At 36.2% G+C, this 103,255-nt stretch overlaps 4 protein-coding genes across 11 annotated transcripts; 1 reads left to right on the forward strand and 3 right to left on the reverse strand.

The window, feature by feature from the left end:
• Positions 1-8,623: 8,623 nt before the first annotated feature.
• LOC135156674 (uncharacterized) lies at positions 8,624-12,919 on the reverse strand. Its single transcript, XM_064109622.1, has 2 exons — positions 10,843-12,919; positions 8,624-10,652 (listed from the first exon to the last, which is right to left on the reverse strand). The coding sequence occupies exon 1, from the start codon at positions 12,812-12,814 to the stop codon at positions 11,129-11,131; it is 1,686 nt and encodes a 561-aa protein (XP_063965692.1). The 5' UTR covers positions 12,815-12,919; the 3' UTR covers positions 8,624-10,652; positions 10,843-11,128.
• A 33,062-nt stretch (positions 12,920-45,981) lies between these two features.
• On the forward strand, positions 45,982-63,951 carry LOC129276804 (cationic amino acid transporter 4-like). The gene is made up of 4 exons (XM_064109069.1): positions 45,982-46,701; positions 56,235-58,086; positions 58,553-58,661; positions 61,549-63,951. The coding sequence occupies exons 2-4, from the start codon at positions 56,377-56,379 to the stop codon at positions 61,665-61,667; spliced, it is 1,938 nt and encodes a 645-aa protein (XP_063965139.1). The 5' UTR covers positions 45,982-46,701; positions 56,235-56,376; the 3' UTR covers positions 61,668-63,951.
• Positions 63,952-66,358: 2,407 nt separating this feature from the next.
• On the reverse strand, positions 66,359-82,059 carry LOC129276803 (cationic amino acid transporter 4-like). 8 transcript variants are annotated; one of them, XR_010295629.1, is made up of 6 exons: positions 81,796-82,018; positions 79,799-79,824; positions 72,256-73,999; positions 70,686-70,794; positions 67,419-68,400; positions 66,359-67,337 (listed from the first exon to the last, which is right to left on the reverse strand). XR_010295629.1 is itself a non-coding variant. In XM_064109070.1 (4 exons), the coding sequence occupies exons 2-4, from the start codon at positions 73,900-73,902 to the stop codon at positions 68,255-68,257; spliced, it is 1,902 nt and encodes a 633-aa protein (XP_063965140.1). In that variant the 5' UTR covers positions 73,903-73,999; positions 81,796-82,059; the 3' UTR covers positions 66,359-68,254. The 8 variants fall into 8 exon arrangements, 4 of the variants coding, with proteins under 4 accessions (XP_063965140.1, XP_063965143.1, XP_063965142.1 ...); XR_010295626.1 differs by lacking the exon at positions 79,799-79,824 and having other exon boundaries at positions 81,796-82,059; XR_010295628.1 differs by lacking the exons at positions 79,799-79,824; positions 81,796-82,018 and adding an exon at positions 78,593-78,870.
• A 2,513-nt stretch (positions 82,060-84,572) lies between these two features.
• On the reverse strand, positions 84,573-100,697 carry LOC129276802 (cationic amino acid transporter 4-like). Its single transcript, XM_054913206.2, has 4 exons — positions 100,329-100,697; positions 91,259-93,034; positions 89,535-89,643; positions 84,573-86,397 (listed from the first exon to the last, which is right to left on the reverse strand). The coding sequence occupies exons 2-4, from the start codon at positions 92,942-92,944 to the stop codon at positions 86,240-86,242; spliced, it is 1,953 nt and encodes a 650-aa protein (XP_054769181.2). The 5' UTR covers positions 92,945-93,034; positions 100,329-100,697; the 3' UTR covers positions 84,573-86,239.
• Positions 100,698-103,255: the final 2,558 nt, after the last annotated feature.

A 103,255-nucleotide genomic window follows, 5' to 3' on the forward strand; every position in this document is an offset into this window, starting at 1 on the left:
ACTGGTATTTGTTCGTTCAACGTAAGACCTCATGGCCCAGACTTGACCCCTGTATGATATCAGAATGATGAAGACAGTATGCGAGGAAAAGAACAAAGCGAGAAATCATGATAATAATAATCATAGTTATTATAATCATACTGGATTATTTACGAATGTATGACTGTCAGTTGCAAAGTGACAGTGACGTGAAAAGTAACTCACCAAATGTTCAATCTTGAGCACAGTTGCTTAGATTAAGCACAGTGTTGCCATTATCTCCATAACCAAATGATGGAATCCTGATTTTTTAATTTTGGATAGCCTTGATGACGGAAATTAGGGCAAATTTGTAGATATCGTAAAATGACTTCTTTGAGATTTACGAACCTCTTCTTTATAATATCAATTTTAAGCTTGTTATAAAAAATGCTTTCTGAATGTGGGAGACTATGACAAAATGATAGTTCCGTGTATAGATACAATTTTGCACGCTCGTTTAATTCGGTCGACTTGAAAATATATATAATAATAACTCATGTGCCACGTCGAACCTCTACCTTCATAGACCCTTAGCTTATTCTGCCCTGGACTTTTGAAGACACATAATAAGATATAAAGAGTGTACATTTGAAAGATATGATGAATTCGTGAAGTTTGAGAAACCATATTTCTGACGATTATATTTCTTCAAAAGCAGACAGGAATTCCCAGTCACATACTACAGCGCGAATGTTGACTCGATTCGTCCTTTCCGCAGGGAGGATAAAGTACTCTCCCCTTCCAATATCCCTATACCCTTAGCCATCTGATCCAAGCAGAACAAGTGACACCATGAAAAGTTTGACGGCCCCAAAGTTATTAATAGCAGCGACCTGTCTCCCCATAACCTCGGTAAGACGGAAGTGGATGAGGTGGGGGGGGGGGGGGCTCCGTGGAGATGGATACAACGCCATTTAAGGGACCGTATTTCAAAACGATTGTCTACCTGACTGCATCCGCACGGAGGGAGTGGGTATCATGAGAGGCATCTTGTCTAGACTTCCTGGATAGAAATATTTACGAGGAGTAACACTGAGTTCTTAAACACTAGCATGACTAGAGATGAAATAAAGACAAAACAATACATGAAATGGAAATGCATGGAAATGTATGGCAGAGGAAAATCCTGTTGGAACAGTTCACTTGAAAGAAGAAATTAAAGGGGTTGAGTAAATATGTGAAGGTTTTGCAAAAATATAAATAAATGGCATACATACTGTCAGTGCATCCAATAATGTTTGAAGAGGTTAATACCTTAAAACACTATTTTATAAGCATCATTACATGATTCGCAATAAGTTGAAAAAATGATTATTTTCCCTCCGTAGCTTACTTTGTTATAACTTAAGCGTCCATACTGACACTCATGTCTGCAGTCATCATTATCACAGCAATTAAGTGTCCGACTATCTTAAAATCTCAGGTGATTCCTGTCTGTCCTAAAGGTTTTTAAATGATGATAACAGTATTAGCTGCAAGAGAACTACTTCTTACAATCCCTTAACAATTAAAAAAAAAAACCCTCTATTAATAATATTGAATCGGACATTATTCAGAGGGTAAAAACAATATTTACACGAGGGACCCTTAAAAATTGTTCACGGTGGATGTAGGATAAAAATTATTTTTAAAATGATTTTATCCTAATACATTAGCCACGTTAGTTAGTCCTTTTTAAGAAACATGATTCCAGCACATTGTAGCCTACGCCTTTTATGATATGGATTTCGTGCAGATATTAATAATTTTCTTAAAGTCGTTGCCAAGATCTTAATTGTATTTAATGAGCGCCTTTTGAATATCTTAAAGAACACCCTTTTATTACTTTGAAAAGAGAATTATAAAACTAATTGGAACAGAATACAAGGGATTAAAATAAACTTCGAAGGAAAATAAAAGAAGAGCCTTTCTCCCTCAAAAGAGCTAAAATAGTGATAGCTCGTAGTACATAATATCTATTCACAAAACATTTGGAAAGGTGAATGTGATTTTTCGTTAGAATGTGATGGTTATGAATATGATTTTTTCAGGAAAAAGTCATGATTGGACGCGCTTAACAGTATTACATTTGCGCTTGGCCTGCCTTTTTGGGAAGAAAAGCCGGTAATCATTTGTTATCACTCTATAATGAGCAAGTGGAAGACTAATTGACCAAAATGCTGCATTGTGGGTAATGGACTAGGAACCATTAAAGATGTGATGTAAATAACCTACACACACAACGCACATCCTCTCGCTTACATATACATCCACTCGGCCACGGGACCTCCACCTACACACACCCACACATACACCCACCCACCCACACATACCCTCTCACAAACCCACGCAAACGAAAACCTCACACAAAAAACGTCTTGCCAAAATCTGGGGAGTCATTGAGTTGTCACAAGTCATCACATCAAGGTTTCCAGCCCTCTCGGAGGCCCATCAATTTTTCTTGAAGGAAATATTAATATTTCAAAATTTTCTTGGGCTATAATCATGATTAAGAGACCGTAACCTATCAATATATCGGCGTAGCCAAGGTTACTCTACGTTTTAAAAGACGTGATATCGCGTAAATTAATACGTCACAAATAAATACAATGTGGAACTTCCTCTGAAGGCATTCTGATTGAGAGTTGAAGAGTAAATAATGTTGCCACTTTTTTTCATATTGATAATTTGTCAATGGAGAAGAACCTTGAAAGGTGTGGCAAGAATCTATTTCAACTGAAATTTTAAAAAGAGGTGTGTAGGTGGGCTTTGAACAATGAGTGGCTTGTCATTGAGCGGCTCCTCTTCATTCATTTCTTTCACATAAATATATATATGTACATATATCATTAAGAGTGAGGGATTTTTTATTTATTGATGTTTTCATATCTAAAAACATACCATGAGAAATATGGAGTCAATACCACCTAACTTGATTTTTATTAACGCATAACAAATTTTTAATTCATTAAAATATGTATATTCAAATTTTCGGACTAAAACCCATAAAACGCAGTTAGTAAGTTCTACACTACTTTTTTGACCGGTTTCTTCGCAATTTTAACAGGTTTTTAAAACCGGAAAAGTATATTTAAGTGACACAAAGCCAGTAATCCTTCCTCTTCGTTGATATTCCTTCCAAATTCTAAAAATAAATCCTCAAGAAGGGAGCCCATCAAGTTTTCCTGCGACTTGTGTCTATCTGGTCTCTCTCTCTCTAAGAATCGGGTTCGTGCCATGGTCATATTGATACTATGTAACGCCATCTCACGGTAATTAATTGTGACTCTCAGTTCCGTCTCTTATTTCCTATGTTTAAGGCAGTCACGTGGCACTGTCTTGTCTTCCGATGGATTTCTTTCTGGTAAATCACCTACATGTATTGCAACATTTTATTCTCTGAAAAGGGAGAAAAATTGAAAGTAATCGTGTACAGTACACCGATGAACTGTCTAATCTGCGAGATGAAATTTACGAAAAATCACATTGTTCTTTTTCGGAGACGATAAAAAAATCACATAACAAGGATAACAAGAGTCAATTATCAAAGATAAATCAAAGATAATTAAAAGCATAAAAAGATATTTCACTACCACGTCACAACCAGAGGGCGATAATACAGTATAATGTCCAATCACACCGTATCAATTCATTTAAAAATCTTCAAAAATTATATCACGGATATTATTGTATATAAAAAAAAAAAAAAATTCAGTCACATTTCATACCAATGTTAACTAACTTCTTGTCATGGTTGACGATATGTCCCAGTGATGGCCTAACGCAGGGGAGGGGGCCCCCCCTACTTGTTTTACTGAAATGTTTAATCGGAATGCACCAAGAGTGCAAACGAAATCTTTTAATTTCACTTTTGAAAATGCAAAAGCGCCCATTGGGAAGCTCGTTTGCTTCGCTCTCTTGCTTTCGATTTTCTTCGAAAATTTGTATGCGTCTTACCCCCCCCCTTGCGTACGACCATGGTTCAAGGCAAGGAAACTGGGGACATGTCCTCTTTCGAAATGCGAATTTGTATATCAGCCTATGGGCAGATGGGAGAAGTCTGCACCATTAAAATCTAAAGTGACAAAAGATGTAGATGTTATAAAATAGCCGCGCATGCTTTGAAACAGGGCGGATCCAAAATTTGACAAGCAAAAAAAAATGGTTTTCAACAAAAAACAAGTACATTTCGTCCACACAAAAAAAAATTGACAAGCAAAAAAATCCTCACTTTCAAGGGGGGGGCACACTTGTGTTTTAACGGCATTTTTACATTACAAATTTTAATTGTGCCTCTCAAGGGGGGGGGGCACGAGCCAGTTAATGCCCCCCCCCCCGTGGATCCACCAGAGCTTTGAACTATAACGTCATCATTAATACATAATTATGTATCTAATAAGTAGGAGTTGCGTTGAACACTACTTGAAGTTCAATAAATTACTGGATATCAATCACCACTTTTATGAAAAAAAAATTCCTGTATAAGATCAAATGAAGAAGTATTTACATGAAAATACATCGGGTGTTTATGTCTTAACAAGGCAAAATAGATTTAAGCTATGACTTTTAATTTATTCTTACGTCACAAGATAAGGCCACGGATCCCCCTTAAGAAGGTAAGACAGTAGTTAACCAGGTCACTGGAGTTGAACCTATATAGATAATTAACATCCTCTTCCCTATCCCACTCCCCGCTTTCTAGAATCACCCCAGTCATTTTGTTCCTCCTGACACCCCGTAACCCCACAGATTTTGGAAATCGTCTGCTTCCTCTATTTTGTCACAAAAACCCGAACTCATCACTTTCCTGATTTACATGAGCAGTATTTCTTTGAAAATATTTAGTGTACTTCTTGAAAATTTATTTTATTCCCCCTATGAAGATAACAGTGGTTGTTATTCCTATTGTTCAAGTTTCTCTCTTTTTTTTCCCTTTTCATTATTATTATTATCAACATTATTGTTATTATAGTTATCATTATTATTATCCTTATTATTACAATTATTGTTATCATTTATTATCGTTATTATTATTATGATTATTATTATTATTATCATTATTATTATCATCATCATCATTATCAATATTGATATTATTATAATAGTCATCAACATCATTTTTCTTCTTTTGCTCCACCTCCTATACCTCCTCGTAATTTTCTTCTCCCCCTTCCCCCTTCTCCCCCTTCTCCTCGTTCTTGTTTGTCTCCAATTCCAAGCATAGTCTCAACCATGCAACAGCTACTGTCAAGCTTCTTGATAGGAAGTTTAAGATAATAAGTGCAAGCAGAGTTTTAACCATGTAATAGCTACTGTCAATCTACTTGGTAGGAAGTTCAATATAATAAGTTAATCCAAGGAAGACAGGCAATTATTTACCTGCCCTCTTTAGACAAAATCGAGCTCGAGGGTTTGCGTTGAAACAAAACATCTCTGCACGATCATCTTATACACATTTTACATTTCTAAAAAGAAACAACATAAAAGTATTATCTTTCTCTATCCTAAATGGCTTATGTTATAGAGTCACACAATGGACCTACTAAAGAGATATGGCCTTCAAACCATTTTTTGTCGCTTCTTTTTATACAGGGTATCCACATGCAGGTAAGGGAATTTTTAAGATTTCCAGTTTGTTTTTTGCCTTCAATTTTATTGCATGGTTGGATATGTATCTGTCAAGGAAGTGACAGAAAACTAGCTTTGAACGCAAAGTTTTTAAATAAAATCCATCATTCCGCTTACATGTCTGGGACACCCTATAAATTTGACCAAAATGAGCATCGCTAATGAATTGATTTAATAGGTCCAAGTTATACTTAGCTTAACCGATTGAAGAGCAAAACAAATCAGACCCATGTTTAAACAACATCTCTTAACAACCAAAAAGCAGCAACGGTGACAGACTGAGAAAATGTAGTTTAATCTGCATTCTTGCCAGTTTTGATGTCCCCAAAATAAAGTTGAAAGCTGTATAATAAAAACAATATAAAAAGATGCATCAGGTACCAAGCGGACTACATTCTGATTGAATTGAGGAAATATAAGTCGGGTTGGCGCCATATGTGTGCAACCTCCCATAAGGCATACGGGTTTTTAAGTAGTTACTAAATGAGGAGAAAGAAAATGGAAGTAAGAAGGAAGACGTTTTTTTTTCTTGAAATGTAATTCTACAATGCCCATCCTTTCTGGAAAAAACCATAGTGTCCCACAGTGTGTTCACAGTGTGGGACACAAATGTGAAATCACCTTCACACTGTTGAATTTGAGCATTTTAACAGTGTGGATCACATATTCACATAGTCCGCCATGTGAACACACTGAAAGTTAACACTGTCGGGGTGTGAAAATATGTTCACACTGTTGAAATTGAGTATTTTAACAGTGGGAATAATATTTTTACAGCGTCCACTATGTGAACACACTGTGATCACACTGCAATGTGTTCTTTCCAGCAGGGCTATTCTTCCATTGAGAAAAAAATAATGACGTCACCATCCGATTCTCTTTGCCCCCTCCAAAAAAGTAGGGTCAAACCTGTCTATTCTGGGATGACCAGAGCAAGTCGTAAGAATGACAAGTATCGATTAATGGTTTGGGGCCATAATATTCGCTGTCTAGCACGTGAAAGAGAGCCAGTGATGATTAATTTCCTCCTTGGGGTACCTTAAATTTGGTGGTTTACACGTGACACAATTTACAGTGTGTGGGACTCCAATTATTTGTCATGAAGGAAGCTCATCCTAAAATGGCCGCAAGGTAATTTTATCAAACTCATTTGACTTCTCTACTCTTGGAATCGTTAAAGTGACGGATGAGAAGGGAAGACATAGTAATTTGCAGGTTGTCGAAGACGTAATGAATAAATTAATTAACCTAATAATTAGTCTGAATCTATCTCTTCACAACTGACACTTAGTTTGATTGATATGTTTTATTTGTTTGCTGTGCTGTTATCTGACAAACGATCGAAATCACGTAGACATAATGTTTGACGCATTTTATTACGATACCGTAATGGTAACGCTAATTATACCATATCAAAACCCACTCATCATGTCAGTATAAACAGCCTAACACTATTGGCCTCCTATTTTGTTATATGGATGTTCAATGATTTTATCTGAAAAAAAACTGAGTATAATCAGTAAATGAAATGAGACACGTCAACGGATCATAAATTAAACTATTTTTTCTCTCTGTAGTTCCAATCGGATTATTTTCTCAAATCCACTGAATATATACGCTTTTTCAAGATTGCACGATCCTCGTCAGATTAAGAAAGAGACCCTTAAACTTTGAAACGCGTAAGACACAATTTGAATTGAAAACAATTATACAATTTCCATAGACCGTAGAATTATTATCTCGGACATGTGGTTCTATAAAGGTGTGTGAGATAGGCACAGCTGATGGGATTTTATGCCATCCCTCAAGTTTCTCTTATTAGCACCTGGGCCAAGAAGTCCCACAGGGGTACGATTTACCCCCCCCCCTGCTCTTCAATGTCTTCAGATGAGTAAACTGCTTTAAAATGCTACGATTAGCGAGTATTTAAGAAGTCTTCTAATAGAAAGTGGGCAATATTGTATATTACACAAAAAAGACCATTAAGTCTTAACTCCGATAATTAAAAGCACGCTATCGCTTAAAACAATCTTACGATTTTGCATTTGGCTACTTAAAACGCGTGATGGTATTTACAGAACACATTTTTAATTCTCATCTTCCATCTTTCTTTCTTTTTGCCATTTTTCTCCTTTGCTCCTCCTTTTTTCAAATAGAACTATAGAACTTGAAATATAGAGAAACAAATTCATGTGGATTTTCTATTAACATGCCTTGTAATTATTACATTTGCCTAGTAATTACTCTGTCCGATATTACATAACTGAATCACGCAAATTTATCAGCGTCCATACGGATAAGCTATCGCGTCCTTTGGCGAGGCGTTTATCTACATTTGCCAATCTCCACCCAGGTGTAGTAAATGGATGCACGGTAGGAAGGAATTCCTTAAATGATCGATGCGCCTGATCAGGGTAGGTGCAAAAAGCCTGGTAAAAGTATGCAACGCTTAGCAACATTTTTATTTAGCCCTATATAAATGTTACATATCATTATCAGTATTGTTAATATTATCATTATTATAAGTCAACCTGATGAAAATATTCGGGAAAGCTGGTATCATGTGCAGCGTGAATCAAATAGTTAAGTGCTACTTCTACCCACAGTTTGATTTCTAACACATCATTTTTACGAAGCCAATTCGAAACCAGACGGCAGATTTTTATTCGTATGGAATTCATTAGTCTTATCTCATTTTGAATTCAGGTTATTTCTAGAGATCCGTCGTTCTATAAAAGGAAAAGTTATTGGTAGTTCACATTATATCTGTTACCCCAGTAATAGACCGTCTCTCAATTCTTTTCCTTTTTATTGCTCAGTTTGGCAAGGAAGAGGAAGAAGCAGGGGATAAACTGCTCATCGACAACTTAATCTCTTGTGGAATATTACTCATTGAAATGGGAGAGAGGATGGGAAAACCTGGCGTTCCGAATTTTTACGACCAATCAGGTTGGGATATTGTGACTCAGGATAGGGGGCGCCATTGCAAACGACTGATTTAATGTCATTTATTTACGCTCACAAATGTCATCGAATGAATGAATAGAAGAAAATAAATACATTTGCATTAAGTCACATTATGTTGTCATTATAACAACCAGATGCATTTCTAATTAATATATTTGCAAAATAACTGCTAGATATTTTGGCCAGATTTTCAGAAAAGTGTTACGCTTGTCATTTTTTCAATTCAAAGCAGAACTGACACCTGGAGGTAGGATTTGATATCATCACACAGTGCTATTGTTTATAATTCTTTGAGCTTTAAAAATAGTATGCATAACAAACGAAGTAGGCCTACTTTACTACAAGTAATACGTCATGGTAGATGTATATTATAACATGAAACTAAAATTGCCTTAAACATGTTAAAGACCATTGTATCTTGCAAACTCAATTTGATATGGAACTAAGAGTACATTGCTTTGAAAAAAATATCAATTTAAACCCTATAATAATGTTGTTAAAGTACCTCATTATCTCCAATAAAAAGAGGGATAAGGACATAGATAACATGCTACGGTAAAATATTTGGCATTCGTTACTTTATTCATAGGCCTAATTTGTAACATTTGCATTAACTTAGGAATTCGATGATTCAGGAATATTTAATTATCTTTAAATATGTAATGGCACCGATCTAAACCATAATGCAAGTTACAAACCAAATAAACGCATACTGAATCACAACAAGACCTCACTAATATTTTTGTATCACTGTAAAGTTTATTCCTCTGTTATATCATTATGTTTTGGCATTTTGACACTACAATTCTATAATTTGTAACTTTATCATGTCATTGGGTAAAGCAACGAGAATGTGGAAAAGTTTCTTTATCATGATGACAACATCTGTATTACGTTTTGGTTGATTAGTCATCAAATTTTGAAAATAGGATGCAATCTTGGTCTTATAAATTGTGGCTTTCTTATTTTCAATGATTGATTCACCAATTGTGAAAAACATTACCAAGAGAGGCTGCTGAATATGACGTCATAATCTTATAGCATCCTCCTTTACATGATAGATACTGCAGATTCTTCTCTTAGTTTAGTAATAAGCTATATTGATGTTGTCATTAACACAAAATAAACACTGCTAGATTTCTTTTCGTTCGGTCTCGTTTTCATATTTTCATAATCAAAATCAAAATCAAAGAACGTTTGGAGAAAATGATGAATGACGACTTTCCTGCTCTTATGAATACCTAATTTCATGCTCCAAGGCTCCCAATCAGCTATAATTACTCATTAATGTAAATACTATTTTTTTCCAAAGTCATGTATCAGGAAGTAGGACTAGTTTATAATTTTATATGCAATATTTCATTTATTTATATGTTCTTTACTTGCAAGATTCTTTCTTTTATAAAATATATCCAATATATTGCACTCTCTAAACATGCTAAATGAAATTATTAATCTTATATCACTTTGTCATACATCACTTATACGAGTCATGTCGATTTCAACCAACACATAAGGTTTACATCGAAACTTGTTATACTCCGTTTGCAAAATCTTTTCAATTATATCATAAGTACTGTTTTGATTCCTAAAAAACACCAACGTGAAAGACAACGACGAAAAAGGGTCATATTCATGACTCGATTGATAAGCATTTAAATATATGAATGGCAAGTAGATGGTATCATTGTAAAAAGAAAACAGAGCGTGAAGGTGGATTCAAGCTGCTGATTGATAATAATAGTAATACTTATACTAATGATATAAATATTAAAAAAAAACTGATAACATTTCTGCAAGGATTCACCAATTCTCCATTAACAATTTTGATGAAGATCATGAGGTGTACCTCGTTAATGGGTGGTATCCACATATATGACCTAGCGACTCATGGATTATTAACCCCTGACTGCAATTGAAATTTCATGAAGTACCATTTGCAAACTCTTCAAGTACAACTTATTTCAATACTAGAGTAAACATATGTCAAAATAAAACATTTTTTTAAAGAAAAGAATTGATTCGTAGAATGGGTAGGTTGGAGTTTGGAATATCACCTACTGTTTTTTTTTATTACATTAGTTCACATTATTTTGCATTATTTCAGTAATGCTTTTCACTTAATAACTCCGTGTCAGCATATTCGAAACATAATATGCATAGTAGATTTCTAATGTCTCTGGATTCGTCTACGTTGTATAAAAAATATCCAATATGCATACATAAGTTTGGAGTTTGGAATATCACCTACTGTTTGTTTTTATTACATTAGTTCACATTATTTTGCATTATTTCAGTAATGCTTTTCACTTAATAACTCCGTGTCAGCATATTCGAAACATAATATGCATAGTAGATTTCTAATGTCTCTGGATTCGTCTACGTTGTATAAAAAATATCCAATATGCATACATAAGATTGTTGATAAACAATGTTGGTGATAGACCCAATCATATTCCGGTGTACATGATCATGGCCTCTTTGCAGTGGGTTTTTCAAATTGTTAGAAGTGTCTTATGTCACTAGACTGTAGTTATGCATTGGAGTCGAAGGTAACGTAGACGTCATTTTCGACGTAATAACTAAGTTTTCTACCCGGCTCATCGTTCTCTTTACTCCTTCCCTCGTCGATGTCGACTTCGTCTTCTGTAATTGGTATAAACGATGAAGTTCTATCGGTGCGGGTATGACCGTTTTGACGACCTCGGATAAGCGAGGGGATTCTCTTCGAGCTATCAATACGAAGGACATCGGACGATATTTTGTCTCCGTCGTAGATATCGTGTTGCGAGTAGACGTTAAAATGGACGTCCATGTTTACGGGGTTGTCGTGACTCATGTCGCCAAAGGCCATGACGGGGTTGATGGCGATGATAGGATCTTTATCACGTAGTCGACAGCGTACGATGCCGATTATTATGGCGATGAGGATGATGAAAGCGACGCCACCGCAGACTGCGATGGTGATGATGAGATTGAGGCTTAACGGAGACGCGGATGTTGGGATGCTATCCGGTCTTGGTAAATACAAACACCATGTAGTAGGTTGTGGTTCTGGAGTGGTAGGCATGGTATGTATGGTAGGACGCTTGGTGATTAGGGTACTTCTTCCTGGGTCTTCAGTCCTTGGTGACGTCTCAGGAGCAGATGTCACCTCAAACCTTGCGGCCAAAGATGTACCCAATCCCACTCCATTTCTCCGCGCTCTACAAAAGAGAGTCCCTGATTGATCAGGCCGAAGGTTCCTGATTGTAAATACAGAGCTTCTACTTTCATTGTAGTTTGTGAATTCAAGTTGGTCATTATCAAACTTAGTAGTACCAGAAACGAACCAACCAACGGTGTAACCCTTCAAACTGATCTCACACATGAAACTGATATTCCCTCCTACTTCTGCTTCCTGCCTTAGTGGACTCACCGAAAGCAAGGGCATCTGACACGACAATCCTTCCTCTTCACAATTCTGGACATTGTCACCACACGAAAAGGCACACACTGGATGTGCCGTAAGAGCTCGCTGTACGTCCAAAACAAGACTTGTTGAATATGTGTTATTATTTTTCATCTGTATGTTCTCGTTTCCTGGCCAATCTAAAGAGCCCAATGAGTAGGTAAACATGTCTGTTGTGCACATGAACATTATGTGATCGCTTGGCAAGAAAACATCTTCGCTTGTCATGTTTGAGGAGCAAGTTGGCACCACCAACGATGGCGTCATCGAAGTTGTCGGAATCGTACTTGGTATGGTAGTCATCATGGTCAATGTCGTAGTCGAGGGCTCCTCTGCGACCCGAAGATAAATCGTTCCGTTTTCTCGATACTCTCCTCGACAGATATAAAGCCCTTCGTCGGTGCTTCTAATATTGGAAATTGATAAGCGCGAAGAATAGCAATGCTCATCTTGTATTTTTCCTGGAACAAACGTACAAGGGGCAAGATGATTCTTAATCATAACTCTATCATCACCTTGCAAAACGGCGTCATCTTTTAACCAACTCAGTTGATTCCTTGAATGTTCAGTATCAGTAACGCAATATAAAATCAGGTTGTCTCCAATATTTAAGGTTTTTCCTGTTTCATTTTCCTGTAAGGAACGACTGCACATGCCGATGCCATCTGTTTGTGCTTGAGTACCAAGATGATTGGCGTCTTGCATTGCTAAGACGTTTAGAAGGAGCCACATGCACCTTACACAGAGTCGTTGCAAATTGATCTTCATCTTGAGAACTGGAAATTGATATCAAACCTTTCCTGACTATTTCGTGTGACCAACCATACGAGACTGATAAACAGTAGGGTCCGTAAGTAAAATCTGTATATGAGTAACCCCAAATCTCTATTGTCAACCTGTGTCCGACTCCCACAATACCTGTACACAATAGCTGTCCATATAAGGCAGTCAGTTCTTAAATATTAACATCCAGAAAAAAGGAGAGAAAAAAAATCAAGGACCATTTACAAAGGGTTGAATTTGTGACGTAATGACGTACTACAATAGTTCGTTTCCACTGAAGCGCATCCAAGAAGTATTTTTTTTCGACTTTACTTCGTTTTCTGGAGAGTAGAAGGGATACCTCCTACCGTTATTCTCGACAAGACTTTCTATAATTATAGTGGTGCAATTGCCTGAGTTTCACCTTTCCGAGCCCAGTTGATTTCCTCTCTTATATACTTGTACAAACATTCTTCTTTAATTGACAGTATTTCAAGATGTATAAATAAGGCCATGACAAAATTCTTGTCTTAAAAATAAAATTTCAACTATTCCATGCATAAGTTTTGTATTTCTGGAATAATCTTAATGGTACGAAAGAATGTTTCTAAATAAACTGGACTTGAAATATAACAAAAATTAATTAATAATGTTCCACAACATATTTTTCTTAATTATATATATTTTATTTTTGACGAGTGAGTGTGGCAAAGACTATCATCAAATTGAAAATAAAAACACACTTTGAAAAAAGAAAACATAAACGACAGCGGCCTGTACCAGGCGCGTAGCCAGGGGGGGGGGGGCGGTGGGGGCGGTCGCCCCCCCCCCAAAAAAAAAAAAACGTCCCCAAAAAGAAAAAAAAGAAGGGAAAAAGAGAGGAGAAAAGGGAGAGGGAAGGGAGGAAAGGGAAGAAAGGTAGCTTTGTGTTTTGTTTTTTTCTCAAAAGAGAATTAAACTCCTTCACTCTTGCTCTAAATATGAATTTTGCTTCCGCGCTGCGCGCGGTTAAAGGACACTAAAATATTGAAGTTCTCCTTTGTTTCCCCCACCCTTTCTCTAACCCTGTTTTTGCACCTCAGCTATATGTGTTTCTTGCCAGTTAAAGTTCAAATGTATACATTAGGGCATGGAATTAGAGTAAAGTTATATCGAAGTATATGAAGTTATCTTTTTTTGATTGATCACGCAACTTCTGGCCGGGTCGGTTCCGGGCGGGTAAAATCTTTATATCAATTTCTGCCGTCACCTCCATAAAGTCAACTTCTCCCGCTTTTCAGCTCATTACTAAACAACCATAATTTTGGGGCAAACAGTTTCCTGATTTAAAAGAGGAAGGTATAAAATTCGTGTCGTATATACTAAATAACAAAGTACAATATTTTTTTATCAAATTCTATTAAACTTCATGTCATTTCCCTGCACATTCATCTCCTGTCATGTTTTGCGCCCTCAGTTTGAAATTTTGAATGACACCTAAGTTTCTTTTTAATTCAAAATGAAGCGCTTCAGGATTAGTCAAAGAAATTAGGCATCCTTTTTTATATAATTTCAATAAATCACAGAAGTTTCAACTTTTTGTGCATTATTTTCTTTGTAATGAAGTTCAATAATCTTAGAAAATCAATTGAATTAGAGCCGATGGGGTATTAGAGATAGGCCTATCTGCATTTCATGAAACGTCCGCCCTTTGAAATTTCAGAGTTTCATTGCTCTGCGCGGGGAGGAATATCTTCCTCCTGGTATATACATTTCTTCTCCTCTGTTTTGCGAGTTAAAGATATGCACTGTCGCTAAATTGTTTGTAATCAAACCTGATCTTTCCAAGGAAAGTAATCAATATATCTTTGAGAATACCCGTTTCTCGGGACCCTTTTCATGGCAAAAAAATTGATAAAACGCTTTAGCTTCCGCGCTTTGCGCGGGGTTATTATTATTTTAATTTCCTCCATTGCCTTTTTTGTGCGTTCACAATCACTTTTGAAAGCAAGGTTCATGAAAACGAGGTTCAAAAGCACAATATAGTCAACTGAATTGGAGCTGATATAGGTACTAGAGACAAGAGAGACGGCTCCTTTTCATTTTAATTTATGAAACACCAAAAGCTTCGCGCTTCGCAAGGGAGGGGGGAACTCCCCCTCCCTGCACCCACCCCCTAGGGAGCGCGCTTCGCGCGCTCTGTAAGTGTTGGCGAGCTTCGCGTGCATTTACCGCCCCCTCCAAAATGAAATCCTGGCTACGCGGTTGGCCTGTACCCCCACGCCTGCTCACCCATTAATTTTACAGACCTTTCGAGGTTTTCGAGCCATTAGAACTGCATCGACTCTACGTTGGAGTTGAGGTTAAAAAAAAAATACATGTCTCTGTATCATAGTTCAACAATTCTTTCCCTTTGACATGTAGGTGTAATTTAAATGATGAAGTTTCTGTGTACTGAATGATGTCTTATCATATAGTATTTTTACTTTGGCTGAGAGGATTGATAAGTGAAAGAAATTCAGAAAGTTAGAAGGAAAGAAAAACAAAGAGAAAAAGGGCCATTGAGTTACAAGTAATCACAGCGCTCAAACTGCCTCTTCAAAATACAATAGAGTAAGCAAGGAGGCCATTCCATTCCAGTCACCAAAAGTAAATTGTTATTACAAGGGTGTCAAATTTTTTTTATAATAAAACTATGACCATGAACTGAAAAGTTCTTTATTTTCCCTTGATTAGAAATTGGACGTGGTTCGTGGTGAAAAAAAAATGATTTTAACAGGAATAATCATCCTTCTCGTATTTGAAGGAGATGTCTCCATGGAAACGAGAATGGTACCGGTACTGATGCTGTTCACTCTCCCCTCTCTCCCCCCCCCCTCTCACCCCCCCCTCTCTCTCTCTCTCTCTCTCTCTCCCCCTCTCTCTCTCTTTCTCTCTCTTTTTCTTTGTCACTCACTCTTTGGGGTGGCGAAATCTAAGGAATACTAAACTAGTATAGACTCGTTCCTTTTCAATGGATTAACCATTATACAGGCTGCTTTTCAATAGCGCCAATGAATCTGAAATATATAAATGGCATATATTGTAAACAGCGTACCTGCAGGATTGTATTGTAACTGATTGGTCTCAGATAAATGCTTTGTCCGTGGCAAGCACTTTATTAAAACATTGTTGAAAATTTTCCCACGTTAGTCATTCAAGCTTTGCATTTGTTATCTTTAAGTTATTCATATGGGCTTGGAATATGTGTGATATTTTCTTAATATTATTCATATTATGATCATATTATGTGGACCTTTGACGATGCTTAATCGTATGAATGCACATCTGGCATTCAGATCAAATCAGAATTTAAGTCAACAATAATCTAATGCTAGTATTCACCACCCCTCCCTCACATCATTCTTTCTCATTCCACTCTTGCCGCTCCCTCTCTTCTGCCCATGTCACCCTTATTTCTTTCCATTTCTCCCCCGCTCTCTGCCCTTATTCTTCTCAGGGTTTTTGTGTTTACTTGTATAAAACATTATGGTTCAAAGGTATGTTGATATAAACTGACTTTTAATGAATGCAAGATCAACACGAACAACGACTGGATGAAGCTTAAGACTGAACGAACCTTTTCGATTAACATTGGTAGGCAGGAGAGAAAGTAAAAATGACTGTTCATTTACATTGCTAACATAATTCCAGGAGATTATTGATAGATATTTTTCTAACCGATGCATAGATTAACAAGTTGTGATATATAAATAGATAATTATTTATATACATGTAGATTTGAGAGTTTTAAAAGAAGAATCTCATGTAAATATTGCACAAAAGAAGTTGAAGCAGATTCCCATGAGGCCATAGAATATACGTTTTGAACATGTTGAAGGCGTATGTGTGGATGAGTGAGTATGTGTGGGTGTGTGTGTGCGGGGGGGGGGGCACTCGTAACCAGACACTCGGGGCATTTATATCGTCCAAATTTCAAATGGTGTCGGTCTACATGGTAAAATTTTAAGCCCATTTAAATATCTGGTTTTTTTTACATCACCACAAGTGTGTTGTAAATAAAAATTTACTCAAAACCTGAATACAGAAAGGTAAAAGAAGCAGGCATGTCATGTGTCAGTTACAGGACAAATATTATGTTTAAAAAAAAAATTGAATCTTGTCTATTTTTGCAACGTTTTCTGGTACCATCATAAGAACATATTGCTCTAATTCTTTTAATGCATTATCATTGAATGCGTTTTGCTGAGTTATTACTTTTCGTGACCAATAAAATTAACATAGCTACATAACCGCTGCGGTTGATCTTCAAATTCCATCGCCATCAATCCCAAATTGTTCTATTTAACCTATTTATTTTCGTTTTTTTTTTGGGGTGGCGAAAATGAGATTATCCCCAACCTTAAATAAGACGCCGACACGCCATTTCGTTTAGCAGTATCGCCTGAATTGTAGTTTCATTTGAAACCAGAAAGCACTGGTTTGTTACAATGACATGTGTGAAGAAAAACAACCCAACTATTCACTCCTGTATCTTTATACATTTTTTATTGATTTACAGTACGCTTGATGTCTAGGAAATTCACAAAATGCCAGTGTGTCATCATTTTGTCTAAAGTCCGCAACTGTGAAAGAAAAACAAATGGATGTATAATGGTCGCCGGAACTACAGAAGCTTTCTAGACTAAAGAAACATAGGTAATTATCTTCTTTTAAAATGTACAAGATGACGTAGGGAGATATAGAAACTAGGTGAAAAGAAAAGAAGAATTATTGTAATGAAGGAGAGATACATGCATAAAGTAGACAGGGAGATAGATAGATAGTTAGATAGGAAGATAGATAGATAGATAAATAGATATATATATAGGTAGGTAGGTAGATAAGTAGGTAGGTAGGTAGGTAGATAGATAGATAGATAGATAGATAGATAGATAGATAGATAGATAGATAGATAGATAGATAGATAGATAGATAGATAGATAGATAGATAGGTAGGTAGGTAGGTAGGTAGGTAGGTAGGTAGATAGATAGATAGAGAGAGAGAGAGCTGGGGATGAGTGAGGGATGGGGATTAGAAGAAGGGATATTGATGAGGGTAAGCGAAAGAGAGAGGGGGTAGAATGATTTAGAGAAAGAGAAGAAAAATAGCAAATGATGCAAATAAGCGAGATCTTATCTATCAATTGAAATACCATTTAAATTGACAATATCGTTATTCATTAATGTCGAAAAACTACTGGAACACTATCCATGTATGTCTCTATTTTGTATTTTATATCATATTCTTGACAAGAATTCTTCAATTTTAAACACAAATTAACGATTTTGACCAGCAAAAACGAAAAGTATAATGTTTCACAATGAGTTTTTTTACTACATTTTTTACACTCATATTCAGCTCATCAATCTGCCTATACAGTTAAAGAAATTATCTTCAGTTCAAATGAATAAATAATATGAGTTCTAGCATGCCTAGTCAACTGCCAACTTTCGGAAAGGAGTCTAGCAATGACCGATTACCATAAATTTCTCAAAGCATGAACAATAACACATTCATGATAAAATTAATCCATATTCCCTGGCTATTTAATCATTCAAAACTATTGAATTTTGTAAATGTATAGTTATCGTCTAATATCATTTTAAAATTGATGTTTAAACTTTATAAAATAATTAATTAAAACATACAAATCAAGAAATGGAGCATTTCATACAAAGTAAATTTCGATATATAAGAGAACACATCATTTGAAAGACTATAGACGTTACATCAAATAAGATTTGACTCAAGTCTCTGCAATAAACAAGAAAATGAACCCCGACCTGCCTGAGCTTAAATGCCGTCTTCATCTGTAAGTCTACATTCATGTTTTACTGTATCACTGTATCAAGAAAATCAATGATATAAAATACAATTTCCACTTTATTTTAAGCACCCATTCACATGTTTTCTTTTCACTTCTTTAAGGAGACACTAACTTACAATGCTCATGCATTTAATCATTTGGTTTAATAAACAGATAAGTAAGATTAACGAATTAAATTCACCATGCTTAGAAACAATATCAATAAACTCATTACTGAGGAATATTCACTTAAATTATTACAAAACCGTACTTATAATACCGTGTACTACTCGAGTTCCACCACCTAGTTCTGGGTCAGGATAATGCTCGTAATATCCTTGGTCAATTGATCCATTATGACGTGGGAACGTACCCTGGTAAGATCCAGCTGAGTTTGGTTTTGAAGGAATGGATGCGTACATATCTGAGTCTTTTTCAAATGCTGGATTATCGAATGAATTATCATCAACATCATCATCCGCATCTAAGTCGGGTATGGGAAGGAGATAACCGGAAGGCTCATCAGCTTCGTCTGATTTGTCTTCAGTTGGTCCACTCATTTCCTTAGCGTCTTTGCCTCCGAGAACAGTCTGCATGTCGTAGGCATTGAACGGAGATGGCGCCTGCGAATCTAACATTGCAGCATCCCTGCGGAGTCTCCCGCGCTTCTCCGCGGAGGCATTCCTTCGAATCAATAAGCAGGTGAAGCAAATGATGAGGACGATTAGGAAAATGGATATCGTTATGACTATCGAAATGATTTCAGCGACACTTACTCCTGCTGAACTGTTCTCTCCCAGGTCTGGAGTTGGCGTTTCCATTGATGCATTTACCGTACGCACAGGTGCCTGTGTCGATGGTTGTGAAGTGACTGGTGTAGTGTGCATCCTCGTGGTAGCTGCGTTGGAAGGGTCTGCTGCGAGCGTTGTAGCAGGTGTCGTAATTACGGTAGTAGCAGTTGTCGCAGAAACAGAAGTGGCAAGAGTGGTCGTAGGCACGACAGTGATAGGAGTTTTCGTAGAAACAGAACTAGCAGGGGTGGTTGCCGCTTTTGTAGTTGCAGATATTGTTGTAGGAGCAGTGGTGCTAGAGACGGGTGTGGTTGTGACAGGCATAGTTAAAGTTGAAGGAGGGGATGGTGGTGGTGGCGGTGGTGGTGGTGTTATGAATGGAGTGGAGGAGTACTGTTGAGAAGTATTCTGCCCAACGGTTGATACAGAAGGTATGGTTGTAAGCATACTAGTAAGTTCAGTCCCAGAATTTGGCGAAATCACCGTATTGTTAGAAATGGCAGTTTCTGTCATCATCGTTGTAGCTGCATTCAGAGTAGTAGTTTCCGCAACAACTAGCAATGTACTTACGATCTCAGTGAGAATTTCGCTTGAACCGATTTTCTTTAGAGAACATTGGAACTGTGTCCCATTACTAGCAGGATCCATATCCATAAGTATGAGAACACACGTAGTATTGTCATCAGAACATTCTATATTCATAGCTGTTCCTTGAATGTTGGCAGGAATGTTCCACCCTACCGTGTGGTTACGGATGGATGTGTCACAGGTGAAGTTTGCATCGCCACCTGCTCCAATTCGCTGTGACACCGGGTAAGCCGTGAATGGTGCACCGACAGAACAGTTCCGCGCACCACCAGAAACACAGTTATCATGACTCTTATTACATGCAGCAGAGCAAGTAAAGGTTGATCCAAGCACTTCGAATGTTGCTGCGAGGTCCAGAAGACTAATCGTAAACTCCCCGCTCCTTGAAACATTCTCGACTCCACCTTGAATCATTGATCCCCATGTAGGTGACCAAGGAGGATTGCCAGTCTGTGTTCGACATGTCAATGTGATAGTGGCATCGCTATTTTCAGAATCGCCAACTTGTAGATCAGCGTGACACATCGGATATATGTTATCCGGTAGAACGATTATGTTCAACGGTGTTGATGTGTCGTTATTGATGCGGCAGGTAAACTCTCCTCCGTCATCCGGAGACACACCAAAAATACCCATACCGTAGTTGAAGCAACCATCGCCAACATCCACTTCGCCTGGTAATAACACCCGAGGGTCTTCCACAAACTTAGTGCTCCCCATCACCAGAAGAGTTTCTCCATGGAACCAGGACGCCCTCTCGAAGTTGGCCGAACTGACCTTGCAGTAGAATATGAGAAAGTCTCCCGATTCCGGTGAAAAGTTGGATGTCGACACTGATAGTTCACTGGTGCACTGGGCAGAGATTTTCTGGACTACGAGAGAGACCGTGGCCATTATAAAGGGCATAAATTGGCAATATGCTGAGAACCCCATTTTACCAGTAATATTGGTCTGGTAAAATCGCATTAAACCAGTCTGTTTACTACTTAAAGAGTGCCAGAAGTTTAGCTGTTGAAAAAACTGTTTGTTGCAGACCAGTGGGTATTGCAGTATTATCGAAAGTTCAACAAAAATGTTTTTTGGGAAGATTTGTCCAACTCGTATTGATTTTGACAATCAAGATTCGATTCGCACTCACAACAATGTTGAAATATGCATGTTGCAGACATGGATATACTTTGATAATGATCACAAACGTTCAATCACTCTCGTCTCGTCTAAAATTAGTCGGCATAGTTCACGTAGTTTGTAATAAGTAGAAGGCAGTGTCGGCCACTGGCTTGCAACAAGTTCTGCTATTATTCTTTTTTGTTGCTAAAACTCATACCTCACCATTCCAAAATAGCAATCCAAATAAAGACGATATGACGTCGTGGTATCGTGTCAATTTGTATAATTCAGTTATTGGCTTGGAAAACTAAGAACAATAAGACGCTCGCGATCGAGGTAGCCTTGGCCGACTGAATGCCTACGATGGTGGGTGCTGAAGAATGGAATAAAATAACATAGACATCACACGTTTGCCAATTTAAATGAAAATATGCTGGAAGGCGGAAACAAAAGTTGAAGCAAGTTTCTCACTCTGAGGTCATATTCGTCCCCAATCTCAAACGTGTTACAGATCGTACAGTAACCAAGAGCTGAGATCATACCCCAAAACTAACCAACACCATGGTCTTAAAGAAAGAACGAGAGAGTGTGACGCTTTGGATCCAGGGCCAAAATCCCCAACCCAAACTCATTACGCTAACGCATAGTGTGATAGGTAATTGGAAACAACATTGAAATAAGGAATATCTGAGAATTGAGGAATATTCTCATTTCCATTAATAGTTTAACTGCTTACTGTAATTGCAAAAGTCATATAAATATTAAATTGCGTTTATCAACCTCTATCTTCAAATTCCTCGTTGGAATTATTAATAACATCTCGATGAAGCCTGTTGTTTAGTAATTTCAAGGTTCAATAGTTTTATTGTCGCGATAATCCGTTAATTAACAAACTTAGGGGGTGTTCCCTCAAAAATGCAATCAAGTATTTCTGTTTGTATTATGGAGTCTTGCAATTAGTTCAAAACTTGTACTGATTGCCCCCCCCCCCTTATAAAAAGTGCATTCTGATTTTATGATGGTTAAAAAGGCATATGTCGATTGAATTTTTTAGTGAATGATAACACATTATTACCATTAATTTACTTGTTACATTTCTCTTGACTATGAAAACAATTTATAACTAAAATAAAAGAAGAAAAACTATGTATTTCTTACCCCCTTATTAAAGCATCCAATCAAAAGAAAGGATCGCGATGCATTTTTCACACTTTTGCTGTGGTGGATGATAGGTAGAACCGTGCTAGTCCCATAGCAGAGAGGCCGAGTTAATAATGCAAACCCAAGGCCAATTATTTTGTGAATTCATTAGGCGTGGCATATCTGATGATAGCCCTCTATCATATAGCCTGTAATTATTTCAGATCGATTAAGAAAAAAATCAATGAAGTTTAATTTCTCTGTCACACCCCCAAACCGACCCAACGCCCAAAGTATCAAAATCTAATTTGTATTTCAAGGTATATGCACATTGTTTTATTTGTTTTGCTTGTTGGTGAGTCTTGTAGTATTTGGTTTTACCACAAGAGACGGATTATTCATCCTCTGTTTCGACGTTTGTTTGCCATGGGTGAGTTTGGATATCGCAAATCCTCTCTTCGGCTGCTTATTCTTTCATTCATTCGTTCTACAAGTAAATCTTAACATATGTGATTAGACTCTTTCAAATGCCGCTGCATCCATGCAGGTTCTAACAAAAATGAAATTAGCAATGTTCCATTTCCCTCGATATTTTGAGGTATAAGTAACCGTTGGAAATGGGTGTTAAATCATGATTTTTTAAAATAAAAATTGAAGGGATGGACTTTTTAAAGTAACTTTTCCATAGATGCCAGAACAGAATAAGGGTTTTCTTGGAAAAAAGTCATACCGATAATGGATGCAGTACGTTTGTAAAGACAAACACTAATGTAACATGGCGGATTAGAATTCGGAGAGTTACACATGTTACTTTCATTATAAACGAAATGATAAAATAACAACTAAAGAAAGCAAGAAATTTGCAATGAAAACGAAATGTATGGGGGTGATTTTATCAATCGAAATTTTTAAATGATATATTGCTTTGTGCCTGTAAGAATAATGATAGGCCTAAACAGTAAACATTAAGTATTTTCTGAAGAGAGACAATATAAATATATCTATTAAAAATAAAATAATGTAATGGCTACGACTTAGTAGTTTTGACTGGATTCACATAGAATGCCTGTCTGTTATTAAAACGGAAACAGTTAATAAGAAATGATCTGCTGCCATCTTTTGATCAACTTATGAAAGATATTGGCACTGTATTAGTTAAACTGCACATAACTGCAATTCTTTGGGAAGCAATTTAGATATACCCACAGTCCTCTTTAGAATAGTACGCATTTGGGAGCAGTACGCATTTTGGAATATCGAATAACATTAAGAATTGTGAAGCCAGACATACCAGAAGAAGAAGATATGATAACAATGGTGAAAATTATAGTGATAATGTTGAGAATGGTATACTACTACTACTACTAATACTACTACTACTACTACTACTACTACTACTACTACTACTACTACTACTAATAATAATAATAATAATAATAATGATAATAATAATGATAATAATAACAACAATAATAATAATAGTAGTAACAACAATAATATTCATGATATTAATAATAATTATTATTATATTAATAATAATGATAATGATATTAATAATGATACTGATAATAACATAAAAAAAAAGATAATTCTGTTGAAATTGAATGCTGCATCTTTTTAATTGCACCACTGACTATTGCCCAGAGTATACGAAGGGATTTTCCCCGTGTGTTTTTATGTCATGCTCTCTGGAATTTACACTCTGTCAAACAATGTTGTTGTCATTTGCTTCTTGTTTTTTAGTCATTATTCTAAGCAGCAACGCTAAGTCAAGCAGAATTCAATTCAATTCAATTCAATTCGGTTTATTATGAAAGACATTGTAAAACAGTCCGAAGACTGACACATACAAAGTTAACAGAAAAAAAGGAAAAGTACATTAAATTATATACCTACGAATTAACAAAATATAATAAGAACATAATAGTAAGATTAAATATTGCACTCGAGGTTCTACACATTACAGAAATATAATTAAGGGGATAATGCCATATAAAGAGAAAATAGAATGACCGATAAAAACACACAAAAATATTGGGATATGTATTATGTTGATTGATTTCAATGTAAACTGAGGGGGGGGGGAACTTTTGTAAGTTATGAAAAAGGAGGTGAAGGGTGAAGGGAAGAAAACAATGTCATACTTTTACACACAAATTATATACGAACATGAACAAGGGTTGACATTGACTTCAATGGCATATACAGAGGCACATATCACAGAGCAGCATTCAATAATGCTGTGACATGAGGGATAGTTGAGTTCTTATATCTCTGAGTTCTGCATCGCGGTAAGTCCAGAAGATGCGCATTACGCAGGGCCGAACTGTGTCGCGAAACAGATTGACGTGTGGGGGGTAACATGTCTCGATGGCGGTGAGATTTGAGAAGACCAAGTCCAAAACTCAAGATGAGATCCTTTCTGCGTTCACATAATGAAGGGAGGCCAAAAAGAGTGAGTTGTTGAGAGTATGAAAGAGATGACGGATACAAAATCATACGAAGAGCTCGTTTTTGGAGTCTTTCAATTTCGTCACTTTGTGTTTTAGTGATTGCAGATCCCCAAACCGGAACACCAAACTCCAACAGTGGACGAATGTACACTTTGTAGATATTTACGAGATCATGCTTATCAACACCAAATTTCTTTAGAATGCAGAGGATATACAGTCTTCTTGAAGAGCGTGAAATCATGTGTTGGACTTGATCATCCCACTTGAGATCCGAACGAATCATCACACCAAGAAGGGTTAACGAGTTGACACGTTCCAAGTGACAATCCTTGATTGTGATGTCTAGCTGGGGTGGAGGGACCTTCAGGAAGGACACTTGCATGACTTTGCACTTTTCGGGTTTAGGCGTAACGTCATTTGAGATGCACCATTGACTCAGCAAATTAACATGGTCCTGCATGGAGCTTTGCTGGTTCTTTGGTAAAACCTCCACAACGCTTAAGTCGTCTACATACTTCCATCGATTCCTTGTACTTATAGCAGCATCATTGACGAGTACAAGGAAGAGGATAGGCCCAAGTTTCGTACCCTGGGGCACTCCGCAAGAGAGACGCAGATGACTAGATGAGTATCCCTGATGTCGAACCATTTGATAACGCTCCGACAAAAAACTACAGACGGTAGGTAAAACAGAAGCATCTACTCCCAGATTGATCAGCTTTTCAATAACCTTGGTGTGATTGACAAGGTCAAAGGCCTTTGTGAAATCAATTGTACAAATGTTGGCGTAACATCCACTGCGTTCCAAACTCCTGTAGATGAGATCCAGCATATCTACAAGATAATGATTGATTGAGCTTCCTTTCATATTGCCATATTGAGAAGGATCAATGTGAGGCCTAAGATCAATCATCAACCAGTCTGCCAGAAAGCTCTCAAATAATCTGGACAGGACAGAGGTGATCGAGATTGGACGAAGCTGGTCAAGGCAGGTGACTCGTTGAGTTTTAGGAACAGCGCAAACCGATGCACACTTCCATTTCGCAGGGAAATAACCGACTTTCAGGCATTCATTGAATATCTTGCTCAACGGTCCTGAAATTTCCAATGCGAATTCCTTGAATAGACGAGTAGGAACATCATTGGGATGAGGTGCCTTCGATGAGTTGAGACGTTTAAGACGCTTATAGACCTCATGTTCCTGGATTACCGGCGGGGATGAAGGGGCTGGGAGATACGCTGGGAGGGCTGACAAGTCTAATGGAGGCAACATGTTGCAGACTTGGGAAAAATGAACATTAAGATTCTCTGCTATCTGACGAGGGGATTCATCCTCAGGACCCAGGGAAAATGACGGCTTCTTGGTCATTCCAGTAAGAGACCGTATCTGTCTGTGCCACTTTCCTGGTTCTGATTGTTTCAGATGCTCGACCTTGTTACGGAAATAGGTTGATTTAGCTCTGCTAATTTCACGTTGAACTTTATTCCTTAGTTGATGGTATCGATCAAACTTTCTACTTCTATAAGCTAGTTCACGCTGGTTAATCAGACTTCGAATTTTTACATTGAACCACGGTTTGTCTCTTGCTCTCCGTTTAAAAGATTTCTCAGGAAAGCAACGTTTGTACTGCGTCATGAGCGTACAGTGGAGAATATCAACCATTTCGTCAGGATCACAAGTGGCGTTAAGCTCTTCCCAGCTAAAGTCGGTGATCCATTGCCCAAACACCCGAACAGAAGAATCACGAAAGGGTCGTATTTTTAACTTGGAAATCTTGAGAGGTTGGATACAGTCATGTGGGCGCATAACAACAACTCGGTGGTCACAAGTAGCAATCGGGGCATGTATCACAGGGTCTTCAAACAAGTCAGGGAGGTTAGTCAGGATTTTATCCAAAACTGAATCACCCCTGGTTGGTTCGGTAACTACCTGTGTCAAAAGAGCATTCTGTTCAATGACATCTGTGACGAGATCATTAAAATCTCCCATGACTAGGATCAAGGCTTCCTCTGTAGAGTTGATCAAATCAGTCATTTGGATAATGTGCTCAGTTATTTCTTGACGATACGGAGAACGAGGCGGAGCATAGACAACACAAGCATAAATGTTCTTCGCTAGATGAATAGTCGAAGATGAACTCAGTTTTACCCAAATAATTTCCAGGTGTGGCGGTACCAAATCATTGTACACCAGACGTGAGTTTATGTCATTTCTACAGTACAACGCGACACCCCCTCCAGTTCGATCCACACGGTCACCCCGATGTAAAGTGAATTCATGTAAGTCAAAGCAAGATGATGGCTTGTCAGGAGTGAACCAAGTTTCAGTTACTGCGATTAAACTGATACCACTGTACTGGGAGACAACAGTTGCCTCAAAATCGTCAAATTTGTTGCACAATGACCTGGCATTTAGAAGTAGTATTGAGGGCAATGCTGACGAACCACCACCAGTCTTAACATGAATTAAAGTTCTTTCTCTTTTTGATTGTGGAAAGAGCAGTTGACGAGAATACATATCAAGTACTACGCTTATTTTCCGTCTTGTTTTTTTGCCAGCCCGACATCCTCTTTTTCTGCGTGCAATACCAAGAGTATGTATTGTAGAAAAGACATCTTGTGGTAAATGGGGTACTGGCTGTAAACTATTCCGTAACTTGAAAAGTTCATCGCGAGTATAACGCAACAATCCGTTATTCGGGCGATTGCTCCCGTCCGAAGTTATGCAATTAAGCGACATCACGAGTAACAAAGCACCAAGTAACAAAAGCGGTTCGAGTGCGGACGACCAATTGTAACGTCTATAACATTGGCGTGACATGTTAGTGTACGGTACTCACTGTGCCATTGAATGAAGAAGTTTAGCAGAAGCAGTTAAACGGGGCAACGAATGAACGCAAAATGTCATTTAATGATTCCACAAAAATATATTGACAGTTGACCAAACCAGTCCATACAATCCAATAAGCACAATCATATGTCCAAACATTGAAAATCCAAAGTAAAAACATAAATTCTGAGTAAAATAGGAGATCAAATGAGAGAGTAAATAAAAAACGGTGCTAGCTGTAAAAACAGCGCCCTCTAGATGAACTCACGTACCTCACTTGCTACTTTATCTATTTTTGTTTGATAATGAACTAAGAAGAGTTTGGTTCAAAGAAGGAAATTTTCATCGATTGCCCGGATTTCTCATTGCTGCGCTTGAATAGCGTATAACCTTTAGTCACTATTTTCCTCATTGCTTTTTCATTACTAGCAAATAAATTTTATTAAATCTTCTTAAAAGTAGTAATCTCGTACGCAAACATAACGAATGGGAAGTTGACAGAAGTTGGCTTAATTTTGAGGTCAACTCAATTTCGGGGTATCTTTATTTATTATTTTCAAGTTTTCCAATTTTTCCGTAAGTATAGTTAATGACAGCAAAATAAGGAAGCTCCTTTGTTAAAGGTAAGATCACACACAGAACCCAGAAGAGGAAGGGGTGTCATTGTTTTCTTTTTTCTCTAAAATAGCATCATGCACTGCACACAGTAAGAACAAATTATGGAACCTGGATAGATTTCATTGAACTTGGTTTACGAATTGAACGATAGGTTGACAAAGGTTCGAACAATGTTCAAACAAATATTTCAAAAATGCAAACAGCGATGTTCAACATATTAACAAGAAAACTTTGACATTAAACATTGCTATTTGCATTTTCCTTTTCAGTATTTTATGTTAAATATGCAAAGGAATACTTGTAGGATCTCCCTAGAATATGAATGGTTTTATACTAAATTTGATACTTAAGTGTATCAATGTTTGGAGAAAAGAAACCGAATGTTAGTGCACAAAACCAAACCAATTATTTATCACCTTAAGAAGGAAGTTTCTCATTTAAAATAGTTCAGTTTGTTTTTGTACTGATATTTTGATAGTTATCTTGGGGGAAATAGATAGCACGTACGTTTTCATCTCTGTGTGTGGGAAAATATATCATGGCGTTATTTAAGCGTAAAATTATAATATTTTATGAATGAAAATTATACTTTCGACGGCTTGGAGTTCACTGTTTTCATATAATTGCCCCTCCCCCCTTTCTGGGGCTAAACAGTACATTTATTTCAAATTTCGATCTTCAGTCTTATAAAAAAAAATCAATACATATACATGATATATGTGCGTAAAGTGCAGCTGTTATTACGTGAATTTATGCATTTATAACCTGGCCCCGTCTTACCTTGCTTACAGAGTTTCGATAGATTAATATCAAACTCCAATTGCGATTAATCTAAAATTCCTATCTCAGAAGGACAACATTTAGATCAGGCAACAATTTATTCATTTGAATTTATCAAACCGTTTGTCTAAGACAGGGCCCTGATTAACTTAATTGGTGATAATATGATATGATGAGATGATGAAACATTAATTTACAACTTTTGGTTATTTTTTGTAGATTATCTATCACTTTTACCTAGTTATTACCTTCATGCTATATACCATTGCAGCTATTATGGCAATGTCAAACTATATTGTGAAAATACATCACAAGCATTTTTCGTCAGGTGGGACGGAACACCTCTGTCAGCTACATTATTTTATATCAGTTGACATATTTTAGCCACTATATAATTTCATCATAGATATCAGCTGCAGCAACATCATCATGAGCATGAGTAACATCAACAGCACCACCGTCCCTGACCATGTTATCACTACATTAAATCAACCTTGCCATCATCATTGACCATTATCACTTTCTGCGTAATCATCATCATCATCATCATTAACATCATAGTCATCATTATCATCATTGTCGTCATCATATCATGATCTTTATCACCATCATCATTTTGTTCATCAGTATCATCATCGTCATCACCATCATTATCTTCATCATGAACATCATTATCATCATCGTAAATATCATCCATGATCATCGACAACATCACTTTTCCACGTACTCTCATCATTACTACCCCTCCACCCCCTCCCCTCCCGTACTCATCATTAATATAGCATTATTGTATTCACTCGTCATCTCATAAAGGGATGGTCCAGGCTAGAAATATATATATCTCAATAAATAGAGTAAATTTCACATGGCAAAATGCTGAAATATTTGATCACAATTGGATAACAAATAACAAAGTTATTGAATTTTAAATATTTGTTTTATTCCGGTGAAACAGTTTTAGGCATGTCTTTATGAATATTCATTTGGTGGGCTGATGATGCCATACCTCCACTTGTTCTTTTGTATTTTTTATATGAAATTAGGTTTATTCAACAATTTTCTACCAAGAACTAGAACGATTGGATTGACAACTGATTTAGTGCATTTAGTTTATATTCATTGGTGCAACGCATTTCATTATAATGGAGACACATCATTAACACCATGGACCTATTAGGTCCATGTTAACACTAACATTAAAGTGATCATTTCACTTTGTTCTGATTTAAAAAATTCTCATTTTGGTTCTTGAAAATGGGCTTAACATTAGGCTTATAGTGTAAAAATACCATCCCAAAAGTTTCAAAGTATTATATCCACAGGATCAATTTTAAAACCTTAAAGATGTAAACCAAAGTTTGAAAATAATTGGGAGTTGGTTTCAATGACTATGTGTATTCAGTGAACCTGTGCACCACAACACACGAACTCTAGATGAACACAGCATGGCCTACATACAGTGTGTACTAGGTATACACTGAATGTTCAGTGCAGCTAATAGCGTGTGTGTGTAAATAGGAGATACACACAACAGAAGGCAGTCAAAATAGCCAACGGACTTTTGAATTGGAGTAGACTGGTCATAAGCTTAACCTGTCTACTAGACGGTTCTCAAAATCAAGCTAATAAATTGCTACTTGTATCTAAATTAGAGTTTTTCATTCTATATTGTGGTTTGTTTCAGGGTTTTTGAGGACAAATACATGCACTCATACACATGTTTTGTCTCAGTTTGAGAATTTTTTTAATCAGCTGCTCACAAAGTTAAACGATCCCTTTAATGAAAAAAAGAAACATTTATGATTTCATGTGATACCATAAGAAAACGGAAAGTGGGGATGTGACATCATCAGCCCACCTAATGAATATTCATGACGATGTGCATATAACTATTTTCACAAAATATTGATAAAATTAAAAATTCAATATCTTCGTTATTTGTAATCCGATTTTAATAAAATTTTCAGCATTTTGCTTTGTGAATTTTACTCTATTTATTTAGATTAAATATTTTTTAGCCCGAACCATCCCTTTAAAAGTAATAGACCATAAAATACTTGCACGTTATTTGCGACATCTCCTTTGAATCAATCGAGTTTAATCATAAGCATAATATTATTTACAATGTTATTTTCTATTTACGCCGTTGAACTCAATCACATCAATCATATAATTAAGATGATATCGGGATTGTAATGAAGAGAACACGGTAACATAATCCTTCCTTGCAACATAGCGAGGGGAGAAAGACATATTGGGTCACATATAAAATTTAAAAAGTCTGTTTATGATTGCATCTGGATAAAAGGCCAAGTCCATCCCAACACAGAGCTGATATGAAATTTCTAAAATGTCAAATAAAAACAAACGTGGAGATTGACCTAATGTAAAAGTCGATATTTCTGTATAGCTATACATGCCTATTCATGACGTGCAGGCTGATCACTGATGTAAATATTTATATATCATTTACCACTTGAAGCGCCCCAAAAAAGGGAACGGCAGGCATGTAACCTCTTAAAAATAAAATAAAAAGTAGAAAAAAATCCTCTCATTAAACAACAGTAAAATCATTCCCTCACGCATTCCATGCACCGAGTACTGACATCATCTCTCTTTTCAGAGTTAGCAAATATTGCGTGGGTCAAAGCATAAAGAATCAGTGAGCATTATAGGGGTGTGTTTGTCTTGCTATTCATTTCAGGCATTTCAGGTATGGGTATGTGGGATAAAAGTCACAACAAAAGAACCATATCAGACAAAAATACAACATGATATTTTCTTTGGCATGAAACAATACAAATATATTTACCAAAGTACAGATAATAAGTAGGTAGTAATTTGTAGGGGTGTTTTGTTCATCAATATCAAAAGTAAATATCGAATGTCACATACGAAATCTAAATTGCCGTATGGATAATTTAAATCCTCAATATTATTGTTAACCTTTGGACATTATAAGATGATCATTATTTTCTTTGCTATATGATACAGCTAAATGATCATTATCAGGGACAGTATCACACACTTACATGCTTATAATATGATGAATGTAATTTGGCAATAAAACATTGATAACTCAAGTCTGAACACGAAAATTAAAACACGAATATAATAAATGATTTTAAATGATAACTGCCTGCTCACAATAACAAAAGCACCTTCCCTGTCTGACTGAGCAAATAAGGGGGAATGGGAGGAGGGGGATGGGGAGAGAAATGGATGGGTGAAAATGAAAATCTTTCACAAAATTTTCATTTTTAAGAAGTCAATATTTTGCTCGCTCGCGACTTTAAAACCACTACCCCACCCCTCCCACCGTCCATCACATTTTGCCATCTCATTCTTTTTACCCATTACTGGATAGCCCTGGCTTGTGCATTGCCTTCCCAAGTCAATTTTAATATCGACATGAAATATATTCTGGTGATTTACATTTTAACCCCCCCCCCCGCCACTTGCCATTTTGGTGACATTAATTTTCACCTTGCACAAGACGCTATGTTCACATGTCAAGAAAATCAAATTTTTAAAAGAAAAGTATTTCCTGCGTACTCATGGTACTTGGGAGGTGGACGCTACCCCGTACCCTTACTAAGATGATTCTTTTTATTTTTATTATTATTGATTTTTAGAAAGAGAAAGAGAGATGAAAGGGGTAATATACAATTTCCCGACATCTCCAGAATGAGGGGGGGGGGGTGAAATTGACAGAGGAGGGGGGGGGGGTCAGCTAAAGTGATATGGAGGTAAAATGGGGGGGGGGGGGCTCTTATACGTGATCATATCAAAGTCTAGACGCCTCTTAAGTACGATTCAAAAGTTTGAGCAAACAATTTCACGTACACGATCAATCAAGTCCATATCCCATATCTGCAAATCGATTTACTCTACGCGTGTGGGTTGTAAGCATGTAACTCATCGGGACAGTCTTTTATTAGAAAAGCATAATTTCTCCCCATCCTTTGTTGACATAACATGAATAACAGTTCCTCACACGCACTATTATCATTATTGTGTGAGTCGGATAATCCTTAACCAAAATATACGATTCTAATGGCACTGTAGACGAAACATTGTGTTTGCTTGGTCGCACAAAAAGTGTTATTTGCTGGGCTACTTCATCATAGGGAAGTTATGCCACAGCCAAATTGTCTAGCATTAGTCTGAATACTGAGCTACTAATATATACCTTATTCGAACACTAAGCCAGAACACTTTCAATGGTTTCTTTCTCAGAATGGAAATTATTGATATTGCTGGTTATAAGATGTGCAAATTAAAAGTAAATCATTACAGCACGTTGAAAGTTTAGAACACTTTTACAAACTATGAATAGCTTAATTGAAGTACATGCCTAAATATTTTCCGACTTATATAACATTGCTGGTTTTAAAATCATGATAATACAGGTAACAGCAACCACTTTGTGTTGAAACCCACGTGGTTTTAGTAAAATTCCATGATTTTAATTTCGCCAAAAGATTACCATCCAACTACTTTCTGAAATAAAAATACAATTCATATCTGAATGTCAGTATGATATATATTTGTATCATTTTCCCATAACGCAAACAAACACGCCTATACATATTGAAAACATAATATATGAAGCTTCACTAATATCATGATCCCCTGGTAAATACACACAAGTACATATCTCTTACAATAGGTTTCTCTTGACAATACACAGTTTATGACCTTTTTCATTTTCGTATTGGATTTTATCTTGTTTACTCAGTCTAATATTCTATTAGTATTCCGTGCAGCCTTCCTATAAGCCAGATTATGATAATTGAGGTCTGATGCATAAAACTGTTTACCAATATGTAAATAAAAAAAATCAGATTCCACAATCATGACAATGTTTTTTCCTTTAACTTAAACAAAACCCGATGGTACAAAATTGCCAGAATTTTCCACAAGAAGGAAGCACTTCGATTAAATGGTTAAGGAAACTGTGATAGTACCTTATAGCTGAATTTGTTCTAATTATTGCCAAGAAAAGTCAAGGAGCATATCTACTTATCAATTGGAAGTCATTGCTTCCGCATATGCACTGATGCATGAATGTTGTTTTTATGAAGTAAATAGTACTGAACTATGTTAACCTTATAATAATATATCAAATGGTCTTCAAACTAAGTTTTGCTTAGTATGGTTATACTTAAGCTTAAATGTTGAAAATAGCAGTGCTTTAAAATCGGGGGAGGAAGCTGGCCCAGTACTGTTGAGCAGAAGGGGGGGGGGGGCTTTTGCCATACCCAAAAGCATCAGATGTTTATTTTCTTTAGGGCGATTCCATGCTAGAAAAATCAGCTATATTCACAACATTTTTCAACCTGCTGTCTAAACGAACGAAGAACTTCAATTTGCTTTGTGGTAATATTAAAGTATTACTGGGTAGACATGCAAAAAACTGACAACCAACAAAAATATGTTGTCCATTGGTGAATTAGAGCTTAAAATGTTGCGTGTCGTACGGGACATGTCTGCGTCCCGTACGACACACAACATTTTCACCTATATTTTACCCATAATCATTTTTTGTGTTGGTTATTAGTTTTTCACATGACTACTCACTATAGCTTTATCATAGATAAAAAAAAAATATTTTATTGCTCAATCATTCGGCTAGGAAACTAGAAATCGTTGTCAAAATGTCCCGTACGACACGTATGGAATCGCCCTTTACGTTTCTTTAAACATTTATTAGAGCCCCCACCCCATGTAGTGTATCCTACCAATAGGTACAAAATTAACTTTTGAGAAGTTGTTTTTAGTGTTGCCGAACTCATAATGGTATTCCGTGACTGAATGATTTTGATACCTCATAAAAAGAAATAGACTCGAAATTTTAAGAGGAATAATCCTATTAAAATGACTTCAACAATAACGCATGTAGAGTATAGGCCAAAAATGAGCTGCGTTAGAACGATCGGATCAGTCAAACCTTAGGATGGCCAAGCGTCTGTTAATATTGCAGTCCTTATCAAAATTTTCCTGATCAAAATGTTCCACATAAATTCAGTCAGAACATTTATTGTAACATATTGCAAACAAAAATAGGAATATTTCAGCACGATAACATGATTTATACAGGCCATGTGGACCAAGTAACTTTGTCACTGAAAAAGAAAATTCCAGATACAAAAAACTTACAATCCTTCTCAATATAATATTAGGCATGGACTTTTGTTTAAAGTGATAACACTACAAATCGTTTTGACCAGAGATCAATTCAAATTTGCCGATACGGACTCAGATGTATCCTAAAAATTCAAATAACTCAGAAAAATAAACATTCAGATCGCTATCGGACCAACAGCTACTTTGAGGATATGGAGTGGCGTTAGAATGGTAATATGGTGTTTGTTGAAAATTTCGAAGTGTACTGATAATTAAGGGCAATTTATCCCAGATGAACTAGAATAACCGACCGGTCAATCATAACAAGCTGCCTCAGGTATTGCCCAACCATGATCGTCAACACAATCTCCATCTTTACCATCCGCCTCTTTACCTTCAATCTTCATCATAGACACCAAAGGGCCAGGAGTAGGAGGTTTGATCTCCTCTGGATGTTCTGTGCTAAAATGAACGCGTACGTTTGCCCTGTTCCTCTTGTTTCTCTTAATGACCTTGGCGTAGGGTGGTTCCGCCTTGACAACAGCCTCTGGGAGTGTGCCATCAATTGCGGTATCCGGAGCAAGTTCCAAGTCGACCCCGTCGTCCTGTGCAACTGGAGGGTTATCTGTACCGTGCTCTGTATCTTTATTCGAGTCTACGATAATTCCACCTTCGAGTGAAGAGGTATTTTGTGAGTCACTACCATCAACAACGTCATTCTCCCCACCTTCCTCGCCCAGTTTCTTATTCTTGATGATGGAGTATGGGTCTTCCTCTATCGAAACCTGGGGCTCAACTTCGTCTGGACCATCGACGGTATCTGATCCTACTGAGAGGGACGCAGTGTCAGATTGCTTAACGTCTAGACCAGAATCAAATGAATTTTCCTTCGGCAGGCTCGGAAGACGATCTAGGACATTCCGAGAATGTCGTTTCGCTTTCTCACTGTCGGGATCATTTCCCGGTGTAAGATGTTCTGCTGCAGGAGGTTCTAAGGATCTGGAACTACTCACAAGATCGACTTCTGTTGGATCCGTTTCGGAAGACGTCGAAATCTCTGATTTGTGCGCGTTTAATTGAACTGGTTTTGCCTGTCCTGGAGCTACAGGAGCCCTTCTCTTGCTTCCCTTTCCAGGAAGCGTTGATGATTTCTTCACATAGTGGAGTCTCTCAGGAGAAGATGCTGTTTTCATTGGTCTAGGTAAGGAGTTTGTTCCCGTGTTAGTAGGAACCGAAATTACCGGTGTAGCTGCTGATGATGGTTTAGTTGGTGCCTCTTTTCTTATTAAGTCAGCAGCAGCTTTTGTGGGTGTCGCGACTGGGGCCGGGGCTTTCTTCTTCGATTGCCTCTTCTGATTGGACGTTGTGGTTTTCTGTCCTTGAGAGGTTGGTTCCTCTGAATGAGTTGTATCTGATCGGGTTGGTGCTGGTTGAGATACTGCAGATGAGTCCACAGATTTATAAGTTATAGGTGGTTGCCCATCCCTGGTTTGTCCACTCACAGTCTGTCCAACCGGTACAGTCGGTGCTTTCCGTTTACTTGTTTCTCGCTGAATATCATGAACACCTGCCCTAGCCTGACTTTCGTCGTCTCTATCAGTTTGTTGTGGAGACATTCCTTTATCTTCATCTTTCCTCTCCAAAGTAGTTGTGCCACCAGAAGTTTCCTTGGTAAATGTAACCTTCACATTGTTATTGACTTTAACTTCCGGTGGGTCACTTGTCTTTATTCCCTGATCATTGCTATCACTTAACTCACTTCTATTTTTAGAATGTCCATTTTCTATTGACAAATTCTTGATGGGTTGATGGACATGTCGGGTACGGTAGGAGGAACTGTCCCTCACAGATGGTGATATGTAGTTAGGGTCGTAGTCATGTTCGATTGTAAATGATTGTCTCTTGGCGCAGAGAATAAACGCTACTATGAGAGTAATCGCGGATGACACACCTACTAATGCGATGATTACCAGCCCCATTGTCATAATTATATTGAATAGAAAATAGCAGCAAATAAGTCATCCAAACATGAATAGTGAGTTATTGCCACATTTAACTGCAATTTTCCAAATTAAAAATATTGCCATCCGATGCAGTCATAGAAGTACTGATGATCCTGTGAACAAAATAAAATATTCCGTGCCAGCAATCGAGTATCACTAAATATTCATGTATTGGTTGTGATGGTAATACTTCGCACTTTACAATTGAGCGTTTTATAAACATGCATCCCAGCTATACTGTTCAAGTATCTGCACTCCGTCTGTCTGTATTAATATCAATTCCATGCCATTATGCACGAACCCCTTGTCAACAAGTAATCGCAGATGACTGCAGTAGATCAGTCGATATAACAAACAAACTTGCTAATGTCATGAATGTGCTCTCAACGTTAGGGAACTGATGTTCAATCGAAGGGCGATCGATAGAATGTGTAGTTCATGGTAGAAGACGGCAACATGTTCTGCTAAGCGGGATGAAAGTAGGTAACAGTCAATATGTAATAATCCACTTCTACTTTGCGCAATCGTTTATCTCGAATCCGGTCTTATAAAACTTTTCACTTGGAAAGAAATTCGATTCCAGAGTTGGCAAAGAACGTCGTCAAAGCTTTACAGCCTTTCTAATCATCCCCACAAGACTGAGAAGAGATAGGTTTCTGATTACACTCGCAACCAATTTTTTCCGCATTAATACATGCATTTACTGCAGATATGTACATATTCCCACTGCTCGTACGTTGTTTTTCAAGTGCTTGTCACAGTCATTGATTTTTTGTCTCTTTTCATTGCGAGATTCGTCACCCCCACTGAGCCAATTGTTAAGATCTATTTATCCCCAGACTTAGTCCCTCTCTGTCCTAGCATGCATGGCTAGACGGACTTTGGAACGGGTGAGGTGCGGGGCAGAAGGCATGGATCGACCTGCAGGCCCACACATCGTCACAGGTAGCTATTGTCATAAAAGATGAAACGCCCCCAAAATACAATGATATCCGAGTTAAGACCTTTGTAATACCTCGCAGGCCGGGGGGAAATGGGCAGTTTAGCCTTCTCACCTTTTTCAAAAGACATATATTCCAGCTTAGCTGAGATATGAAGAGTTTGCTTGAGAATCATAAAGTCCTTGGATTAATTTCGCTATATAGATCCCGGTATTGATCACAATTCTAGTTCATGGCCACGTCCTTCAAGTTAATTGAAACTCCTTTTATCATATTTTGTTTATTTGAGTTTTCTTTTTGGCTTATTATTGACATTACGAAGTTAGGAATTATTACGAAGAGAGAGAGAGAGAGAGATTGCGGGTTATGAACTATGCTTCGTTATATTTCTGATTTCTTTTCACGACTTTACACCGTGTACACACACTTAATTTATAACTATAATTTCATGATTTACTTTCATTCATACTGTTTACATAGTGCTCACTTCTTTCGATTTTGTGTAATCTTCGTTGTAAATATAAAAATGATTGATTTTCCAAAGCTTGAATTCAAGTTCACGTAAAATGGAAAAGAAATAAAAGCTACAATACAGAATCTGATATGTATGGCATACTATAAGAATGACATGGAAAAAAAATAATATATGTCATCTTTGGATAAATCCAACGATTCTATTCATCTATTATGAACCCTTTTTAAGGGGAATTTCATCATTGCAGAAAGTTAGTTCTAATATTAAAAGGTGAATAATCTTGGCAAATAACACCAGAGATGGTTTGATGTAAATCCTTCGAACAATAAGAGATTTATCATTGATTTAGATTTTAAATATATTATGATGTAATATGGTAAGTCTAATTATTTTAGACCATTTTACTTTTGCATGAGCTTATTTGAGTTTCGAGTTTTAACTTAAAAATTGTACTATTCATTGTGATTAATGTCAATAAGTTAAAGCGAAAGGATTGAATTTGGTGATATATTGATATTGATGAGGTAGATTTAGCACGTGAGTGAATGGAGGTCTGAATTACTCGTATGTGTGTGTGTGTATTTGAGTTTTGTCTGACGTGTATCAATGTGTGCCCTCATGTGTGCCCTATAGGAAGACACGATAGAGGGCGCTAAATTAGATGATTGGAAAGGACATATTTCAAAAAGAATCATGCAGTCAATTCAGGTTGAGAGAAATTAGGGCGATTCCATACATGTCATAGGCCTACGGGACATTTCGCCAACAATTTCTGGTCTCTTAGCTGAATACTTGAGCAATATACCCGGGGGGGGGGGCGACTTCCATTGACGAGTGGATACCATGCGCGACCCCCAAAACACGTAAAAGGGATATCTTTTTCAATTTAGGGCACGTTGAGAACATAACGTGATAAGGGTGTCAAAGACACTAAAATAATTTTATAAGGGTGTATATTGCGCTAGGAAAACTACGTGTTTTCGGTCCAATTTGCGAGGGTATATAAACCTAAAAATACTTTATAAAGGATGTTCTTTTTGCCCCCAACACTGCGTGTTTAGATTCGCGCGAGGCGTGTGGGGTGCTACTAAACCCAATGAAGATAAAGCCGACGTCCGTGACATAACAATTAAGTTATCGTTGTAACTTCTACTTGTTTAGGGGGTCAATTTAGGGAATACTTGTCGGGGGTACCATTTTGTTTTCAAGACTTGTTAAGAGTATGATTTCACACGCCAATACATTTATTTTATGAGTTTTATTTGCAATTCACATTTTAACAAAGATATCTCAGAAACAGATACTAGATTATTTTACATTCATATATACACAAGAAAAAAAAGTAAGTCCCCCTTAAACAAACATCAATAATTTCCGAACCAATGCGAGTTTTTAATATATTTTTACATGAGCGTGTAGGTAATTTTATAAGCTATCCTCTGAGTAAATATTATGGACGTATTTTACGTCATGCTTCAGTGAGCACCGTCAGAAGGCAAAAATTTCACTTTTCAAAAGTCACAAGCCAAATATCATTACTTTGATTCCATTTTATTGGAACTAAATCCATATTCTCATCATGAAAAATAGTCAGAAGGCTTGTAAAAGGTACTTTCTAATAGACGATACAACTTTTTTGGCTAAATTTCACGGTTGAATAAACACAAGTCCAAATTTGCTATAATTTGATTTTTTCACATTTCTATAAATAAAAATGATAGAATATGATGACAGATAGTTTTGGGAAGAGTATCTTCAACAATATTCATCGTTTCACGGTTCAATGAACATTTATTGAAACAAAAAATACGATTTTCAAATATCATAGGCATGTATTGTTTCATTTTGGTAACTGAAAATTATCTTTTATCAATTTTTTCGTTATGTTTATGACCAATTATCATGCTTCAATGATTCAAAGGCGTTTAATTAAACATTCACGCTCGAATGAAAATGTGGAATGTGATTAGCTCTTTTTTACATTATTGGAAAAAATGCAATTTGTAACTATGGATTTCTGTCACAAACCTCCTTGCATAGTTCATTTGATTTGATTTTTAGGAAAATCCCGATGTTTAATGCATCAGTGAGCACACAATATTCGAAAATTGTGCAAATGAGAAGAAAATTCAAGGCCTTGGCCCCACTCTGTGCCGTATCGAATGGTTATTTTGGTGTGCGCGCCTTTTGGATAGTGTTACTCTGAAGCCAGGTGCGAAGTTTCATGAAATAACTGTTGGCAGAAGAAACAAAAACCGTCCATGAAAAAAACCCTCATTTCATATTGGTTACAATTTTGACTTCCTCTCTCATAGCCTTGTGTACATTATGGGTGTTTATGTTTAAGAATAAGTAACCCCTTATTCAATATGGTAGAACTTTTTTTTTCCAGGGTTGTCTTTAGCAATGTCATTTGGCAGTAATGTTTATCAACATATGGGCAGAATTCTGTGCAAAAATGAAATCGAATTGTTTATTCATGGATGAGTGAGCACCATCAAAGTGAGAAAATTTGTATTTTCAATGTCACAGACTCATTTTAAAGGGTAATACAGTGAATGTCGGGGGCAAATTCGGTTTCAAATGTGACTTTAATTGCTGTTGTTTTTATCATCCATCATTTCTATCACCACACGCTTTCCGAACTTTAAACATTTTCATGGTTGAGCGAGCACATTTGAAAACTTAGGAATGAATACTCTTTATACTGCATAAATGTATTCTTTTCCTAACAATTTCTCATGATCAGTTTAATTTATGGACAAATCAGTGGTGGATCCAGAATTTTAAAATGGGGGAGGGGCCTATAATCGGGGGAGACACCAACATTTTTTAATTTTAACATGATCTAACAAGTTGTAGAGGATACTACCATAAACCCCTATGATGATACGTCACAGTACAAGGGCCGCGGAACGGTTTTCAAAGTGGGGGGGGGAGGGGCTGACCATGCAAAAAATCACAATCGTATGGTCATTTTTACATTTTTGTACATGCTTTTGGAAAAAAGTGGGGGGGGGGGCTGAAGCCCACCCCCCGCTTCCGCGCCCCCTGCAATACATTGTGCTCACCCAACCATGAACATACGATATCAAAATTGTGTGTGGAGTGGCTAAATGATGGATAGTAAAACAGCATAACACCATACAATTCACCTAAAAACAATTTTTGCCCAACTTTGTATTTGCACAATCTGAAAACGACTCTTGTGACTTTCAAAAATGGTCACATTAAATTAAATCTTTAATTACTCATGCATGACTCAACTGATCAATCTCACCAGGAGTTGCCTAATGAGTGTAAAAAACCACCTACGAAATATCATATCTCAAAATAATTCCGTTCAAAAGTTAAAGCAATTTGATTTAGGGGGACTTACTTTTTTTGTTGTGTATAGATAGACACCATGATTCGTTAAGGTAATACGCAACATATATAACAAAAAAAAATGATCTATACACTTTACTCTTACATAGTAATTATATTCCACTTTTTCTGTGAAACTCCGAGCGATTATGTTTAAAAGAAATGTACCGTTCTGTTTTTTCTAACTGTGTCAGAGTGCATACAAACGATTTAAAAAGAGGAATTGTTTTGCTATATTTACATGAAAAAAAGAAATATTTGCCGTATAGTATTATGGTATTTACCAAATAAAAATGTTCCAAAACAAATTTCTAAATTGTATTACTTATAAAAACGGGTATTTTTTAAAGTCAACCAAGTACACAAATCGTTCCAAAAGTTCGAAACAAATTGGCATTCAAAAAAACAGATGCATCAATGTTTGATTTTGTTCATTACAAAACTCACATATGTCTTGAAGTAACGATTTGTCGACACTTTTCTGTGTATAAGTTTAAATTGGAAATTCCTTAGTTTGTTATCTATTGACGATTTGTATATCAGGGTAAAACGAGAATTCAAAATTTCATTATTTGATAATTGCAGTGAAAGGTCGTTTTCCCATTTAAACCGTTGATCTGTCTCTGACACGTCCAAAGTATAATTATTTATAAAATGAGAATAACATAGTTTAGAAACTTTTTTGTGTTTAAGGAAATTACGTAATCGATCGTCGTGTGGTTCAAAGGGTGTGTTCTTTTTAATGTATTAGTTTCTAATAACTCTTTTCCATTCATTTGGTATGGCAGATAATAATGAATTATACATCATGATGGATGTGTAACCATAGTTTTCAACTATAACTTCAAAAGATTTAAAAAGTCCATCTTCTGTTAGAAAATCATAAATAGTGTTTAAAGAAGATTCGGACCATCTTTAAATATAAAGAGATTTTCCATCGACTAAAATATGTGAATTGAACCACAGAGGTTGCGACAGTATTTCCTTAAACTTAACATGATTATAGTATCAGTAGTATGACCATGAACTCAATACATCATTCCAAAAAGTTTCGGTACATGGGTTGAATAATATATGACTTTTGCTAATATTCCAAATCGTAAATTTGCTCTCACCAATGAAACGAACAGATTCTTTAAAAAAACACTTCCATTTCCCATCGTTATCATCATCTAAAAATCTTTTGACCCATGATACTTTGAGTGCTTGATTAAAACATGACAAATGTAACATTTTTAGACCGCCATCTTTGTAGTCATTGTATAAAAGAGAACGCTTAATTTTATCACTTTTTTACTCCATAAAAAATTAAATAATAGCTGTTGCATTTCTATAAAGAAGGTCGGTGGTGGGTCTGAAATAATGCTTAAAAGATATATTAGTTTTTGGAATAACCAATGTTTTTATTACTACTATCTTTCCATATAATGTAAGGGATCCACCGTTCCAAATGTTTAACAGAGATTTGATCTCATCAAATTTTGGTATAAAGTTTAAATCAAAAAAAGTATGTTTATCGCTCAGTGGGATTTTTATGCCTAAATAAGAAAAATAATCTACGGGCCATTGAAAAGGAATGTCTTGGCATAAATACATCGTACAATTCCCAAGTTGAATAACATTACACTTTTCAACATTGACTTTCAATCCAGACATTTCTTTAAAAGTATTTAATACAGATATGCATTTTCTTAAGTTTTGTTCGTTGGGTTCAAGGTAAATGGTAGTGTCGTCTGCGTATTGACTTATTTTTATTTCAGTATAATCATATATTTTTAAACCAGGAATTTTTTGATTTTCTCGAACTAAGCAACCTAAAATTTCAACAACTAAAATAAAGAGATATGGCGAAAGCGGACAACCTTGTCTTACTCCGCGGTGTATTTCAAAAATATTTGAGGAGTATCCATTATTTATTACACAACCTTCAATATCAACATACAGAAGTTGAACCCAACGAACAAACTTTTCACTGAAACCGAACCTTCGTTTTGTTTTGTATATAAAAGACCACTCAACTGTATCGAACGCTTTTTCAAAATCAATACATAGTATGAGGCCACCAACGTTGTGCTTTTTGCAATAATTTTGAATATCAATAAAAAGTCTTATATTTTCGCCGATATAACGTCCTTTGAGAAAACCACATTGATCATGATTTATGAGAGGTGATATTACTTTTTTATTCGGAAAGAAATTATTTTTGCGAGAATCTTATAGTCACTATTTAATAAAGAGATTGGACGCCAATTTTTCAGTAAAAGTAAATTTTTCCCTTTTTTAGGCAACAATGTAATAATACTTCCCCTCATTGAATGAGGTAATATATTTTTTTCAAAACTTTTATTAAAAACTAAGCATAGTAAAGGATTTATTTCATTCCAAAAAGTCTTGTAAAACTCAATTGGCAACCCGTCACTCCCTCGTGACTTGTCATTTGCAAATGACATAATCGAATCATAACACTCATTCTCTGTTATCATTGATCCCAACATATTTATGTCACTCTCATTTACATTTGGTATATTTAAGTTTTTAATTGACATATTGCTATTCAGAATGTTCTCTTGAGATGAATACAAATTAGCATAAACAGTCCTTTCTTCTTCAAGAATATTTTTTTAATTAAAGATAATACCTGTATCTGTTTGGACCCAAAATATACATTTCTGTTGGTAATTTCTTTTTTCTAAGTTTGCAAAGTATTTGGTATTTTTCTCTCCCTCTGCGATCCGTCTCACTTTCGAACGCACGATTGCCCAACGTACAACACCTTCATGTAATCAAATTCTCTTTTTTTCTCTTCTAATTTGTTTGCTAATTCATTATCCACACAACTTTGAATAATATCATTTAAATAATTGATTTCTTTTTCTAAACTTTTCATTTTCTCCTGGTCTTCACTTTTCTTTTGTTTTGAAATTTGTATTTGTTGGTTGTCATTTTTATTTTTACATGACTACCCAGTGGTACTTTATTATAACTGCAAAACAAATTGAAGTTCCTCGTTTGTTTGGACAGCAGGTTGAAAATGTTGTGAAAATTGATTTTTCTAGCATTGAATCGCCCATTCTAACTCTTTGTAGAATGGGAAAGGGAGGTAATTTTTTTTATATTGAATTTTTACAAAAGCTTCCATTGGACAAGCTTTGTTAAGTACATTATTGTTGTAGAAAATGTTGGATTCAATGTTGATTTTATTGTTATTCACTCAGGGGTGAGGACAGGTTTTATTTCATGGAACAGTAAATGAAACGTAAGCTATAAAGTGGTAACTATTGTTCGGAGGTCAGCCATGTTGACAGATAAAAAAATTCTCAAATGTCGATCAACTCTACCTCCTTGGTCGACCTATTTTGTCGACGCTATGTTATTGGCCAAGGGAACTCGTCAACTTCATCTTTGAATACGGAATCGTAATGATAATAATGACAATCGAAATTAAAATAGTTATGATAATACTTCTACTAATACATATATCAATAACAATAATAATAATGATAATAATTATATTAATAATGATTATCATAACGATAATAATAACAATAATCATAATAATCATAATAACAATATTAAAAATGATAATAAAAAAAATATATAATAACAAAGATGACAACATTAACAAAAAACATTACTAGTAACAATAAAGATAAGAAAAAAATAACTTCGAAAATGATGAAAAATTTTTCATTCATATTAATCATTAAAAAAACACAATAGTAATGTTCATTTTAATAGCACTGGTATCCACCACGTTAGTTTCAATCACCCCCCCCCCCCCCCCAGTCACCTAGTCACCATTAATCTACAAGTCATTTTTTCAGTTGTCCCCTCTGTATTCCGTAGCCCTCTGAACCGTTAGAGTATCGACCAATCGGGTAGATTCACCTGGGTCGAGGGGAAGTTTCCGGGGGGGGGAATCGAATTATAACATGATACCTATGCGCCGCGTCAACTCGAAAATAGGGGGCTCTGGAACTAAATTTTGGTGTTAGTGAGGGTCTCCGGAGTGGCTCTTGGATCAACGATTGCTAATAATGCAATGCTCTGAAAACGGGGGTGTCCGGAACTCTTTAGATCGAAGGCGACGTAAAAAAAAGGCGCGCGTGTCTTGCTGGCTTAATATCGGGACGGTGCAAGCTAGCTGTGGGCGCGGGGAGCTTCGGCGGGCCAACATAAGGGCTCCGCCCTGATCGAGCTCGCCGCTCTGACGGGCTGAAGAGGTCATGACGGGCGCTCTTTGGAGCGAGAAATTACAAATTTGAGGGTCTCCAAAACGGGGAAAAATTGGAATCTCTATGGCTGCCTGAATTGATGCTCTGGAACGGAAATTTAGGCTAAAAAAGAGGGTCCCAACCGCTGCACATATTCGTATCATACATGATACATTTATTCTGAGTACCCCTCCCCCAGGGGATGGGGGAACTTAAACAAAAATTAATAGAGGTCTCATCTTTTGATATGAAGAAAACCAAATAACGTATCTGCATAAACATGTCCATGACGGGATAAGCAGCCAAGCGATACTTACCTATTCTACACAGGACGCTTGGTTTGCACTCGTTGCTGCCTATTGAAATGAGATCGAGAGTCACTGTGTTCAAGTACAGCGAAATAAAGATTGAAAATGGTGCTGCCTTGCCATGCCTATAAGAGGCTTTTCTACACGAATGCCCGACTGACCATTGAAACTATTAGTCATTTGCAATAGTGCTCAGATTGCATGTGCTATCAGTGTTCTAAAGGCTCGCCATTTTACACCGTCAGAAGCGGCCAACAATTATCAAGGAAAGACATGATCCAAGTCCATAGACGAAATAAAGAGAAGAGCACTACGAAAGGTAAGGTATTTACTACAATCCCAGGGGGGGGGGGGGCACTTCCATTGACGAGTGGATACCATGCGCGACCATGGGGTCTCGAAAAGCACCCTAAACACGTAGTTTCCATATTCTAAAAATGCACCCCTTAACAAGCATTGGCGTAATGGCAGAGGTAAAAATGGCAGAGGTAATAATGGCAAAGGTAAAAATGGCAGAGGTAAAAACGGCAGAGGTAATAATGGCAGAGGTAATAATGGCATAGGTAAAAAATGGCAGAGGTAATAATGGCAGAGGTAAAAATGGCAGAGGTAATAATGGCAGAGGCAAAAAATGACAGAGGTAAAGATGCTAAATCAGCAAGGAAAAGATTGAGCCTTTTCAGTTAATATCAGTCATAATTATTGACCTTGAATGGACTCCTATCGACAAAATGAGTATAATGAACTGATGAGATATTATTTGGATTTTTAAAATCATTTTAGGTCTATACTTTATCGTTGATATGATTAAACTCAAACATTTGCATGCCAAAATGATTTCAATTAGTGAGTGATGAAAGGATATATAGGCTTGGCCAGTTCGTATAGTAGAATAGCACTTCATCACATACATACCAAACGAATTGTAATGTAAACACTAATGTGCGCTACCATAAACACACTGAAATAGACGAGTTCGGGATTTCTTTGAACCACTTGCATAACTTGGATAACAGAAAAACAACAAAACGTTCTGTAATAAAAGTAATTTTTCATATTTCAACATCATAATGGATCCGAATAGATATTGATATAGTTCAATGTAAATGATATAATAATAGCAACTAGTGTTCATTTTTTTTTCAGAGTAATACCTCATTGCAGCTAGTCCAAGTGAATATCAGGTTCATTAACTTGTTTCTATGGTAACGGTTACCGCATGAATGTTGAAATGTATAGCGAATCAGGGATTTAAATTTATAGGCGTTTCTTAGGTACCATTCTATCGACCTGTTTTGAAGGGGACATTCACCCTGACAAATGGTTTACTGTGAAAATAGCAGAAAAAATATATTGGTGAAGGTTTGCGGAAAACCCATCAAAGATTATGAAAGTTATTAGAAGTTTGAGTTTTTGATCTGTGACGTCATATGCTAGTAACTACCCCGTATTTTAAGCACCAAAATGTCTACTTTTCATTTTTCTTCATCAGTGGTTCATGATTGCTAATAAAAAAAATCTTTCAGGAGTGGATGTGAAATTATTTGTATGGTAATATACTTAAGGTACAATTAAAACCATTTTCATTTTTTTAGAAAATGACATTTCATTGATATTTTTAATTACACCAAATACGGGGAAAACTGCTCGCAAATGACGTCCCCATTAACGTAAAATTTTAGTAGCTTTTTAAATCTTTGATGGATTCCCTAAAACCCTCACCAATATAATTTTAATAAACTTTATGTCAGTGTGAATTTCCCCTTTAATGAATTAAGTACAATATTTGGGATTCAAAGTGTTCTTCAAATTTGAATATTAGAAGAGCGATTTTACTTAAGAATGTCGTGCATGTAAGTCCAGGAAAAAATAAGAAATACCAACTCAAGTGTTATCATTTTTACCTCAGCCATTTTTACCTCTGCCAGTATTACCTCTGCCATTATTACCGCTGCTTTTTATTTCTCTGCCATTTTTACCTTTGCCATTTTTACCTCTGCCATTTTTACCTCTGCCATTTTCACCTTTGCCATTTTTACCTCTGCCATTTTTACCTCTGCCGTTTTTACCTTTGCCATTTTTACACCGAGCCGCAATTCTACGGTACAAGTAAAAAAGAGGAAAGCACTGTATAAGTGATTTCCTTGAGGAAATGCAGTTTCTCTAAGTTTACATGCAACATACATTAATAAATCAAAAGTCACTGGACAGTGCCACAGATGGGAGGGGACTTCAGTCCTACACATATTTTTTTTTCAATAAACATGTACAAAAAACGGAAAAAATATCTGATTGTGATTATTTTCTACTCGGTCAGAACCCCCCCCCCCCCCCTTTAAAACCCGGCCAGTCTGGATGTAAACATACATTACTCACACATAACTACGCTTTTTTCATAAATAGGTGCATGTGAAAGTATGCAAAATGCATTCAAACCATGACAATGTTTATTCATACCCCTTTTCACCCTTTCTTTTTCTTTCTTTTTTTTTACTGCGAAACCATTCTTTTAATGCAACCCTTTGAGACCCGTCTTTCCTTTATTCAATATTTGGTCTTTTTAATTTCTTTCCTTTTCTTCCTCCATTGTTTATATGCATCCATACTTGCTGTCAGGGTTCCTTTTTAATATGATTTCATAATCAATTTCATTTTCATACTTGCACCCTAAAATAGCTTTCATATTTTGATGTCGCTTAATGTTACTTATAATATAAAACATGCTCAAGGATTATAGCACTGAAATTTTGAGGCATATCTTAACCTTGGTCACGTATATGGAGAAGCCATGAAAAATGCTATTTATTTCAAAGGGAATGCTTTGCCAAGCGTTCCGAGGCTTTTACTCGTGCACGTATAATATTTTTTTTATTTATTTTTTAAAAAATCTTTCAACAGGATAAAACATTAATCAGCTCGTAGGCTGTATCAAATAATGGTCCTGCATAAAGAGAGAAATGCACACATTAAAAGGAAAGATTACAAATAGTTAGGAATACATGTTATTATTTACAGCAAAACTAAAATACAAATAATGCTAAAAGTGAAACATAAGAAAAAAAGAACAAATAGCAAGATTTATCTCATAGTAAGTTAAATAAGTGAAGGAAAAAGAAAGAGGTTTTATACATCGATATGAAATCATGTTAAAACAGGAATAGGCCTCATTTGAAAGAATTGTATCAATATTAATACTAATATGAAATCATAATAATCGATAATAATTAGATGTGTATTATTGGGTAATCATGCTAATAATAATAATACTAGAAGTATTCTATAGAACACTTTAAACATTTTTATTGATTTAAGCGAAATTTCTTGGAATGATATTTGAAGCTTGCAACAGAAATGGCATTCTGGATATCTCCCGGGAGTTTATTCCAAGTTAGTGCTCCGGCATATTTAAAGGATTGTTTGAATAGGGATATGTTAGGTTTGGGTAATACTACATTAAGTGAATTTGCATTCCTAGTGTTCATGCCATGGCGATCGAAGTAGATTTCAATAAGCCAGTTCGTAGTTCCTTTTTGCGCATGATCAAAAGATTCTACGCATGATCGGAGGAAGGTCATTTGTACTGAAGTGACATGATGGTTTAAAATCTAATGAGATAAGCACCAACTTTGATGTCTTGATTATTCATATTTTCTTTTGAATTGTGGTTTTCATTTACATCCACGAACGACTGGTTTTCACAGTTTGCCAAGTACATTGTGCAACATGCTATGATCATGATATGCATTCAAAGTACGAATGCAACAAATACCTTCATAAAGTGTTCATTGGTGTGCTATTCTAGTCACCTGGTCTATTCAATTTCTTCATCCTGCTATGTAAGGCAAGCTTACGTAATATTTTGCTTTGAAATCTGCCTATCATAATGAAAGAAATGAAAGGTCATTTGACCGAAAATTGTCCATGAGTAACTACGAACTGGTCTATTTCTTTTGATAAGCGGGAAGGGGCGACGCCCCTTATTCACTTTTACATGAGAATAGCCAGAAAATAATCCCGACGTTGGCCAATAGTTTGCCAGGAGAGTGATTTATCAATGTATTCCCGCTCGCATTTTGATAGTCAGAAATTCCAGTTACATATCTAGCAGCTCTTTTTGCAATCCATTTAGTGGCAATTTGTAGGCTGCTGGACAGTTGCCCTAAACAGAGATTGCATAGTCTATACAGGGCTGAATTATGCATTTATACAGGATATTTATTACATGTGAACTCAAGATTTTACTCAACTTGCCTAAAGAGATTTTTTTTTGTATTAAGTATTTTTTATTGACAACTTCAATTCATATACAAAATAAAATATATATAACAAATAAAAGTTTGATGTCTTTACAAATGGATAAATACCTTGACAACTTATAAATTTAACATCATTTTTTTTTTCTTGAATGTTACAATAAAACACAATGTCAGACATCTTCTAATACATAATTATAAATAACATTGATAATAATAATATGCATTAAGAATAAACTTCTACAATAAATTCAATATATTTAATTTTTTCAGTGTCAAATAACATAAAAAAGAGATTTTCCAAATACACAAAAATAAATCATTAATAAAACCTAAACGAATTGAAGCCATCAGCATATTTTTTTAAACCCATCGCCTCGGCCTCTTCACTCAAATAAAATCAATCTCTACAACAAACTCAGCCCTGGACCCTACCCCCCCCCCCCCCACCCTCCCTAAAACAGCCCCATCCCTATCCGGTGGAGAACTGGCTCTGGGCTCCAATAAATGGTCTAATATTTACGTTTTCCAATTTAGAGAAATGGATTGTAAGAGTCCCACTCTTTGTTGCTAAATTCTATTCTTCTCTTTGATCCCCCTAATACTATTTTTTATTTCATTCAATGAAGGAGGTTTTTTTAATTCTCGATTTTTGTAAATAAGATATTTAACTAAAATCAAGACATGATTAATTAATTGATATTTACCTTTACTTTTCTCCTGCTTCCCGAAAAGAATTTCCTGCCAACTAAATTTATTTATTTCAAAATTTAAACTTCTTGCACACAGATCCCAAAGTGATTTTGAAAATTCACAAGTAGAAAATAGATGTTCATACGTTTCTTCTTCCTTTTCACAAAATGAGCATAAATTGGTCGAAACAAGACCAAAACGGAAAAGGTAGTGGTTAGTGTATATAATATTATGCAAGAGTTTATACTGAAACTCCCTTAATCGACTATTCAGTGTGCAATATCTTAGTCTTAAAAATATACTTTCTATTTCCTTATTGGTAAGATCATTATTTGTTCTAATTTTGTCGAAAATAGAAGGTTTAATTTCATTTTTGTTCAACAGCTGTTCGTATATTTCTTTTGATTTTAAAATCATTAAATTACTTGTTTTCTTACCCAAATTGAAATCGATTCCAGAGTTATGTTTCAATTCTTTTAAAATTTCTAGACATTCTTTGTTACTTATTAACCCTTCACAAAGTTCTCGAGATGTCTCCGCCAATTTAGGTAATCCTTGAAAAAATTCATCAAAGAGGTTATCCAAACACACGCACTTTACTTTATTATACAACCTACTGTAAAATTTCCCAATTTCTTCACTTATTCTTTTTTCATCACAACAGATGTTTCCATCTGTGGTTTTAATTTTTTCAATTGTGGTTTTTCTTTTATTACTTTGCATCAACTGGTTGAAATAACGCGAGTCTCTTTCACCACATTCATACCAGGAGGCACGAGATCGAATCGTAACACCTTCATTAACATAACTATAAATTTCCCTTAATTTCTCTTTTGTATTTTCTAGTTTTTCTAAAGTATTTGCATCAGTACGATCTTTCAATTGTTCTTCTAAATACTGTATTTCTCTTTCTAAATCCGTTTTCATTATCCTTCTTTTATCAGCCAATTTTTTCGAAAATTTTTGTGTAAAACTTCGAATTTTCATTTTTAGAAAATCCCATAACAACCTCTTATCTTTTATTTCAGATTGCAATTCATTTCTCAATTCACGAATTTCTTTCTTTAATTCTTTAACATAATTTTCATTTTCACATAAGCTATTATTAAATTTCCAATATGACCTCTTCCTTCCATTAACTTTATTTTTTGTTTTGTCGAATAAGTGTACAAAAATTTAATGATGATCAGGGGCCACAGATGGAATTATATCGCACTTTATAACCATTTCCTCTAAACATTCAGAAATTATCCAGTAATCAAGTCTGCTTTGCATGAAGGGGTTCTTTTGGATGTATGTAAATTGTCTTTTCAGGGGATGTCTACATCTCCAAACGTCAAAATATTTAAAGTCTTCCATAAATTTTCCAAAGTCTCGATTGAATCTATTTGAAATCCTATTTAGAGATTGTCCGTTATAATCTAAATTATTGTCCCTAATCATGTTAAAATCACCACCTATTATAACAGGGTATTTATCTTTATTCAACTTAGCAAGGGTATTTCGTATTTTTTAAGAAATTGCAATTGTTCATTTTCAAAATTTCTTGTAGGAAAATATTCATTTCCTAAAATCAACCTAACCCCTTGAAACTTACAATCTATAAATATAAATCTACCCTCATTGTCTCTTAAGACTTGTAAAATCTCCATATCTACCGTTGGCGCAATTAAAACTAATACACCCTTGCTATGAGCTGAACCATGACTAAAATAACTGGTGCCGAATCCCATCTATCCTCACATTCCCTAGTACTAAAGGTTTCTTGAAAAAAGACAATATCGGCCCCTTTATCTTTACGCCAAAAAAGATATACGGTCTCTTTTATCACTATCTCTAATTCCTTTCATATTGAGGGAGATCAATTAACAACTAATCTGGAGACTCATAAAAAATCAGATACAAAACAAATAGCCTAACACCGGAGCCAATCCCCCACCCAAGGGGATCCCATAAATTAGAGCCCCCGTCCCCTCCCATCCCAGACCCCCCAAAAACCCAGGGTTACTCCGAAGAGTAAGCTTCATGCTATGAGCAAGAGGCAAAGGGGGAACGTCCATGACTATCGTAGGCAAAACCCTCCCCTCCGACAATGAAAGAAGAAAAATAAAAAAAATAAAAGTGATCTAACAAGCACTCTAAATTACAGGGATCCAAACAAATTCGGACGGACTACAACCCCGGACCAAACAAAATCAGGTCCCCACCCCAAACAAATACTATACGAGTACAAGAACCAGAATTTAAATCACAAACAACTCAGACCAATCCCCAACAGGTCTATAGAAGTTTAACAACCCCAAATAAGGTGTATCTGCTCTATTATCGCCATTATACAGAGCTATTAGAATTATCATGAGCACGAATCAAGAAGGCAACTGATTTCTTCTAGCCACCAATATGTGTCACTCATTTAAAATTCTATAACCTACCTATATTAAACCAGAAAAGAACAATGTAAGCATACAAACAACCATAGCAATCTATTTACATAATTCTCTTAAATATACATTCCACTTCAGGGTTTCGTCTATCACAATGCCTAATGTTATGTTGGGATCTAAGAACCCTTATTCATTAATTTAATCCAAGCCAATAAAACTCTTATTGTTAATAGTTCAAACAACCCCTAATCGGAGAACAAAGCACTGCCTTCCCCTTCCCAATAATTATTGCTTATAGACTTTACCTGTTCAACCACGTCATTATTAATGAACATATTCAAAGTATCGGATGATCTTGATTTAATTAGTATTGTTTTGGTTTTGCTTGTATTAATGCGTAATCGATAATCTTAGCTATCGGTACATATTATTTGGATGACTGTTTTAATTTTCGTATAATTTTGAACTGCCTTTGTGCTATTACAAAAACAAATCTTCACATTTGATTGTGATAGAGGCTCCAATCTTAACCACTTTTGTGCTGCGACAAGTAATCTATACCATATTGTGAGTTAGATTGTGCGGGCATACTTTCAATAACATAACATGTGCAGATGTGCATTCATTGATTTAATTTTCTCTCGTTAATTTTTTCTCAACGCGGCCTATATAATGCTGCGACCTCGATTAGATTCATTTCATGTAGATTTAGAATTACTCACTTGGATGAGATTTGATTCAGGTCAAGGTGAGATATAAACCAAGAGAGAAATTCTATGAATCTATTCTATGAATCCTTATCATGATTGCATATTTCATTCACCTAACCATGAAAAATGCTGGTTTTCGATGTATAACGTTGCATTGTTGGCATGATAATGGTACAGAGCTTGTAATCACAAAGGCATATCAACCCCAAACTGGTCTGAAAAATATGTCATTCGGTCTTACGTTAGTACACATTAGTCAGTCTGTCAGTATTAAATCAGTATAATCTTGGGTGATATTATTTTAGCATTTTCATCATCATTATCATTATCGAAATCCCAGTCGCAGTAATAGTAGTATTTAGTAGTTGTAGTACTATTAGTAGTAGTAGTCATGGTGGTAGTAATAGTAGTAGTAGTAGCAGTAGTAGTAGTAGTAGTAGTAGTAGTAGTATAAATAGTAGTAGTAGTAGTAGTAGTAGTAGTAGTCATGGTAGTAGTAGTAGTAGTGGTGGTGGTAGTAGTATAGTAGTACAAGTAGTAGTGCAGTCATAATAGAATCTCTTTTTATTTAAACAAAAAATATGAATCAAGCCCACTCTTGGGTCATCTCGCGCCCATTTCCCTTATGAAAATCGACCTACTGCCGTTTCTGTCCTTGTTTGTCCGCCGATAGTCACCCCCTCAACATACTCTGTCCCTGAACGACAGACTCTGTCTGTTTTTGCAACAGACTCTGTAATTCGATTTTTGCTGTAAAATCAAGCACCCTTGTATATTGTGACAACAATCTAAAAGGTAGGCTGTCATTTTTAGTCAGGCCTCTTATTTAAGCGACTATATTGGTGAAAACTTCACTTTGCCTTGGTTCATACTTTCTTTTCTGGCGGAAATTAATTTTTAATATGAGGAATGTTGCTTAGCAGCTTCTTCCTCTTGTTTATTTCATAACCAAGCGATTCACGTTTATTTCAATCGGGCGGAAATATTCTAAGAATTTGGAATGTTATATCATTAAAGGAAAAGTCCACCCCAACAGAAAGTTGATTTGAATAAAAAGAGAAAAATCCAACCAGCCTAACACTGAAAATTTCATCAAAATCGGATGTAAAATAAGAAAGTTATGACATTTTAAAGTTTCGCTTAATTTCACAAAACAGTTATATGCACATCCTGGCTGGTATGCAAATGAGGAGACTATGACGTCATCCACTCACTGTTTCTTTTTGTATTTTATTATATGAAATATGAAATATCATAATTTTCTCCTCATTTTCAAGTGATACAACGATTAATTCCTCCCTGAACATGTGGAATTAGCATTGTTTAATACTATATGGTTCAGTCAAGTTTGTCCTTATTGTCAAATCTATAAAAAAAATGCAATATTGTATTAATTCAAACAATAAAAAACAAAAGAAATAGTGAGTGGTGGACATTATCGACTGACTCACCTAGTTGTGCATATCACTGTTTTGTGAAAAATACTAGGCGAAACTTTAACATGTCATAACTTTCTTATTTAAATCCGATTTTGATGAAATTTTCAACACTATGCTACATGTAGTTAGATTTTTCTCTATTTATTCAAGTCAGCATATTCCTGGGGTGAACTTCACCTTAAAAAAAATGAATAAAGCAGTCGCGAGAAATGAACGAATAGGGAATCAAAGAGATAAAAAAAGGTCATCCTTAGTCATTTTTTATCCAATAAGTGTGAGAGGGCAAATTGACTAAAGCTACAGAAAGCCTTTCAGTTAGATTATTTCTTTACATGCAATCATTTTAAAAATATTTCATTTCTCATTTTGATAGGAAACTTGATCACTCAGCCGACCTGACGGTGTAGACATCAATTATGTCGGTGGACTCTATTCTCGGAATCATTTTACACGTTCCGTTTCCTTGGAATATCAATTCTTGACCGATCGACGTGAGATTCACAGACCGGGAGGAAATGGCATCGGAGAACTGCAGACAGTTTTTCGCCAACATGATGCGAAGGAAGGCAAACCCAATGCATTCGCAGAATCAGATGTTGGAATCTCAACTTCACAAAAAACTGGGCACATTTGAGCTAACACTCCTTGGGATAGGGAGTATGGTTGGTGCAGGACTGTATGTACTCACTGGTGTCGTAGCGAAGGAGACAACAGGTCCTGCCATCATTGTATCGTATCTTCTATCAGCGGTCGTAGCTATCCTGATAGCTATGTGTTATGCCGAACTGGCAGCGAAGATTCCCCGAACCGGTTCGGCATATACCTTTATCTATATAGCTCTTGGTGAAGTTTGGGCTTTCTTCATTGGATGGAATCTGCTTCTAGAGTACGTGGTTGCGTCAGCATCTGTTGGTCGCGGAATTAGCGGATACATTGACCGTCTTTGCAATGGGACGATTTCAAACTTCACCATCGAGTATCTTATGGGTGGAGAACCCTGGCAATCTACATACTTTGCTCAGTACCCCGATCTCCTTGCAATAGCAATTGAACTATTCATTTCTATTTTTGTTATACTTGGGGTATCTATATCGTCTTGGATGAATACAATATTTCTTTCCATTAATGTAGTGGTTGTTCTCATTATTTGTGGCTTTGGGATAGCTTTCGGCAAACTCGAGAATTGGACAACCAATGGTGGCTTTGCCCCGTATGGGATAGAAGGTGTCGTAACGGGTGCTGCTACTCTGTTTTATTCATTTGTAGGGTTCGATACTATAGCTAACTGTAACGAAGAGGCGATAAACCCTAAACGGGGTATTCCCATCTCCACGATCGTTTCTGTGTCGACTGCCGCCATAATGTACATTGCAACTTCTGCGTCATTAACTCTTCTGGTTCCATATAGCGACATCGACGTGAACTCGTCGTTCCCGAATGCTCTGGCTGATCATGGTATTACTTGGGCCACGTATGCAATATCCGTTGGCGCAATTAGTGCTATGTCATCAACACTCATGGGCGCCATTATATCTATGTGCCGTTGTGTATATGCCATCGCAAACGATGGACTCTTGTTTCCTTTTCTGGCCAGAATAAACGAACGAACCAAAACACCCATCAATGCAACCCTCGTCTCTCTAATCCTCACACTTGTCATGACAATTTGTTTCTCAATGGATCAACTTGTCCATTTTCTCTCTGTTGGAACGTTAAACGCATTTGCCTTTGCCTCTGGTTCTCTAATAATACTACGCTACCAACCCACGGAGTCAGATCTATGCACCACTGAGCTTACAGATTATGCCTCAACATCTGATGAATCTCGGAACGGCTCGCAGGATTCATCAGATAACATTCCTGACGTTGATGAAGACTTACACCAACATAATGATGATAAACAAAGTCTCACACACGGTCCTACTGATCAGGCAGACCATCTAAGCAGCAACATACCCGGTACCTTGAAGGAACGATACCGGACCTTCCCTATCATCAAGCACCTCTCTAGGTTCCCTCCGGGTCGATGTGTCGTTTTCAGCCTTCTCTTCTCAGTGATCTGTGTAATATGTGCACTTGCCGTTGCAGAGTATGGCTTTAAGAGCCTCCTTAATGGGGATTGGTGGGCGATACTACTGCTACTGTTCTTCACAGTAGGGGCTGTTCTGTCTTTTCTGCTGATCACTATGCATCACCAGGAAACACCATCAGAAGAATATTTTGCTGTAAGTAAACGTATTCAGGACAACGCAACCGCCTTTTGGGCATGATTAATTTGATAGGCATAGATAAAGAGCATTTTAAATTAATTTACACTGCGACAATTTTGACCTGAATTCAGTATTCATTACTCTAAAAATGCGATTTGTTTTGTTATTCAAATGCATGCTCTTACAAGATGCAGCAAGCTTCCCCGCTTCCTAACATTACTAGGTAATTAACCTTATGCTTTAAATCTCTAAGATATCGTTAAAAGTTAACCAGTACCGCATAAACTTCCTTTAAAAGCAAAAATAGACATGCATGACATTATCCACGATGATGGGGTTGGAAACCAAACTATGGCCTGTAATCAATGGATGTTAAGATAAACCAAATGTATCAAGTGGCATAAATTACACTTTTTAAGCTCATCGGGCATTTCACGTCGTCGGGTCTAACGTTTAGCATTGTTCTCTTCTATTTAACCAGGTAAAGTTTGTTCCATTAGTTCCATATATGAGCATCTTGGCGGATATTTTTCTTCTCTTGCGTCTAGATGTCGAGGCATGGGTGCGCTACGTAATCTGGTTGGCAGTAGGTATGTCAGTCACATTAATCAAGTCAATCACGTGATTTATCACGTGAGTCGTTGATACCAACTAACCCAGCAGCCTCGGTTGCTAGTGTATTAAGATAATTTTCACATTGTAAAAATACGATGTGTAAGAATGGAGGTTAAAATATATCAATTAGAATTCACACGAGATTGAAAATGTTAAATTGAAGCACAGCATTGCATTAAGAAGGCATTTTTTTTAACGATTGCTGAACTTGTCCAGGGCACTGGGAATAATTTTTAAAGTGGGAATGCTGGTGTAAATTGCATAACCAAAAAAGTTTTCACTAACTAAATGGAGGTGAAATTGGTCCTCCAGAAACTCGAAACGAAAAAAAGGGGGAGTTTTACTACAAATTAAGGTCATTTTGGTTACAATTTTCTATTTTAAAACATCTTCAAGAATACCCGAGTGCTGCCTATGGAGAATAATAAACGAGCACCCCAATTATTATTATTTTTTTTTTTTTTTGGGAGGGGTCACAAAGGCTGAATATGTGATATAGGTATTAGAGGAATTTTCCCTTGAACCGCATACTAATTACATATAGGATGTGTTATTTCATGAAGCTTATTAACTCAAAATAATCCATGGAACCATTTGCATATACCTCCACAATTTCATAGATACTTTACTCTGCATTAATGCAAAGTATGACGAATATGGCCTCGAGTTTGAATAAATGGTAGAGCAGTTTGAGATATTTCCTCACATAGATACAAAGCATTTGGGGCGATTTTGGTGTTTTAAAAATCTAATTTCCTCCAATAAAAGTGCTGATAATGTAAAAAAAAAAAAACCCTTGAACCCCTATTTTTCAATGTTTATAGCCCTTAAGTATACTTTCCTCTACAACTTTGCAAATTTTGGTGAAATGACATGGGTTTTGAAAAGAATGCAGCATAATTATATTGTAGGAGAAAAATTTGTTACAGAAATTTCAATTTTTTTAGTTAGGATTTTGTGATCTTTTCGCATCATTTTAAAGAACTGAAGGTGCTACCAGCCTTAAAAGGGCAATTGAATAGCAATATGAACGGATTACTCATGTTAAAGATACAGTCAGGGGCGTCGATCCATTTTTCAGTTTGGTGGGCAAAATCATGAATCAACGTTCCAAAGGCGCTCGATCACACAAAACGAACAAACTCACCCCCACACACACGCATATAGGCCTATATTATATATATGCATATATATGCATATATATATATATATATATGACTCATGAGAAAGAGACACATATCTCACCAACAAATTAATGCGAGCGCGAGCTGAAATTTTTTAGTATACTGACATGAAAACATTAAAAGGGTTTAGGACTGTTTGTAGTAACTCATGAGGAGGATAGATACATATGTATCTCACTACACAGATAATGCGAGTGCCGAGAGCGAGCTGATTTTTTTTTTTTAATTCTGACCTGAAAGCTTGATACTTTTAGCATTTTGGTACCAATGATTATGATTAACAACAGATGCGAGCGCGAAGCGCGACCTGAAAGTTTTGATATTTCGATCTGGAAAAAATGACAGTTTTCAATAAAGAACTAGATATATATCCAACAAAATATTATTGTAAATCGAAGTAGGAGGTTTTTTTAGGTTTAGAACTATAAACGGGACATTCTATTCACCTATTTAATCATGAATAGTGTGGGTTTTTGCTGAACATTTTACATTTTCCGATCTGAAAAGCGGACATTTTGAGCACAATTTCAAATAAAGAACGAGTTTGTATCTCAATCTCGCTTGCTGATATCTGTGTAACATTACAATCTTATTTTATTTTTGCACATGCGGATTTATTGGGGGAAGGGGCAAAACGATATGTTTGCCCCCCCCCCCATATTTTCAATGGTGGGGCGATCGCCCCCCCCCCCAGGATCGACGCCTCTAGATACAGTTCTTAGTTATGTTGTGAAATTTGATGCAATTTACATTGATTTTGACTGAGTAATAGACGTTTAAACTCAGCGTAGTAATCACATGACGTCTATTAATATCCAAACCTAGTAAATGCGCATTTCTCGAGAACTTCAAATTGGGTTAATTTCAAAGCTCGAGAGCAAAAAAAAAATCAAACACATGAACCTACTTTATTTTTTGCATATTTGCAAATCAATATATTTTTTCTCGCCTAGTTCACTAGCGTGATACATACCTGACTCGGTCTCAAGCAGCAATTGAGACATTGTTCGGGTACCTATTGTTTCCGAGACTAAACATGCTGAAAAAACGACCTCCTACAGCACATTTTGGTAAATTGGAAATCATCACCATGTGCAATTTACCAAAATGTGACGTATCAAGCCGTCGCAATGTTACCGACCTGCAAGAGACCGTAGAAAAAAAAGGGAAGCCACACAAACATATTTGAGTATTTACTGGTTTTTCTCGAGTCTTTGGTAACGTCATGACGTGTCACCATGAGTTTCGATCGAACGATCCTTAGTGGATGCAAGCACGTCCCCTCCCTCTCTCACTCTATCTATCTCGTAAAAGGGGGCATTGTCTAGTGGTTAAGGCTCTCGTCTTTCAGTCTGAGTCTGAGGGACGTGGTTTCGAAACCCAGCCATGTTTTCCTTCAGCAAGAAATTTATCCACACTGTGCTGCACTCAAGCCAGGTGAGGTAAATGGGTACCGACAGGAAGTAATTCCTCAAAAAGCTGTGAGCCCCGGAATCGGGGACCAGAAGCGCCTTATTTTTTATATTATTTATTATATTATTTAAAGTGGAGAACTCTCTTGTCATACGATTTCCCGCGACTGATTCCCACTAATGCTATTTGTTATTATCACTTGTTATGTTTTATAGAGGTTCCTTTACTGTCATCTCTTATTCTTTTTGTATTCCTTCCATTGCAGGTGCTATTATATATTTTGCCTATGGATACAGACACAGTCATTTAGCAGATCAACGAAGACCGGGTGAAGTCCTTCGGCAACAGTTCGATTACGGGACAATGATATCTCACCAGGATTAAAAGGCCCTTTAATATTTACCGTCTTCGAAATCAGCAATACCAAGCTTTCGCAACCGGAACGGGAACGAAATCTACAACATAGTAAATATATTGAAAATGCCCGTCAAATCAAAATGACAACTGAGGGGGCTTTGTCGAAAATTGGTAAACTGAGACAGGTGATCATCGTAAATTCTGAGCTGACAAAAAACTACAAATTATGACGTTTGTCAAGATTCATAAACGACACTACTGTTTGATTCAACGACTTTCGACAAAGACTGCTTTGTCGTGAATGACTTTTGGCGAAAGATTATCTACATGTATGTCCCAGAAAGCATCTCTTCAGTGTTGCGAAAACTCCCTTATGGGGAGGAACAGAACTCGTCAAATAGACCGGTTTACTAACATATTCAAATTTTATGCATACCAGTTTAACAAAGGTTGCCTCTAACAACCGGAAAGCTTGTCCGACATAGCAACAACTAATGAATGCAAAGTGGATTCCAAGTATTGAAATACCATTGTTACAGGCTAATGGATTAACTCCTTACTAGGCCCCGAGGGAAGAAACATCCATAAATTTGACTACATTAGTAAACCGGTCTATTGAAGATATTTTCGGAATTGGACAGTGTTCAGGAGGAATTCAATATGACAAGAATGTTTTTATGTTGATCACGTGAGTCGTTGATACCAACTAACCTTCTAGCAGCCTCGGTTGCTAGGGAATTAAGATAATTTTCACATTGTAAAAATATGATGTGTAAAAATGGAGGTTAAAATATATCAATTATATAGTATTCATTGCTCCATAATGTACCTTACCAAAAGTTCATGCCTTGAAACATGAAAAGCTCGCATTCGCAACCGCAACGGAGATGGATTCTACAACATAGAAAATCTATTGAAAACTTCCTTCAAATCACAATGAACAGCTAAGAGGTCTTTTTGGCCGAAAATTGGTGAACTGGGAGATGATCGTCGTAAGATTCTGAGGTGATGAAAAATTGCAAACATCTTGTTTGTCCAGAGTCCACAAAGAAAATGCTGCATTAATTCACCAATTTTCGACAAACTTCTTTGTCATGAAGGGCTTTTGACAATAGATTTTCTGTGTTGTATACTCCGTCCCCGTCGCGATTTCGAAAACTCCCAAATGTCACAAAAAAGACAGAGTGAGTACTATTCACAGCAACCATCCCACAATTGTTGTGATTGTTAAGAAATGTAAAGAATGAAAAATTGAAAAGCCGCTTGTGGAATTTCATCATGAAAAACGCAGGTCGTTTTGGTAAGGTACCTTCAAGGGGAATTTGGTTTGATAAAATCAGAAAACAAAATAAAGATATTAGTAAAGACTTGACAAAATCAATCAAAGAAAAAAAAATTGTAGATTTTCAAAGCTTGAGTTTTGTGATGTCATAAGCAATCAGCTTCTCCGTCAATCGTCATGTGATATTACTCCAATAAAATGCATATTATGCTCCTATAAGAAGTGTGTTCATTAGGTTGTTTGTCTGCTAGGAAGAAGAACTCAAGAGTGAGATAATTATTCTATAGTAGAACATTATGATTCATTGTAAAGGACATTCGGCAAGAGCCCTTCTTTCGGGAGGGGACTTTTTAATTTCGCAGTGCGTACTTGTGTGTACGGATGTAAATGGTAAGATAATAAACGGAGATATTCCATTGAAATAATGGTTTCTATAGGAGCATGAAACACAAAGATAACCAATGAATGTTTGACATAAAATCCTCTCATTTTTCAATTTCTTTCCGGAAAAGTTTTCAATTTTTTCCCCCCAATTTTGTTTTCTCTGCGTCAAATGTATAAGGTGGTCTTAATACTTTGAAACAAAATTTATAAATTCGGCTCTCAGACCCTTGGCTTATTTGGGATTATTATTAGATAACTGGGCAAAATGAATTATCGGAATATTTCTATTCCCAGATTTCTATTTCGAACAATAAAACATACATTTTGTTATTTCCTTTCTTGATGACACACTGCTCCTTTCAGGAGCAGTGTGTCATCAAAAAAGCTTAAATTCTAGCTTTGAATTTTCACAAAACTCTCAAATACTTCTCTCTCATTTTATGTTTTAAAGAAAGCCACCATTTGCGATGAGGGTGGGTCGGGAGAACTACCTCTTCAAACTTCATGTCTGACTACAATTTGAAAATTTGCAAATATATCATTAAATAGATATGTGAGTTATAATAAGATTGTTTAAACCATACTTGCATATGTTATGAATAAACTGAAGTAAATAAGGTTGTCCAGAACCGTTTATTCACCATAGTCCTCCATTTACATGTGTGGCATTTCTTATGTGTACTCAAAAGATAATTGGAAGCAAGCACAAAAACTCATAAAATAGGTAGAAATCAGTACCTTATGATTTTAAGTTGTAATTCTTTCTAGTAGGGTTCATTGGACTACACTTATACAGTGCGTCCCACAAAAAACGAAACCGAGATCTTTTGATGAATTATCATAACTTAATCACAAATACAATAGACAAATTACCTACCATTGTAAAGCTTAGAATCTCCTCTTTCATCTATAATTACTTAGATAATTTCTCATTCACGCATGAACGAGCAAAAAAAGATTGAAGAGGGGATACCAAAAAGTCACTTGGCGTGCTGTATCTGGGTTTAAAAAAGAAAACCACATTATTAAAAAGTTCAGTATCATGCTCTTTAATATGATACCTCAATTACAGAAAATGGTCAAGACATAACAAAGTTCTGGTTATTTGAAATAAGGCTTGAATTTCAATAATTTCATAAATAAGAAATGAAACGGTTTTACAGGCTAGCGTTCAGACTCTCTCGACAATCCGTTTTGTTGACGTTCAGCCTTGCATTAAATCTTTTGTTAACCATGCAATAGCTTCTGTGGGAAACCGGTGAAAACACGTTTGTTTAATGAAATTATGAAAAATACAAGCATTGTTTTGACATGTTTGAGGGAACAGAATTTTTACTTCTTAAACATTTTCTGTGATTAAGGTATCAAATAAAAGAGCAGATATTGAACTTTTAGGCATGTGATTTTCTTTTTGAAATTCAGATACCCACGCCAAATGAGTTTTTGGTATCCTTTATTTAAATTGTTTTTGCTCACTCATGCCTGTATGAGGAATATTCTGAGTAATTTCAGATGAAAGAGGAGATTCTAAGCTTTACATTGGTATGTCATTTGTTTATTGTATTTATGATTAAGTTATGATAAATCATTGCTAAATCTCGGTTTCGTTTTCTTTTTGTGGGACGCAGTGTATTACTGGGTGTGACAGTTACCATGAATCCAACTCTAAAACGACACTTTCTAATTGTACTCTGTGCTTCAAAATTAGATTTAGACATTAGAATTTGAAGAAAACTGATTGAATCCGATGACCGGGGTAATAATATATCTGTAAAGCGCTTAGACACGTCGTTTCGATGTATTAAGCGCTATATAAAAGCGGATTATTATTATTATTAAGAAGGAGCTCTTTTGCCCTAATTATAATCTGAAATGTAAATTAATGAAACCAAACTAAAAAAAGAGAGAAAACCATGTAAACGAGTTTCTGCAAAAAAAGATACAGCCTACTCAGGTATTCAGCATATAGAATAGTGGTATTAACCTTGTTCTCTTTGTCATTTAAATCTCGTCCTGTGCAATTTAACAAAGTACATGACTATATTTGAAATACCCTCCTTCAAATTTCTGCTCCCTTGCACCACCAATCTCTCAATTGAATATAATATTAAATCCGACCTTGATTTGAACTTGGCTATGCTAGTCTATTGGGATCACACTGATGACATATAGACAATCCACCAAATACCGAACGCTATATGAAAAAAAAAACCTGTGAGAAGACTAACAATTCACTTTTAGTACGCATACTCTCACGCGTTCTATTGTTAAGAGAATAATTCAATCCTTGTTTGCTTTTCTTGAGCATACAGAAGACATAATTCATAAAAGCCAAAGTCGCTCAATGAATATTACTGGTGAAGCTGCACCGCCTTCGGGACCGCCTTGTGCCCCCCCCCCCCAACATTTTTTTTATATTTTATATCAAGTGGCGACGAAGTGAGAGAAAGATTAAGAAAAAAGGAGGAAATTATTACTTATTTTTAGTAATGTAATATCTTATTGTGTCGTGCAGCTTCATTGCTGGAAAGAGAGGAAAAGGTCACTGCTTTTTCATGTAGGTATTCCCATCCCAGATATAAAGTGCGACTCTCCCGTTTGGGATCAAGTTTTTAGAATTTGCCAACAGAGTTTGAAATTAGCGAATAAATGGTTGCTCGTAGTCATGGTAGTGGAGCAACGCTAAACAGAGTTAAAGTTATAACATTATAATCTAAAAAATGATTTAAAATGAAATTATGTAAAGGTAAAGTGTTTCCAATTAGAGGTGGACAAGGTAGGCAGGATCTTGACCTTGTCCTGGGAATCTTGCTCCGATTCAAACATGGACCCGCGGACCATGGCCCGTTTCATAAAAGGTTACAACTATGGAAACTTTGGCAACTACCATGACAACTAGGCTCTGAAATCAATCACAGTCATAGTTTGCATGGAAGTGACGATAATGGCAAAGTTACAAGAGACTTGGTTCCAAATGGGGTGGACTTTAGTATCTGACTGATACTGAATACACTCTCGGCTGCGAACAACAATACACGTATATCATCGACTGATTTCCTTGGCTTTTTATTGCAAGTCTTTAGGTTCGAGCAACATGCAGGTTCTTTATAATTTGAAAAGGGATTTCGAGACGCCTCAGCTCAGTGGGCCGTTTTTTGAACTCGGGTTTAAATTAAACCCTGGGTTTAGGTTTTAGTTTAAAGGACAAGTCCACCCCAACAAAAAGTTGGTTTTAATAAAATAAAGAAAAATCCAACTACCGTAACACTGAAAAATTCTTCAAGATCGGATGAGAAAGTTGTGATATCTTAAAGTTTCGCTAATTTCACAAAATAGTTATATCCACATCCTGTTCGGTATGCAAATGGGGAGACTGGCGACGTCATCCACTCACCATTTCTTGTGTATTGTACTATATGAAATATGAAATACTCTAATTTTCTCTTCATTGTCAAGTGAAACAACGATTAATTCCTCCCTGAACATGTGGAATTAGAATGCTATATGGTTAAGTCAAGTTGGTCATTATTGTCAAATCTGTATAAATAAATGAAATATTGTGTAATTCATAAAATAAAAATAGTGAGTGAGATACATCATCGTCTGTCTCATTTGGAGAGTCGTAGGTCCGCTAGGAGAACAGTTTTCGGAACTAAGTGTCTACCCTGCGTAAATATACCGTTAATATTAGTATTATTATCATTATTTTTTTTCTTTTATCCTCTTAATCGAGGTATTTATTCACAATAACATGTACATATATAAAAAAAACAATAAAAAAAAATCAATTCACTTCAATAATGCAATAATTTTTTGAATATCACATTTTTATAAAATTCCGAACTTGCTTTTTTGTTTACATAAACTTTCTAAATAAATAATCATAGCAAGCTTGAATTCAATCCATAAAGAATTTGCATCATATCATTTTCCTTTGAATATGCTTTTTATGTAATTTCGATAAATAACAAATTGAGCAATAACACAAAATAAATTACACATAACATTGCTGGAACTTTGCAGATCATAACCTATGATTAATGTGTTTTCATCTATAGAAATAGTAATCTTGAAAATATAAAATAAATTGCTGGAACTTTGCAGATCATAACCTATGATTAATGTTTTTTCATCTATAGAAATGGTAATCTTGAAAATATAAAATACCAACCTTTCTATAATTTTCCAAAAAATTGAATATATTTACAATACAGTATGAAATGAAAAGTGGTATCAACTTCTCCGCAAATGTTACATGAGTTGTTTTCTACTACATGCCACTGAAATAAATTGTCTCTTGAGGGTAAATCTTGTTCAAAAATTTAAAACTAAATTGTCCAATTCTATTATCCACAATTAAATGCAACTTAAAATAAAATACATGGTTCCAACTAAAGGAAACTGGTAATGAAAAAAGATTAGACCAAATTTATTATCATTTTCATCATTAATATCATTGTTATTATTTGCATGTCACTAAGTTGAGCATTCACTGTTTTTGTGAAAAATAAGCGAAACTTTAAAATGTCATAACTTTTTTATTACATCCAATTTTAATAAATTTTCAGCGTTATGCTAGTTTGTTTTTTCTCTATTTATTAAAATCGACATTTTTTCTGGGGTGGATTTGACCTTTAACTATGGAGAGCCAATCGGGGCACAATATTTTGAATAAATTTATCCACTCTTAAGACACTCAAATCATTTATAATTGTCTCAAAATGATAATTGAAATATTTTCTTCATTATGGAAGCAAAGGGAACCAAAATATCAAAGATACAATATTAGCTTCTTCTTTTTTAGTTTTTGGCTCCCACGATTTTAACATAGAGTGAGACCATGGTCCCAGTTAGACCTGACTTCAGAATACGGGCCACTGATGAATTAGGATATTCCCCTGGAAGGTAGTTACAACAGTCGAATGCCTGAAGTTCCCTCTTTTGATCCCTAATCGGTACTTCCATATGATGCAGCATTCTCTGTAGATCCGTTGCCATGGTTTCCAGCATCTAGGTCATCATTATCAAATCTCTGGGGTGAGATCCTCCCTGCTTTACTGTGCCGATAGCCGTATGTCATGTAAATGAATATACCTAGAAAAGGATACATATTGTGCCAAATTGATTAATAAATTCCGCTAAATAATATTACTCATAATTATCTACTAAATTAAAGCAGACCATAGCTATAAAAAAAAATAAGGCAAACTAAATGTGACTTTCATTTTTCTAAGTTTTTATGGCATTCTACCTTTACCAATTGTGATTCCTTTCTATATTGGATTATGACTATATAAAACTGCAGTTTAATACTGAAACGTGCTTAACTACATTGTATACAAGAGCTCATGTAGTATAATGATAAGGTGGAGCAATTTAACTAGATGTTTAATTGTACAGAGTACAGACTATTACACCTAAATATTCATCAGCTACTAAATCAAGCTTAATGTTAAAGTACAGCGTTATGAAAACAATAACTCCATAGTGCAGTAAAACAAACAAACAAAATACAAACGTAAGGGGGGTAAAAGGACAACAGTGAACAGATAATGGCTGCATTTACATATACGTATGTTTGAGTGTGAGGGTGTGTGTGTATACATGTGTGTGTGTTTCTGTGTGTGGGTTTATTATTTGTGTTTGTTGGTATGCGTATATACATACACTTGTATTATTATTTTGCGGGTTCGTAGGCGTATAAAGATATCCACAAGTTATCAATATTTGTTCAAAAATACGATAAATCAATCGGCATGATATTATCTTTATCACTTAATCCATACCTTAAGCTTTAGTAAATAACTTGAAATATGGCTATCACTATTTCAATTCATGACTACATTATATGAATGTGTATGACCTAAAAGGGGTACGATGTGGAGGAGGTGAAATTAAAATATATTGTATAGTATAACTTGCAATTTCGCTAGAAAATTTATTTCAATCGGGTGCCCTATCGTAATATAATAGTTGCGAGTTTATTTATCTATTTGATATGAAATCTATTCAATAGCATGGACCTGCCTGAAAATCCCAGGATATAATCTTCGTATGTAGCATCTTTAATTGCTACCCTATTCCAAAATTTGTACTCGAAGAGCCTTTTTAGTAATTTCTATTTAAAAACAAGTGTACACATATTTACGAAGAATTCGTATAGCAATTTATTTATTTGAATGTAGGATAAAATAGCACTGTTAATTAAATGTCTTGCTCACGGGCATCCTAAGAGTCATTGCCTGGGATCGAAACCCTGACTTTCATGGCTGTCATGCTTCTAAAACCACTTGGCCATGGCATCTCCACTAAACATGCATACATGGAGAATGAAAATATCGTCTAAAGTGGGCGCTAGACATGTTTCACTAATTTTGAATACTGAAGTATTCACATTGGATCGGAGGTTGACAAAACTACTACAATTTTTTAAACATGTTGACTACTGAATTCTATGATTCCCATAGGCTTTTTACAGGGATCACAAGGTTCCAGTTGGCGATGGGTTAAGACTGATATATTAGATGAGGCTCGAGTATAGTTAGCATTATTGATATGTTCCATTTCAGCATTAAACATTCACAGAGAATGGGTGGTTGTAAAAAAATCAAACGACTACTGCAAGTTTTCAAAATACACGTAGGAATATTAGATGAGATTTGTGTGTAGTTTGCATTATTGACCATTTACCAAAGCTAAAAGACAGGCTTTAAATTGGTCCCCATAAGCATGATAAATTATATAAAACAGTCAGATGGTGAATAATGAGCTCATATACCGATTTTGAAATGTAGGGATCGTATTTCAATTGACATTATTTTTCAATAATATGCTGGTAGCGTATACATGTAGGGTAAATTCAACTATTGAATATTATGTGTCATCGTGTCCAAACGACCGGCATATAAGCAGCCATGTTCAAATGAAATACATTCTATTTCATAACAATGTTGTTCATATTCTAGGTTGCTGAAAACTAAAGCGAAACGAAACAACGTACTCTGGAAAACAAAATTATAGCTAGTGCCAGTTGTTCTATATAGCTTCAAACGTCCTGATAATATAAATGTTTAAAGGACAATATATTATGATGCAGCAGGTTGGCATTCGTAGTAAAGACAAATTTAGAAAGTGCCTTACGGACCCATTATTGACTATACAACATAACAGTTTTGATATCATAAATATTCGCCTTTTTGTTATTACCAATAGTAATAATAAATAGGCATTTATGTTGCGCCTTCTATCTAGAAAAAAATTGCTACCATTAAAATTATGATACAAAGTGTCAAGCGCAGTAAAGTACATTAACTGCGTTTGCATGCTTGCAAAGAGTTTGAACATAAAGAAATATTAGAATCTTAACTTAATTTACTTACCCACGACGACCCAGACCAGGAATCGTAACCACGTGATCGGTTTTAGTTTCAGTAGAAGTAATATATTGACCAAAATAGCAAGCCAAGGAAACAGAGGAACGAATGGGACCTAAAAAAGATAAACGCATTAAAAGTTAGAAAGTAATTGTTGAGATTCAATTCGGCTGTTTATATTATAATTATTTGGTTAACTGACTCCGGTAATTATTTCACGCAGTGATGACATCGAATTGTAGTAGAATGATAGTGTATGTTGACCAAATGCGCTTCATTCTGAAAGTTTCCTGATTATCAGTGCAGGTGCCAAATTATCTTTAATAATTGTAACATTACTTTTCTAAACACCCACTGAGTTTGGGGGATTGATGATATCAGTTTCTTTAAACCCTGTCAAAAGGGAGGAACAGTACAGTCGTCATGCACTTCGTCAATATGTCTGGTGACAATTTCCCTGTTTCCGAGATTAGTGTAAACTAGGAATCATGGCCCCAGTTATTTTCTAATATCATTTGGACCACAGCATCAAGGGCCGCGTAACATCGGTTTGTTAAAATTACAAATATGAACCAACAATTCTGAATGTATTCTGGTCAGTGTTTTTTAATATAGCATATAAAACGATGATCTGTAAAAGTGGCCATTCCCATTTAACAACTGATGAAACTATGTGGGCGATTCCATACGTGTCGCACGGGACGTTTCGACAACAATTTCTAGACTCTTAGCTGAATGCTTGAGCAATATATATTTTTTCTTTTCTGTCAATGATTAAGTTATAAGGGGTAGCCATGTGGAAAACTGATGACGAAAACAAAAATGTTTGGTTATGGGTGAATCAAAAGTGAAAATGTTGTGCCTCGTACGGTACTCAGAAATTCAAATGTCCCGTACGACACGCAACATTTTTACCTCTAATTCACCCATGGACGACACATTTTTTTGTTGGTTCTCATTTTTGTACATGACTACCCGGTAGAACTTTATTATCACCACATAACGAATTGAATTTCTTCGTTTGTTTGGATAGCAGGTTGAAAAATGTCGTGCAAATTGCTAATTCTCTAGATTTGCCCTGTTACAGTGCCAAGAATTATCTTTGACAATTGCAACTGCATTGTTTTTAGCTCTCAAATTCTTTCTGCAACGGGCCCCCTGGGCCCGTTGCAGAAAGAGTTGCGTTTAAACGCAAGTCAAAAAATCAATTGCAAGTCCCAAATGCGCGCTGTTGATTAATTGAAAATCAAGTTGCGCATGATTCTTAGAGTTGCGATTGATTGCAACTCTTTCTGCAACGGGCCCCAAAGAGTTGCAGTAAGGATTTCAAGCCACGGTATTCTGGTTGACAGGTTTTGATGTACCATGGGTGCGTTTCATTAGGAGTTACGTTTAATTAATTTGCCATTATGACAAATACCATCGTAACAAAGCTAAAGCAACTAATCAAAACCAAGGTGCCAATGGTAGTTACAGTTATGTCAAAGATAGCATACTTGTAAATCTTTCTGAAATGGACCCTGGTAATGGTTGGCTGTACGTCCATAACATTTTTTTAAGCCGTGCTAATACTTACCCTGTAATAATCTCGTGTGTCTACATTCTGGTAATGAAGGGAGATTACTATCAAGCCGACCAGTGAACAAACGCAAAAGAAAATTAAAAGAAGAATAGCCCAAACTTTAGCTGTAGCTAATTCAGCGTGCCCGAATTCTACGAGAGAAAGAGCGCAGAGCTGGAAGAAAACGGAACTCCAAAGTCCGATCTTGACTGCCACCCCCGGTTTGAAACGACAAAGTTCACCAAGGAAAGGTATTGAACGAAACTGGTGTTTAAGTGTTCCAGGTGTGTCTGCAGACGCTGCGTCAAGAAGCTTGGAGTTGTCATCGAAGGACTTCGCATTTCCTGTCTGAGTAAGACTATGATTTTTGTTCTGCTGCGAAGTCATCTCCAATCCAGGACTGGCGTCGGGCATTATATCATCAGGTCCATAGCGAAGGGTGATGACTGCAACGGCAACAAAAGAGTAACCAAGAAGGACACCAATGGAGAGGAACTCGACAAGTTGGGACAAGGTAAAGAACGTGGCAGGTATGACAACGAGAACTGTGGAGAATATTACTGCATAGACAGGCACTTTGGTATGCTGATTTACAATGCTTAGAAATTCGAAGAGTATTCCGTCAGAAGCCATGGCGTAGATCGACCTTGGGAGGCTATAGAGACTCATTAATATTGTAGTAAACATTGCACAAAGGGCACCCACGCCTACCAGCCACCTTGCCCACTCTACACCACGTTGCTGGAAGGCAGCAGCGAATGCCGATTGTTCATCCAAATCTGTGTAAGGTACCATGAGGGTTAGAGCGGCAGATGCGAGGATGTAGCATACACTGGTTAACAGGATTGCAATAAAGGTAGCCCGAGGGATACTTTTTCTTGGATTCAATGTCTCTTCATTCGCCATGGCTATTGTATCAAAGCCAACGAAGGAGAAGAAAAGGGTTGCTGCTCCTGCAATCACGCTCCCTGGTCCGTTGGGGACGAACCCGCCATAATCTTGCCAGTTTTTGATATCTGCTTTAGTAAATCCCATCACAACTATAACGCCAATGATCGCCAGGTTAATGATCATTAATATGACGGTGACCCCTGCTGAAATGTTTGCTCCTGCTGCTATGAAAACCGATATTAGAATGACCAATAAAGAGGCAAATATATTCGGATATGGCGAAATGTAAGAAAAGTCCCAGACCTCACCACCCATTATAGTGTCAACTGTAAAGTTGGTTATCCGGTACCCAGTCAAAAAATCCAGATACCCCATGAATGAGGAGGAAACAGATGCAGCGGATATGGCGTACTCAAGGATCAAGTTCCAACCAATAAGGAATGCCCATATTTCGCCTATGGCGATGTACGTGAAGGTGTATGCAGATCCTGTCTTTGGAATCCTACAGGCAAACTCCACGTAGCACAGAGCGGACAGTATTGAAGCAACAGTGGCAATGGTATAGGAGACAACAATGGCAGGTCCAGTGACTTCCTTGGCCTCAACGCCGGTGAGAACGAAAAGACCGGCACCAATCATCGCAGCTATGCCCATTATCGTCAGCTGAAATGTGGTTAAAGAACGCCTGAGGGATGTCTCGAAGGCCTCTTCAGCACTTCCAAGCTGCTTCCTGCGGCTGATGTTGCTGCAAATATCCCCGCAGCAATCCATGGCATCTCAGGGGAAAGAAACGGGAGGAGCAATCTTCTAGTGCAGTGGAGATGTATGTTCTTCTCTAACCGAGGTTGCTATTTCATTAAACTTCAATCTGTTAGAGAGAGGGGAAGAGAGAGAGAGCGAGAAGTTGTAAGCCGTTTTATATCTCAAGATAACTTAAACATGTTACACATCAATATGATTTTAATAAATGCAGAATAGTTAAACATCAAATGAACATTCAACTATACCAGAAATTACATCACATTCAAACTAAAGGTCTTACAAAGACAACTTTCAAGTCATCGGGTTGACTCTCTCTTCTATACGGTTTTCAAGCCTTTTATATTTCCGTACCACTAAAAACTGAGCCGTTTTGGAATATGAATCAGGATACAAGACTTCTCCTTGTATTGTGTCCAAATCCTCGCCTCAATTCTTGCTTATATTGGGATTCGAACCCATAACGTTACCGTTGTAAGCGCAAGGATTGTGGTATTGCGTCATGCTGACGAATTGATCGACTCGTTAATTTTCGATTCGTTTTTACGAATGTTCATGATGTGTTGTGTTTCAATACATTAACCCTATTCTAAAGCCAGGAGGAAAATATCGTGGATAAATAGCACCGAGGCGGAAGGGGGGGGGGGGGTCAATTCAATTTGCGCCTATGGCCATATAGTTAACATCATGACAAGACATGTACATAGGGTGTTTTCAAGTCCGATGTTGGCCTTGGTGTTGGTGTTGGAATTTGGATTGCTTCCCCTCGCTCCATAACTTACTAAGATTTTGAAAAACTAATCCAGATCACGTTATTGACATTTCAACTACTGAGTGACTTTCCGGGACCATCTTCATTTTATGTTTGGTGTTATAATCGTGCAAAAATTGACCTAACACCAACACCAAAAGGTCAACACTGAACGTGAAATCACCCATAGGGAATATGCTATCTGTCTAATCGGCGTCTGCGAGGCCTATGTCGGCCTAATGTAATTTGATACTGGGTCATGACGACCTAATTTATCGAATTAAAAACAGAAGCACGGCACATGCCTTCTCTGGATAGCTTTCTTTCTCCTTAATTCCCTTCTTTTCCATCTTGTTTAACTTTTTGAAAAATCATAAGGTATGCCCCCCCCCCCTTCCCCTGTAATGCCGCCCCTCTATGCAACACATGCTATCTGAAATTCTTGACCAAATAAATTGAAGTTGGAAGATAAAAGGTACGTATTCCATTTTTTCCCCAGGTTTTGATGAATTTGGTGATTCTATCAGTTATAGGAATAACAACCTTTTCAGCCTTGCATTCAGTAACATAGCTTACAAAAGGGCAATTCAAACTTATCTGGTCCATTGACAATGAAAATACTCAGCTATTAACAATGCAGATTTCATCTCAGCCATACTTGCTAAAGATTGGGAAAACTTAGTTCTCACCTGAGGTCTTCAATATCAATTCTTGGAGTCATTAGTGTCGATAGAGGTAACGGTATGTGTCAATCAAAATCAGAGAAGCTTTTCTTTCATATTTTGAGAAATTTGAAATGATGAAAATCCATATTTTATTGTTCGAAATAAAAACTTGAAATGAAATACTCCGAAAATTTACTTTGCCCAATTGGTCCTGGGCCCCGCAGCCACTATGCAGCGCCAGATCGTCGAGGCTCTATCCCTTCAATCGTTGAACGCCAAACAGGGTAGCAGCAACTCCCATCATTTAAGGTCTTATGGTCTGACGCGGCCGGGGTTTGAACCCCCGACCTCCCGGTTGTGAGACGGACGCTCTACCAATTAAGCCAACACACCAGTGATGTAATACAAAACGATATTTGAATACTAGCTCTCGACAATTAGAAGACCGTGTTTGTATATCATTGTGTATTTACCTGCCTTACCGCCCCCATGTGTGCTAACTGTCACTTATTCCTTTTAAGTTTTCTAAATTTTATTCTTTCTCTTTCCATTATTTTCAATGTTTAGTCATGATTTGAAGATGGTATGATTGTGTATATTGATTTATTTATTGTATTCTATCATACGATGTAAATTCTATCTAATTTAGCTTTGGGTTGCCGTGTTATTTCTAATAAATATATTTTCAAACTCAAATTACTATCCCTAACCTTCCCATCCAGTGGAAAACGTGGAAATTGTTTTCTGTTACAATTCGATGCTGTCCAGATTCTTCATGCATTCCAAATTCGCTAATAAGGTCGGTCACTCTACCTTATCATCTCAGCTTTTCAAATAATGTAGTTGCCATGGTTGGTTGAGTTTCACGTAGTCTAAAATACTTTCGGGAGAATGCGGAAATATATACAATGGTAGATGGGCGATTCCACGCTAGAAAAATCAGCCATTTTCACAACATTTTTCAACCTGCTGTCCAAACGAACGCATAACTTCAATTTACTGTGTGGTAATATAAAGTACTACTGGGTAGACATGCAAAAAACTGACAACCAACAAAAATATGTTTTCCATATGTGCATTAGAGCTTAAAATGTTGCGTGTCGTACGGGACATTTCTGCGTCGCGTACGACACACAACATTTTCACCTATAATTTACCCATAATCATTTTTGTTGTGTTGGTTATTAGTTTTTCACATGACTATCCACTTTAGCTTTATCATTGTTGTCAAAATGTCTCGTACGACACGAATGTATTCGCCCAGATGAGCATGACAGTGCACATGATTTGTTGGTGTTTATTTTTTTTGGGGGGATCGGGATGTATGGCATGTTTGGGAAGAATTTTGCGAAAATGATAGATAAAAGTGGGGGCAATACGTACAGGCGTTGATTCGAAGCATTTGAGCTGATTCACACATTTATAGGCCTTTTTTGCATACTGTACTCTCTGGTATGTTTGTGAAGAATTTTGTGAAAATATAATACATATTCCAGAATATTAACATTTCTGGAATGAAAGCGCCCCTATTCTTTCATTTCGAACTTGTGGGATACATTTTTTCCAAGAGGTCTTTCTCACGTACACCTTAAATTTAAAGCTTGCCGCGGATGGGAATAGTGACTAGCCGAATTCATTTTTAATCTTATTGATAAACTTTTAATCTCAAAAGATCTAAATTCCAATTTAACAGTTTATATCTAATTCCACACGTTTGTAATCTAAATCTAAGATTCGACTTGTCAGTATTCACAGCCGATCTGACTTTATTTTAAATCCTTGTAATTTAGAGTATAATATCAATGAACTCATGCCCCTAATTTTTGCAATAGCGTCATACAACATTCTCTCAATGCATGATACTTCCCATCTTTAATCTCATCAAGACCATCACGAAGACTAAAGAGCCATAATTGGGCATTGAAAAATGAGAAAAATATACATGCCCTAACAATTTAAATTGATGAGAATCAGTTTGCACCATTAATGTATGATATGAATATTTTAATTACAAATTATACGTTTACAAAAGCCTGTAAATTTCGGAATGGACCTATCCACGGAGGATTATCTATTGTTACTGGGGGAGTGATGTGACAATGCTCAGCACCCCCAGTAACAATAAGATAATCCTCCGTGGATAGGTCCATGAATATCGGGGGTTTTTTTTACACTGATTTAAAATCTACCCATTGAATTTCTCTGAATATTACTTTAAAACGAGGAATACCTTTCTAAAGTCGTATTGCACTAATTGACAATATTTTGGATTCGTTGCTTCTCTGCTGGTCTAAAATCATGATGGACTTCGTCAAACGAACAAGTTGTACTTTTGACGAAAGATCATTGAAAAAATGCCAAACTCGTGTGTTTTTTCTGCAACGACTCATGATAACATAATGACCATTGTTGCAACAAAGAATGTCCAAATTATAACACCACATTATCAGTTCACAGTGCAAAGATGCGTGGAAGAATAGACCAGTTCGTAGTTATATCAGGGACAATTTTGGTCTAATGACCTTTCATTTATTTCATTATGATAGGCAGATTTCAGAGCAGGATATAACATATGTATGCCTTACATAGCAGGATGAAGAAATTAAATTATACCAGGTGACTAGAATAGCACACCATTGAAGACTCCATGAAGGTATTTGTTGCGTTTCTACTTTGAATGCATATTATAGCATGTTGTACAATGTACTTGGCAAACTGCAGTGAAATACCAGTCGTGGACGCATTTTTGTTCTTTGTTGATGCAAATGAAAAACACAATTGAAAAGAATATATGAATAATCAAGACACCAAAGTTGGTGCTTATCTCATTAAATTTTAAACTACCATGCCACTTTAGTACAAATGATCTTTCTCTGATCATGCGCAGAATCTTCTGATCATGCGCAGAATGGAACTACGAACTGGCTTATTGTGACCCACTGTCCATTGTCAGCTAGTGTGCAGTACTTGGAAGAAAAAAAAAGAACTCCAAAAGGAAAAGAACCCCAATAGAGCTCAATGAAACGGTTACTTTAATTCAACTGATTGAAATCACAAAACTGCGCATATACTGTCGTTCTTCTAACAAACTGTTATTGAAATGATTTCGAGAATGGACATTTAATAGAAAGCTCTAACAGAGAAGAGTGAAGCTTTTGCCTTTATTTTAGAAAAAATGGAAATGTTACCACTATTCTAATTAAACATAATCAAATAAATCGTACGGTTAATACAACATATTCACCTGTATACTGCATCCAGAAAACGGGTAGGAAAATTGACTCACTGGAAACCATGATGTTAACGACAGTTCCCGAATTCATATTGCACAAAAAATCGCCTTATTTCACGGCTAATTTTCCTTCATCTGAATATAACGTATAGAGACCACGCTTCTAAGCGTTATATGCAACACCACCTCAAGAGAAAACACACGTCTGTTATATAAACTAGGCCAAATGAACTTCTTGACCTGCCGATGAATGGGGAAAAGGCACCACACGTACGGTCCATCCATGCGTTCAAATTGAATGGTACGCGGGATCGTAAAACTCTTTTAAGACTAAATCCGTCTTTATTGGTTTCGTGATTATTCAAAACTGGGAATTTGAAAAGAAGCGTAAAAAAGCCAAATATTTTGAGGGGGCCAGAAAAAGTGTGTGGAGCAAAAATTCCAAAAAGATTCGAGGGAGCGAAGCGAGCGAGCGAGCAAACGTTTGAACCTTGTTAAGACCAAAAATACCACATTTTGACATGATATTCATAGAATAATGAATTTCACCCTTACAATTATTATTTTATCATTTTCTTAATTGCTATTCTCTTTTTTTTTTATTCGTTGTGAACATTTTAGGGTCCATGGCCCCCATCCGCCACCCCTCATATGTACATCAGTGGGAGCATGCTCCAAATACTACTACACATCTTCTCCATTTACACAGATAATATTACCTATTTTTTAATGCCCTCTCTCCCTCTCGGCAGGCCAGCATACTTGATATGTATAAGCACAGTATGTATTTAAAGATATATATATATATATATATACATTCATTGAATACAGTAAATATTGTGTCTTCGGTAACTGCCATAATATTTGTAGCTGAAGATTTGTTTTCTAATAGAGTGTGTCCAGTATTTTAGCTTAAACAAAGAAAGGACATCACTTTTTTTCAAACAAACCAACTTGTATCTAGGGATTCATTCTTTTTTAACGTAATTAAGTAAATGTCTGATTAGTAGTCCATTTTCGTGCTTTAATACCCCCGCCCACCCCCTTTCATTAAACGAAAAATTAGAGTGATCATTTACACAAATGTTACCTAATTAAAATAACCTGATGTAACTTAAAATAAAACAATCAAATGGACTTAAAATAACCAACGCTATGGATACTTTAAACTTACAAAACTTTATTAAGTACTTTTAACAGAAATTATTATTTAGATTAGAAAGCAAAATGAAACCACATAATTGTAAGAACGGGACTTACTGCGTACTTGCGTAGATCCCGTTTCCCTATAAACAGAACATGACGAGAAATACAAACAAAACGGCCGTAGCGTATAAACCTTGAATACATGAATAGCAACTGAAACCGATCCACTCCACGCCTTAGTTACTATTTCTACTCCCTTCTGTGATTAATTATTGATTACGTTATGACAGATGTTTTAGAAAACTTAGACAGCTGCTATTATAGGTTCATGCAATTATTCAATAAGTTCTTTCAGGCACTTGATACAATGCCCTTATTGCGTTAATTGTTTTACAAACGAGTTAACCATTTCCCAAATAATATTTAATATTCAGTTTTATTCACTAGTATTTTTAAAATGTGCAGGTGTTTTTTATGTATTTATACAGTTATATCGGCACCTACAAAGTAATTTAGGTGTATACACCCCTCAATAAATGTTCTGCAACTCAGGTTTGAAGAGTAATCACTTTCTTAGTGTGCCATCATCATTTATGGTATCATCGGAAAGCATGATTATTGCTCTTTGCAATGATGCGTCATTTTAATGCTAATGATATCATGTTATCGTTGTTTCTAATCGTGAATTTCCAATTGTTTCGAGGATGGACTGGGTGTGAATGAGCTGATGCGTGAAAGTCCACACATGGTGTATTCTTATGGTAACGGATTAAATATGTTCGGAATAATGTTGAACCCTGTAATTTAAAAAAGTTTAAAGATGTTAATTTACAAAAGAGAAGAATGTTGGTTTCATTGTTGTTGAGCATTTTAAATTTATGAAAGCTTTCACTTCAAGCAAACACGAAATCATGCCAAACAATCGATACACATCCCTCAACAACACAAACCACTCCTTTCAACATCAATAACACACGAATGAAGACACCCAAACATTCACTGTCACCTGCATCCTGGGCGGAATTCTAAAGAAATGGAGAGAATGGTTAGAAAACAATACATTTTGCAACAATTCACTTCTGACTTTGCCCTTTATTCGGGGTAATTGCACTTTTCATGATTACATAATCACAACAAATGGCAAATCATTGTAAAGAGGAATAATGAAGCTTTCCAATGATACCAGTTTCATATTTTATTCTTCAGTAACAATAAATATATCATCTCTTAAACCTGAGTTGCCGAACTTTTTTTAGGGGTTTATTAATCGCTTTTCACCCCATTTTGAAAAGGGAGAATAAGAATACTTGTATCTGAACATCATAGAATTGGACAACTGTACTGAACAACTGCTTTCTGTATAGAAAGCATTCCTAGTTAATTATGCATATTTCCGCTATACGACGCATAGAGACGAGCTTTTCTATTTATGTCCTTGTTTAAAATCTTTGAGGCTTGGTGTTTTGGGAACCAGTTTGCATAAATTGTTGCAATGTGAGGAAACCTCTAAGATCTTTAATGTGAGTAGGTTAGTAGAAATTACCTTTTTTCTACGCGTGCTTATATTGTATATCAGAACTTGCTTTTTTTGGTTTAGGTGCTGTGTTGTGGTAGTCATGGGGGGGGGGCATCAACTGACCATAAAAAATGATACTGTATGTACTGGCATAGCAGAAGTTTGTGTTAGAAATAGGCCGACATCGAAATTGCTTTTCATATTTAGCACTATGCCAATCTGATAATTTGTGCTAAAAGAGTCGATCAGAGGAAAACTATTTTCCCACGAAAATTCACCATTCGAGTTTGTTCCGATCACTCAATCAATGGTTTATAATTTTCGGTATACATGATATAGGGTACTATGTGTGTGGGTTTTTTTTTATTAGTATTATTTTATCATTTTGCAGTTGGAAAATGCTTTCGCTCATGAAACGCGCGGTACTTGATTGTTAAAGACTTTATTATGTATTATATTTCTATACCAGCTGGTTAACAGAGGAATATTAGCGCGCAAATTATCGGCGGTCTCGAGCATGGGATCAAAGGAAAGCAACTTCATCCCTTTTCTTCCGAACAACTCCCTGGTTTTACACACACAAAAAAAAACTTACCTCCGTGATTTCTTCTTGAGCCTGAATGATAAGTGCTTGACCACTCACATACACCTAAGAGGCTAATGGAACTTGCGATTAAGCTCTATGCAATCCGGATACACATATTACGAAGACGTGATATCGCCTATTCACATGCGTATAAAGAACATCACTCGCACCGATAATTGCACACTGCCTCAACACTGTGAAAGTGTTCCTTATGCCAGCTGTAGAAGTCAGTGTTTGATTGTAAAAATTACCAGGTGGAAAATATTTAGAAGTGAAATTCTATAGGCCTGAGCTTTTATTTTATTTGAAGAGCGGGGGTGTTGTAATATGCTGGTAGAATCAATTACCATTCATCGCCCTAATCACATTCGTATCCAGGCCTAATTCAATTCAATTTGTTTTATTTCATTTTGAACAGAACAATGGAAAGCGTTCGAAAATAATTACAATAATTTTTGCAAACCAAATTTATACAAACAATATAAATCATTTTGAGGTATGTACAATATATATTTTTTTCATAAGTGAAACAAAACAAAGTATATGAAATAAGCAAATTATCATAAATATTATAATTAAAGACCTGACAAAATGGAGGGATCCACTAAAAAGCATATGCTTGTAGTGTGTGGACCCCTCTAAATAATTCCTATATCCTATAATTCCCGCAACCCATCCCCCCCAAAAAAAAATGAAAAGAATAATGATAATAATAATGTTGATCTGATAATGATGATAATGATAACAACAACAACAATAATAATAATGATAAATAATAAATAATATACGTGTTACCTGAATATATCTTATAAAAAGGGGTGAGCGTATATTGAACTTAAACTTAGTGTTGTATCGATCTAGTATGTGCCATATGATGCGCCATGTCTCATCCAAGTTGGCGAAGGACATTTGATGTTGTTAAAGGGCCGATTAACCATCGCCGGTTACATGACACCCCAACAAAGCAATACGCATCTATAATAATGTAACCGAAGTAAAACGATTCAGCTAAACTCTGTAATAAAGGGCCGACATCTACAAAATTTTCGATGGGTGATTACCCCTTCAACATCGAAATGCTCTGCTTACACAGTTATTCAAAATGTATGCGCGTTTTTTTTTTTTTTTATTAGATACCAAAATGAAGTATTCCTTTAACCCTAAAAAGACTGGGGGCCATCATGCCCCCCCCCCCCCTTGACAGTTCGCGCGATATTTCCGAAACGCAAAAAAGATAGCGCCGCAATTTTTGTTTTACTTTTTTCTTTGAAGTCTCGCGCAACTTTTGAGACCAAATTCGTGAAATAGTATAGCATTGCTACGCCACGTGACTTTTTACAAGACAATGTAATACCAAAAAGGGTTATTTTTTATACTTTGTGTACAAAGTCTGTGCGAAATTACTAAGAGGGTGATTATTTTTCGTTCTAATTATTCTGCTTAATTAATTTAGGGTCTAATTTAGTTTTTAAATGGTCTGTAACAATTTCCATTGAAAAAACAATTTAAAAAATGTATAAAAAAAACAACAAAGAAATACATAAGAAATTCTACAAACAAAGAAACAAATAAGGAAACAATTGGCTTTAGCAATTTTCCTTTGTTGAAACCTTTGAATTAGATTACAAAGAAGGCATCTTAAAAATAATTGAAGATAAATTGGGTGTTAAATTTGCAAAAAAAATGTTTTTCTCACGGAAAAAACTTGAATATTTTATTCATAATAACTAAAAATAATTATTTTCAGATTATTTTTTTATACTGGCTTGTAGTTTATGTGGTAAGGAATGTGCATGCCAAATTTCTGCGCGATCGCGCGAACCGCAGCCGAGATCAGAAGGGGGCCATCACCCCCCCCCCCCCTCCTCAATGCATCACAAATAGCCCAGTCATTTTAGGTTAACTTGTAACTAAAAACAAAAATTTAGTCGGCCTTCTTAGTATCAGATGTAAAAATTAATTCCTTTGATAAACTTACAGGTTATCAAGAACGAGCCATGCATTGTGTGTGTATGAAATGGAATATGTTCATAAACAGGTATATTCCATCCATTGGAGCCCTTGAGTACATTAATATATATCTTATTCTTTCACGGCATATTTAAATACAAGAGTTGCCAAAGCTGTTGTACATGTATAATTTCTCATTTCAGTTTATGTTTTTTAGGTTTTCGTTATTTGAAATACCTTTTGCCAATTTGTTTAATGTTTCCGTTAATTTGTTAATTATTTCCGATGTTATTATTATATAGTTGAATACTACAATGACATATACAGTAGTCGTTTCCCAGACACACTATTCACTTTCATTTAATATTTCTTTCTATAATTCCACAACACAAGTAGTTTCAATACCATACTTTATCCGTATTATTTGGTTGTGTTTGTGGCTTTGAACGCCGGTGCCTTAACCACTAGACCACAGAGACGGGTTAGTGGCTCGGGCGACCCCGATCCGATTGACCGTCAGGCACCGGCGTTCAAAGCTGGGGGCCCGGGTTCGATTCCCGGCAGAGACATTTTTTCGGCATCACCAATTTTTCCAAAGGGTAGATAGCTCTGGGGAACCTTGATTTAAGCTACGCCTACCATTGTTCTCTTCATTCATTTCTTTACAATATATTATGTATATATACATATATATAAATTAGCCCAAGAGTCTCGTCCAGGGGAAGAATCTCGAAGGGAAATTTCGTATGGGGATGACTCTTTCCGGGAATCACCATTTGGGCGTAGCCTGACACTTATCAACACTGCAATACAAATTAATACTTGACAAAGGTTTTCAATTGTTTCAGCTTTTTTTTTATTTATCAAAAGCAACATTTTGTTTCTTTGAGTCGATTCTAGTATACACCAAAATTGTGATTATAAATAGTTTAAGCCCCATGCAGACCTTTTATTGAGCAGAATATATATAGAGAGAGGGGGGAGATCAAAGAAGGGGATGGTTTATGATGCATTTCATACACTGCTAGACGAACAAGTTTTCACATATCTGATCCACCCATCTGGCCATGTACGTCATTATCCCGATATTTAAAGATCTGATCAATATAACATATAACAATGTGACAATAATAATAACAATAACTTAATCTTATTATAGCGTTTTTCATGAAATCCATATCAAAGCGCTTTACAATGTAGAACATAAGAAATATACAAACAAAAATGAATTAGAAATCTTACCAAAAAAATATATATATATCAAGGACACTGTAAATGGGGCTATGTTGAATATGCTTTCTTCATGAGATACATCTTTAAATTTGATCTAAACGATGTGATAAATTTTGGGTACAACGCAGGAAAGCTGAAAAAGTATTTCAAAGATATGGAGTTTGAAAAGGACCCATCACCAAAAAAATTAGTTTTTGACTGATAAGACATTTATTTTATAGCATAATTTTTTTTTAAAGTCTTCATAAGAAATGAATGAAAGAGGAGGGGAAAAGGGTTTGAATAATTGAAAGAATGGAAGTGATTAGCTGTATACCAAGAAGAATGATTATGATGTATATATTTTTATTCTTTTTAAATCATTTCTTTGATTATTTCGAAATGGATTTCAGGTTCCCATTTCCATATATATCTATACACTTTATTGCATAATATAACGCCCCCATCTTACAATCAAAATATATCTTTTAAAATATGAAATTATCTCCGAATAAAAAAAAACAGTTACTGTTCAAGGTCTTGGGCCCCTCCATAGGAATTACAATTATGGTTACTACAATGGGTGCCAAGATTGAAATCGCTATCGACCCATGTTATCATGGTACAATAATAATTGCGGGTTTCCATGATCTTGGGTTTTTCAAACGCAGAACGACAGATGTTTGACTTACTAACATGACGACTTTTGGACAAAATAGACAAGTCGTTTCGTAAAACGCTCTCCAAACAGATCGGGGAAGCTGACCCTGACTAAATTTTAGCAAAGGCAAAAAACGGAATATAGAAAAATATTGGTGAAGTTTTAATGGAAATCCATCAAATAATAACTGAGTTTAAACTTTCTGTGACGTCACAGACGAGCAGTCCGAGTCCGTAATTGTTTTGTGTGATACAAATTCCCCAAAACTCTGGGGGAAAAAAAAATGAATAGAGTGATTTTATATTTGCGGGAGGGGTCATGATATACGTAATTTTTACCACTTCAATGTCTTATTTTACGCGTCATGTTCCATGGAATTTATAAAATTCATACTACTTGATATGGGGCCGCTCACATATTACATGTATGACGTCACAAATAAAAAACTTTAAAATACTTAACTCTTAATTTTTAATTGATCATCATTCTTCACCATTAATTTCTCTAATTTCTTTCTGCTTGTGCTAAAGCCAACTTATCGTCAGGATGAACTTAAGTTCGCCCGAATGTGTTTATTCAAACTACTGATAAAATATATTTTCTATTTCATTTCTACGGACACTATATCTATCAGCTTGGCGTCAAGATTCCGTTTCTATCGTTCTGTAGAGAGCCGTAAGAGGGCGTTGGACTAGTTGATGAGCCGCTCTGTGCTTCCTCGGCCTCTTGTCTCGCTTGACGTCCCACTTTACTGTGTTTATATCCATAGAGGGCGTATATTAACAAGCCTGAAGAAGACACATAAAAGACAAGAAATATATATATAACATTTTTTGAAACTTCATTACGATACAGCAATTTGATATTGGGATTCTAACATTGGAATTCCAACTTCTCTGACTCACTCTCTCGGTATTATATTTAATGGAAACCTCCAGAGGAACTTCAAACATTCGCAAAGGACAAACAGGAAAACAAATTTGGCAAAAACGAACAAGCTGCCATCTTTCAGAGATCAAGGGACATGGAATTGATCATGGTTTGAATGCTTCTGACAAAAGACACTTTCATGGTTAAAAGAGAACTCTGATAATAAACGTAGCACGCAGCTGATCATTAGTGATATCTCCACCTTCTTATTTGAGGAAAGACGGGTCGACTTTAAACAAATTGTAATATATTCTGCATTTGACGAAATATGCCTTTAGCACATTCAATGTGAAAACTTTAGTATTCACCTAATGTGTATGGGACAGTGTAAATTCGGTACACAATACATACCGCTTTCACATCAAGGTAAGATCGTTGGTTACGATCGCAGAGACCGTACCCAGCGACCGATAAAATCATTTCATCGTACTCAGCGACGGATCGTATTGGTCGCTGAGTACGGCCTGATTGCGACGGATGCAAGCTTGATGTGAAAGCACATCATACTCAGCGACCGATCGAAATGCTATGTCATGCTCTATTCATCCTTTGTGACGTCATGCGCATAGCGTAAAATATGCGCAGATCATGATGCGCATAAACTTACAGCTACCGATCGCTCAGGGCCTGACCAAATTTTATTTTTGGTAGTGTGAAAGCACGTCCGATCGATCGATGGGTTCGGTCTCTGCGACCGTACCAACCGATCATACCTTGATGTGAAATCAGTATTAGACTTTCAAATTATATAGTGTGTCTGGTATGATCAGAAAACAAATGGATAGACAGAGTGCTCAGCAATTATTCTGAGCTCGACAGGAGTTTGAGTCGTGATTTAAAAAAAGGGGAATTTTCAAATCTGTTTGACATGAAAGCCACTATTGTCATGGTTGTAATCAGACATTAGTGCATGAAACTGAATGTCAAATAGGTTATCTTTGAGCACTTTTCATTCAGATCATGCAGGCATAGCAATAGTGATGCAATAATAATGGAACTATTCTAAACTTTGGAACTAACAGGACGCATTATCCCAATAACAATGAAGACGAATATGTGCCAACACTATAAACACGCGTTTCATAATACATATGAATCCAACAAACTCATGGAAAGACAATTATTGAATTAATCAGGAATCTAGGGTCGGACTTTTACGGGTTGCGAATTTTTTCCCCAAAAATAGACAAGCAGAAAATAAATCTTATTGCTCATTAAACAAGGTGCCCGCATCTTCTGTCATTCTCAGGATCCGAGCCTGGTTGTTGTTGTTTTTTGTGTATTTTGTCTGGGAATTATTCTTCATATTCATTTAGCTTTTAAGTCTGATGGACAAAGATAAATGCTTGTTATGTGACTTTTGTGCTTGGGGCCAGTGACGGCACCAGGGGGAGGCACGGGGAACATTTGCCCCCAGACAGTATTGATGCCCCCTCCCCAGAAATTTTGAAAACTGAAAAAGATGTATTGTTAAAGATATTCTCCAGGCTGAAGATATTTATATATCATTAAATAGAGTAAAAGTCACAGAGCAAAATGCTGAAAAGTTGATCAAAACAAATAACGAAGTTATTGAATTTTTAAAGTTTGCATTATTCCGGTGAAACAGTTCTAGGCATTTTTTATGAATATTCATTAGGTGGGCTGATTATTTCATATCCCTTCTTAATCTTTTGTATTTTATTTTATTAAATTAGGTTTTTTCAACATTTTTCTACCAAAAACTAAAACAATTGGATTGGCAACTGATTAGGTGGATTAGTTACTTATTGCTGCAACTTATTTCATCATTATGGAGACACATTAATTACACATTTATGAAAAAACGAAACAATTATAATTATTTCATGTAATAATATAAGAAAAAGATCAAGTGGGAATGTGATATTAGCCCACCTAATGAATATTCATGAAGACATATGCCAATTAATTAACTTCGTTATTTGTTATCCGATTTTGATGAAACTTTCAGCATTTTGCTCTGTACATTGTACTCTATTTATTGAGATATAAATATTCTCAGCCCGGATGATCCCTTTAAGGCTATCATAATCATCATACTCAAGCTGTAACGTGCTTCAAAATAGCATTTCAACTCTTCAAATTTAAAAAAATTTGTCATTCAGTCACTATTAGCTCCCATCAATATTAACTGTTAATCACTAACATAAATCTTTCAGGTCATTAAATAAAATTCAAAATTTTGCTAGCGCTTCGCGCTTGCAGTGGCTGTTGATTGAGATATATGATTTGTTGAATATGATAACATGGGGCTAAAAAGATCGAATTTTCAAGTCCAGATACACAAATTATTATTCTTGTGATTTTAGTTTTCTTTATATGTCTTAGCGAGATACGCATCCTGCAAGTGCTAAAGGTAAAAAAATTCAGCTTGCGTTCACATCAATTGTTTAATTATATACCCATCCTATTTATGTCTTAAGAAAAGGTGCTTAGAACGTGCAGTTATTATCTCAGGATATTAAAAAAAATTAGCTCGAGCTTCGCGCTCGCATTATTTTTTGAGATATCAACTTTACAAGTCGCTGCTAACAGTTTTTAACAGGTCCCTTTTCAAATTTTGTATGACCTATATTAAAATTCTTAGCTCGTGCTTAGCGCTCGATTTTGTGAAACAATCAAACAATTTTAAGGTTCGCATTTGCCCCCCCCCCCCCCCCACTTTAAAAATCCTGGAGTCGCCACTCTTCGGATTGGGGTGCTTTGTCATTGTCTTATCCACTTTTAAAGAGAACAAACAATAAAAAGATGAATAGATTGAGATCCGTTATCGAACCAACGGATCTCAATCTATTCACGTTTTTGTTTTGTTTTTTTCTTTGTGACGAAAAAAAAAGGCTGCGGACGGAGGATTTTTGTTAACTCTCGATTTGATAACCAAATTTTCGAACTTTTAATGGCCCTTCATCAGGACTTGATTGTGTCAGGAGGAGGGGAAGGTTATGAATGTCTAGTGCATAATTATATAACTTACCTATGGCAATCCATACAAAGAACCGGATCCACGTGATAAGAGTAAGCATAAGCATCAATCCACAATTAAGAAGAACGCTTAGAATCGGTACTAAGGGCACAAAAGGAACCTACGGGATATAGAAGAAAATAATAAACATAGCTCAATCGTAAGCACGGTAAGAGTTAATTGTGCAATCTTACCTCTCCATGTCACTCTAAATGCAAAAGAGGTAGTCTGGTCCCTAATGACACACCTCTCAGAGTGAGACGAGGGGCCAGTCAGTTTTGAGTGGGACTTACATCTTCTGAGAATGAATTATAGCCCTTCTGAAAATGAACAGTGTTTTGTAAAGACATTTTCACTCCAAAAATAAGTAAATTCACTCTGAAAAGATGGTAATCTCACTCAAAAATGACTGGTCCCTCGTATTAATTTGAGAGGAGTATGATTAGGGACCAGATTATCTCTTTTGCATTTATAGTGATTTGTTTTTCTCAAGATAATAGGCAACAAAGGCCTTGATTCAAATACTGTAAGCAATCACTAAACTTCGTTTTTTCGAATTATTTATTCATTCAGACGTTTCTGAGCCTAAAAAGCCCACATGGAAAACGTAAATATTTTCGCTGAATAGCTAGACAATGGCGAGCCAAATAATATTTGACCTGGGGCCCGTAACACAAAGCTTAGCAATGATCGTAGAACATTTTTCGACGATTGATTCCATTGACTACAATGTACAATCAATCGTGAAAATCAAGCGTACGATCAATTACTAGCCTTTGTGTTACGGGACCCTGGTCAGTATTCACTATGTCTCCATCGGGTAAAGCAATACCGACATTTAAAAAAAAAATGACGCTTATTTGGCTCTAACCTTTTGAAGAGTTTCATTTTATCATTAAAGGACTAATCCACCCGAGAAAAATGTTGATTTAAATCAATAGAGCAAAATCAAATAAGCATAAAGCTAAACATTGTATCGTAATTGGATGTAAGATAAGAAAGTTATTTCACAAATTATACACACAACTTAATGACATGCTAACGAGAGGCTCTGTTTTGGTAAATTGCACATTTTAGTACGTACAGTGTAGGGTGCAATTTACCCAAATGTGCAGTTGCTCTGTTACGACACATTTTGGTAGATTTAGCAAACTATGTAGGACATTATCGGCACATGTGCTAAAATTATGGGGAGCCAAAAATTCAAAAATTCTGTTGATATTGCATATTTCTTATGTGTACTATTTTATTTCCTTTTGCTTTCATAATAAAAAAAATCAGTTATCATTCCCAGACACTTATGAACAATTTGAGTGTCAAATGAGTTAATAAATTGAATGTTTACTGTTAAGGATTTGTGCCCCAATTGGTTCTCCATACTTAAACCACTACTTTAAACCAGGGTTTAATTTAAACCCGAGTTCAGAATACGGGCAAATGTCTTCAAACCGCCAATACAGAGGACGGATGAGGAGAAAATTAGAATATTTCATACTTCATGGAATAAAGTGAGTGGATGACGTCAGTATCTTGATTTGAATATCGACCAGAATGTGCATAATTTATCTTATCTGAGAGTAAGTTAAATTTAAAGATGTCATAACTTTATTATTTTACATCCAATTTGATGATATCGTCAGTGTTATGCTTGTTGGAGTTTAATCTTTGGATACACATCAACTTTTTTTTGAGGGGTGGACTTGTCCATCAAGAATGGGAACATAATATAAACTTACACTGAACTGCTGACCCGGGTCGTTCTGGTAATGCAGAGGTATTAAACTAAAACAGATCAAACTCACAATGGACATCGAAATCAAAAAGAGGATGGCCCACCAGTCACAAGCAGCTAAATATTCGTATCCATGGAGAACAATGGCGATGGCTCCGACCCCAAATAGGACTCCTATGAGAAGGGCCACTAATACGACCTTTCCCGGTGTGTAGCCATAGAGCCGCCATATGATGGGCCATCCTCTGTATTTTTCTATTAGAGTCCCAGCAAGATGGAGATCATAGGCATTATCCGTGTGGGTCACGATGGGATCTGCTGATGATGCCGAACGCAGAGGATATTCCAATGGCATCAGATTGTGATTGTCACCTTTTGCGTCGTACTCATCTCTTGAAAAGGAATCCTGTATGCTGACGTTGATGTTGTAGCCACCAGGTCTGTAGCGTAACACCACTATTGAAGCTGCTACAATGGCATAGGCACAGAGAACACCGATCGACAGAAACGCGACAAGGTCTACCAATGTGAAGAATATATCTAGCAGGGCAACGAAGAATCCGAATATGATCCCGGCGGTGACAGGTACCTGAGTCCTGCCATTAACTGTTGCCAGGAATTCAAATATCAGTCCATCTGATGCCATCGCGTAAAGGGATCGAGGCAGACAAAAGAGGGACGTTAAGATACAAGTAAAGGTAGAACATATAGCTCCAACCCCAACCACCCACTCGGCCCATAGGACACCATTGTATTGGAAGGCCTGCGAAAAGGCTGAGGCTGCATTAAGTTCCCAATATGGTATAATCAATGTCAGTATTGCTGATGGAATCATGTATAAGATTGTTATGATAACAATAGATGAAACCATTGCGAATGGTATACTTTTCCTAGGGTTCAGAGTCTCCTCACTAGATATTGCAATGACGTCGAAACCAACGTATGAATAGAAACACGTCGCTGCTCCTGTTATAACTCCCTTAAAGCCATATGGAGTGAATCCACCTGGCCCTTCCCAGTTCTCTATATTCACATACTTTGCACCCAACCCGACAATGATTCCTACGACAATAACATTAACTACTAAGAAGATATTGTTCAAGGTCGATGATGTTCCCACCCCAAGGAGAACAAAGATCATGACAAATAGACAATATGCCGCTCCCAGGATATCAGGATATGGGGCTATAAATGGTACGTCCCATGTTTTATTCCCCATTACGTAGGTTATTGTGAAGTTTGAGTAAGCTCCATTCGATAACTCATCGATGTAACCACTGAAGGAGCGTCCAACCGATGCAGCAGAAGCAGTGTACTCAAGGATCATGTTCCATCCAATAAGGAATGCCCACAACTCACCGATGGTGACATAGGTGAACAGGTACGCAGAACCAGTCCTTGGAATCCGACACGAGAACTCTGCATAGCACAACGAAGCGAACAGGGAAGCCAGACCGGCGATGAAGTAGGAAATAAACACGGCAGGACCGGCATATTCCTTGGCAACGGTTCCAGTCAGTACATACAACCCGGCACCAAACATGGAACCAATGCCAAGGAAAGTCAGGTCGATAGTGCTCAGGTAACGTCGTAAAGGAGTCGAATACGTGTCTTCATCTGGGCTAAACTGCTTCTTTCGACTAAGCGTCTTCAAGAACCTGACGCAAGAGTTTTGTCCGTTTCCCTCCATTGTGGCTGACTCAACTGATGTCACTGGTGAACAGCGATGCTACAAATAGGAAATGCCCCTCAATAAGGTATCAGGTAGTATCCGACATTTCTGCAGCAAGAAAATATTTATGAAAACAAAATATCAATTTCATGAATGGAACTTTGATAAAGGTCCAATAATGTGTATTTTTTTAGACTGTCATCTAATGTTCCTATTTTACACAAGTGCATGTGACTGTTGGTTTGTTTTCATCCGTTAATTTTGTGAAAAATTGAATCAATGGATTATAAGCGGCCTCTAGCTTTCTGTAACGTATTTATATTTGATTTTAAAAAAGTCACTCGTAGGATTTTTGAACCGTCCCCGAAACTTGTTTAATACATAACAATGTAGTAAGGGGTTATTCGATTATTGAAATGAAAACTGTGTAAAATATAGCATTGCCACGCTTCTTTAAATTAGTGTTAAAGATCTTTTTGGAAGCAAACAAATATACATGTCTATCATATTTAACTATACAAAATTATTATTATCATCCAAAAATGTGTATACTTTGTAAATAGTGTTCTTGTTTGGTTATCTATTTATATATGCCTATGGACATGCTGAAGACAGCTTGATAGATGTTAGCATGTTTTTTTTCTCTCTCTCTACACCGTATTGAAATGAATAAACTGAAATAGATAAACTGAAACTTTACAACGATGGAAGGATGAAAAATATAAGTTTTTAAAGCTTTAGAACATAAAACCCGCAAGCCTTGCGGAACCAAACTTCTAGTCTTTTATAACGTCATGTTATGTAATTTCGAATAATGATCACTTGCGTTTGAAAGTGCGATTATTTACTTGATTTCAAGACTCTAAACTCGAGTGTTTAAAACGATATGCACCGGAAATATTTTGGGCAATGTTTAGTGCTTAGATGGCCGACGAAAACCTAAAGCTCCACTAGTATATTAATATTATTTTTGTACTTTCGTGATTTCTTTCTTTGCGTTTTGTTTTGATATGGCAGTTATGTGAATAAGCTTTTGGATCTTGTATTTATCTTTATTAAACCTAAAACTTCAAATGTTGACATTCTGAAGAATAAACCAGTTCGTTGTTCCATTCTGCGCATGATTACAAGGTCATTGATACTAAAGTGACACGGTGGTCTAATATCTAATGAGATAAGCACCAACTTTGATGTCTTGATTATTCATGAATTCTTTTGAATTGTGTTTTTAATCACATCCATAAAAAAAACAATAAGTCTGCTAGCGATTGGTATTTCACAGTTGGCCAAGAACACTGTTATAACAACATGCTAGTGCATGCATTCATAGTAGAAATGCAACAAATAGCTTTATAGAGTGTTCATTTGTGTGCTATTCTAGTCACCTGGGACCCGTTCCAGAAAGTGGCGATCAAACGCAACTCAAAAAATCTTACGCAACTTGATTTTCAGCCAATGAAGCACCCGCATTCGTGACTTGCGCTTGATATTTTGACTTGCGTTTAAACGCGACTCTCTCTGCAACAGGCCCCTGATCTATTCTGCTTCATCTTGCTACATTATGTAAGGCAGGCTTACATAACATCTTGTTTTGAAATCTGCCTATCATAATGAAATAAATGAAAGTCATTTGACCAAAATTGCCCATGAACTAACTAAAAACTGGTCTAGGCTAAGCTAATTTTCTCCTTTTTCTGTGCTTTTTGACCAGCCAATTATTATTTCGTTTATTTACAGAAAACATTCTCTGTCGAATTTTTGTTGTTTTTTGTGTGCAGCTGGTCACATATTTTGGTCTTGAACTATTGAGGACAAGTGTGATGTCATTGTTTTTATGGCAAGATAACAGGCGCACGTGCAGATGGCGGTTATTCAAGACGAACGTGGTGTAACACTCATGGATATTATGTTTTTTGACCTTTTGAAGTAATTAAAATCATTTTTACATTATAGCAGGTACCTCTAAATCGTTACATATATCCAGCTGATGCAGTAGAAAGAGAAGCACATCCGGCAATACGTTGATTGGAATGAACATGACAAAAAGAGAAAATATTGATAAAGGCTTGATGAAAATTCGTCAAAGAATACGTGACGTAATATGCGATCAGCCTCCTCATTCATACATATAGCATTTATAGATAAATTTCATAAATTAATTTCTTATTGAAAATGACGGATACGATTGTTTTATCTTCCAAAATAGGGTATGAAAGGTCTGATGATGTACACGCGTATCACATAGATATATTTTCAAAAAATTCTCTCTTTTCCCTTGTCATGTTTGAGACATCTTCTATCAGATTAGCTAGGGACGACGAAGAAATGCTATTTGATTGTTAGGTTTACATTTTATGAGCAATATTTAAGCTTCATCCACATTTCAATGTTTTCGTATTTTGTTCAAGTTAGATTGAGTAATCTAGTGAATTCTTAGTAGAACAGGCCAGAGCCCTAATGTCTGATGCATAGTCGAATAGTGATGGTGCTCCTCAGACCTCAGCCAATAAAAATCAAGAAAAGTTGTCAGATCTAACAACAAATTGCGATAAAATACTCTTCTGGGGTGTTTAATGCCTAGTTGAGTTGGGTATGAAAGACACGACTGCATTGGTCAGTTCATACCAAGAGGACGCTCAATACTGGATATTGATCAATAAGATTGCGCGTTGCATATCCTGCACGCGTTGGCATATGTCCATTAAGTCATACCACGGACCTACCTCTGTGAAACCCCCCCCCCCCCAGCCCGATCCCTACTTCAAATAAATTGAACCAGGAGAGGTGTTATTGTTGATATTGAACACAGACAAATAAAAAAATGAATAAATAAATAACATCACTATCGATATATTCATGACTAGATAGATCGATTCTTCCAATTTTTCTGTGGGACCCTTTTATAGCAGAATAGTCTTACTGGCTGAGAGGAGAAAATCAGACTTGCATATACCATCACGGAGATTTTTAACGCTTTTGGATGCTTTATCAGGGCCTCGTTTCAAATACTACACACCATTCAGCCAATTGCGCTCGTATATTAACGGGTAAATGAATAACGGGTAATTGAATATGAATTGAAATTTTAAAAAAATGTATAATTACTTTCATCAATCGTTTACCAGATGCGAAATTTAATAAACACGGTAATGAATAGCTGATGTATATGCGTGTGTGTGAGTATGTAATTTGGTTTTTTAGACGTGCACCAATCATATATATGAATATCAAAGTTTGGGATCTAAAACGTCACCATAAGAAAGGATTCGAACCGCGGTCTCTACAGCGCTTGGATTACAGGCGCACGCCACAACGCCCAGCGCAATGGAGCAAAATTACATGAGTTGTGAGGGCGGTGTATTCTTATTTCAAAAATAACAACCAGTGCAACATTTAGAAAAGATGGTCACTCCTCCAACCTTTTAAAATGTTGAATTAGCATTTCATTATTTTTTAGAGTGAAAGGTCTTAGAGTAGCTACACAACTTTTGTGACGTGAGTTTTGGGGTAATTCATTTAAGAACGGCAGGTTTGGATCGATGCTTATAGGTCCTATACTACAGGATACCCTACCGCCATGTCATCGGCAGATGATTTTTTTTTATTGTTATTGTTATACCGAGGTTTTTTTACCTGACTGCTAAGAAAGCACGAATGCCTGTGAGGAAGCAACCAGAGGACCGACGGCTTAAGGTCCTCTCCGAGGGACCTGGTAATGAGGATAAATGCCTTACCAAAGGGCACTAGCGCACCACTTGGGAATCGAACCCGGGTCACCGGAATCCGAAACCCCCGCTCTACCGACTGAGCTATCGCGCCTCCTTTCATACCAGGTGCAAATTCTTAGCCCAACAAGCTTCATGGGACAGGATATAAAGTATGGAGAGTGTAATTGACAAAGTACAAACACCTGGATATCGCTCGCAATCGCAGGTGAATGTCAAATCATTGCAATTCATTTATCCCCGATGAACATGTGATTATCAAAGGGGCAAGTCGACATTTTTGAACATCCGACCCCCATTTTTCTCAAGTTTTATTTCACTTCATTTCCGACCAAGTCATGGTCATTTTAGAGCATTACAGACACTGCACTGGCGTAAATCCCGGGGGATGGGGGGATATATCCCCCCACTTTTCGAGGAGGGGGGGGGGTGGCCTGTACAAAAATCCCCCCACTCTTTACAAAAGAAATTTAAAAAATCACAAGAGATAATTGTTTTATTGGTAAAAATTCTTCCTAAAATACCGCTTAACAAATAAAACAATATTATTGAATCATAAAATGCAAATAAAGAGCCAGTTCACCATTTCCAAACGAAATACTAATGTCCTTATTATAACATTGAAGAGAAACCCCCTTTTTTTCCAATTCATCAATGTTGGGGTCTTTGGGAAGGGAATAAGATGGAATGTCAAACATTTTTTAATGTAATCTCTAATAAAACCATTAAACCATCATGGGGTAAAAAATATAATAATATTAGAGGGGCATTTGCCATATGGACATACAGTGGCGTAACTACGGGGGGCATGGGGGGGGGCACATCCCCCCCCCCCCCCATCGGCTGACCAAAAAAAAAACGGGGAAAGGGGGAAAAGGAGAAAAGAGGGAGAAAGGTAGAGAAACGTTGTGGGAAAGAAGAAAATATTATTCAATATAATATTATATCATAATTATGTTAAGTTACATTAAATAAGAAACATTTTTATCATAACTTTATGAGACATAATTTGCCCAGGGCCTACGTCTTCATTGTTCCTGCTGCTCGCATTGTCTGTTTAACGAGATATATAATCCTGTTGTACTAGAACATCCCGTTTTCAAGTCAATATAAACCAAATATATTTCCTAGCACTTGAGTTATCATTGTTTTATGTAATGACATGTGCTTCTTTTTCATGACTCAAAAAGTGATTGCCCCATGTTAAGGTCTTCGTATATATGAAACATTTCCTGTCCGTGATTACGTTCGCATTAGTGGATTGGTGAGATATGTCTGATCTTCATGAATTCCTAAAATCAGTCCTTAAAATGTCTCTTCTTCTGATCTGAATATCAAAAATTTTCAGCTCGCGCTTCGCGCTCGCATCATTTGGTTAATGAAATACGTATGGTCCTAGTTAATTCCTACAAAGAAACCTTAGAATGTTCCACTTAAGGTCTGAATTATCTAAATTTTCAGCTCGCGCTTCGCGCTCGCATTGTTTAGCGAGAAAGGTACCTATCATGATTACACAAAGCTGATTATAATGTCCCTTCTTAGGTGTGAATATAAGAAAATTTAAGCTCGCGCTTCGCGCTCGCATTATTTGATCAGGGAGATACATATCCGTTTAATAACATTGTCTTTAAAATGTCTCTATTAGGTCGGTATAACTGGCAACTGAGCGCGCTCACTAGCGCACTCACTCAGTGATTCAAAAATTTTGCTAGTGCCCCCCCCCCCCAATGCCGTGACCCACGGTATGCCACTGTGGACATATCAATGACAATTCCTTGCATATCTAACAACATGATTGCAAAAAAAAATACCAAAATATTTCAGTCATCCCCCCACTCATCAACACGGATTTACGCCAGTGATTACAGACTGCCAAAAGAACCAGAAATTCGAGACAGGAATTTTCTTTAAGGTCCCACATACATGACATATGGAGTCCGACTTACATATTCAATAGAATTGCCCAAAGGTATAAAAAAAATAAGGCTAAGTTCATTTTAGATAAGTTTAGATATCGAACCCATCTTTTACATGTTTTAGGTGCATTTCTGTAGAATCTGATATACCACAGATGTTCGCAGCCATTATCATGAATATCGCAATCAAATGAATAACTTGTCTACCATTACCAATTTAATGCATTCGATTTCTATAACGACTGTAATCACTACCAGGAATTTGCACGCTATGATTATGATTAAATGAAATATAAATCTCATTCTATTTCATATACAGTATACATACCTTTGCCATTATCATATCATGCATATTCTACATTTGCATTAATTCACGTTTAGCACATTACGTTAGATTTGTGTATGTTCAAGATTTCTAGTATATTTCCGTATCGAAGCGCACATAATACCCGGTCATGATTATCGTTTCAAACTATGAAAAGTAGAATCTACAATATAAATTCTTAAATTAATGAACAGAAAATTATTAAACATATTATTTGGTATCAAGTTTTCTTTACTCCATTGAGTGCATACATGTATTCACTCTTCCGTGTGTTGTTTATATATATTTCAACCTGCACTTTACTGACCACTTAGATATGCATGGATAACTTTCAAAATGAATTATACTTGAATGCCTTTTTTGAGAGCGTCATGGAGAATGTATTATAAGGTATAACTCAACAATATCGTGCACGAAAGCGTTTTCATACAAACTGCATGGTAACTGCGTGGAAATGCATTTTGTGAGAAAAAAAAGTTATTATTAGGTTTCTGAATTGAGCATGATATAATTATTATCCGAGTAGTCGTAAATTTATGAAGCGCTATTTAAAAACTTATTATTATTATTATTGAAGTATTCGGATCAATTGCCAATAGGATTAGTTTGAGAGCTTAATTTGCAAAATTTGTGTTCCTAACCCTAACCCTTATTGATTTAAGGATAGAGTGTAGTAGATTTCATGTGTTAAGGTTAATTACTGCCAAACATATTTCCGTACAATTACAAATGTGAGCAGTCTTCTCCCGGTCATGCATTCTTTCTGGATTTTATGACATGATGAGAAAAGTTGAGAATGTGAGCTATTTATACACATAAACCGCAATCCTCCCGTTCCATTAATTAATGCATGGTAAACATGGTAAATGTCTTGAATTTCAGATTTCGAATTATTCATTTCCGTTCAACAAAATAAACAAAAATACAATGGTAGTATCAATACGTAATCAAAATGACACAGACAATTCAATAACATCACATTAAAAAAAATATTGAAGTTGGTTGCATTCAACAGAATTAGGCCCGTGAGCGTGTTTTGCATATTATAGGAATGTTGATGCAAGGAAAAAAATGTGTTTTTTATTTTTAATTATGTATGTACATATATATATATATATATATATACACGATAAAACGAATGTGTATTTAGATAAGGGGCTGGGACTGACAGTTAATTACAGTAATGTCTTAGATCATTGTATGATTAGTTATGCTTTTATTCAAACCAACTAATTAAAAAAGAAACTATTCACTTTTCAAGATCATTCATGCTGTTGTTGTCGAAACAAAATAATTACAAGCAAACTAAAGTCTGGTGTAAATCAAGATAAGGATACACATAATAACAATACAAAAATACAACAGTTCATCTGCAGATATGTTAAGGATTGATGGGTCTACTAATCTAATAATGAAATCAAAGTAAAGTTACTTACCCTTTTCGTGACAATATCGTAAAGAAATTTCAGCTCTTAAGCTGAAAACCCATGATTTGGCTGTTTAGAATGCAGCGGATTGGCAGTGGAAGCAAAACTAAAAAGCAATAAGTTGACCTACGGTTCGAGATTATGACACGTTATGATTGCATTTTGTATTTGAGTCAGAACGCATCCAACCAAATCACGCCATGGAACAAAATTATGGACTGCGATCGTTCAATCCCAAGTTTGCTGTGCACGTTGAAAGCTGAAGAAATTTCAAGGAGTGGCTGCACTCCCTGCACAAAAAAGGACATCAATTAAATTTTCTTTTGACCTTCTTTTGTGGGGGAATGCTCTATGGTCTCCTCAAATTTCAAACGGAGTAGCCAGAGAACACACAGTGCTTGCAAGGTATAAGCGATGTCAGTAACGTTAGAAGGTGATTATTGGTTTGCTGGTATACTTGATAATTAACAGGGCAGGATTCTGTTTCATCCTGACAAAGACACAACACGCGAATTGGTTCTGCTGTTGGTGGTGTTATCGTTTTCAAATCGTATAATTTCTTAATTATTTTCTATAATAACAAATAAAACACCACATACTATATTTCTGCAAATAACATATAGGCCTACAATAACACATGCAGGAAAAGAATATAGTTGGCGTAGTCGAAAAAATAAATCTACAGTAAAAGAATGCTTCTCAATCTATTATCAAAGAAGACAAATTTCTTAGTTTTAACATGTTTAACATACCAAATATAATGCTCAACAGATAAATGAAAGTTCAACATAGATTTGAAGCATTCTGTATCAATGCATTTTATTTGCATTTATTCAAAACGTGTCATATTTTAGATACAAAATATTCAAATAAATATTTTATTTACTTAAAGTAACTATCTTTTAAAACAAAATATTGTATATCAATAATAAAAAACGACTACTAATTGTATTTGTTTTTTTTTTCTTCAAAGAATAATGCCGTTTTCATGAAGAAGATCTAATAGTTTATTTACACCTTTTTAATACCAACATTTCTTGTCAATCTCAAATATTATTCCATTTTCAATGAGCTATATTGATATTGATGTCCAGCGTTATTGTTAAGTCCATGACTGAGCAACATCCAGAATAATAATAATAGCCAATTTTTTGTAAAGCGCTTTTCCCAGAATGGCTCAAAGCCAGTTACAGCATATCATTACCCCGGTCATTGGATTAATTTCAATCCCGCACGGAAAGTGCACAATTTCCACTCCCTTGGGAGCATTCCTTGCATTCATCGCAGCCTCATTATGGCGCTAGCAAAATAAAACATACAATACCTTTCGCATCCTACCGGGTACCCATTTAGCACCCTGGGTCGAGAGTGGCAAAGTGTGGATTAACGCCTTGCCAAAGGACGCTAGACCGCGGTGGGATTCAAACACACGACCCTCTGTTTACAAGGCGAGAGCCAGAACCACTACACCACGGCTCTTCCACTGAGGTGAATGAGGTTTCAATGTCTATTCTGTAAATGAAGACCCTGCTAGAAATAACATCGTCAAACAGTGTGAGCACAGTGTGTTCTTATAGTGGACTATGTCAAAATATCCGATTCACACTCTTAAAAATATGCTCAAATTAAAAAGTGTGAATATAACAATATGGGCACCTCGACAGTGTGACTGCTCACATTGTCGACTATGTAAACATTATTTTGATTCACACTGTTGAAATGCTAAAATTTAACAGTATGCGTGAACACACTGTGGGACACTGTGTAGTTTCCAATGTGGTTTTTAGTCTATTGTTGTATTATTTTAAAGATCTTTGCAGCCCAACAAATTAGTTTGTAGGCCGACATGCGGAAAGGTGTTTCCATATTAAAGTTCTAGTAAGTATTAATACGTAAACAATATATGATATCTTGAAGTCATCAATTGATTGATTAAAAATGACTTGTTGAGTGGTTGTTCTAATCAATAGTTTCCTTCCTGATCTGATTTCATTTTCCATATGCTGTGAATCATTGATTGTCGTCTGGATTTTTATATCAGTAAAAGAAATAATAAACAGCTTATATCAAAACACAATCGGAGTATGAAGATTACATAAAAAGGGTGATTTACTCATATAGCGGAATAGAAAGAGGAACACTAGCATGACTAGGAACATTAATCTAGAGGAAAACTTGTTGAAAAACAAAATACCTTGTTCGAGAAAACATTCACTTACAAACACTCGTTTATTAAATCTATTCAATTATCAATCATAAAACGTGTTACAGCGAGAAGAACATAGTTCGTGAAAATTTAGAATTTATTCATATTTTTTCTTACAGCGAGGAGAGTCACGCATAAACGGGCGACGGAAATCTGCTTGGATCATTTTACATAGTATACCAGGGTAGTTGATCAGATAGATGAGACCATAACGACCTTATTTTGTTAACAGAATTTGTGCATTTATTGCGAAAAAGCCTTCATAACATTTCCATTCATTACACAATCGATACAATCCGATAGACTATTCAATTTATTATGTTTTCCGTCGATTTTTATTTGTATGCAATAAGATCATGACAATTGGATGAACGGATGTGCCGTGATATCTATATCACAAATACCTGATATCTATATCACAAATACGCAGCCGTTAGAACTTATGACAGTTAATAGCCTCTTGTGCAAGATGGTCAAGGCAAAAAAAACATCCATGAATATCATTTACATTGTGTCCTTCTTATTTTCTTCCATAGACAGATCAAACAGAGTCAGACATAATATCAGTTGGAGAGTTTGTGAGTATATGCCTCTATTTGCTTGGTCCTGTATTAATGATACATGTTTTCGTATATAGTCAAGATCTCACTAGCACGTTCATGACGTTGATAGTCATTCGCAATGTAGTGGCGGATCTATAGGGGGGAAAGGGTGCCATGAACCCCCTTAA

This window comes from Lytechinus pictus, chromosome 14, assembly GCF_037042905.1.
Source record: "Lytechinus pictus isolate F3 Inbred chromosome 14, Lp3.0, whole genome shotgun sequence".
NCBI classification, from domain to species: Eukaryota; Metazoa; Echinodermata; class Echinoidea; order Temnopleuroida; family Toxopneustidae; genus Lytechinus; species Lytechinus pictus.

Coding starts and splice junctions, on each gene's coding strand:
- LOC135156674 (XM_064109622.1), bottom strand. CDS start 12,814: ATGAAGATCAATTTGCAACGACTCTGTGTAAGGTGCATGTGGCTCCTT.
- LOC129276804 (XM_064109069.1), top strand. CDS start 56,377: ATGGCATCGGAGAACTGCAGACAGTTTTTCGCCAACATGATGCGAAGG. Junction 58,087..58,552: donor CATCAGAAGAATATTTTGCT/GTAAGTAAACGT, acceptor CTATTTAACCAG/GTAAAGTTTGTTCCATTAGT. Junction 58,662..61,548: donor CGTAATCTGGTTGGCAGTAG/GTATGTCAGTCA, acceptor CTTCCATTGCAG/GTGCTATTATATATTTTGCC.
- LOC129276803 (XM_064109070.1), bottom strand. CDS start 73,902: ATGGATTGCTGCGGGGATATTTGCAGCAACATCAGCCGCAGGAAGCAG. Junction 70,795..72,255: donor ACACACGAGATTATTACAGG/GTAAGTATTAGC, acceptor TATCTTTTTTAG/GTCCCATTCGTTCCTCTGTT. Junction 68,401..70,685: donor CCTGGTCTGGGTCGTCGTGG/GTAAGTAAATTA, acceptor ATCCTTTTCTAG/GTATATTCATTTACATGACA.
- LOC129276802 (XM_054913206.2), bottom strand. CDS start 92,944: ATGGAGGGAAACGGACAAAACTCTTGCGTCAGGTTCTTGAAGACGCTT. Junction 89,644..91,258: donor ACCCGGGTCAGCAGTTCAGT/GTAAGTTTATAT, acceptor TATATCCCGTAG/GTTCCTTTTGTGCCCTTAGT. Junction 86,398..89,534: donor CTTTGTATGGATTGCCATAG/GTAAGTTATATA, acceptor TGTCTTCTTCAG/GCTTGTTAATATACGCCCTC.